General features: G+C 43.0%; 1 protein-coding gene across 1 annotated transcript; it reads left to right on the plus strand.

Annotated features, from left to right (window-relative positions):
- Nucleotides 1-33,206: 33,206 nt before the first annotated feature.
- On the plus strand, nt 33,207-94,501 carry LOC126210173 (uncharacterized). The gene is made up of 6 exons (XM_049939330.1): nt 33,207-33,335; nt 64,718-64,814; nt 73,312-73,453; nt 80,658-80,743; nt 83,261-83,414; nt 90,719-94,501. The coding sequence occupies exons 2-6, from the start codon at nt 64,737-64,739 to the stop codon at nt 90,925-90,927; spliced, it is 669 nt and encodes a 222-aa protein (XP_049795287.1). The 5' UTR covers nt 33,207-33,335; nt 64,718-64,736; the 3' UTR covers nt 90,928-94,501.
- The last annotated feature ends 15,671 nt before the right edge of the window (nt 94,502-110,172 follow it).

The following is a 110,172-nucleotide window of genomic DNA, read 5'->3' on the forward strand; positions in this document are numbered from 1 at the left end:
CACCCGTCGCAGTTTGGAGAGCATTTCCGTGACACCGACAGCGAATCCGTGACGCGATTATATTGGTATTCGCATTGACCTGCGACAGCTGGCGTATTCTCAGCGGCCATAGCGTGGCGCTGGCCTGTTGCCACAGACAGAAGCCTCTCTGGCTGTGTGGCGCTCGCCAATTGAGCTCATCAGGGGAGAACGGCCAGTGAAGGCGGCTGGAGACAGACACAGTGACTCACGTTCTCTCAACTTAAGCACACAACCTGTCCACTTCATTTCTGGGTGTAATACAACTGGAAAACTTCCACACACTGTGGGGCGGCGGGTTAAATAATCTCCTACGCCGTCGTTTACAAGAGCCTGAAAACTAATTTTGTGGCCAGTGTAACATCCACGAGATAAATTTTAGCTACAGTGTGGCGAGAGGAAATTATGTGTCTAACAGTTATAAACATTATCTATTCGACATATGAGAAAACACTGAAAACGATGATAATTATTAACTATTTATATAATATTTTATGATGTAATTGGACATATCGATGTGTATCATACAAAGACAATGATAATTGTAAGATCCTTTTATGATCTGCTTTTGTGTTCCTTTTGTTTTTACCTTTTGTTGGTTGGCTTTTGTAGGTTGCGGACGCAAGACGCATATCAAACTGAGGTCTGTTAAGAAATTGTAAATATTTGTTAATTATTACTTGAAAATAGAGTTCATTATTATTATAAATATGAGTGAATAATTATTTGTAACTTTAATTCCTCTCTCAGTAAGCATTATCTGTGTTAATTATTTAGCCATTGATGATAGCGATTTGTATCGCGTTTTTTGTCTGTGTTTTCCTTAGAAAAAATCATGTTTGCTTGATGAAGTCTAAATAGTGCACAATACGAAAGTAAAGTTTAATAAGTATTTCAAATACCTATCCTGTTTGCTCTAACAATAGAAAGTTTCTATCAATTGTCTGCCGCCATCTTAAGGGGCTCCGGAAAGGCTCAAAATCATGAAAAGTTCAATTTTTACTTTTTTGCGTTTTCTGAATCTGCAGACTATTACCTTTTAATAGATTTATAATTTATTGAATTCCGAAGACTACAACTATTTTTAAATTTTTTTTAAAATGTGTTCTACATGGGCGTGACCCACTGTGGCGCTGTTAAACTGCTGTCAAATGGTGTTATTATTAACGTCCGTGTTCACCAGGTACATTTTAGTGATGTGAGATAAAGTATGTGTTGTGGCTAACCTGTGATGGTTCAATATATATTGCTCGTGTGATTGTCGATTGTTTCATGTTTATTTACTCTGTCGTTATCTCGAAAATATTCGTAATTAATTCTGTTTCTTGAGTCTCTGTTTTGTTGAAGTATAATAATGAGTAAAAGTAAAGTTATTAGAAATCCTCTGAAGGCTTTTAAGAAAAGGAGAAATGTTGGAAAGCCAAAGGTATTTAGAAATATGGGAATGAAGATAGGTTCTAACATGGTACGAGCGATGCTTGCTTTAGGCAAGGAACGCCTTCGGGCTGCAGACAGGGCTGTAAAGAGTCTAGAAATACAAGCAAGAGTAAACAGGAGGAGGAACAAGAGGAAGCTGGAGGAGGCGTTTGCAGAGGATGAAGATAATCCATCCTATGGACCTGGAATGCACTAAAAAGTTAATCCAATGTTTGTCGCTCGATTCCCAAAACTTTTATTTTCTCATACTAATTACATGTTTTCTAAGGATCTTCCAAACATATTTGTTTCAAACTTTCAGTAAATGTTACACAGTACCTTCTGCATAATTTAACACAGCCTTTTTCCAAAAAACTGTATATTTTTGAATATATAAATAAAAAATTGCAAAAAAATGTTGTGAATTTTCACTACAATTGAAAAAAAAATCATCTTTAATAACTGAACTAAAATTTTGTAAAATCCCTGTGATAAGTTGTAGCCCATATTCCAATAAATAATCTGTAAAAAGTTCGTCTTCCTACCTCAAATACTTTGTGAGGAAAGATGTAATTTATAAGCGTTATTTTAACATTGCAAGTATAGGGCGTTCCGGAGCCCCTTAACAATGATCTCAGCGGCAAATTCAAATTACGCAACTCTGCAGACATAAATGCCGAAGGTAATAAAAATATGTAAAAATAAATGTGCACCGATGGTCCCGAACTCATTTTAATGAAAATAATTCGAATCAGATTAGTTCATTGAAAACAGTACTCATAGCACGATCCATATAACAAACTTTTCTAGCTGATGTACGGAGCCGAATTTAATTACGCACTAGTCGCGTAGAATATTGTTTCAGGTAACATACGTCAGTGTTGTACGCGGTTGATAATTCGGTGGTTTTAATGACCACTTTGCTGAAGATAACTGTTTCCATTATAATCAATAGTTGTATAGAATCTGTTGTATGAACTGTGATTTAGTGACACTTACACAACTTACAGACACTTTAACACAACGTTAACTTGGAGTTATTTAGCAACGTGACCAAATCTTTAGCCGGCAGAAAAATTATTTTGTGACTAGTCACTGTAATGAAATAACCTTATCACTTTCATTCACAAATTAGTTAAATACCAAACCACTGAGTAGCACAGCGAACGACACACCAGCCAGAAAGCGGCGGAGAAGATACTGACCATAATTCCACTCTGCAAGTCCACATTATTCTTGTCCTCACTTAAACAAAAAGTTCTTACTATCTATTTATTCAGCGGGATTAGGAATATGACTATAAATAAAAGTTATGAGTCCTAACTGATTAATACACTCCTGGAAATTGAAATAAGAACACCGTGAATTCATTGTCCCAGGAAGGGGAAACTTTATTGACACATTCCTGGGGTCAGATACATCACATGATCACACTGACAGAACCACAGGCACATAGACACAGGCAACAGAGCATGCACAATGTCGGCACTAGTACAGTGTATATCCACCTTTCGCAGCAATGCAGGCTGCTATTCTCCCATGGAGACGATCGTAGAGATGCTGGATGTAGTCCTGTGGAACGGCGTGCCATGCCATTTCCACCTGGCGCCTCAGTTGGACCAGCGTTCGTGCTGGACGTGCAGACCGCGTGAGACGACGCTTCATCCAGTCCCAAACATGCTCAATGGGGGACAGATCCGGAGATTTTGCTGGCCAGGGTAGTTGACTTACACCTTCTAGAGCACGTTGGGTGGCACGGGATACATGCGGACGTGCATTGTCCTGTTGGAACAGCAAGTTCCCTTGCCGGTCTAGGAATGGTAGAACGATGGGTTCGATGACGGTTTGGATGTACCGTGCACTATTCAGTGTCCCCTCGACGATCACCAGTGGTGTACGGCCAGTGTAGGAGATCGCTCCCCACACCATGATGCCGGGTGTTGGCCCTGTGTGCCTCAGTCGTATGCAGTCCTGATTGTGGCGCTCACCTGCACGGCGCCAAACACGCATACGACCATCATTGGCACCAAGGCAGAAGCGACTCTCATCGCTGAAGACGACACGTCTCCATTCGTCCCTCCATTCACGCCTGTCGCGACACCACTGGAGGCGGGCTGCAAGATGTTGGGGCGCGAGCGGAAGACGGCCTAACGGTGTGCGGGACCGTAGCCCAGCTTCATGGAGACGGTTGCGAATGGTCCTCGCCGATACCCCAGGAGCAACAGTGTCCCTAATTTGCTGGGAAGTGGCGGTGCGGTCCCCTACGGCACTGCGTAGGATCCTACGGTCTTGGCGTGCATCCGTGCGTCGCTGCGGTCCGGTCCCAGATCGACGGGCACGTGCACCTTCCGCCGACCACTGGCGACAACATCGATGTACTGTGGAGACCTCACGCCCCACGTGTTGAGCAATTCGGCGGTACGTCCACCCGGCCTCCCGCATGCCCACTATACGCCCTCGCTCAAAGTCCGTCAACTGCACATACGGTTCACGTCCACGCTGTCGCGGCATGCTACCAGTGTTAAAGACTGCGATGGAGCTCCGTATACCACGGCAAACTGGCTGACACTGACGGCGGCGGTGCACAAATGCTGCGCAGCTAGCGCCATTCGACGGCCAACACCGCGGTTCCTGGTGTGTCCGCTGTGCCGTGCGTGTGATCATTGCTTGTACAGCCCTCTCGCAGTGTCCGGAGCAAGTATGGTGGGTCTGACACACCGGTGTCAATGTGTTCTTTTTTCCATTTCCAGGAGTGTATATTCAGTAAAAGTTCACACACACAAACATAATACACTGAAGCGCCAAAGAAACTGGTACAGTCGTGCCTATTCAGATACCGAGGTATGTAAACAGGCAGAATACGGCGCTGCGGTCGGCAACGCCTACGTAAGACAAGTGTCTGGCGCAGTTATTAGATCGGTTACTGCTGCTACAACGGAAGATTATCAAGATTTAAGAGAGTCTGAAGGTGGGGTTATAGTCGGCGCTCGAGCGATGGGACACAGCATCTCTGAAGTAGCCATGAAGTAGAGGTTTTCTCGTACGACCATTTCATGAGTGTACTATGAATGTCAGGAGTATGGTAAAACATCAAATTTCCGACAACACTGTGGCCGGAAAAAGATCCTTCAAGAACGGGACCAACGACGAGTGAAGAGAATCGTTCAACGTGACAGAAGTGCAACCCTTTCGCAAATAACTGCAGCTTTCAATGCTGGGCCATCAACAAGTTCAAAAACGGTTCAAATGGCTCTGAGCACTATGAGACTTAACATCTGAGGTCATCAGTCCCCTAGAACTTAGAACTACTTAAATCTAGCTAACCTAAGAATATCACACACATCCATGTCCGAGGCAGGATTCGAACCTGCGACCGTAGCAACAGCGCGGTTACGGATGACGCACCTAGAACCGCTCGGCCAAAGCGGCCAGCAAACAAAGAGAAGTCATAGGGTCCGAGATTCCCTCACACTTTCGTTGGTGCTTCTCCCCCTACCAATACTATCATCACTACCCCTAATCCTATCATTAACTACTTCTTTTATGTAGTGTACCAAAACTTAGAAACATAGTTTTGATACAGCGCAGCTGTAGTCCACACGAAAAATATTGCCCTGTCTAAGATACAGCAAGAATGAAATTACAATGAAATGAACACCCTTAGCTGCTTACAGGCGCTGACATACGTCAACGGGGACAGGTGAAAATGTGTGCCCTGACCGGGACTCGAACCCGGGATCTCCTGCTTACATGGCAGACGCTCTATCCATCAGAGCATTCTGACGAGCTGCATGGTCAGTATATATATATATATATATATATATATATATATATATATATATATATATATTGCAAGAATGCGGACGGAAGTAAACAGACGATAATCGAAACTCGAAGTGTTCCTGGCTGGTCAGTGTCTTTTGTACATCCAAAATTTCTGTTGTAGATGTGTACACAGTATGGTTTGAGAGTAAATCGGAGAAAGACGAAGGTTATGAGAAGTAGTAGAAATGAGAACAGCGAGAAACTTAACATCAGGATTGATGGTCACGAAGTCGAAGAGCTTAAGGAGTTCTGCTAACTAGGCAGTAAAATAACCAATGACGGACGGAGCAAGGAGGACATCAAAAGCAGACTCGCTATGGCAAAATAGGCATTTCTGGCCAAGAGAAGTCTACTACTATCAAATACCGGCCTTAATTTGAGGAAGAAATTTCTGAGGATGTACGTTTGGAGTACTGCATTGTATGGTAGTGAAACATGGACTGTGGGAAAACAGGAACAGAAGAGAATCGAAGCATTTGAGATGTGGTGCTATAGACGAATGTTGAAAATTAGGTGGACTGATAAGGTAAGGAATGAGGAGGTTCTACGCAGAATCGGAGAGGAAAGGAATATGTGGAAAACACTGATAAGGAGAAGGGACAGGATGATAGGACATCTGCTAAGACATGAGGGAATGACTTCCATGGTACTAGATGGAGCTATGGAGGGCAAAAACTGTAGAGGAAGACAGAGATTGGAATACGTCAACCAAATAATTGAGGACGTAGGTTGCAAATGCTACTCTGAGATGAAGAGGTTAGCACAGGAAAGGAATTCGTGGCGGGCCGCATCAAACCAGTCAGTAGAAAATAATGTCGGTGGAGCACCTCTGGGTGACATGTATTAATGGTAAAGGAGATTATGTTGAAAAATAAAAGTTTTTTTGTAAAAATCAGTCCTCATTCACAGTGCCAGGATCCGAAGTTTTGAGAGCACCCCAGTGTGTATCCGCTGCACTGGTGAGCGACCAGGGCTCGCGCCTGCCGCTAGAAGCCACGTCCCTGTGACGGGGTCAAGTGCCGGGAGGCGGTAATGACGGGTGTCTGACGGTGGCACGCCTCCTGTAATGAGGGCGGAAACGATCGACAGGCAGCGTGAGGCACCGTCCGGGTCCGCGTCATTAGCGCTGACGACGGCTGCCGCGTTTAATGGCCGGCCTCCGTGACCCTCTATCTAGACGGTCCAGTCAGCAGCGACCACCACCCATGAAACTTTCTGGCAGATTAAAACTGTGTGCCGTACCGAGACTCGAACTCGAAGGTAGGAGACGGGGGGCAGAAGTAAAGCTGTGAAGACGGGGCGTGAGTCGTGCTTGGGTAGCTCAGATGTAGAGCACTTGCCCGCGAAATGCAAAGGTCCCGAGTTCGAGTCTCGGTCCGGCACTAAATTTTAATCTGCCAGGAAGTTGCGTATCAGCGCACACTCCGCTGCAGAGTGGAAATCTCATTCTGACCACCAACCATGTTCGGCGTCAACGTGCAGTAACCACTCACAGATGGCAGCACTAGCAGTGAAGGGTATATAAAGTTTGTCGGGGAGGGAGGACGCGGAAAACAGTGCAGTCGTGAAAGTCGCGAGCTCTTTCTTCTTATCTCGTGTTTTCTACTGAAAATATCGTGCTTGTACTCTTGTTAACTTCACTATTACAGAGATCGCCTAGACTTTACTTTTTTTAATTGGTCCTGTGCGCAACAAATAACTTACTTGGTCTTTCTGCTGCCACTGCTTGATCTGCTGCATTCCATTATTTAACAAAAACATAAAAAAAACCTATTATTCATGCTGAGTGCAAATGCATGTTCTGTATGACGGCCCCTGCTGTTGCTGCAGCTGCCGCTGCTTACTACAACTACATGCAATTCAAGAGAAAGGGTTTGGTCAAATCTAAACTCGATAAATGATAACAAAAACACGTAATTCCTTTTTAATTCTTTCTCATTCAATTAACAAAACGCTAGAAGCTCTTTGAACAATCGCTTCGTATGTAAATCTGCCTCCAGTGGAATTAAAGCAATATTACAAATTAATCAAACTCTTGAGACAGACTGAAATACTTCTCAATTAAATACATAGTGAAACAATTCCCTGACAATTACAAAAGAAATCAATGAGAAAAATCAATACTTAATCTATTCCACTAACAATGGTTTCCCATAAGAATTCAACTCCTATCATTATCAAAATTACCGTCTGCTGCTACACACATACATAAACCATTTTCATTAAATTAATAAGCGCGCTGCAAATTATAAAAAATATCAGCTCAATACCAAATCCTGTGTCGCTGCTGGCGGACACGGCAGTACGGCAGCTCGGCGACGACCCTTCGCCCAACACACGTGCGCACCACAGCAGGCGGGCTCCTACACTGGCTTCCAAACTGCCACTAGTTAATCCGTGCGCTGCGAAGCGCGACAACAATATCTTAGATTCCAGAGCTTGTGTATGCCCGCTGTAGCCAACCTTTAAATCCTAAGAGAGAGTTGCCAACTCTCAGTCGTTGTCGTAATGCGGAAACGGAGCGATTTATCCGACGCGCAAAAGGACATGATCATTGGTTTTCGAGCTATGGCTGGAAGCATTTCCGAAACGGCTTCTTTTATAAACTAAAGTGTACCGTGCATGACAAAATGGTGCTATCCGGAAACGGCGCTGGGGATACTGAGGTGTACAACGGGCTATAGATAATAGGGGTGAACGACGGCTGGAGGCTAGTAGACGGGTAAAATGGAAATGCCCTGTGGCTAGGGTCTCTCGTCGTGTAGACCGTTCGCCTGGTGCAAGTCTTTCGAGTTGACGACACTTTGGAGACTTGCGTGCCGATGGAGATGAAATGATGATGATAAGGACAACACAACACCCAGTCCCTGAGCGGAGAAAATCTCCGACCCAGCCCGGCAATCGAACCCGGGCCGTTAGTTACGACATTCCGTCGCCCTGACCACTCAACTACCAGGGGCGGACAGTAACGGGTAACTGTTCAGCAATTGACCGCCCAGATGAATCAAGGGGCCATCAACACTGTCTCCTCAACGACCGTTCAGCGAACCTTGCTGTGTATGAGCCTCCACAGCAAGCACTTTGTTCGTGCACCGATGTTAAAACACTTGGAACAGACACAAAGTAACGTCTCCTGTTTTATCTCTCCTTCATTAAGTTTATAATGTAGGGAAGTAATGAATTTTCTGCACTTCCTTAAAACTTCTACAGACCCTCCCCTCCTCCCCACCCCCCAAGTACAGCATCAGACATCAGAAGATGGCAGCAGTGTGCAAGTTTAAGGAGAGGTTTACTATCTTTTGGTTAAAAAAAATCGATTTTTTAATTGCATTTTTGGATCCATAAAAGTGTTTAGAATCCACCCCTGAAACGGTTTTTGCGAATACGGAACGGAAATGTTTGTTATTCGCGGTTGAACAAAAAAAAATGCACCTGCCTAAAATCGGCCTTTTTCACGCACCAGTTTTTTTCGGGAATTTCGACTTTGTAGCCGCGAAAATTTATTCTACCATATGTGCTTGCCCAAGAATCAAGTGATAAACTGGTCAAGGAGCTCACGACGTACTACGGCTTGGTAATCCGACGGCATTCCAATTCGGTGGAACAGATGAAGAAGGTAATTTGGGCAACGTATTTCCACAAGTGTTCGCCGGATGACCACGCACAACACAAAAATTGTCCGTCTGGGGAATCTAGTTGGTGCAACTGGCGCATCGCAGAGGCTACCGGACATCTGGACGAATATCAACACTACTAGCCGCTCTCCAAAGAAGTTCAAAAAGCGATATATCCAATCTACGAGGCCCTTTCGGAGGACGAGTTATTGTACCGGTGCTTGGGAGGAAACACACAAAATTCGAATGAAAGTTTGAATGGGTGTGTTTGGAAGTTAGCCCCCAAGCATTTGCATTCTGGTGCGAAGACTGTGGAGATTGCGACTTTCCTGGCACTGAGCAGCTTCAGCGAAGGGTATTCAGCAATTCTGAAGACCATACAACGATGGACGTCACCCTGGGACTCTATTCGACGCAGTTCACCAAGCATTCGGACGACCACCGGATTCGAGCGGCCGAAAACCGCTTGTCAGCGGCCGTACGAGCGGCTCTGGAGCAGCGCAGGATGGCCCAGATCGAGCAGAACGCCCTCTCTGAGGAAGAGGAAGGACTAGTTTATGAACCCGGAGTAGCAGATTGAACGTACGTTGCATAATATTGCATTTATATGTAGTCAAAACTTCAAACGCGTTTTTCTCGAAATGACTTTTTTTATCGTGCGGTATGGTAACTTCAAATCTACTGAACCGATTGGCATGATTCTTTGTTTCCCCACGAAGCTAATCAAATTGCTTAGGAGATTCCGATCCATCAACTATAAATATTTTTACTTGGCCGACGAAGTCGAAAAATCGATGAAAAAAAAATTTTTTTTCAAATGGCCGCCATTTTGTTTCTTATGGTCCAAGTAAGTTAAGCGAGGTACAACTCCTAAGGAATCTTATATACTTCGCTAACGTCAACTCAGTTTTGATTTCGGCCGGCCGGAGTGGCCGAGCGGTTAAAGGCGCTACAGTCTGGAACCGCACGACCGCTACGGTCGCAGGTTCGAATCCTGCCTCGGGCATGGCTGTGTGTGATGTCCTTAGGTTAGTTAGGTTTAAATAGTTCTAAGTTCTAGGGACTTATGACCACAGCTGTTGAGTCCCATAGTGCTCAGAGCCATTCAGTTTTGATTTCAGACGAGCCGGCTGACCTGTGACATACCACCCGTGGAAGTCTACATCGAAACTTTGTTTCGTTCCGACGGCACTTCCGCCTTTGCTCTTCGATATTTCCGGTCGAAAAAATTTCAGTTTGTAGAGGAAATATCAATAAAAATTTTGATCAAATTTGACATTGATATCTATAACACAACCGGAGAAAAAAAATCTCAAAGAACATGCTTTTTTCGGGCCAAAGATAGTAAACCTCCCCTTAAAAAAGTGGCCGACACTGACATACATGTAAGGCAGCGTTCTGCAATAAAAATCCTACTGCAGAAGACGAAATGTCTAATAGCTTTCACGAAAGGCTGAAGAAGGCGTACGATGATGCTACGGTGGCCGTTAGCACTGTCAGATGACGGGTTCCTGGCTGTAGAGGAGAAAAACAGTAAACAACTGACTTGCTGAATTTGTGAAGCTCTTTCCCCTGAACAAATCATCCAGTTTCTCTGAAACTGTAATCATTTGTTTGTATGTACACGTACATCACATCTACCTTCTTTTTGTAGTACAGTGTATTATCTCGGCGGAATACGGTCACTATGAAGAAGTATTCGGTAAAATTCATGTAATCGCGATAGTAGAGACAATACTAATATTCATGAGATCTCATCAAACTCGTACATTATTTCCAGAATAAATTTCTTCATATGAAGGAACAGTGTACAAGACGGATGTTACATTCGTTGGCTCCACAAAAAAGACGCTGTTTGATACACCGGAAGCACAAACCGATTTCCTTGTGGGTTCTTTCAGGAACGGTCGATCGAAATGAACTTCTTTTTAAAATGCCTCTCTGACAGGCTGCTTAAGTGGATAATGCAAAATTCTCTCCCGGCTATTTCTTATCTTCAAAGGTTCATCTCAGATTCTTAATTCTGCCAATAATTTGATTTGTTAATAACAGTTGTTTTTGCGAAGTGCCCTCTTGTTGTGTCATGCGCTTGTGGGACGTGAATGAAACTTCATCGCAACTCCGATTAAAGAATATGAAGCACTTTAGGCTAAAAATTAATTCTGAAACTTTGATTTGCGTTGCGTACAGATTTTATGTGTGGAATCAGGGCGGGCGGTGGTGGTGGTTAGTGTTTAACGTCCCGTCGACGACGAGGTCATTAGAGACGGAGCGCAAGCTCGGGTTAGGGGAGGATTGGGAAGGAAATCGGCCGTGCCCTTCCAAAGGAACCATCCCGGCATTTGCCTGAAACGATTTAGGGAAATCACGGAAAACCTAAATCAGGATGGCTGGAGACGGGATTGAACCGTCGTCCTCCCGAATGCGAGTCCAGTGTGCTAACCACTGCGCCACCTCGCTCGGTTCAGGGCGGGCGAGAGATGATATACGACGATACATGGGTACAGGAAGAGTTTGCTTTGATACTTGCGAATCGACATTTAGGAGCTTTTAAAAAAGTATTACCATTGTGGTAGTCTTATGATGGTTCGAACAACGTTTTCCTATTGATGAGTTACACTGTGTAATGATTATGTGGCCAACATTGTACTCGGGTAAAGTTTCCTTAATATAAGTGACATGAGTTACACATATTACCGATGATGTTAGGTTCAGTATTGTACACAGATACTGTTTAGTGAGCATAATCTGAGGTACACTTAGTTACAATGGTCTTGTCTCCAAGATTGTAGAGAGGTTCTAACTGTTTCGCAAATATGATGTGAGGACTGTTTCCAGCGAAAACGGTAACCAGCAAGTTGTAATTATGTTTTTCTTTAGTGTAATCATAACCACTGAAGTTCTTAAAAAAATTCAGCATGCTGTATCTTCTACAGCGAACGCTGTCCGATCTTACCATTTATAGGAAGATAGCGATTTTCGTGAAAGCCAAGTCTTTGAATGAATTGCAGCTGTTTCACACACAGGGATAAGGTGTGATGCTGACTGAAGCTGGAGCACCAATCGTACAACCCTGAGCTAGCACCAAGTGATTTTCATCTTTCTGACCGCATTAAGGGAACCAGGAAGCGAAAATCCGCCAAAATGAAATTTTTATTGTAAGTTATACCACAGTCCTTCCAGAACAATAATATGTATGGTTTTTTGTATTTTTGGCGCATATTCTTAGGAAAGAGAGATCATTTCCTAAGCAACAATACTCCTCCTTTTTTCAGTTCAGCTCTGTTTACCCCGGCTGCAGCAGACTGCATTTGTCTTTATCTATTCTTTGACCACTGCTTTTCAAGTTGTTCATCTCGGTGTTAAGCCAGTGTAGGTAACAGTTGCACATGAATTCATCGTTCTGTTTACGTTTTACTCGTCGTAGTGACCGGAGGAGACGCGTTCATATATTTTGTCTGTATAGTTGGTACGAATGGGCAGAGTAATAGGAACAAATACTAATTATTTAGAAGAAAAGAGAAGTATCTGTATTTACCATCTTATTCCACAGCTACAGACGGGGACCCCCGTCGTTCTGTCTGTCCACAGGGCCCCAAGTCAAGTTGAAACCGAGGTAGGCACTGATTATGTATATAGACATAATCATCCCCTCCCAATGTCAATAGCAGACGTTACAAAATCTATCTATGGAGAGCTAGCAAAAATTTCCCTGCTAAATACATCCACAAATCCCAAGGAACGTTCCAATAACTGTGTGTGGGAACGTACTTAAAATACGAGGTGTGGCTAGAAAAAAACCGGACTAGTACTGGTGAAACAATAAAACGAATGCAATAAGGCTGAAAGTCGCGTGGCCTGTCACGTGACTCTCGCTCCGCCTACTGCTCGAGTTTCATCTGCCTCCTGCACTCAGTCTGCCCGTGGCGTCTGTTTTAAGTAGTTGACGTTTTGTCTGTGCGTCGGAAAATGTTGAGTGTACAGAAAGAACAGCGTGTTAACATCAAATTTTGTTTCAAACTAGGAAAATCTGCAAGTGAAACGTTTGTAATGTTACAACAAGTGTACGGCGATGTTTGTTTATCGCGAACACAAGTGTTTGAGTGGTTTAAACGATTTAAAGATGGCCGCGAAGACACCAGTGATGACACTCGCACTGGCAGACCATTGTCAGCAAAAACTGATGCAAACATTGAAAAAATCGGTAAACTTGTTCGACACTTTCCTTGTCAACTCCTGTTAACTCAGACACTGCTCTGATTGTTAAACGGCGATCTTGTCGAACAAGTTTACCGATTTTTTCAATGTTTGCATCAGTTTTTGCTGACAATGGTCTGCCAGTGCGAGTGTCATCACTGGTGTCTTCGCGGCCATCTTTAAATCGTTGAAACCACTCAAACACTTGTGTTCGCGATAAACAATCATCGCCGTACACTTGTTGTAACATTACAAACGTTTCACTTGCAGATTTTCCTAGTTTGAAACAAAATTTGATGTTAACACGCTGTTCTTTCTGTACACTCAACATTTTCCGACGCACAGACAAAACGTCAACTACTTAAAACAGACGCCACGGGCAGACTGAGTGCAGGAGGCAGATGAAACTCGAGCAGTAGGCGGAGCGAGAGTCACGTGACAGGCCACGCGACTTTCAGCCTTATTGCATTCGTTTTATTGTTTCACCAGTACTAGTCCGGTTTTTTTCTAGCCACACCTCGTAGTATTTGTGGGCCTCAAAACCCTAAAAGCTGGTGTCACGAAAGCAGCGTTGCGTTTCAGTGATCAATCAGCCAGTAGGATGAAAGTTTTCAGTGATGTGAGCGTGGAACATGGGGGTAAACAAGCAGAATGCGCTTCTGTTTACTGACCAGCTGAGGGTCTAGCAGACCGAGAAAAGTGCCGCACAAATGGCGAAAAAATAGGCCAGAATTAAAAAAAGGGCTTCCAGGCATAAACTGGAGGATAAAAAAACCCGCAACCATGATAGCTATGCCGGGAAGTTTTATCTTTGAATGTACATTGTAAAGATTGTATCAAGAACGTTAAATGCACTTCTCTGTATGTCCATCTTGTTAGAGATGGTTGCTGGACTCGGCTGTTCGATACACAATGCCAAATTAAACACTTTCCAGCGGTCAAGTTACCAACCTTATTTTATTTCGCAACGAGTTTAGTCGGCAGATTATGTTGAAGTGATTGCTAAAGCAAAAATCTACTTATACCAATATTGCTGGCCCCTGTTTTGATCACAACCCAGGTAGAATCTCCCTACACATCGGTCAGGGTCCTGAAGATGGCATAGTAAAACGCTGAAACTGGTTGCCAAATAAAATAAAGTTGGAAACTAGACGGCTGGATGGTATTTCATTTGACATCCTTAAATGCATTTTTGCCCGAACTATGAAATTTTTAGCTTTGGGTATAACTTCCTCTGAAACTAATACATTTACGTTGGGGTTGGGGGTTGTTTTGGGGAAGGAGACCAGACAGCGAGGTCATCGGTCTCATCAGATTAGGGAAGGACGGGGAAGGAAGTCGGCCGTGCCCTTTGAAAGGAACCATCCCGGCATTTGCCTGGAGCGATTTAGGGAAATCACGGAAAACCTAAATCAGGATGGCCGGACGCGGGATTGAACCATCGTCCTCCCGAATGCGAGTCCAGTGTCTAACCACTGCGCTACCTCGCTAGGTAATACATTTACGTGAATGAAAGTTGGTACAGAAACTGATTTCACCACTTTCATTAATATGTACTAGAATTATGGCAATCACATAAAAGATGTGACAAACACGTATATATTACTCGTACTTTTTTAAAATGACAATATCTTAGGTCACATAGTTTTTTGCAAATTTCTACTTCACTTGACAACTTATCCGCAGAAGGTGCTTTGTCGACATGAAATCTCGAAAACAATTACGCTGTTATACCTAAGGTAACTTAATCTCATGATCATAAATTATGGATCAAAACAACAAACATAAATCAATGATATAATAATGAAGTTTATTTATTCTTCATGTAACCCCAACAAAGCAATATCATTAAACATAGAAAGACCAACAAAAATCTATATAAAAGTAAAATGTTGATATGATCTGAAAAAATAGTTTTTGAGAAACGTGCACCAATGTAACTGTGGTCATCCGCAGGAAAGACGTTCACGACCAGGTACCCTGAAGGTCCACCTTCGTAAACCAGGTTTCTATCACATGCCTAGGTTGTGGGAGCGGCGCAAGACTGGAACGCTTACGGAGCCAAAAAGCTCCTTGCGTGACTAGATGGAGACCTGGCGCATAGCGGCTGTGTGGTATCATGTGGACAAAAGATACACAAGGGACAAAGAAACTGGTACACCTGCCTAATATCGAGTAGTGCCCTCGAGAGCATGCGGAAGTACCGAAACACGACGTGGCATGGACTCGACTAATGTCTAAGTAGTTTTGAAGGGAACTGACACCACGAATCCTACAGGACTGTCCATAAATATGTAAGAGTATGACGGGGTGGAGATCTCTGCTGAACAGCACGTTGGAAGGCATGTCTAGGGAGTTTGGTGGCAACCGAAAGTGTTTAAAATCAGAAGAGTGTTCCTGGAGCCACTCTGTAGCAATTCTGGACGTGTGGGTTGTCGCATTGTTCTGCTGGAATTTCCCAAGTGCGTCGGAATGCACAATGGACATGAATGGATGCAGGTGATCAGGTTGCTGAAGTAGGTATCACCCTGTCAGAGTCGTATCTAGACGTATCAGGGCTCCCATACCACTTTAACTGCAAACGCCCCACACCATTACAGAACCTCAACCAAGTTGAAAAATCCACTGCTGACCTGCAGGGTCCATGGATTCATGAGGTTGTCTCCATAACCATACAAGTCCAAACAATTTGAAACGAGACTCGTTCGACCAGGTAACATATTTCAGTCAGCAACAGTCCAATCTCGGTGCTGAGGGCTAGGCGTATGGCTTTGTGTCGTGTAGTCACCAAGGTTACACGACTCGGCCTTCGTATCCGAAAGCCCATGTCGATAATGTTTCGTTGAATGGTTCGCACGCCGACACTTGTTGATAGCCCCCACTGAAATCTGCAGCAATCTGCGCAAGGGTTGTACTTCTGTCACGTTGAACCATTCACTTCAGTCGTCATACGTTCCGTTCTTTCCGGCCGCAGCAATGTCGGAGATCTGATGTTTTACCAGATTCTTGTTATTCACGGTACACTCTTGAAATGGTCATACGGGAAAATCCCTACTTTATCGCCACCTCGGACATGCTGCGTCTCTTCGCTCGTGCGCCGACTACAACACCACGTTCCAACTCACTTAAATCTTGATAACCTGCCATTGTAGCAGTAGTAACTGATGTAACAACTGCGCCAGACAGTTGTTGTCTTGCATAGGCGTTGCCGACCGCAGTTCCGTATTCTGCTTGTTTACGTATCTCTGTATTTCAAGACGCATGCCTGTACCAGTTTCTTTGGCGCTTCGGTGTTTGTTCCTCACAGTTTTTATTTTCAGTAAAAAGTTCCTTTTCAACAATTTGCTTCACTTTCTGACTCGCTGTCATATAATAAATTCTGAAATCAGTGCGGAAAACAGACACGAGATGCTCAGATGACGAAAGGTCACCAGATGATGTCGCCTATTAAGATCTGCTGCACCCATCCCCTCCAGCCTGCCACTGGCGATAAATTTTTGCCGACGGCTTGGTTCAAGGTCTACCGGCCACGAGGAGTGGGAGAACCGCAAGAAGAGACGCACGGCCAGTTAGAAAACAGTGTGACGTCAGCGGCTGCTCTGAGCTCACGCGGGAAGAGCACGAGGTCAGCAGGCGGCGCCTCTAGTCTGCTATAATAACTGTGCGACTTCTCTTGGTGGGCCACGCAAAACTCTAATAAAACTGCCATGAAGTACATTGCTTAGCATCATTAAAAGACGTCTCTTTCGAGCCTCCGTAATTGTCTCTCACTGCGATGCGTAAGTTTGAAATTACCTCCATCTGTAATGATACAAGAGCGTGGGGCCGTTCGATGTCACACTTTGGCTGGGGGATGCTTCAGATAGCAAGGTGTCGACATACACTATGTGATCAAAAGTATCCGGACACCTGGCTTAAAATGACTTACAGATTCGTGGCGCCTTCCTCGGTAATGCTGCAATTCAGAATGCTGTCGGCCCACCCTTAGCCTTGATGACAGCTTTCACTCTGTTCGGTCTGATGCTGGAAGGTTTCTTGGGGAATGGCAGCCCATTCTTCACCGAGTGCTGCACTGAGGAGTGGTATCGATGTCGGTCGGTGAGACCTGGCACGAAGTTGGCGTTCCAAAACATCCCGAAGGCGTTCTACGTATAAGATTCAGGTCATGACACTGTGGAGGCCAGTCCATTACAGGGATGTTATTGTCGTGTAACCACTCCGCCACAGGCCGTGCATTATGATCAGGTGCTCGATCGTGTCGAAAGATGGAGTCACCATCCCCGAATTGCTCTTCCACAGTGGGAATCAAGAAGGTGCTTAAAACATCAATGTAGGCCTGTGCTGTGATGGTGCCACGCAAAACAACAAGGGGCGCAAGCTCCCTCCATGAAAAACACGACCACACCATAACACCACCGCCTCCGAATTTTACTGTTGGCATTACACACGCTGGCAGATGACGTTCACAGGGCATTCGCCGTACCCACACCCTGTCATCGGATCGCCGCATTCTGTACCGTGATTCGTAACTCCACACAACGTTTTTCCACTATTCAATCGTCCAACGTTTACGCTGCTTACACCAAGCGAGGCGTCGTTTGGCATTTACCGGCGTGATGTGTGGCTTTTCAGCAGCCCCTCGATCATGAAATCCAAGTTTTCTCACCTCCCGCCTAACTTTCATTTTACTTGCAGTGGATCCAGATGCAGTCTGGAATTCCTGAGTGATGGTCTGGATAGATGTCTGCCTACTACACATTACGACCCTCTTCAACTGTCGGCGGTCAACAGACGAGTTCAGCCCGTACGCTTTTGTACTGTACGTGTCCCTTCACGTTCCCATTTCACTATCACATCACAAAGAGTGGACCTAGGGATGTTTAGGAGAGTGGAAATCTCGCGTACAGATGTACGACACAAGTGACATCCAATCACCTGCTCGCGTTCGAACTCCGTGAGTTCCTCGGAGCGCCCTATTCTGCTCTCTCACGATGTCTAATGACTACTGAGGTCACTGATATGGAATACCGGGCAGTAGGTGGCAGTACAATGCACCTAATATGAAAAACATATGTTTTAGGGGGTGTCCGGATACTTTTGATCGCTTACTGTATGTGGAATAAAAGGCCACAGCTGAGAAGTTCATAGGAGGTCTTACGTGGGCTAATGATTGGCACCAAATGTCACCACAGTTCTCGTCAATGGCACTGTCGAAGTGTCACGTGATGAAAAGGTCGTCACAGCCCCTACTACCCATATTTCACTCCTCCTTTTGAAGCCTCTGAGATGCAGGTCACAACCATGACGACCGCGTTGAAATCAAATGGTTCAAATGGCTCTGAGCACTATCGGACTTAACATCTGAGGTCATCAGTCCCCTAGAAGTTAGAACCACTTAAACCTAACTAACCTAAGGACATCACACACATCCATGCCAGAGGCAGACTGAAGCACCTTGAACCGCTCGGCCACACCGGCCGGCCGTTGAAATCACTCGGATTTATTACAGATGGGAGAGGAAAAAATTTCAAACACACCGTCGCTCACAATCGACAAGAAAAGGCCTCAAGGTGTGGCATAAAGGCCGTAATGAATCCACCCCTTTCTTGGGGCGTTGATTGCCGACGACAGTTGGCAGCGTGATGACTGACGCGACGAACTTCTTGACAATTTTTCAAGCTGTTGACGCCATACTGCATTTTATATGAATGACAAAAACATCATCATAGTAAGAGTGCACGATCATTGTCACTTATGACTTATGTTTATCGTTGTCCATCTTCTGCATTTATGTTTCACTTTTTTTTTAAATACACACCTTACCGCGTTTCGGTCGGAGAGATCATCAGATAAACAGAACAAATGATTTCATTCTCTCCAAGCTTCTCAATGATCCGAAGTGTATGTTGGTCTCGCAGTGTAGCCGCAGGGTCTTGGGCGCCTTGCCACGGTTCGCGCGGCTCCTCCCCCCCCCCCCCCCTCCCACCGTCGGAGGTTCGAGCGAGTCATACCTCGGGCATAGGTGGGTGTGTTGTCTGTGTTGTCCTTGTTGTTATTGTGGTCTTCAGTCCTGAGACTGGTTTGATACAGCTCTCCATGCTACTCTATCCTGTGCAAGCTGCTTCATCACACAGTACGTACTGCAGCCTACATCCTTCTGAATCTGCTTGGTGTGTTCATCTCTTGGTCTCCCTCTACGATTTTTACCCTCCACGCTGCCCTCCAATGCTAAATTTGTGATCCCTTGATGCCTCAGAACATGCCCTACCAATCGGTCCCTCCTTCTTGTCAAGTCTTGCCGCAAACTCCTCTTCTCCACAATTCTATTCAATACCTCCTCATTAGTTACGTGATCTACCCATCTAATCTTCAGCATTCTTCTGTAGCACAACATTTCGAAAGCTTCTATTCCCTTCTTGTCCAAACTATTTATCGTCCATGTTTCACTTCCATACATGGCTACACTCCATACAAATACTTTCAGAAACGACTTCCTGACACATAAATCTATACTCGATGTTAACAAATTTCTCTTCTTCAGAAACGCTTTCCTTGCCATTGCCAGTCTACATTTTATATCCTCTCTACTTCGACCATCATCAGTTATTTTGCTCCCTAAATAGCAAAACTCCTTTACTACTTTAAGTGTCTCATTTCCTAATCTAATTCCCTCAGCATCACCCGACTTAATTGGACTACATTCCATGATCCTCGTTTTGCTTTTGTTGATGTTCATCTTATATCCTCCTTTCAAGACACTGTCCATTCCGTTCAACTGCTCTTCCAAGCCCTTTGCTGTCTCTGACTGAATTACCATGTCATCGGCGAACCTCAAAGTTTTTATTTCCTCTCCATGGATTTTAATACCTACTCCGAATTTTTCTTTCGTTTCCTTTACTGCTTGCTCGCATGGAGAGCTGCATCAAACCAGTCTCAGGACTGAAGACTACAACAACAACAACAACAACTGCTTGCTCAATATAGAGATTGAATAACATCGGGGGGAGGCTACAACCCTGTCTCACTCCCTTCCCAACCACTGCTTCCCTTTCGTGCCCCTCGACTCTTATAACTGCCATCTTGTTGGTATCTGTACAAATTGTAAATAGTCTTTCGCTCCCTGTTTTTTAACCCTGTCACCTTTACAATTTGAAAGAGTGTGTTCCAGTCAACATTGTCAAAAGCTTTCTCTAAGTCTACAAATGCAAGAAACATAGGTTTGCCTTTCCTTAATCTTTCTTCTAAGATAAGGCGTAAGGTCAGTATTGCCTCACGTGTTCCAACATTTCTACGGAATCCAAACTGATCTTCCCCGAGGTCGATATCTACCAGTTTTTCCATTCGTCTGTAAAGAATTCGCGTTAGTATTTTGCAGCTGTGTGTTGTCCTTAAATTAAGTAGTATGTAAGCTTAAGGACCGATGACCGCAGCAGTTTTGTCCCACAGGAACTTTACGATAATTTTACAAATGTAGCCACACAAAGTTGTTTTAGGAGTTCCAAATTTTCATTTTTCTATTTTAAAATCTCATTATCATGGACATCTAAAAATTTGCAAAGTTTCCACCCCAATTTTAGGGCCATAAAGATTAATACTGGATTTGATACTTTAAAGTACCCTAGTTAGATTATCAGAACGCTTTAAGCTGAGTTTCAGTTCATTTTACGCAGTAGAACTAACTCTATAACAACATTTTATGTAGCTAGATTCAGCCTCTTTGGGCTGAATACGATGTTAAGAGAAATTTTTGGACCAGTTTAACCGTCTATTTCCTTTTGCGTTAGTACTCGGTAATAGCAGGGTACCCAGTCGGCAGATCCGTAGAAATAACGCCAATTAATTTCGTTAATAGAGGATTTGGAGGATATTTAGTAACGCAGTATGATGCAAAGAATGACTAGATTTTCTAAATATCGTTAAAAAATAAAATTACAGCGATAAAAACCCATTTAACATAAGGACATTAAGTTCTAATGTATAGGAAATTGTTATGAATATGGGAATTCTTGTTACAGCGGTGATTTTCGCTTGATTGCGCCACTAAATTGCGTTACTCGGTTTCATTTCGTAAAATAACGAACAGAGCCGGCAATTAGTCGCGCTTCTGATCACTTCTGCTCTCTGCTAGAGCTGACACCATTTACTAATTTAGCAAAAACGGAAAGAGATATTAAGCAAAACTGCGTAAATTACATTCTGAAACAGATCCGCTGCAAAAGGCGGAAAATTTTATGAAATCGTTAAAAACAAACTGAAATTTAGGAGCAAATAATAACCATTTTACTGTAAATGTAACTCTTGAGTGAATGAAAGCAAATAAATTATTAATACTCGTATATCCGAGAAAACATCAGAGTATTATTGTACGCGCATATTAGAGAATAAATTTTTTAAATTGTCTGTCCCGTTTGTTCTTGGTCTAATATTTTAGCAATATTACGAATGAAAAAACGCACGACATTGGTGTAAAATTCTTTTATTTTAGTTATTCTACCAATCCGTTTTCGAATCTTACGCCTTCATCAGTTACAAGGGTAAAGTTGAGTATCTGTGGAATTTCTGTGGACAGTAGCTATGCAGAGATGAAGAGGCTACCACAGGAAGGAAGATGTATCAAACAATTTTCGTAAGAAAGACTAAAACAACAACAGCGCACATCTTCAAAATTTGTGATACGTAAGAAAATCAATGTGGTGTTAGTGCCCCTCGTCGTATGCTGCTCAACAGGCTTCGCTGTATTGTGGAGCTGCATAACGCACAGGCGTCCCATGTGGACCCAGTATTACACGTCTGTCCAGTGCATTTTTTCTACAATTTAATTTTAAATAAATACTTTATTTCAATATTTAACAATTTATCTACTTTCGCCCTTGTGCGTTATCAATCTACAGACAATAACAATTGTTATTCTTACAGTATGTTATATTCCACATATCGAGTGTTTGGATTCGCACATGTCATTCGTTCTCCACACTGACTGAAGCAAATCTGAAACACACGTTTTAATAACTTGAGAAACGTAAGCAAGTCGCTATGGTGTACGCGCCCTTGGTGCTACATTGATGAGTCAAAACATTATGAGCATTGCCCATCGAGAGATTGAATGCCTCCTGGTGATGTTGCGAGCATGTGACGGAGTAAGAAAAGAATGGAAGCGCAAGAGAAGCATGTGCGGCCATTATAGCGAAGAAACGGGATGCAAATGCGGAAATCCACTGATATAAGCGGTCTTGGCAAAGGCTACTCTCTGAAACGGCGATGCTGGTTGCCTGTTGGCGTACTACTGTCATGAGCACCTGTGGAAAGTGATCGATGGATGGTGGAATAATGAGTAGGCCGTTTGGTGCTGGACGACCACGTCTCGTCACAAGACGAATTCCCCGCTGTGTAATCCAGGATAGGCAGCGATCTGTGGCAGATTTGACGACAGAGCACAACGTTAAATAAAATGTAAATCTCGTGTGGCTAGGACCTCCCGAAGGGTAGACCGTTCGCCGGGAGCTAGTCTGTCGATGGGGATGAAATGATGATTAGGACAACACAACACCGAGTCCCTGAGTGGAGGAAATGTCCGACCCAGCCGGGAATCGAACCCGGGCCGTCAGGATTGACATTCTGTCGTTCTGACCACTCAGCTACCGGGGGTAGTCTAGCACAATGTTGGTGCACACAGTTCAAGGGCCAATGTTGAACATGGAGCCCCACATCACACGTCCCCTGTGTGTTCCTGGGTTGACCCGACAACATCGTCAGTTATGATTGCAGTGGGCACAGCATCACTGAGTTCAATATAATAAGTGGATCAATATAAATGTGTCGCCTGTCACATGAATCGCATTTCTTGTTACAGCAGGTCGATGGTTGAGTCCCTACACGTCGTCATCCAGGAGAATGGCTGCACGAAACGTGCACCGCGCCACAGATCCACGCAGGTACATTGAGTTGCGTTTCCATGGGATCTGCGGTGGTAGTCGAAGGCGTCGTGGCAGCAGTGACCAACGTAAATATTATTGCGAACCAGCTGCATCGCTTCGTGCTTGTCTCTCCCCACGGCGATGGCATTTTCCAACAGGACAACGGACCAAACCACCGTCCCGTAATTTGCGGGAGTTTCGTGACCTGAGCGTAGACCTCTTGTGCCGTATACTTCTGGAATCCTGTCAAGAACTTGTGGAATCCATGCCAACCAGAATTTCTGTTGTAGTGTGTTTGAAAGGTGGCACAACACGCTATTAAACAGGTGGTCACAATGTTTTGGCTCATTGGTGTACATGGCCCAACATACGAAGTGCGGCAATAAAGTAAGGAGACTGATTTTCTTTGCAAGATGTGGCAACCCTGCAGGCTTGCATAGACACAATATCTTTGACCTTGGTATATAAGCTGCTTCTAGTCCACGTGGCACATCTATGTAACTGCTGAGTCATGAGTTGTGCTGTAATAAGTTAACACGTGTTTGTGTCTCTCGTCACGGAAATGGAACCGCATGATATTGCGCAACGGTATGCCATTTCTTCTTGCATTAAACTGGGTGAAAACGTGACGGCAACTTACTGTAAGCTTCAGAAGGCTTGTGGAGAGGAGGTTATGTCAAGAGCACAAGTTGTTCTTTGGCATAAAATGTGTAGTGAAGGCAGAACGAATGTTGAAGATGAAGACCACAGTGGTCGACAATCAACCTCACGGACGGATGTCAACTTGGCCACTGTGCGTGAACCCGTACGATCTGCCTCCTGGACAAGCAGTTAACCAATATTACTACAAAGAAATTTTAGAAAGACTTCGTGAAAGAGTTCTTCGTGTCTGTGCCAACACTTCTGATAATCGGATTCTGCATCACGATAATGCGCCATCCCATACTGCTCTGTCAGTACAGCCAATTTTAACCTTAAAACAAGTTTCAGTACTACCACAGCCACCTTATTTACCAGATATCGCTCCGTGCGACTTTTTTCTGCTTCCAAGAGTCAAAACGGCTGTCAAGGGACACCATTTTCAAACAAGGTGACGAGGGTCTTGGAGGATATTACAGAAGATGAGTTCCAGAAATGTTACCGTCAATGGTAGAAGCGCTGGAAAAAGTGCGTGCAATCGGAAGGGAACTACTTTGAAGGCAACAACACTAAACTTGACTAAAACGGCAAGCAACATTTTTTTTTCACATCAGTCTCATTACTTTATTGTCGCACCTCATACTTAAGTGTGATGCGCTACGTAACACACTGGTCTCACTGTGCGCCAACGCCTCGATGTTAGAACATCGGATACGCTTGGCATTCACTGGTGGATACAAAAAAATTACATCAACGGAATGCAACGGGTAGAGCAAATTGCTGTTGGTTACACAAAACGAATAAAATTTCAAACCGATAACAGCAAGTTATTTCAGCATCAGTACTTACTTGAAGAAGTCATGAAATACGAGCTTCCAGAAGTCACAAAATCTTTTGTAACAAGAATCCGAAACTTTTATGGGCTTTTTCTCTAGAAGATGCTGGTAGTGATCAGTGGGCTCATACGGAAACTTGTAGGCAGGTAGCATCTCAGAAACTCACAGACAACCACCATGAATTGCGACGTAGCCTCCCATAACAGCTGAATCGAATTTTGCGCTGCAGTCAGAGGATCTGGCTAATGCCAGAAGCACAGAGTACTTACGTTACTCTGGAACGTTAACGTACTGTGTGTAACATCTTCATTGTTTATTGAGGATGACACCTACATACTTTATTTTGCTCCACAGTGATATTATAGCACGACTGTCGCACATTCTCATCGCATCAATGAAATCATCATCGTCATCATCTTTAAGGTTCAGACCTGCGGGACTGTTCCTTTTCTCAGGCAATCTCTCCTACCACCTGGTAAAGTGCGTTCTCACATTCCGTCGTCGTTTTGGCTTATACTCTAGCAAGCTCTGTGGACTATTGGTAACTTCTTTGTCTTGATTTCCCCAACTATTGATTCATAATTCTAAATAATCTTAAAATAAAGTTAAAAAATCATGAGTGTGGGCAGGTCAAAAATGAGAATACCTTACATTCGAAATTAAATGTAATAAAATTGAATCAGCTGACAAATTCGTTATTCAGTCACCTCGATTACAGAAGGGAGCGAAAGTTACGTACAACTTGTACGGAAACCAGATTGCTGACGTTAAAGTCTAAGCGCATGAAGGGGAAGCACTGATTGTTCAGCCTGTACATTGAGCCAGCAGTAATGGAAAAAAGGATAAATCCGGAAAGGATATTAAAGACCGGAAGAACAAATTAAAACTATGGGGTTTGCCAGTGACATTGCAATACGAGAATAGGGGATTTTTAAATGTGGTGATATAGAATAATGCTGAAGATCAGACGGGTAGATGGAGTAATAAATGAGGATGTAGTGTATCGAATTGGGGAAAAAAGAAATTTATGGCACCAATTGACTAAAAGAAGAGGTCGTTAGAAATGCGACTTCCTGAGGCAGCTAGAAGTGGTAGAGGGATCCAAGGCGCGACTACATAAATTACATTCAAACGGGAGTGGCTTACAGTAGTAATTCGCAGATGAAGAGGCTGGGACAGGATAGAATAACCCGGAAAAGTGCGTCAAACCAATCTTCAGACTGAAGACCACAATAAATGTAAATTAAAAGTTTTTTTATGAAACATATTGAAAATGAAAGCTCTAAAATTAGCCGCAATAACGTAATATATTTAATACTTTACACGACAGGTAAAAACAAAGAGTTTCTGCTATTGGTTTTATCTACGAAACAGCTTGCACTACTTGGCAGTAAGCTATTTTGTACTTTCTTGTTTGAAGTCTTGTATTTCACATTTTGTAAACATCCTGCAACTGAATGGGAACAATAATCAAGTAAGTATGACGTTAGTCTTTTACTAAAAAAATGATAATTATAAATAATTTTTATCTTAAGTCGAGAACTATTGTACATTTAATCGCACTGTTCGTAATGAAACTTATAAGCAGGTATCCTTATTGACGGGAGATGGTCCATTCCGTTTTGCCTTATACCATGTTCATAGATACTGAAATTTTTGTTTATGTATTCTACAGACAGAAAAACGTGACTGACGTATGGGCAAGGCAGGAAATATGCGTTTAAGATTTTACGCCTGTCCATTTCGTTCAAATGGTTCAAATGGCTCTGAGCACTATGGGACTTAACATCTGAGGTCATCAGTCCCCTAGAACTTAGAACTACTTAAACCTAACTAACCTAAGGACATCACACACATCCATGCCCGAGGCAGGATTCGAACCTGCGACCGTCCAGACTGAAGCGCCTAGAACCGATCGACCACTCCGGCCGGCGGTCCATTTCGTAAACAGTGTGATTTGCGAGCGATTTGCACCAGACAACTGCCACTAAAGTGCGAAGCGATCGCGTATGCCACGTTTGGGCACACGTACCGTATACACAAGTCACATCGTTTCTGAGCATTGCGCAACACGTTGAACTCGACACGCTCAACGTTGGCGTTCGAAGCCACAATCCATCTGCCGACGGCTTAGTTTGCGTTCACAGTGGCATCGACAGCGGTCGTCAGACGGCGTCACCAAAAGTTGCCCGATAACATCGGCCGATAGCTTGGTCACTGTGCCTCCGATCTCACTCGTCTGTTTTTGACGGGATCGAGGAGGTTAGGTTAGGTCAGAATGTATCTTATGTATGTATTAGGTTTTGTTTTAATCTCCAAGGACGGAATGGATACCAAGATGCCTCTGTGCTTCGAAACGAGTGCTGCAGTGTGGCTTTCCCTGTTAGAAGATACATGTAAACAAGCCGTATCCGTCTCGAAACGAACGTAGCGAATACTGTACACTCTGCCTTCAGTTACTGCAAGTACCAGACAAGTTTACGAATATATCACATGAAGGGAAAAACACCACGCCACAAAAGTTCAAAACACTTTAACTTCGTGATGCCACTTTCCTTCTCTCACAAACGATTAACGTCAGAAAAAACTAACACGCCACAATCGATGTTCTACAGATTTATACGCGTGTACTACGAAAATACGATGTTTCAGTGACACACTGCGCTAATGATCTCTCCAAAACACGTTGTTCAGAGTGTGGTTTACTATGCTACAGTGGCAGGATGTGCCACTTTAGTCTGTAGAATTTTTCCTAATGAGGTTGTGAGCAGATAATGGTTCATTTACGTGGTAAAACTACATGTTTCTGTTATATGATGCATGGCTAAAATTTGTGCTTAAGGAAACAAGCATGTATTGTCTAATTAATGACAGGTAGATTTGTGGTTTCACAGCAGCCCACTTTATTCTAAAAATGGTGCAAATTAATGCAATACTGGCAGGATATTCAGATAATCAGATTCTAGTACACTTCACTGCTTTCTAAACACTTACCTTGTGTATTTGAGAAAGGAAGTAACAATATTGCTGGGGGCAGTATTATTTCAGTTTGAGTGTTGCTTTAATAAAGAAACTCAACAATATTACAGTGTCTCTTAGTGCACTTACACAGCTTCAAAATTCGGAATTTGGAAATTTGTGCTAAGGTCTTAAGGGACCAAGCTGCTGAGGTCATCGGTCCCAAAGCTTACACACTACTTAAACTAACTTACGCTAAGGACAAGGCACACACCGATGCCTGAGGGAGGACTCGAACCTCCGACGGGAGGACTCAAAATTCGGTAAAGAAAAAACTAAAAATTTCGTAGTACAGGTATGTAGGGAGCAAGAGTGAAAAAATTAGATTTAAATTAGTATTTAGAGCATCCTAAATAGCATCCAACATATCACACGAAACCATTGAAACTATACTTTTCAGAAGGTGGTATAGGCCTAATAACTAGAAAGATGTAATTGACTGATGTCAAATATCAAAGTGTCAATTCTGGTTGTACTTGAACCAGAACTGCATCTTTAATGTGAGAACTGGATTATTTAACAGACCTCGAATCGTACCTCTACAATTAGGAGCCTAAACGAACTTTTTTATGAATTTATTTAACGTTGTGCAGGGATACGTCAATTATCCTTCAATGACTCTCTTTCAGTATACGTGTGAAAGATATACAGAGTTTAGTGTAAGAAGTCCTCCTCGCCGTGTCCGGCGACAGCGACTCCGTCAGTCTTCTCTGTCCTTGTTGTGGTAGGCTCGGATGTGGCTCGCGAATCGAATTTCGCTTTGAATATCCTGTTGCATGAAGCACAGTGAAGTTGACCAGCAGAGTTGTAAGTATACGTGTAGACAGGCTTGAGCTGAGATTTTCGGAGCTCTCTTTTAGCATCCAGGTTCATTAGACGCTTTTGCTCGAATTGTTCGATGCTCTTATGTACAGTTGATCGCCACTCCGATCGGCGCAATACTAGCTCCTCCCAACGGTTGCTTGGAATGCCACAGGCTGCAAGGTGTCGTTTAATGGTGTCTTTATATCGCTGGTGTTGACCACCTTTCCTCCTCTTCCCGCACGAGAGCTGCGAGTAGAACACCGCTTTAGGTAGCCTACTGTCATCCGTGCGTACTATGTGACCACTCCATCTCAGTTGATGTTTCATTATTAAAGCTTCAATACCAGCCAGTTTCACGCGGCGCAAAATCTCCGTGTTTGGGACACGGTCTTCCCATTTGATGCGCAGAATTGATCTCAGACATCGAAGATGAAATTTATCTAGCTTCTTAATGTCAGCTTTGTAACAGCACCAGGTTTCCGAGGCATAGAGTAAGGTGGATAATACTACTGCTTTGTAGACTGCAATTTTTGTTTGTAGTTTGAGATCGTGTGATTTCCATACTCGGTCATTAAGCTTACCGAAGGCTGAGGCTGCGCTGGCTATACGCGCTGCGATTTCCGTTGTCAGGCTGTTGTCACTTCTAATTTGGCTTCCCAGGTATTTGAAATTTGACACATTTTGCAAGGGTTTGTTATTTATCTCAATACTGGAGTCATCTGCATTAAGACCTCTAAGTGGCTGTTTGAGAACTTGCGTCTTAGTGATGCTAATGGCTAAGCCAAATCTTCTGCAGGAGCCATTTAGCAGATTTATGTAAGTCTGAAGAGTTTCGCAAGAATTAGCCATCATGCATACATCATCCGCGTAGAGAATCACTAAGATGGATAGTTTGGTTACACGACTTTTTGTTCTGAGGCGAGAGTTGTTGAAGACACTTTTGTCTGTCCTTGTGTCGAGACTAATTTGATTACTACAGGCTTTCGTCGCGTCTCTCATAACAACTGCGAAGTAAAGTGAGAAGAGTGTGGGAGCCAGAACACAGCCTTGTTTTACACCGCATGTGACGGGAAACAGTTCTGAGAGCTTGTCCTCATGGCGGATTTTTGCCATCATGTTTTCATGAAACTGCCGAATCAAACTGACAATTTTGTCAGGGCACCCAGTTTTCTTTAGTATGATCCAGAGAGCTTCCCGTGGGACACGATCAAAAGCTTTTTCCAGGTCTACAAAGCACATGAACAAAGGCCGATGTTGCTCTAAGCTTTTCTCTTGCATTTGTTTGACAACAAATATGGCATCCACTGTGCCTCTGTTTGGGCGAAAGCCACACTTGGTCTCTGGTAGCAGTTTTTCTGCAAAGTGTGTTAACCGGGTGTTAATTATGTGGGCAAGGACTTTTCCCGCTGCTGAGAGAAGAGAAATGCCCCTGTGGGAGCTGCAGTCTGATATGTCACCCTTGCCTTTATATATCTTGGAAATACAAGCATCTTTCCAGTCTTGTGGAATCATTTCATACTTCCAAATCCTTAAGATCAGAGCAAACAATGGTTTCTTGATGTTTGGCCCCCCCATATTTATATAGCTCTGATGGCAAGTTATCTAATCCTGTTGTTTTGTCATTTTTCAGCTTAGCCAGTGCTAAAATGAATTCATCGTAGGAAGGGGCATCCGCAAGTTGTAAGACACTCTGAACGTCTAACAAACTGGAAAGTGGAAACAAACACGTGTACCATACTTGCAAACCACTCCACGTAACAGAATCACCATACCACCGCCATAAAAACACCGCAAGGAAGCAGTAATAATAATAATTTGTAGATAGCTGAAGTCCACCTACCACAACCCAGAAAGACCAACTACAGTAACTTTAAGCAAAAGGTAAGCTATCCTTGTCACTTGAACAAATTATTTTTCAAGGTTACAGTCCACACATAAAATTTCTGATAAAGATTTTGCCCACTTGCGGTTTCCAATAAACCTGCAGTTTCAGTCCACAGATTCCGAACTGCATATCGGCCTTTTTTTTATTCTCAGTATGCCATAAATTCCACCTTCACTTAAACTTGTCAGCTTCTCACAGTTCATGTTTCGTGTCGTGTCGGCCATTATGACCGAAAAAAAAAAAAAAACAAATTGATTTGAACTTCACCGGTTGTCATCCGAAATACATACGTTCGGACGATGAGGTCGGCTACATTGTGACCGCATACGTAGTGACATACTGATTTTAATCGATCGGCCGTCTTCGGTCGATATCAGTATTCGGCGAAATCCACCGATATTGGTGCCACTGTGACCGCAGCCGTAAAGCCGTCGGCACACGGATCGTGCATCCGAACGTTGAGCGTTGAGCGTGCCCTGTTTCTGACGTCATAGCGAGAAATAGTACGTTCGGGAGTCTTTCCGAACGTGCAGAGCAATATCTGGCATGTCAGATATTCTCAGAGTGCGTCTGAGCGTTGACCAATGAGATGGCACAGCGCCATCTACGTCACACGCACGCCGTCTCCCTCCAACCAGAGCTGTGAGGCGCCATATTGGCATTCAGTTCAAGTCGATAAGTATATATGCCGTTTATGAGCACCAGCAAATTGAGAATCACTAGAAAACCCGCTGTTAACTGAGTGATTCATTGCATTAAAATAATGAGAAGTCATATTCGTGGCAAAAGAATTATTGTAACTTGCGTATTATGAGAGTATGTCATTCGAAGGTAGCGACACACTAAGGAGCCACCAAAAATCTGTTGTTCTCGGTACAATTTGTTATAGTTAAATTTCAGATAGTAACATAGCTGCCGGCCGAAGTGGCCGTGCGGTTAAAGGCGCTGCAGTCTGGAACCGCAAGACCGCTACGGTCGCAGGTTCGAATCCTGCCTCGGGCATGGATGTTTGTGATGTCCTTAGGTTAGTTAGGTTTAACTAGTTCTAAGTTCTAGGGGACTAATGACCTCAGCAGTTGAGTCCCATAGTGCTCAGAGCCATAACATAGCTACGATTAAAGCAGTTAGCATGTGGTAACGGCTTACATTTGGTCATTCATGAACTGTTATCACTTTAACAAAAAAATAAATAAATAAATGCCGGCCGTAATGGCCGAGCGGTTCTAGTCGCTACAGTCTGGAACCGCGCGACCGCTACAGTCGCAGGTTCGAATCCTGCCTCGGGCATGGATGTGTGTGATGTCCTTAGGTTAGTTAGGTTTAAGTAGTTCTAAGGGACTGATGACCACAGTCCCATAGTGCTCAGAGCCATTTGAACCAGCCAAATAAATAAATAAAAAGAAAGCATAGTGAGTAGCGTCAATGATCCATGACCAGCTGTCTCGCGATGTCTCAAAATATTTTTTTTTCCCAACATTGGCGTATTTAATAGGTTCTGATGCTTTATTATTAGTTTAATGTAAGTATATACTACATATTTGATGTAACGTGAATATAAGTTCACCTTTTCGTTAGGTCTGAGTTTGTTCGATTGGCTTAATCTACAGGACGGCTTGCGCTACTTGTATAAAAATATTTTATTCCTTTTTCCTTTGAGTTTCGTAATTCACGTCTTTTAAAGATTCTGCTACTGGCTGGGAACAGTGATATTATAGCACGATTGTCGCACATTCTTATCGCATCAATGAAATCATCATCGTCATCATCTTTAAGGTTCAGACCTGCGGGACTGTTCCTTTTCTCAGGCAACCTCTCCTACCACCTGGTAAAGTGCGTTCACACATTCCGTCGTCGTTTTGGCTTATACTCTACACTTTACCAAAGTGTGGGAAAGATAAAATAACGTTTATCTTATGTGGAGAACTATTACAAATTAGTGTCACGGTGTTTGTAATGGAACTTTTATAAGCCTGTGTCCTTGCTGATTGTCCATGGTACTTTCCTTTTTGTCTTAAAACATGTACATCGATATTGAAGTTTTTGTGTATATTATTTTGTATTGGCAGAAGAGCCAACACCGTGTTACGAGTGGAGGCCGAAATGCACGCGTTGTAGCTCACGCAGGCTGGCGTGAGGAGGGAAGAACTATACTGACGTGAGGTCTGGAACACGACAAGGAATGAGAATTCAGAAAGCGGACGTAATTAGTTTCATACTTAACTTTAATCCATTAATGATGAACGTCGCTCTTGACGGTACATGATTCACAATATTATCTGTTCGGAATTCATTCTTGAAGTAATTATAGTAACTGAATATGGCGCCTTGCTAGGTCGTAGCAAATGACGTAGCTGAAGGCAATGCTAAACTGTCTTCTCTGCAAATGAGAGCGTATGTAGACAGTGAACCATCGCTAGCAATGTCGGGAGTCTCTCTAGACTAGACCTGCCGTGTGGCGGCGCTCGGTCTGCAATCACTGATAGTGGCGACACGCGGGTCCGACGTATACTAACGGACCGCGGCCGATTTAAAGGCTACCACCTAGCAAGTGTGGTGTCTGGCGGTGACACCACATATTACATGTAGAACAACGCTACTAGGATATGGAAAATCGGCGAAACGTGCGTTTTATTAGGGCTAACATGGGAATTTTACGCTCGCCCGTTTAGTAAACAGTGTGAAGTACGAACAGTAACAGAGCCTCGCGATCGCGTATACCACGTTGGGGCCCCACGTACCGTGTGCACAAGTCGCATCGTTCCTGAGCGTTCAGCAGCACGTTGAACTCGGCACGGTCAACGTTGACGTTCGACAGCACGGTCCGTGTGCCGACGGCTTAAGGATGTCCTCGGCAGAGACGGTTTCGTTGACGGCTGGTGCTGCCACCAGGGCCTCGCCCGGCCGCTCTGCTAACTACTACGGAGCGGGGCTAGTGCCTTCGCGGAGCGCACGTTGGCAGTCCTGCCTCACCTCATCGCCAGCGTGGAACAGTGTCCAGTGTGGGGGAAAAGGGGGAGGGGGGGAGAGAGAGCATGACGGACACTCCTGTCGAGCTGGCCCGCAGCCAGTCTTGCCTGTGTAGTGTCGCGAGGAACGCACATTCCAGCGCGTTGCGGGAACCCACCGACTGTAGCAACAAGTAGCGGAAAGAACGCGCAAGAGACAACAGGTGGGTGACGTCATCACCACTCGCTACCGTGATTGGTTCTGGCAGTCAGGTGACCTCGTTACGAGGCTGCCGTTATCATTATGTTAGAGCTCCTACAGCCCGCACGCTTTTACTTGCTTCTCTCGCTCTCATAACGTGATTAAAGTGCAGTTTTTTGTGCGCTGGTAGAAAAATTTAACTCTACAATCCACTGCGAAATGCATAGCAGCGAGTACTTCCCATTGTACCAGTTATTAGAGATACTTCCGTTCCAAACGCGTACGGAGCGAGGGAACAATGATTCCATAAGGCAGGATTTCCCATGCTTTCTGCCACTGCGTACTAGTTGACACTGTTAAAAACTCATGCGTACCAGTATAGCTTGTCCACTTTTTAACGAAGACTGAGGTGGGGGTTCCTTCCTTTGCAATTCTAAAACTGGCCAAGTATGAGGCTTCTATAACGTTAGTCTCAAACAACATCAAAATTGCTCACTGCTTTCTGCAACGAGTTTCAAATTCCGTCCTGGGACGGGCGCTGGTGCTTCCAAACAACATTGAAGCTCTCATACACAGTGATATTCTGTTGCCTCCGGTGAAAAGTTTCCGATCAGTGTAAATTTTTAGCCGACATCTTGCGAGGTTATGTGAGCATCAGTTACCGGTGTTGCAGTTTCATACGATTCTGTAGTTGTTTTAAATGCTGCACAAATACTACTTATAAAAGGAAAAAGGACGTCTTGAAGGTGAATTGTTATACAAATGTGTTGTCGAATTCTTGCCTGGGACGTTGCAAATGAACGTATCTTTTCTGCGAAAAGGAAACTGGCTTTGGGTACTGTGTGGACAACAAGAAAGAAGAAGAACGAAACGGAAGCTGCTCTGCTAGTGAATGATACGCGATAAAATAGTTTTGGTCACTGGCCAGATTATCGCGCAAATGGAAGATGTAGACTTTTGCTTCGGGGATGGTCGATTGTAAAATTCAGAAAATGTGGTACTGATTTGTGTTTTGTAGCGAAAAGGAATTGTTTTAAGACATTTCACATGCAACAGTGCAAAATGCAGCCATTTGTTCACCCGCAGAAACAGCACTGTAGTACTTGCATTGAAGTACCCATGCGCCTCTTGTGGGCAATGATACAGGTAACATACTGTATTTTGAAGCAATGTATACAAAATTCCTCACTTGACGATAATTGTATACATCTAATTTAAGTAACTTAACACCTTTTCCTCACAATAGTTCTGCGTGTGCAAAATAAAGGGTTGAAGACTTCATGTTTTTATTTTAAAGCGTTTCTAAGCATTCAACGCATTGGAAAATTCGATTATCACTGGTTTCTGTGACAGCATTTACCACAAAGCAAAATTGTCAGTAGCTTTCATCATACTTGTGGTTAGGTGTTGATTTAAGTTTCTTAACTGCATCCTTGGAGGTAGAAGGAGCCTCCTGGCTTAAAAACTGCTTCGTGGTTAACTTAAAACACAATAACATATAAGTGACACAGTCCAGTTAAACTTCAAATCACAATTATAATAGTCGAGAATCAGCTTGTTGTAATAAGCACAGTCCGGTTCAGGACGCAAGCTTTCTTCGTATCACGATGCCATTAATTTTATCGTACAGCCCCCGAAAGCGGTAATAACAACAATTAACCTTTCACTGTTTAATGAGTACAGCAAAACCACAGGTTGGTGCAAGGCGTAAGGTGGCAGTACCTGCAAAGCGGAACGAAAATTTTAGAATAACCAACGACAACACCCTATCAAAATATCGTCAAGGTCAACACAAGATGACTCATTCCCGGCCAAGGCAGCGACGACTAACGCAAGGATTGTACAATCAGGCCTTTCCGTTAGGGACGGAAAAAACCTACCGGTTAAAACCGATTCCAGAATTTTAGTTCTGAATAACCGGTATTTTTCGGTATTTGCTTGGTCTCGGTTGTAATTGGCGTTTTCATTTTTTACTAAAAGCTGGATAAAAAACCGAAATCTCAATTTAGCAGCAGTGTAAAAATTTTTAGTTTTTAAATAAACCTTTTTTTAATGAACGAGAAATTTTTATTCGTAAAATCTGCATTGTGTTCAAATATTGCGTCGTTGTAGGAAATGGGAAACGCTATCAATATCTATTTTAATAACAATGCCGAATCTTCTATTGTAAGCTCTTTGCTTTCCATATTTTGCGAAGTGGAAGTATGGACCAAAACAAGACAAAAATGTCCAATAAAGATGTGCTTTAAAATGCATACCTTAAAAGTTATTTGAAGAGTTGTGTTTCAAAGTAGCGAAGTTGAACAAGTGATCACTGCTCTTAAGGTATGCATTTTAAAGCACGGGTTAAATGCACGTTTTTTTTCTTGTTTTGGACCATACTTCTACTTCCCAAAATATGGAAAGCAAAGAGCTTGCAATAGAAGAGATTTGTTTCGCCCGAAGGTTAAGAACTCCTCATAGCTCTTAAGGTATGAGTTTTAGAGTCCATGTTTACTTGACTTTTTTGTTTCGAATGGTCATTCCTGTTGTATCCCTGAATATTGACCATCACTTCTGAAACACCCTGTAGTTCAACTATAGATTCACCCATTAGCACTGACTGTTCATTGTTTCCAAATAGTGTTACATGATTTTGAGCATAGTTTTAAAAAATTAGAATCAATAGCAGAATACTGGCGTTTTTTCCTGGTGATCAACCAGTTACCACTTTCCGAGAAGACCAGCGAACTGTGCGCGGGCTGATTTTCTTTTAATTCCCTATTTAATTCAATATTTACATTCTATGTGTCTTGAAACTGACAGAGTCAAAATTTTCCAGCCTTCGTTCGATTTCTACATAAATTACTGGAAATAATAGGAATAAAAAAACCGAAAATCGATTATTTCAGAAACCGGTTATTGTGAGCAGTTTCAACAGTCCGATTACAACAGTTGAAAACAGATATAATAGAGAACCGGTTGTTTCACCGTAACCGTCATCCCTGCTTCCTATGTCCTGCATACAGTCCGAACAAAACATTCTGCTGTAAATACATTTCCTTAAACATTTTCACAGACGCTACTTTTATCAATTAGTCTTCCCAGTGTCTTGTTACTTTGAAAATAAAGTGACGAGAAAGAATAATTTTTCTTATATCTGTACCTGTTTTACTCGCTTATACGTGTACAACCGGAAAAGTCCTTTGTGTAGAAGGGGCGCGTGTGCCACCGATTGGAAACCCCTGCCATAAGGCATCCGCATGCGCTTTGCTACTCTAATCTTATCTTGGCAGTTCCTACTGTAGTGATATGTATAGGCTCGTGGTATATTCATGAGTCCTGAAACACAACTCGTCCTCGAAAGTGTGCAAGTAGGCTTGCATGAGATTGCTGAAGTAAATCTTCAAGTGCTTGCTAGCTCTTCTGCGAGAAAAACAGACCTGTGACAATTCGTGTCTCCCTCATTTGTATATGTTCTATAACACCTGTTAGCTGGATTTGGAATGGTTCTCTTCCTACGATTGCCATTTCAACACAATATAGAACTCATTTGATCCCAAGTCAAACGACATATTGCTACAAAGAACAAAAAATTTACGTTGAATGAAGTCGACTGCCTTTTGAAGGACGGAACTGAAAGGAATAGTGACAGACAGAGGTGAAACATGTGATACAGGAAGCATGGAATGATGGAGGTGTATTAAAACAGGGCGTCCAAGATTTTACATCTATCACTATGAGCGGCGATACCCATAGTTTCACTGACTAACTCTCAACTTAGCTCTGTTTTTGGATTGTGTGAGTAGTGTATAGCACATAGGGTATTTAAAAGAACCTTTTATCCATATTAAATCTTAAGTTTGTCAATTTATTTCGATCAATTTCTCTTTCCTGTTGTGAGACTAAGGAATACTTTTTAGCCAGCTGACATCACGTGCTTATGGTTAAACACCGTTTTAAATGCCGGCCGTGGTGGCCGAGCGGTTCTAGGCGCTTCAGTGCGGAACCCCGCGCCTGCTACGGTCGCAGGTTCGAATCCTGCCTCCGGCATGGATGTGTGTGATGTCCTTAGCTTAGTTAAGTTCAAGTAGTTCTAAGTCTAGGGGACTGATGACCTCAGATGTTATGTCCCATAGTTCTTAGAGCCATTTGAAAACCGTTTTAAATATATTTCATTTTATGTAGACAGCAAATGCCACATCTTTGGAACTTAAATGTCAGGTGCTAACTAGCTTAAAACAGAGTTTGGAGCCATTGCTAGAGTGGGTCACGCGAGTGTTTCGTAAGGACTCTTATTTCTAGACTGATTACATTTCCGTAGTATTCTACCAACGCCCCGAAATTTGCCATTTCCTTTACCAATGACTGAGTCTGTGTGATCATTCCATTTTATATCCCTACAAACTGTTACACTCAGGTTTTGGTATGACTGGTCTAATTCTAAAAAAAAAAACAAAAAAAAAAAACGTTCAAATGTGTGTGAAATCTTATGAGACTTAACTGCTAAGGTCATCAGTCCCTAAGCTTACACACTACTTAACCTAAATTATCCTAAGGACAAACACACACACCCATGCCCGAGGGAGGAATCGAACCTCCGCCGGGACCAGCCGCTCAGCCCATGACTGCAACGCCACACACCGCTCGACTAATCCCGCGCGGCGCCTAATTCTAATCCTGATACACTTCTCTTGGTATCATTTCTGAAGTGCATTATTTTACCTTTCTGTTCATTAAAGGCAAGATCCCATGCTTTACACTACTATGAAATTTTATCAAGATCCAACTGTACTTCATTACAGATAACAGCATCATCTGCAGAAAATATATTAATATTGTCAGCTTCCTCATTAATGAATAAAACACGAAGCACATGGCGCGTTTCCAGGGCTTTAGCCCCGTGCTTTAACTGTACAGTCTTTTCACTTTACTGATACGTAGATAATGCTGTATTCTCTACGATCTTTTTATTTTTTTGTTGCACTATATTGTATAAAAACCACCGACAACTGTTACTGTATATGACAACTTATTGTGCGCATTAATTAAATTGACATTACGTGTCAATTGTAAGAGTGTCAAGCAAACCAGTTTTCTTCCACTAATATTGTTTATTAGTAAACAGTTTTCCATCGAATACTCTGCCAGTGGCGTGATAATCAGAAAATGTTAGGCCGTAAACAAATATATGTGAAACAAAGCGTGTTTGTTTGTCTTTAACCATTACATATGAAAAGTTTCTATCTGCAAACGACGGAAGGATCAGTTAAGATGAGTTATTTACTTAAAACGCACCGCAGAATCGTTGTCCATCTCACAGAAGGCAAGGAAATGCTGTTCGACAGTCAGAAGTTTACTTCGTAGGTTAACACAGACGAAGCACTTATTTCTTTAGTGTATTATCGGTAGTTAATCAGTGCATCTATGGTGAAATACAACGTAGAGAACCTATCTAACACTTTTAAAAAATGCTGCGAGTAAAGTGTGATGGCTATAATGTCGGTGATCTCTAAATGCAGCTACTAATGTAGTTCATATGAATAATGTGTTACCCATTGGACAACATTTTGAATTTTTCTTACGTGCGTTATTAAATTACTGGTTATTCTACAGTGTATTTGAGAAACTCTTGGTAAGATTGCTGTAGTATACGCAATGATGTGACAGAGCTTCTCAATACCACCAGCTATCTGTTACAAAGGGATGTGTAAAACGTCGAGTGAAATCTAACTGCATACCATAGAGAGTCCGTCACGTAAGACTTAACACCCCTTTCATATTGTGATCGCTTCCAGATATCGAAAAGAGGTTTTTGGCAAATGATAAAGTGACTTAACTCTCGTATCGATAGTGCTAATGAAGCAAGTATGCTTCTTTAAATAGAATGATGCATCTTTTTAACGGCATCCGCAAGCGCATGAAAATCGACTACAGGGATATAATGCTTGGGAATGTTGACGTTGAAATTGTTTGCGTAACAATCCGAGAAATATTCTAAAACTTAAAAGCAAGCCTGTCACTACATCAAGTATTCGGAGGACCTTATTTCGAAAGTCTTATAGAATTTTGCTGGTTTGGTCTCCAGCGCTTGGGAGGCTACACATCATTTGTCCTACGTGTGCTCTTTACCGACGGAGAACGTTTAGGAACTACAATAATGTAGATTTACGGGACATATTGTACTGGGAAGCTGGAAGTCCACGCTGACTTCGTCGGGTTCAGCAACAACCTTAAATGCGTAAACCTATGCTGCGGCATCGTAGAAAATACCAGTGCCGGACCTTACTTCATCCCATTGATGTTAAATGGAAATACGACCAGTCTAACAGTCTATCTGTTCTTCTAGAAGAGGTGTCACTGAATAAACGACAGAGTATGTGGTTCGAACACGACCGCTCCACAGCTCACTCTTCCTCCCTTGCAACGCAAATACTGAGTGAAAAGTTTCCTGACCATTCTGTAGGACGTAATGCTGCAAAATAATAGCTCACCAGTCTCTTGATTTGACTGCTGTAGAGTGCTTTCAATGGGGAGCACTGAAAGATGTAGTTCATAATGAGCCGCTACTAAGCCGAACGATATAGCCATCGAAACGTCGCATTACGCAACGGCATATCATCCGATGTAAGTTCATCTAATCATCGAACGGTGATGGCAAACGTGTCTTGAAGTCGACGGTAAACAATTTGATCGCATGCTTAAGTAAAGTGTCAAACGAAGTTTAGTTAAGGAAACTACAATGAAGAGCCAAAGAAACTGGTACACCTGCCTAACATCGTGTAGGGCCCCCGGCAGCACGCAAAGTGTCGCAACGTGACGTGGCATGGACTCGACTAGTGTCTGAAGTAGTGCTGGAGGGAACTGACACCAAGAATCCTGCAGAGCTGTCCATAAATCTGTTCGAATGCAAGGAGGTGGAGATCTCTTCTGAACATCACGTTGCAAGGCATCTCAGAAATGCTCAATAATGTTCATGCCTGGGGAGTTTGGTGTTCAGCGGAAGTGTTTAAACTGGGAAGAGTGTTCCTGTAGCCACTCTGCAGCAATTCTAGACGTGTGCGGTGTCGCATTGTCCTGCCAGAATTGTCCAAGTCCGTCGGAATGCTCAATGGACATGAATGGATGCAGGGCATCAGAATGATTCAATGCATGTCACCTGTCAGAGTCATGTCAAGAGGTATCTGCGATCCCAGATCACTCCAACAGCACACGCCCCACACCATTACAGAGCCTCCACCAGCTTCAACAGTCCCCTGCTGACGTGCAGGGTCCATGGATTCACGAGGTTGCCTCCATACCCGCACACCTCCATCTACTCGATACAATTTGAAACGAGACTGTATGACCACGCAACATGTTTCCAGTCATCAACAGTCCAATGTCGGTGTTGACGGGCCAAGACGAGGCGTAAGGCTTTGTGTCGTGCAGTCATCAAGGGTACACGAGTAGACCTTCAGCCCGAAAGCCCATATCTATTATGTTTCGTTTAATGGTTCGCACACTGACACTTGTTGATGGCCCAACACTGAAATCAGCAGCAATTTGCGGAAGGGTCGAACTTCTGTTACAATGAACGATTCTCTTCATAGTTGGTCCCGTTCTTGCAAGCATCTTTTCCCAGCCGCAGCGATGTCAGATTTGATGTTTTACCGGATTCGTGATATTCACTGTACACAAGCGAAATGATCGTACGGGAATCCCCACTTCATCGCTACCTCGAAGAAGCTGTGTCCCATCGTTCGTGCGCCGATTACAACTCCACGTTCAAACTCACTTAAATCTGGATAACCTGTCAATGTAGAAGCAGTAACCGATCTAACAACTGCGACAGGCACTTGTCGCCTTACAATATGTGATCAAAAATATCCGGACGCATGGCTGAAAAGACTTCCAAGTTCGTGGCTCCCTCCATTGGTACTGCTGGAATTCAGTATGGTGTTAGCCCATCCTTAGCCTTGATGACAGCTTCCAACCTCGCAGGTATACGTTCAATAAGGTGCTGGAAGGTTTCTTGGGGAATGGCAGCCCGTTCTCACGGAGTGCTGCACTGAGGAGAGGTATCAATGTCGGTCGGTTGAGGCCTGGCACGAAGCTGTGAACATCCCAGAGGCGTTCTATAGGATTCAGGTCAGGACTCTGTGCAGGCCAGTCCATTACGGTGATGTTAATGTCGAGTAACCACTCCACCGCAGGCCGTGCATTATGAACAGGTGCTCGATCGTGTTGAAAGATGCAATCGACATCCCCGAACTGCTCCTCAACAGTGGTAAGCTATGAGGTACTTAAAACATCAATTTATGCCTGTGTTGTGATAGTGCCACGCAAAACAAGGAGGAGTGCAAGCCACCTCCATGAAAAACACGACCACACCGTAACACCACCGCCTCCGAATTTTACTGTCGGCACTTCACACTCTGGCAGATGACGTTCACCGGGCATTCGCCATACCCACACCCTACCATCGGATCGCCACTTTGTGCACCGTGATTCGTCACTCCACACAACCTTTTTCCGTCGTCAATCGTCCGATGCTTACGCTCCTTACACCACGCGAGGCGTCGTTTGGCATTTACCGGCGTGATGTGTGGCATATGCCCCGCCACTCGACCATGAAATCCAAGTTTTCCCACCTCCCGCCTGTCGTAGGATTTGCAGTGGATCCTGATGCAGATTGGAATACCTGTGTGATGGTCTGGATAGATGTCTGCCTATCACACATTACGACCCTCTTTAACTGTCGGCGGTCCCTTTCAGTCAACAGACGAGTTCGGCCTGTACGCTTTTGTGCTGTATTTGTCCCTTCACGTTTGCCCTTCACTATCACATAGGAAACAGTGGACATATGGATGTTTAGGAGAGTGGAAATCTCGCATACAGACGTATGACTCAAGTGACATCCAGTCACCTGACCAGTTCCAAGTCCGTGAGTTCCGCGGAGGGCCCCATCCTGCTGTCTCACGATGTCTAATGTCTACTGAGGTCGCTGATATGGAGTACCCGGCAGTAGGTGCCAGCACAATGCACCTAATAAGAAAAACGTATGTTTTTGGGGATGTCCGGATACGTTTGATCACATAGTGTATATAGGCGTTGCTGACCGCAGCGGCGTTTCGTGCCTGTTTACATATCTCCGTATTTGAATACGCATTCCTATACCATTTTCACTGACGCGTCTGTGAATTTACTTTGAGGGTGACATGTCGTAAGTCATACTTCTTTAAAGAGTATTCTGTCTTATTACAGTATGTTCAAATGTATGTGAATTCCTATGGGACCAAACTGCTGATGTTATGGGTCCCTAGCCGGCCGGGGTGGCCGAGCGGTTCTAGGCGCTACAGTCTGGAGCCGCGCGACCGCTATGGTCGCAGGTTCGAATCCTGCCTCGGGCATGGATGTGTGTGATGTCCTTACGTTAATTAGGTTTAAGTAGTTCTAAGTTCTAGCGGACTGATGACCTCAGAAGTTAAGTCCCATAGTGCTCAGAGCCATTTGAACCGTTTTTTCATGGGTCTCTAGACGTACACACTACTTAAACTAACTTTAACAAATGGTTCAAATGGCTCTGACGACTATGGGACTTAACATCTTAGGTCATCAGTCCCCTAGAACTTAGAAGTACTTAAACCTAACTAACCTAAGGACATCACACACATCCATGCCCGAGATAGGATTCGAACCTGCGACCGTAGCAGTCGCGCGGTTCCAGACTGTAGGGCCTAGAACCGCGAGACCACCGCGGCCGGCAAACTAACTTTAACCTCCTGCGTGAACGGCTGCGTATTCCGTGATATGGCGCGTCTTATTACAGTTCCGAGTAGTATATATAGATACATTTATGCTACAGCGCGCGCATTACTTTAAGAAGCATTTCGGCTCTGCTGCCCAAAGACAGATCAGTTATCATTTTTCTTTTTTTTCGAATCTAAGAAAGTTAATACAGTAATTTCCTTGTTCCCTTGAGTAGGACTGTTTAAGAAGTATGAATGACCGACATTTCTATTTCGGCTTTGAGAAGTAAGCAGCAACGGGAAGGGTTTAAACTGGAAACTGCCTGATAGAACTGTGGTCACAGAATGAGATTTTCACTCTGCAGCGGAATGTGCACTATTATGAACTGCGGTTGCTTCAGCAAAAGCCTGGAAAGGTACACACATTCTAAATAGTTGTCCACAGGTGCATCTGACGCGCCAGAAGCTTGCATATGCCACAGTTCCAAACACTAAAATCGTTTCTGGCCCGCCGGCCGCTGGTGGCCGAGCGGTTCTGGCGCTACAGTCTGGAACCGCACGACCGCTACGGTCGCAGGTTCGAATCCTGCCTCGGGCATGGATGTGTGTGTTGTCCTTAGGTTAGTTAGGTTTAAGTAGTTCTAAGTTCTAGGGGACTTATGACCTCAGCAGTTGAGTCCCATAGTGCTCAGAGCCATTTGAACCATTTTTGTTTCTGGCCCTGTACCAATGTCGTATAGGAAATGACGTTTTACCCCATTAGCGTAGGTCTGCCTTACTGCATACAGTGATCAGCCAAAACAGTATGCCCACTGCGACGTTACATGCCGCCTACTGGCTTTGCGGGCACGTGAGGCCGTAACAAATGTACGTAAGCGGAGCAGACACGTGTGGGGGATCACCCCAGCGAAGATATGTGCTGTAAATGGGGAAATCCACCGAGATAAGCGACGTTGACAAAGGGCAGGTTATTATTACGCAGAGTCTGTGAACGAGTATCTAAATGGTTCAAATGGCTCTGAGCACTTTGGGACTTAACATCTGAGGTCATCAGTCCCCTAGGACTTAGAACTACTTAAACCTAACTAATCTGAGGACATCACACACGTCCATGCCCGAGGCAGGATTCGAACCTGCGACAGTAGCATTCGCGCGGTTCCGGATTGAAGCGCCTAGAACAGCTCGGCCACCGCGGCCGGCAACGAGTATCTCGAAACAGGCGAAGCTGGTCGACTGTTCACGTTCTACTGTCGTGAGCATCTACTGAAAGACGTAGGACAGTGAAAATACACGAGGCGCTAAATGGTCGATCGTCGACGACTCTTCATACAACGTGGGGTTCGGAGCTCGTCTATTCTGTAAAGCACAAGAGATGGTGATCTGTGGCATTTCTACTGAAAGAGTACGATGCTGGTGCACGCACAAGTGTTTGGAGCTCACCGGTTATCGTACATCGCTGGACACGGAGTTCCGCAGCAGACCACCCCTACGTGTTCACATGTTGAACCAACGACATCGCCAATCACGATTGCAGTGGGCACAGGACCAACCGGATTCGACCGCCGATCAATGGAAATGTGTCGGCTCTTCGGGTGAATCGTATTTTAGCCACACCGGGTCGATGGCCATGTGCACAGTCTCCGTCATCGAGGTGAACGCCGGCTCGAAACGTGTAGCGCGCTACGGACGCAGACTGGTGGGGGCAGTATTACGCTGTGGGAGACATGCTCCTGCGCTTGCTTGGGTCCCGTGGCAGTAATCGAAGACACGCTGACAGCTGCGAACCACCTGCACTGCTTGATGTCTTCCCCGACGGTGTTGTCATCTTTCAGCAGTATAATTGTCCGTATTTGTATGGAGTGTAGCCATGTATGCAAGTGAAACATGGACGGTAAATAGTTTAGACAAGAGGAGAATAGAAGCTTTCGAAATGTGGTGCTACACGAGAGCGCTGAAGATTAGATGGGTAGATCACATAACTAATGAGGAGGTATTGAATAGAATTGGGGAGAAGAGTAGTAGTGGCACAACTTGACTAGAAGAAGGGATCGGTTGGTAGGACATGTACTGAGGCATCGAGGGATCACAAATTTAGTACTGGAAGGCAGCTTGGAGGGTAAAAATCGTAGAGGGAGACCAAGAGATTTGTAGAATTTTGGAACACGTATTATGTTCGAGTATAATGACTTTTCTGGAGACTAGAAATCTACTCTGTAGGAATCAGCATGGGTTTCGAAAAAGACGGTCATGTGAAACCCAGCTCGCGCTATTCGTCCACGAGACTCAGAGGGCCATAGACACGGGTTCACAGGTAGATGCCGTGTTTCTTGACTTCCGCAAGGCGTTCGATACAGTTCCCCACAGTCGTTTAATGAACAAAGTAAGAGCATATGGACTATCAGACCAATTGTGTGATTGGATTGAGGAGTTCCTAGATAACAGGACGCAGCATGTTATTCTCAATGGAGAGAAGTCTTCCGAAGTAAGAGTGATTTCAGGTGTGCCGCAGAGGAGTGTCATAGGCCCGTTGCTATTCACAATATACATAAATGACCTGGTGGATGACATCGGAAGTTCACTGAGGCTTTTTGCAGATGATGCTGTGGTGTATCGAGAGGTTGTAACAATGGAAAATTGTACTGAAATGCAGGAGGATCTGCAGCGAATTGACGCATGGTGCAGGGAATGGCAATTGAATCTCAATGTAGACAAGTGTAATGTGCTGCGAATACACAGAAAGATAGATCCTTTATCATTTAGCTACAAAATAGCAGGTCAGCAACTGGAAGCAGTTAATACCATAAATTATCTGGGAGTACGCATTAGGAGTGATTTAAAATGGAATGATCATATAATGTTGATCGTCGGTAAAGCAGATTCCAGACTGAGATTCATTGGAAGAATCCTAAGGAAATGCAATCCGAAAACAAAGGAAGTAGGGTACAGTACGCTTGTTCGCCCACTGCTTGAATACTGCTCAGCAGTATGGGATCCGTACCAGATAGGGTTGATACAAGACATAGAGAAGATCCAACGGAGAGCAGCGCGCTTCGTTACAGGATCATTTAGTAATCGCGAAAGCGTTACGGAGATGATAGATAAACTCCAGTGGAAGACTCTGCAGGAGACACGCTCAGTAGCTCGGTACGGACTTTTGTCAAAGTTTCGAGAACATACCTTCACCGAAGAGTCAAGCTCCCTCCTACGTATATCTCGCGAAGAGACCATGAGGATAAAATCAGAGAGATTAGAGCCCACACAGAGGCATACCGACAATACTTCTTTCCTCGAACAATACGAGACTGGAATAGAAGGGAGAACCGATAGAGGTACTGAAGGTACCCTCCGCCACACACCGTCAGGTGGCTTGCGGAGTATGGATGTAGATGTAGATGTAGATGTAGAGATGAATACACTAAGCAGATTCAGAAGGATGTAGGCTGCAGTAGTACTGGGAGATGAAGAATAGAGTAGCATCGAGAGCTGCATCAGACCAGTCTCAGGACTGAAGACCACAACAACAACAATTGTCCGTATCTCGGAGCCAGAACCATTCAACAGTGGTTTGATGAAAATTATAGTGATCGCACGTTGATGTCTCAGCGAGCAAATTCTCCTCATGTAAATCCTATGGAATCCATCGGGGTCGCTGTCGGGCGCCATCACAGCGTTCGCAAATCAGCGTCCCGTTGTCTGTACGAATTACATGACCTGTGTTGAGGTATCTAATGCCGCATACCTCCAAAAATCTACCAGCAAACTGTGGGATCCCTGATACGGAGAATCAGTGATGTATTTCGTTCCAAAGACGGACAAACAAGGTCTGAAGCAGGTAGTCGTAATGTTTTGGTGTATCAGTGTATAAGGTTACTTATAATCCGTCTTGATTGCAAAATTTTTTTTTTATTCATATGACCGGTTTCGGTTCATCCAGAACGATCTTCAGATCTGATATTTCAGTTACAGGAGTAACCCGTCCAAATTCAGCAACTTTCACATGCTGCGTCACATGTTGCTGGATTTGGACGGGTTACTCCTGTAACTGAAATATCAGATCTGAAGATCGTTCTGGATGAACCGAAACCGGTCATATGAATAAAAAAAAAATTTGCAATCAAGACGGATTATTAGTAAAATTGTACAATCACTGATTGCTGCTATCCCATCAGACATTATGTCTGTTTTTGCAAAATCAGTGTATAAGGACGGAGCCACGCATGAGAGCTCTGCTTGGCGGTGTTTACGCCGCAATACCTGACTCTGGCCATATTGGATTCCAATTTTACTATATTTCTCGGATTCTTTCGCAGAGGGCTTCAGCCTTATCATTAACAAGCGTTGTATCACTGTACTCGTTTTGTCTAGCGCTTTCTGAGGCCATCAGAAAATCATACTTGCTTCAACATATCGATCGACACGAGAGTTAAGACTATCACATGCCGAAGTACATGACCCTTACCGTACAATAATTTGCGGAAGAGCTCGTTACGATACCTGGAACCGCTCAGGAAATAAAGGGGGTGCTACACCCAGTGACGCCTGTGGGCTGAGGATGAAACGGTGGCCGGTCGGTACCGTTGGGACTTCCAAGGCCTGTTCGGACGGAGTTATGTTTTTTTAGTTAAGTCTTAGGTGACTTACCCTGTATAATTAATATCTTTGCTTGATAGCACAAGCGAAATCAGTGGGTAGGGAAATACTTTTGTCTGTGTTTGGCGTACTTCTTCTCCTGTAATGGGTTGCAAGAAGATCACAAATAACATTATTGTAACTGATGTTCACCTCCAATCGTCAATAATAGTAACTGCTCGTCAAATATTTGTAGTTACGCTGCGCAACAAAAACGCAATGTAAGTCGCAGACAGGGCACTTTTTCGGCGTTATCCACATGCCAGTAAACAAGACTTTTCGCCGGAAGACGAGAGAATGAGGCCCTCAGAATCGAGGAGGGGTTCATATCGATGTAGGTTCAAATGGTTCAAATGGCTCTGAGCACTATGCGACTTAACTGCTGCGGTCATGAGTCGCCTAGAACTTAGAACTAATTAAACCTAACTAACCTAAGGACATCACACACATCCATGCCCGAGGCAGGATTCGAACCTGCGACCGTAGCGGCCGCGCGGTTCCAGACTGTAGCGCCTTTAACCGCTTGGCCACCACGGCCGGCTATCGATGTAGGTTTCGGTAGTTAGAAATGGAGAGGCTTGCACAGGACGTGACAGCGTGGAGGGCTTCATCAAATCAGCATACGTTCGCCAGGCATCCCTTTGGCCACGGGTGTCCACCTTTGAGCATACCTGGGCCACACTGGAAGAAGACGATAATTTTTGGGAAGAAAAGGACCAGTGAAAGAAGAGCGTTGAGTGTGAGAGTTTCATATCGAAAACATTGAATTTATCGTGACTTTATTTGAAAGGAATTTTATGAATTTTTTAACCAATCGTGAGACGCTCACTTCTTGCGCCGCATTGAAACTTGTCTTTGGACTGCATGCGGCCCTCCGACAGCGGGTTGGACACCCCTGGTTTAGGCATTACTGCTCCACCTGCTTAGGGGCTCGCCAGCTTACTGAAATATACTGTCGGACGTACAGGCTGGTACACGTAACGCGGCGACGCCTTAGGCATAGTGCTGGAAAGTGGGACGAGGCCTTCGTCACGTGACACCACTCACAGTGAATTCACCCAGCACCGCTTATAGATAAACCACTCCAGCAAAGTCGTGACAGCTGTAGCTGATACCACATTTATTATTGAAAAAGAAGCCACGTCCTTATTGTAAGTATCCACATTACGCTTCCTAATAGCAGGGCGGATATCGGAATTATTTTCTAACATGGCATACGTTATCTAAAGCTTGTACAGAAACCAATCTTTAAAATTTTGAAAATGGAAGCAGTCAGCAACTGTAGAATTATGGATACAATGGGAATCATACATCCAACCAGTTGCACGTCAAACGTTTATTCAGATCTTTACCTAGGTTTCGATAGAGATAACCCTGTCTTCCTCGAGGGATGTAATAACACGTGTTACGAACTGTGTAAAAAGAGAAATTAACTCATAAGGCTTAGTCAGCAGTTAAATGATGCATATAAATGTTATCGCATAGCCGTAAGGCTTAGTCAACAGTAAAAACGATCCATGTAAAATGTAAGGCAGATGTGCATCGTACACACAGACAGACAACTAACAGGGCGGAAGGGACAAACCAGCAGGAAACTTATGCCCAGGTGGTTCTCACATTAGGCCGGCCGTGTGGCCGAGCGGTTCTAGGCGCTTCAGTCTGGAACCGCGCGACCGCTAAGGTCGCAGGTTCGAATCCTGCCTCGGGCATGGATGTGTGTGATGTCCTTAGGTTAGTTACGTTTAGGTAGTTCTAAGTTCTAGGGGACTGATGAACTCAGATGTTAAGTCCCATAGTGCTCAGAGCCATTTGAACCATTTTGGCTCTCACTTTAGAGGCGTTGTTAACCACAAGAGGCACCTGACATGTTAATAAAATTACTATAAAATAACAGTACAAAGACAGTAACATAAAAAACTATAAAAAATGTAAGAAACATAAACCTATGCAAATGGTAAACAAAACTACGACGGACGTTAAAGTAAGACAAGCTGGACTGCGTCTTTGGGAAAGATAACATCTTGAAACAGCGTGGAAAACCCGATACAGCTGCTACGTCAATCTAGGGGCTTTATTATTTCGATGGCTTTCCGCTTATCCTTAAATTGACGCAGCAGCTGTATCGAGTTTTCCGCGCTGCTTCGAGGCGTTATTTTTCTCAAAGACGCAATCTGTCATTATCTTACATTACTGTGCGTCGTAGTTTTGTTCACCATTTGCATAGGTTTATATGCTTCTTATAATTTTTGTAGTGTTCCTTCTTTTTGTGATGTTATTTCAACTGAATTTTTTAATACGTCACGTGTCTTTCGTGCTTGGCACCGTTTCTTACGTGAGCGTCACATGGGCGTAAGTTTTCTGCTGGCTTGTCCCTTCTGTCCTGTTAGCTGTCTGTTCGAACTTATTATGTACGTCTGCCTTACATTTTACATGGATAATTTTTGCTGTTAACTAAGCTTTATGGTTATGCCATATCATTAATAGGTATCATTTTGCTGTTGACTAAGCCTTATAACTTCGTGTACATTTGCACACAATATGTAACGCGTAAATTTATTGTATGTTTCCACTGTATATAATTCTCGATGTTTCTTTTTGCTGTACACATGACTTCCATGCACTGGTTGCAATATGTTCCATTTTTAGGTGTTATTGCTTCTTACAAGGAAGATATAAACCTATCTCGCCAAACCTAGGCAAAGGCTGAATAAAGTTTTGACGTGGATCTCGTTAACTGTATCATTCCAGTTGTATCCAGAAACCAGTTGGCATGGGTAAGAATCGATGGGCGCGAAAGGAAATCAGTAGTTGAGAAGGGAGTGAGAGATAGTTCTAGCCTATGCCAGATATTATTAAATATGTACATTGAACAAGCAGCAAAGAAAACCAAGGGAAAAACTGGAAACAGAGTCAAAGTTCAGGAAAAAGAAAAAGAAAATTTTGCAGTTTGCCAATGACGCTGTAACCACACGCCGAAGGACTTGCAAGAGCAGTTGAACGGAATATACTGTGTCTTGCAAAGTCTTTATCGCCAGAAGTAAAAGAGCAGTAGTGGAGAAGATGACAGAGTTGGATTAGGATGTGAGACGCAAAGTAGTCGGTGAGTTTTGCTATTTCGGCAGCAAAGTAACTGGTAATGGCTGAAACAGAGAGGAAATGAACTGCAGATTGCCAATATTAAGAAAAGCGTTTCTGAAAATGAGAAATTTGTTCAGGTCGAATATAAATTTAGCTGTTACGAAGTCTTTTCTGAAGGTGGGGAGCATATTTTGTATGGAAGTGAAACGTGGACGATACGAAGTTCACACAAAAAGAGGATAGCAGCTTTTGAAATCTGGTAGCACAGAAAATATGGAGTACTTGGTGGGTTGGTCAAATGACTAATGAGGTAGTACTGAATTTCGCACGACGTGACTAAAAGAAGGGATCGGTTTATGAGGCACATTCTGAAGCATCGAGGAATCGTCAGTTTCGAAATGGAAGGAAGTGTGGTGTGCTATAGACAGAGCCCAAAACATTACTACGGTAAACACTTTCAAATAGTTAGGCAGAGATGAAAAGGTTTGCACAGGATAGATGTTCCTGGATACCTGCACAAAACTAGTCTTTCGGACAGAAAACCACAAACAACAACAACAACAACAACAACAATAACAACAACACGCTTGATAGTAATGCAGTATATCCTTTTCAAGGCTAGTTTATGGGGTCTCTTTTGTAGAAGGACGCTACTCACCGGAGAGCCACGTGCTACACTGCCGCTTTCCACTGTGCATCGTCGCCATAGACACGTTCTGGCGATGTGACCTGCGGTTGGTCTCTCGCTCCGACCCCACAACAAACAAGTGATTTAACACGCATTTTCAAACAGTGTATCAACCACCACTGTCGCGAAGATCTGTTGCGGAAAATGAACTGGCATCTACGACTGCATTCATACTCAGCAAACCTCCGTGTACCGTAAGTAGTCATTCCCTTTCATGTTCCACTCACAGATGGAGCGAAGGGACAACTACTGTCTATATACGCCAGTACGAGCCATAGTTCGCTTGTCTTCGCTGTGCTTACACGAAATGTGCAGTAGAGTCATTCTGCAATCAGCCACAAATGTCGCTTCTCTGAATTTTCTCAGTAGTTTTTCGCGAAAACACGTCACCTTTCCTCCTAGAACTCCCATTTGGGTTCCCAAAGTATCTCAGTAAACTCGGGAGGGAGCGTTATGGTCTGGTGAATTTTTTCGTGGCATTCCCTGGTTAATTTCGTCATTTTCGAAGGCACAGTGGATCGACATAAGGGGTCATCAAAACTTGAGGACATGCAGTTTGTTTTTCTTCGGCACGATGGCGTCTACCGGCAGGACAACGCAATGTGTCACACAGCTCGCAGTGTTCGTGCATGGTTCCTGGGCACCAAATTCCCCGGATTTGAACCCAATTGAGAATCTGTGGGCCCACGTCGCTCGGCTGTAAACGTCTTAGACCCTCAACCGGGAAACCAAGTGTAGCTGGTCATTGCACTGAAGTCGGCATGGCCCCACATCCCTGTTGGTGCCTTCCAGAAATTCATTGACTATCCTGCTGCACATCTCCCAGTGGTGGTTACTCAAGCTTTTGACAAGTGATCGCATTTATGTGACTGGACAGTCTGTCAGTAACATTCCATACTTGCCAACCTTCAAACACCAAAAATCAGGAGATTCAGTTTTAAAATCAGGGGAAATCAGGAGATATGAAAGATCAAAAAACTGTGGCTCATTTTTGTGTGTACCTAAGACAACTGAAAAGTTTTGCTTTAAGGCGCCACAAAGCTATATAATGGCTAAAAAAACCTATAGAAACATTGGAAATATCCAAAATGTTGATTCCGTAACCCTTATTTGTAGTTCCGCCCAGATAATTGCTGTTAGGTTGGGATGTTTTTGGCATTTCTAAAAAAAAAGTATGATTGCCGTAAAACAGCATCCACCATACTGTTTTGTGACACACATGAAAACTGTAAAAATAGACTTGCCAACTGGTTCTCCGGTGTATGCTAAAATCTTAACACAACCACTTCTTTTTTATTTTTCAGGGGCAGCAATTTTTCCGATAACTGCAACAGTTTTTGTCCTTCCGCTGTATTTTTTCGCTATACTGCTATCCGGGAACATTTTCCGGAACGGGTGACTCGCATGGTCAGCGCAATTAATCGGCAAATTACGTTCTAAAATAAAAGATGTAAATAAACATTCAGCATTTATCACTCCCTCACTTTCACTTTTGTCACTAAATTCCAATTTTTTTTTTTTTTTTTTGTTATTGACGCACTTCAAATTGTCTCGGTGCTTTTTTGTTTCCACATGTTTGGAAACATCACTTTTTCCACCATGTGATACACAAATATCACATCGGCAAACGGTAGAAAAAGGGAACAACGGGCCTTTCCTCGACTCGATAATGCACGGAAACTGTTCCGAAAATTGTTTGAAGAAGACGGAGTTATATGTTTTGGCCATGTTTAAAAACAAAGCCCCGAATCAAAACACTACGACAATATGCATCAACACACGTCCAAGCAGAACACTGTGTACTACCGATGTTACTACATGTGCACTACGGGACGCGGGTACATCTTCGACAAAATGCGCGGGAAAGAGGAAAAAAAAAACTATCGATATATAAATCGCGCGCGACTACCTGATTTCTATAAACTTCGATACGTATCGATTAAGGTCGACTAATACGCAACGAATTCCGGCAACTGGCGAAAAAAAAACCTGAAATGGCGGGTTTTCAAAACAAATATCGTAAGTTTGACGATAACTAATAAAAATCGGGAGAAGTACTGGAATAATCTGGAGGCGGGGAGAAAAAGTGGAAAATCGGGAGTCTCCCGCCTAAATCGGGAGAGTTGGCAGGTATGCATTCACTTCAGATCTATGCAGAGTTCACTGCGACCTGTGTCAACAACAGAAGTCAAGAAGTCGACAGAGGAAAGTTTTCTGTTCTGCTACCGCTGAGGCGAAGAGGACGCCAACTTACGTTGGCGGTTCGCTAAAACACCGACAGCCATCGGAATACAAACGAATAATAGCGAATGCGAACCGAACGCGACCGAATGCAGTTCGCTCTCGCTAGTGTACCGTTAACATCACAGAAAATTAACGTTCGTTGAGGCTCGTTCGCTAGTGTTCGGCCCAGTGTGAAGTGGGTTTCACGAGTACACCTCTATCGTGACGACGGCTCTGAGCACTATGGGACTTAACACCTGAGGTCATCAGTCCCCTAGAACTCAGAACTACTTAAACCTAACTAACCTAAGGACATCTCACACATCCATGCCCGAGGCAGGATTGGAACCTGCGACGGTAGCGATCGCGCGGTTCCAAACTGAAGCGCCTAGAACCGCTCGGTCACTCCGGCCGGCCGTGACGACGGTCCGCTCGGCCTAAACCTGTCTGCACACGGACCGTGCTGTCGAACGTTAACGCTGAGCATGCCAAGTTCAACGTGCTGCTGAACGCTCGGGAATGATGCGACTTGTGCACACGGTACGTGGGCCCCAACGTGGTATACGCGATCGCATCGCACTCCAGCGGCAGTTGCGGAATATTTCTAGTTCGTGAATCACACTGTTTAGTAACGGGCGCGCGTAAAATTCCCACGTTAGCTCTGTTAAAACGCACATTTCCTCCATTGTACATATGTTAGTCACGTTATTCTATATGTAACATACACAAATAAAAACTTCAATATCCTTGTGTCCTTCCTTAGTAAGGACACAGGCTTATAAAAGTTCCATTACAAACAGTGCGATACAAATTTGCAATAGTTCTGCACATAAGATAAACATTATCATCATTCCCACATTTTAGTAAAACTCCATTCTTACTTGATCACTGTTTCTACCCAGTAGCAGAATCTTTGCATCATGTGAATTACGGAACGTAAAAGAAAAAGGAGCAAAATAGCTTTATACTAGAACGCAAGCTGTCCTGTAGATTAAGCCAATCGAACAAATTCACTCCTTACAGTTACATAACATCAAATATTATAGTATATATATATATATATATATATATATATATATATATATATATATATATATATATATATATATATATTAAACTAATAATAAAGCATCAGAACCTAACAAAAACAAGAATGTAAAAAAAAAAAATTCTGAATGTGGCGAGACGCGAACCGTCGAACTATCACGCGTTTTGACACCAGTCTGTGACGCTAGTTACTGCGTTCTTTATTTTTTTTTTTTTTCATTTTCTTCGTTGTTGATCGTTGGGTTTGGTCGTTGCGGACGTCACATGACATCCGTTAAAGTTCGTTTGTTGATCTTTCCACTCAGTTTCATATTACAGAGGCCAACCAGCTCTCTGACCTAACACGCTTTTTTTTTATCTCATTTTGTTCGCTTTTATTCGTTGCATCTGCTCTGGGCGGACGTCGTAAGACATCCATTTATGTTCGTTGTTGATCGATTGAGTCAGTTTTTTTATTACAGAGAGCACGTAACCCTCTGACCGAACACACTGAGCTACCGTGCCAGCATGAACTACAGTACCGGCATACGCTGAACCAACAACGAATCACACAGTTAGCAACGGGTTTTCGAGTGATTCTCAATTTTCTGGTACTCAGACACGGTATGTATACGTATAGGCTTGAAATGAATGCCAATATGGCGGCTCACAACTCTGTGCTGAAGGGAGATGGCGTGATGTGACGTAGGTGGCGTTGTGCCATCTGATTGGTCAACGCTCTCAGACGCACGCTCAGAATATCTGACACGCTAGATACTGCTATGCACATTCGGAAAGACTCCCGAACGTGCTATTCCACGCCATGACGTCAGAAACCCGGCACGCTCAACGTTCGGATGCACGGTCCGTGTGCCGACGGCTTAACGCAGAAGGAAGCAAATTCGTAAGTAGTGGTGGCTGACGTCACGCGCTTGTGTCGCCCGCTCCCTGTCGGCCTGTATGTGTGACGTCAGCTGCGCGTGACAGGACAGGGTTTGCCTCGCGTGTGGCTCACGGGTCTTGTGTATTGACGAGGTTGTTCCTTCGCGTGCTGGGCTAACTCTAGCGGCGCGTCACCGCCTCGTGGGCAAGCCGCCATTCCTCCCCCCCCCCCTCCCTCACCACACACGGGCTGCCAACTGCTCCCTCAGACGTCACCTCCGTCAACTTGAAAACTACTCTAGAATGAATGGAAGGTTAACCGGCGTCGGGCGTGCTCCTAATTGGAACACAGCGCAGCAGCGCCTACAGTGCTACCTACTGCCAAACTGCCCTGTAGTTAAGTCTGAAACACTTAGCTGACGATCAATAGCAGGAAACCTAAGAATACGAAAAGCGGCCGAGAGCGAGCAGATATTGTCCTACATGAAGGCAGCAGACGGTCAAGTAGGTAAAAAGACGAGGGCTACTAGAAATCCTTCGGTAATAGAAGAAATATTGAATTTAATTGATGAAAGGAGAAAATATAAAAATGCAGTAAATAAAGCAGGCAAAAAGGAATACAAACGTCTCAAAAATGAGATCGACAGCAAGTGCAAAATGGCTAAGCAGGGATGGCTAGAGGACAAATGTAAGGATGTAGAGGCTTGTCTCACTAGGGGTAAGATAGATACTGCCTACAGGAAAATTAAAGAGACCTTTGGAGAGAAGAGAACCACTTGTATGAATATAAAGAGCTCAGATGGCAACCCAGTTCTAAGCAAAGAAGGGAAGGCAGAAAGGTGGAAGGAGTATACAGAGGGTTTATACAAGGGCGATGTACTTGAGGACAATATTATGGAAATGGAAGAGGATGTAGATGAAGATGAAATGGGAGATAAGATACTGCGTGAAGAGTTTGACAGAGCACTAAAAGACCTGAGTCGAAACAAGGCCCCGGGAGTAGACAACATTCCATTAGAACTACTGATGGCGTTGGGAGAGCCAGTCATGACAAAACTCTACCATCTGGTGAGTAAGATGTATGAGACAGGCGTATTACCCTCAGACTTCAAGAAGAATATAATAATTCCAATCAAAAAAAAGCAGGTGTTGACATATGTGAAAGTTACCGAACTATCAGTTTAATAAGTCACAGCTGCATAATACTAACGCGAATTCTTTACAGACGAATGGAAAATGGTAGAAGCAGACTTCGGGGAAGATCAGTTTGGATTCCGTAGAAATGTTGGAACACGTGAGGCAATACTAACCTTACGACTTATCTTAGAAGAAAGATTAAAAAAAGGCAAACCTACGTTTCTAGCATTTGCAGACTTAGAGAATGCTTTTGACAATGTTAACTGGAATACTCTCTTTCAAATTCTGAAGGTGGCAGGGGTAAAATACAGGGAGCGAAAGGCTATTTACAATTTGTACAGAAACCAGATGGCAGTTATAAGAGTCGAGGGGCATGAAAAGGAAGCAGTGGTTGGGAAGGGAGTGAGACAGGGTTGTAGCCTATCCCCGATGTTATTCAATCTGTATATTGAGCAAGCAGTAAAGGAAACAAAAGAAAGTACGGAGTAGGCATTAAAATCCATGGAGAAGAAGTAAAAACTTTGAGGTTCGCTGATGACATTGTAATTCTGTCAGAGACAGCAAAGAACTTGGAAGACCAGTTGAACGGAATGGATAGTGTCTTGAAAGGAGGATATAAGATGAACATCAACAAAAGCAAAACGAGGATAATGGAATGTAGTCGAATTAAGTCAGGTGATGCTGAGGGAATTAGATTAGGAAATGAGACACTTAAAGTAGTAAAGGAGTTTTGCTATTTGGGGAGCAAAATAACTGATGATGGTCGAAGTAGAGAGGATATAAAATGTAGACTGGCAATGGCAAGCAAAGCGTTTCTGAAGAAGAGAAATTTGTTAACATCGGGTATAGATTTAAGTGTCAGGAAGTCGTTTCTGAAAGTAAATGTATGGAGTGTAGCCATGTATGGAAGTGAAACATGGACGATAAATAGTTTGGACAAGAAGAGAATAGAAGCTTTCGGAATGTGGTGCTACAGAAGAATGTTGAAGATTAAATGGGTAGATCACATAACTAATGAGGAGGTATTGAATAGGACTGGAGAGAAGAGAAGTTTGTGGCACAGCTTGACAAGAAGAAGGGACCGGTTGGTAGGACATGTTCTAAGGCATCAGGGGATCACCAGTTTAGTATTGGAGGGCAGCGTGGATGGTAAAAATCTTAGAGGGAGACCAAGAGATGAATACACTAAACAGATTCAGAAGGATGTAGGTTGCAGTAGGTACTGGGAGATGATGAAGCTTGCACGGGATAGAGTAGCACGGAGAGCTGCATCAAACCAGTCTCAGGACTGAACACCACAACAACAACATCGTGATCGTCATTTCTCTCTATGTAGGTGGGTGCCAACAGAATGTTTTCGCAAGCAGAGGAGAACACTGATGATTTAGATTTCATGAGAAGATCCCGTCGCAACTAAAAACGCCTTTGTTTTAATGATTGCCACTCCAATTCACGTATCGTGTCTGTGGCACTATCTCCCCTACTTCACGGTAGTACAAAACGAGCATCCTGGTTTGAACTTTTCCGATGTCAGCTGATGCTGATCCCATACCGCACAGCAATACTCCAGAATAGGGCGGCAAGCCTGGTGTAAGCAGTCTCTTTGGTAGACTTGTTGCACCTTCTAAGTGATCTGCCAATGAATCGCAGTATTTGGTTTGCTCTGCCCACATCGCTCCAATTTAGGTTATTTGTAATTGTAATCCCTAAGTATTTAGTTGAATTCAGGTTTGTGTGACTTACCGCGTAATCAAAATTTAGCGGATATCATTTAGTACTCATGTGAATAGCTACACACTTTTCTTTATTCAGGGTCAGTTGCCACTTTTCGCGCCATACAAATATCTTATCAAAATCATTTTGCAACTCGTTCTGGTCATCTGATGACATTACGAGACGGTCATCCGCAAACAATCAAATAGGGCTACTCAGATTGTCTCCTGTGCCGTTAATATAGATCAGGAACAATAGAGGGCCTATAACACTTCTTTAGGGAACGCCGGATATTACTTCTGTTTTGCTCGATGACTTTCCGTCTATTATTACGAATTGTGACCTTTCTGACCGAAAGTCGCACAAATGAGGCGCTATTCCAAAGGCACACAGTTTGGTTAGGAGACGCTTGTGAGGAACGGTGTCGAAAGCCTTCTGGAAATCTAAAAATATGGAATCAATTTGACACCTCCTGTCGATAGCACTTATTACTTCATGAGTATAAAGAGCTAGTGGTATTTCACAAGAACGATGTCTTCTGAATCCGTGCAGGTTGGGTGTCAATAAATCGTTTTCTTCGACGTAATTAATAATGTTCGAACACAGTATATGTTCCAAACCCCTACTGCAAATCGACGTTAGTGATATGCGTCTCTGGCCGGCCGCGGTGGTCTCGCGGTTCTAGGCGCGCAGTCCGGAACCGTGCGACTGCTACGGTCGCAGGTTCGAATCCTGCCTCGGGCATGGCTGTGTGTGACGTCCTTCGGTTAGTTAGGTTTAAGTAGTTCTAAGTTCTAGGGGACTGATGACCACAGCAGTTGAGTCCCATAGTGCTCAGAGCCATTTGAACCATTTTTTTTTTATATGCGTCTCTAATTCACCGGATTACTCCTATTTCCGTTCACTGTCCGCATTGATAAACTTGTTTTGGAGCGTTTCTTAGCAGTGTATTTTATACCCTAATCGTCTAATTACATTCGAATATACAGGGTGATTCACGAAGATATGCAAATATCTTAGTATGTTATTCTACAAGTAAAACTAAAGAAAAAAGTTGATATAAACATAGGTCCGCAGATGTTTAGTTAATGGCTAATAAAAGATTTTGCCTGAAATTTAGCAACTTCGCTAATATGAAGCCATCGCAAAACTGTACGAGGTTAAAGTAATGGACGATTTCGATTTATTTTGTTGTTGTTGGTCTGGTGAATCTAATAAAACATGTCCCAGACGTGTCTGATGCCTATCCTACTCTCGTGGACGCATGCAAAAATTTCAGTACATATTCTGGCTGCCTTCGCCAAGCAGTCTTGTCGCAAACGCTGGTACATACGTGAAGAAGCTTACCTGCAAGAGACAAAAAAAATTCGTGAAATATGCAATTCAGTCTTTTAAAGTTACAGGTTAAATACTTCAAATTCCGTTGTAACATACAGTGCCAAGATTTCTAGAACTCTCTGTTCCCAAATTTCATACATAAGAGATTAGGCAACTTTATACTGTAACTCAGGATTTAGTTCTCAATTCCGAATAATCTGTCGTTACTATCAATTAAAACTTGAACAGCTAACGTTTCAAGAGAATAGAGTCAAACACACCTCAAATGACGATCACTTTTAGATGTGAACACATCATGACAGGCGCCGTCTTTAGACGCACAACCAACAATAATCGGAATACCTCAATGAATAGAAGTCGCACACTGGTTCATAAAAGCGAAATGATCAGACTAAGTTGCCACGCCAATTTCCTTGTCGGAAAACATCTCAGAAGTAAACATGCAGTATGTCGCTGTAGCATCCTTTGGCCATTTGTGTGTGTGTGTGTGTGTGTGTGTGTGTGTGTGTGTGTGTGTGTGTGAGAGAGAGAGAGAGAGAGAGAGAGAGTGTGTGTGTGTGGGGGGGGGGGGGGGTGGAAGGGGGGGGGGAGGCGAAAACTGGAGAGGAAGAAGAATATGCATTCACGAAATTCCACAAGCGCGGAATTTGATTATAAGCTGCTTGTGAGGTACGATGTCAAAAGCCTTCTGGATAGCACTCAGCACTTTGTGTGCGTAAAGAGTTAGTTGTGTTTCACAAGTTTCCCAAATCCGTGTTGACTGTGTGTCAATGGACCGTTCTCTTCGAGGTAATTCATAATTAAAATAATTGAAAAGCCACGATCGCTTCAATATCGTTCACTAGATGACCGGTTTCAGCACTGAAGGTGCCATCATCGGATCTGAAACGTCGATTAACATTTCAGATCCGATGATGGCACCTTCAGAGTGCTGAAACCGGTCATCTAGTGAACGATATTGAAGCGATCGTGGCTTTTCAATTATTATAAAAACAGAGTGATCGTCCCACGACACATCATGTGTTCACTGCAAAGTAATTCGTAATGTTCGAACACAATGTATGTTTCAAAAACCTGCTGCATATCGACGTTAACGCTGTGGAAATCTAATTTAGCATTTAGTGGATTACTCCTATTGCCTTCCTTGAATATTGGTGTGACCTGTGCGACTTACCCGTCCTTGGATACGGATATTTCGTTGACTGAGTAGATGTACATGATTATTAAGTATGGAGCTATTGCACCAGCATTCTCTGAAAGGAACCATATTGGTATAGAGTCTGGACCAGAGGATTTGCTTTTATTAAGTGATTTAAGTTGCTTCACTACTCCGAGGTTATCTGTAAGTTATTCATGTTGGCAGCTGTTCCTGATTCGAATTCTGAAATATTTACTTCGTCTTATTTGCTGAAGGAATTTCAGAAGGCCGTGTTTAATATGTCTGCTTTAGCAACACTGTCATCGATAGTATTTCCACTGCTACCGCGTAGAAAAGGCATTGATAGCGTCTTGCCGCTGGAATGCTTTACATACGACCAGAATCTCTTTGGATTTTCTGTGGTATGTTCACTACGGAGACGGTGACCAAAAAAGAAAAGACTATTTCATATTTTTTATTTGTAAACCGATTTCAAGTTTTTGTTCGACAATTCTTGTAACGAAGCGTGTTCTGAACTTGGATGCTCTCTCTTCCTCGACGCGTCAGTTTCAATGTGATCACCTTTTAAGCTAATTATGTGTACAGAGGGAAATCTTGACTTAAAATTATTAATTTACAGCCGCTACCTCGCATTATATCAAGCAATAGTTAAATTATGGCACTAAGAGTTCACATTACAAGTAGAAATGGTGTTTAATTTTGTTTCATTTTAAGTGTAAAACATTAGCATCTGTACAGTAGTACAAATGTACTATTTGTAGCTATGGTAATTTTGAGGTGTTTTCGACGCAAGGCAGATCACAAGTAAAGGTCAGCAAACAATAATTGTTGACACATGATGTGTTACTCCCCAAAATTTTATCATATGGCTAGAAACGGGCGTTTTTATTTCGACAATTTCTAGATAAGTCGTAAGAAACGTCAACTTTGTCGGATTGAAACGAGTTCTAAAACGTATTTCTCAACTGTAGAGAGGAATTTTGATGCGGCTGATAACAGTGTTAATGTGACGAGCGACGGGTAAGCCTAATGACAGCTGTGGTCTCACGGAGAAGTGATGTGAAGGTCGACCGACTGCATTCAAGGTTCTCGCTTTCCTTCGAAACCCTCTTAAGTCAGTGACTAAGTTCTATAGTTGAGTCATGCCTATGCGGAAATTTTACGGACTCTGCGTGAATGACGTGTCAAGTTGATCAGTACTCCATTGTGTTAACGTCCTGCATAAACACAGTAAGTATATAAACCAGTAACACTCCAGTATTACTAAAAACGGGGCCCTCCCACCAGCTCGAAAAATGGTTCAAATGGCTCTAAGGGTATGGGACTTAACATCTGAGGTCATTAGTCCCCCTAGACTTAGAACTACTTAAACCTAACTAACCTAAGGACATCACACACATCCATGCCCGAGGCATGATTCGAACCTGCGACCATATCAGCAGCGCGGTTCCGGACTGAAGTGCCTAGAACCGCTCGGCCAACGCGGCCGGCCTCCCGGCAGCTAATGGAGTAAATAATGACATGTTACTGCCTGGCTGTTACAAAAATACAAATTGGACATTTTTTTCTTCTAGAGGTTGCGCTTCACAGTATCCCAGCAATTACATTCTGTAACAACATCCGCATCTTCGCCAACTATGACCATGGTGTCGATTCAGCAATGAATGGTAATAGCAAGCATAGAAAAAAAAATAATTAAAAATAATGGATTTCGTTGAAAATATATTCAAGGAGTTAGGAGATCTAACTGCAAAGTACGTGTACACATTAAGCACACAAAGAAAAATAATAATAATTGTGATATTAGATGAGCAAAATGGTTTCTCTGAGCGACTCTTCTAAATGAAGTTATTGAAGCTTTTGTTCGGATCTTGTGTTCCACCATGGGTGTATTTCTGTAATAAATTGTAATTAATAGCACCATAAGTGGACTCACAGCTTTCTATGCGCTACAGATGTGTTGTCTGATGGCAGGAAATAATAAAATAACGCAAGCAAGGACGGAGTCGTCTAGAAAATGGGACGTGGTATTGCGCACTGGTTCAAACAGAATAGCTTTTACTTCATTTGTAGCACGAATTAAGCTATGAAAATTGGAGACAATGTTTCTGACATGCTACAAAACAATCTAGTGGCGCAAAAACTGACATTTTTGGTGAATTTTACATACGTCTCTCTTTGAGAAGCCACAACAATGTTCGCTTTGCAGACACTCCATGGCGCTCTAGACATCGACGCACTGCCCGTGGGGATTCTGGTCTTGCTGCAAACGTGCTCATATCCTGAAATTTCCTGTCAGATTAAACGAATGTGGCAGATCAGGACTCGAACCTAGGAACCCTTCCTTTCACAGGTAAGTGCTCAAACAACTGAGCTGGCTAAGCATGACCCGTCCTCACTGTTTCACCTTCGCCAGTACGTCACAACTTGCGACAGAGAAAGAAAGGTCCCGGGTTTGAGTCCCTGTCTGGCACACAGCTTAAATCTTCCGGGAAGTCTCACGTCAGCGCACACTTCGCTGCATAGTCAAAATTCATACTGCAAAGCACATTGCGTAACTCAGAGTACGTGCATGACTGTACCAGCCTGTATGCCCGAGCAAACATCTCACCTCATGGGCGCTAGTCTAGTGTAGATGCTGAGATCCTGTATGGTGTCGGGTACGGCCTTCCTGAACACTTCATACCACTTTCGTCTACATCTACATTTACATCTACATCCATACTCCGCAAGCCACCTGACGGCGTGTGGCGGAGGGTACCCTGAGTACCTCTATCGGTTCTCCCTTCTATTCCAGTCTCGTATTGTTCGTGGAAAGAAGGATTGTCGGTATGCCTCTGTGTGGGCTCTAATCTCTCTGATTTTATCCCCATGGTCTCTTCGCGAGATATGCGTAGGAGGGAGCAATATACTGCTTGACTCCTCGGTGAAGGTATGTTCTCGAAACTTTAACAAAAGCCCGTACCGAGCTACTGAGCGTCTCTGCTGCAGAGTCTTCCACTGGAGTTTATCATCTCCGTAACGCTTTCGCGATTACTAAACGATCCTGTAACGAAGCGCGCTGCTCTCCGTTGGATCTTCTCTATCTCTTCTATCAACCCTATCTGGTACGGATCCCACACCGCTGAGCAGTATTCAAGCAGTGGGCGAACAAGCGTACTGTACCCTACTTCCTTTGTTTTCGGATTGCATTTCCTTAGGATTCTTCCAATGAATCTCAATCTGGCATCTGCTTTACCGACGATTAATTTTATATGATCATTCCATTTTAAATCACTCCTAATGCGTACTCCCAGATAATTTATGGAATTAACTGCTTCCAGTTGCTGACCTGCTATATTGTAGCTAAATGATAAGGGATCTTTCTTTCTATGTATTCGCAGCACATTACACTTGTCTACATTGAGATTAAATTGCCATTCCCTGCACCATGCGTCAATTCGTTGCAGATCCTCCTGCATTTCAAAACAATTTTCCATTGTTACAACCTCTCGATACACCACAGCATCATCCGCAAAAAGCCTCAGTGAACTTCCCCTGCGGCACACCTGAAATCACTCTTACTTCGGAAGACTTCTCCATTGAGAATGACATGCTGCGTTCTGTTATCAAGGAACTCTTCAATCGAATCACACAATTGGTCTTAAAGTCCATATGCTCTTACTTTGTTCACCAAACGACTGTGTGGGGAACTGTATCGAACACTTTGACGGTTGTTGCAAGTTGTCTTCATGGTGCTGTAGTTTTGACGCATAGCATTGTAGATGTAAAATGATCTGTGAATGATTAAACCACTGACTGACTTTTTTCTCTTTCGGCAGGGTGTGAGAGGACGGAAGCATGTGCTGCAGAGTGGGCAAATGCTGCTTCTGCATCGACCTGCGAGTGGGTATCATCACCATCGCCTGTATCTGGCTGGTGAGTAGCTGGTACCAGCATACTGCTGTTGGTGAAGCTTACTGACTTCACCATAGATACTCTCCACTCCAGCACTGCAAACTGACCACAGCAACATTTTCCATACCGAGAGGGGGAACTTGCGTGTAATAGTTCCCTTTCACGAAGGAAGAAACGCAGGGACACAAATAGATAAAGCTTCCTCAACCACAGTCAACATTTAAAAAATCTACATTTACAGATTAGGTAGAGTTAGAAAAGTACTTTTGACATTGGTGACTGGCAATCACTATTTGTAATTTCAGTGTTATCCAACTAGAGAAACCAGAATACAGAAAAATAGAAGGCTCTGAGCACTATGGGACTTAACATCTGAGGTCATCAGTCCCCTAGAACTTAGAACCACTTAAACCTAACTAACCTAAGGACATCACACACATCCATGCCCGAGGCAGGATTCAAACCTGCGACCGTAGCAGTCGCGCAGTTCCAAACTGTAGCGCCTAGAACCGCTCGGTCACTGCGGCCAGCAAAAGAATAGAAGGAAACAAAAGCTTGAGTACTGGAATCAAGGACATAGACTGGAGTGATACAGCGCTGTAGCTCATTCCTCACGTAGTCCACTCTAAACATTGAGGAAAGAGTAGGGGAAACGAAAGAAAAATTTGGAAGAAGTTTGAAGTTCAGAGGGAAAGACACAAAAGGTTAAGCTTTCCAGTTGATGGCGCAGTTCGATCAGAGACAGCAAACTACTTTGGAGATAAGTGGAATGGATTGAATTGTGTTTAGAAAAGAGTTTAGAATGAGAACATGAAGAACAGTAAAACAAGGGTAATTAAGCGTAGTCGAATTACGTTAAGTGGTGCTGACAGTATTAGGTTAGCAAATAAGAAGATTAAAGTGCCAGAGTTTTAGAATCTAGGCAAGAAAAACACTGATAAAGGCAGAAGTAGAGATATAAAATTCAGACTAGCGATAGCAAGAAAATCTTTCCTGTACAAGAGGATCGAATATGAATTTAGCTGAGAGAAAATTTCTTCTGAGAGAATTTGTCCAAAATGTGTGTGAAATGAGGACTATAAACATATTGACAAGAATGGGATACAAGCTTCTGAAATATGGCACTGCAGACTACTGAAGACTGACTAGGTAGATAAGGGTAACTAATGAAGAAGTACAGCATGGAATTTGCGAGAAAAGAAATTTATGGGACAACCTGACTAAAAGAGGGAATCGGTTTCTAGGATGCATCATGCAGCATCAAGGATGGGTAGTTCGGTATTGGAGGAATGTCTCAGGGGTAAAAATAGAGGGAAACAAAAGGTTGAGTACTGGAATCAAGATGAAATGGGTGTTCGGGTACTGTGAGTAGGTTCAAATGGCTCTGAGCACTATGGGACTCAACTGCTGTGGTTATCAGTCCCCTAGAACTTAGAACTACTTAAACCTAACTAACCTAAGGACATCACACACGTCCATGCCCGAGGCAGGATTCGAACCTGCGACCGTAGCAGTCCCACGGTTCTGGACTGCGCGCCTAGAACCGCGAGACCACCGCGGCCGGCTGTGAGTAGGTTCAAATGACTGTAGGTTGCAGCAGTTATGCAGGGATTCAGAGGCTTGTACAGGACAGATTAGTATGGAGAGCTGCATGAAGACAGTTTTCTGGCTGAAGGCGACAACATCTTTGGACTGCTGCTCTGAAGGTGTCAGTGTCATTTAACAGAAAGCTACAAACTGTGAATCGATACACACAGAACTTAACCTAACTCATCATCATCCCCAACGTTATTCAATCTGTATATTGAGCAAGCACTAAAGGAAACAAAAGAAAAAAAAATGGAGTAGGAATTAAAATCCATGGAGAAGAAATAAAAGCTTAGACGTTTGCCGGCGACAATGTAATTCTGTCAGAGACAGCTATTGTGTTTCTGCTGGCTAACGTTCTCCAACAGCGCTGGTAATTTATCGTTCAGAAAATCGTGATACACAGCTTCTGTTAACCTGCTAAAGTCCGTCATCAACAGTTCCCGCCCACACATGATAATGAAGTGATACTGATGCTTCACCTCCGTGACTCGTCAACAATGGGCATCTACCTACATGTGTTTAGTGTCAGAAGGCGTGCAGAATCGGAGGTGCTTTCTAAGTTTTGGATGAAAATAGAATGGGGCCGAGTCGGGACTGTATGGAGGAGAATCGACGTCAGTGAAACCGAGGCGGGAGACGGTAGCATATGTCACAATGCTCATGTGTGATCTGGCATTGTTATACCGAAGAAGAGGGTGATCCATGTGTGGCCGAAATCTTCGACTTCAAAATCTGATTACAGCATGCTGTTTATCACGCACCAGAATGGTTCAAATGGCTCTGGGCACTATGGGACTTAACTTCTGACAAGGGAACCTCCCCATCGCACCCCCCTCAGATTTAGTTATAAGTTGGCACAGTGGATAGGCTTTCAAAAACTGAACACAGATCAATCGAGAAAACAGCAAGAAGTTATGTGGAACTACGAAAAAAAGCAAAATATATAAACTGAGTAGTCCATGTGCAACATAAGCAATACAAGGTTAAAGTTAGATTGCGAGTACCGTGGTCCGCTGGTTAGCGTGAACAGCTGCGGAACGAGAGGTCCTTGGTTCAAGTCTTCCCTTGGGTGAGAATTTTACTTTTTTTATTTTCGCAAAGTTATGATCTGTCCGTTCGTTCATTGCCGTATCTGTTCACTGTAATAAGTTTGTGTGTTGCGACCGCACCGCAAAACCGTGCGATTAGTAGACGAAAGGACGTGCCTCTCCAATGGGAACCCAAAACATTTGATCGCAAGGTCATAGGTCAACCGATTCCTCCACAGGAAAACACGTCTGATGTATTCTATACGACACTGGTGACGGCATGTGCGTCACATGGCAGGAATATGTTGTCGACCCACCTAACTTGTACACTTGGCGAATGGGTAAAAAGATTCTTCTACCTCGCCCGATTTAGGTTTTCTTGTCGATGTGACAATCACTCCCAAAAAAGTGATCGCATCGGACGGACGGACGGACACATAATAACTGTCTGAAAATAAAAAATTAAAACTTTTCACTCGAGGGAAGACTTGAACTAAAGGCCTTTCGTTCCGCAGCTGCTCACGCTAACCACGGGACCACGGCGCTCCTCAGCTTACATTACCCTTGATGTTGCATATCTTCTCATGGACTACTCACTTTGTATATTTTGCTTATTTTTTTCGTAGTTCCATACAACTTCTTCCTGTTTTCTCGATTGATCTGTGTTCAGTTTTTCAAGGCCTATCCACTGTGCCAACTTATAACTAAATCTGAGGGGGGTGCGATGGGGAGGTTCCCTTGTGAGGTCATAAGTCCCCTAGAACTTAGAACTACTTAAACCTAACTAACCTAAGGACATCACACACATCCATGCCCGAGGCAGGATTCGAACCTGCGACCGTAGCGGTCGCGCGGTTCCAGACCGTAGCACCTAGAACAGCTCGGCCACTCCGACCGGCCACGCACCAGGACAGTTACTTTACGCACTGCTATGTTACACCGTACAATCCACAGCAGAGGGCTGCAAATATGTAGACACGAATTATTAATATGTAGAATGTTAACAATATTTGCTCTATAAAAAGCTTTAAGCATTTTCGTACAACATATTCAGAGGCACTGTTTTTCAGCGCGCCCTCATATTAACTTACTTTTGCCATCTCTTGTGACAGCATACATCACTGTATACTACGCACTAATAGTTACAACTAAAACAGAGCATATCTCAAGAAGTATTGATTTCTGATAATATGTGGCAGTTTATGTAAACAACCTGTATTTAAGTGGATTGTTTATAGATTCACTGCTCTGTTGAATACTATTTATGTGGTACAGGGTGTTTCAAAAACGACCGGTATATTTGAAACGGCAATAAAAACTAAACGAGCAGCGATAGAAATACACCGTTTGTTGCAACATGCATGGGACAACAGTACATTTTCAGGCAGACAAACTTTCGAAATTACAGTAGTTACAATTTTCAACAACAGATGGCGCTGCGGTCTGGGAAACTCTATAGTACGATATTTTCCACATATCCACCATGCGTAGCAATAATATGGCGTAGTCTCTGAATGAAATTACCCGAAACCTTTGACAACGTGTCTGGCGGAATGGCTTCACATGCAGATGAGATGTACTGCTTCAGCTGTTCAATTGTTTCTGGATTCTGGCGGTACACCTGGTCTTTCAAGTGTCCCCACAGAAAGAAGTCACGGGGGTTCATGTCTCGCGAATAGGGAGGCCAATCCACGCCACCTCCTGTATGTTTCGGATAACCCAAAGCAATCACACGATCATCGAAATATTCATTCAGGAAATTAAAGACGTCGGCCGTGCGATGTGGCCGGGCACCATCTTGCATAAACCACGAGGTGTTCGCAGTGTCGTCTAAGGCAGTTTGTACCGCCACAAATTCACGAAGAATGTCCAGATAGCGTGATGCAGTAATCGTTTCGGATCTGAAAAATGTGCCAATGATTCCTTTGGAAGAAATGGCGGCCCAGACCAGTACTTTTTGAGGATGCAGGGACGATGGGACTGCAACATGGGGCTTTTCGGTTCCCCATATACGCCAGTTCTGTTTATTGACGAAGCCGTCCTGGTAAAAATAAGCTTCGTCAGTAAACCAAATGCTGCCCACATGCATATCGCCATCATCAATCCTGTGCACTATATCGTTAGCGAATGTCTCTCGTGCAGCAATGGTAGCGGCGCTGAGGGGTTGCCGCGTTTGAATCTTGTATGGATAGAGGTGTAAACTCTGGCGCATGAGACGATACGTGGACGTTGGCGTCATTTGGACCGCAGCTGCAACACGGCGAACGGAAACCCGAGGCCACTGTTGGATCACCTGATGCACTAGCTGCGCGTTGCCCTCTGTGGTTGCCGTACGCGGTCGCGCTACTTTTCCAGCACGTTCATCCGTCACGTTCCCAGTCCGTTGCAATTTTTCAAACAGATCCTTTATTGTATCGCTTTTCGGTCCTTTGGTTACATTAAACCTCCGTTGAAAACTTCGTCTTGTTGCAACAACACCGTGTTCTAGGCGGTGGAAGTCCAACACCAGAAAAATCCTCTGTTCTAAGGAATAAACCATGTTGTCTACAGCACACTTGCACGTTGTGAACAGCACACGCTTACAGCAGAAAGACGACGTACAGAATGGCGCACCCACAGACTGCGTTGTCTTCTATATCTTTCACATCACTTGCAGCGCCATCTGTTGTTGAAAATTGTAACTACTGTAATTTCGAAAGTTTGTCCGCCTGAAAATGTACTGTTGTCCCAAGCATATTGCAACAAACGGTGTATTTCTATCGCTGCTCGTTTAGTTGTTATTGCCGTTTCAAATATACCGGTCATTTTTGAAACACCCTGTATCTAAATGGCTCTGAGCACTCTGGGACTCAACATCTTAGGTCATAAGTCCCCTAGAACTTAGAACTACTTAAACCTAACCAACCTAAGGACATCACACACACCCATGCCCGAGGCAGGATTCGAACCTGCGACCGTAGCAGTCCCGCGGTTCCGGACTGCAGCGCCAGAACCGCTAGACCACCGCGGCCGGCACCCTGTATCTAACACATGTACAGTACTCAGATCATGAAGCAAAGATTGCAATGGATGTAGCATCCCGTAAATCTTTCCTCTCACTTTGCGGCAGCTTTCGGTAATTACGTGAATTGCAGTGAACGCAAAGTGTGATCACTCTGTTGTATAAATATTTTATTTCTGCGACAATGATTTTATATCAGCTGGCCTTCCTCATGTATCGTTTTATCCAAATGATTTATGCACGTTAAGCTACATTCAGGTTTGTGGTGCTGTACTAATAGTAATGTATATAGTGTAACTCATGTAAGCCCTCTCTCAAACCTGTCCGACGATGGCACCTTTAGTGTGTCGAAACCGGTCATCTAGTAAAATGGCTCTGAGCACTATGCGAGGTCGTCAGTCGCCTAGGTCATCCAGTAAACAGTGTTTAAGCGATCTTGGCTTTTGAATTATTTATACAATTACGTAAATGACTTCTGTTACTGCTAAAGAAACATGACTGAGGCAGACATAACGTGCTGCTGGTAAGACAGAAACCAGATGGACGTGTGACTGTGTGGTAAATGAGGAAGATCTCATTGTTGCCATTCTGCAGATATCAACAGTACATACACCACCTCCATGACATCGTAGCCAGTATAGTAGAACTCTCTCTGGAATGCTTATTAATAGTGCCTAACCACTGGAAGAGGATGTAGATCAAGATTAAATGGGAGATAAGATACTGCGTGAAGAGTTTGACAGAGCACTGAAAGACCTGAGTCGAAACAAGGCCCCGGGAGTAGACAACATTCCATTAGAACTGCTGATGGCCTTGGGAGAGCCAGTCATGACAAAACTCTACCATCTGGTGAGCAAGATGTATGAGACAGGCGAAATACCCACAGACTTCAAGAAGAATATAATAATTCCAATCCCAAAGAAAGCAGGTGTTGACAGATGTGAAAATTACCGAACTATCAGTTTAATAAGTCACAGCTGCAAAATACTACGGCGAATTCTTTACAGACGAATGGAAAAACTGGTAGAAGCGGACCTCGGGGAAGATCAGTTTGGATTCCGTAGAAATGTTGGAACACGTGAGGCAATACTAACCTTACGACTCATCTTAGAAGAAAGATTAAGAAAAGGCAAACCTACGTTTCTACCATTTGTAGACTTAGAGAAAGCTTTTGACAACATTGACTGGAATACTCTCTTTCAAATTCTGAAGGTGGCAGGGGTAAAATACAAGGAGCGAAAGGCTATTTACAATTTGTACAGAAACCAGATGGCAGTTATAAGAGTCGAGGGGCATGAAAGGGAAGCAGTGGTTGGGAAAGCAGTAAGACAGGGTTGTAGCCTCTCCCCGATGTTATTCAATCTGTATATTGAGCAAGCAGTAAAAGAAACAAAAGAAAAATTCGGAGTAGGTATTAAAATTCATGGAGAAGAAGTAAAAACTTTGAGGTTCGCCGATGACATTGTAATTCTGTCAGAGACAGCAAAGGACTTGGAAGAGCAGTTGAACGGAATGGACAGTGTCTTGAAAGGAGGATATAAGATGAACATCAACAAAAGCAAAACGAGGATAATGGAATGTAGTCAAATTAAATCGGGTGATGCTGAGGGGATTAGATTAGGAAATGAGACACTTAAAGTAGTAAAGGAGTTTTGCTATTTAGGGAGCAAAATAACTGATGATGGTCGAAGTAGAGAGGATATAAACTGTAGACTGGTAATGGCAAGGAAATCGTTTCTGAAGAAGAGAAATTTGTTAACATCGAGTATAGATTTAAGTGTCAGGAAGTCGTTTCTGAAAGTATTTGTATGGAGTGTGGCCATGTATGGAAGTGAAACATGGACGATAAATAGTTTGGACAAGAAGAGAATAGAAGGTTTCGAAATGTGGTGCTACAGAAGAATGCTGAAGATAAAGTGGGTAGATCACGTAACTAATGAGGAGGTATTGAATAGGATTGGGGAGAAGAGAAGTTTGTGGCACAACTTGACTAGAAGAAGGGATCGGTTGGTAGGACATGTTTTGAGGCATCAAGGGATCACAAATTTAGCATTCGAGGGCAGCGTGGAGGGTAAAAATCGTAGAGGGAGACCAAGAGATGAATACACTAAGCAGATTCAGAAGGATGTAGGTTGCAGTAGGTACTGGGAGATGAAGAAGCTTGCACAGGATAGAGTAGCATGGAGAGCTGCATCAAACCAGTCTCAGGACTGAAGACCACCACCACAACAACAACAACAACAACAACAACAACAACCACTGCTATGTATGAACAGGCCATGGAAGGCAACCACGACACTGACCATGTAGGGCTATTGGGTCAGCATACTGCTCTCCCAGCCTTTGTCAGTTCTCATGACCTGAAGCCGGTACTACTTGGTCAAGTAGCTCTTCAATTGGCATCACAAAACTGGATGCACTTTGGTAGATCAACATTTTATGGTGGCCCAGATGGTCATCCATCCAAGTGCCAACCACATCCGACAGTTCTTAAGTTTGGTGATCCGATGGGAACCAGTGTATCCACCGCAGCATGGCCGTTGTCAACCAAAACTATAATTATCATTATTTCGATCATTTGAAATGCAAAAGTAGACGAAAATCGTGATACTGAGGCTGTCCTTAAAATTTTAGCCACACTCTAATATTATTTTGGATATTTACAAATACAGTCAAGGCTATATGATGGTTCAGGATTTTAACTGCAAAGTCAACATTACTTCAGATATCCATGTCCTTGCAGATCTCTAACTATAGTGTGTTTCTTAATGTGACCTCGACTTCTGTGCTTACAGTTACTGAACTGTGTGTGTGTTTGTGTGTGTGTGTGTGTGAGAGAGAGAGAGAGAGAGAGAGAGAGAAAGAGACTTGCAGATGATGCTGTGTTGTCCTTTTCCAGCTTGGAGATGCCCTCTTGCTAGTGTGGACATCACATCTGGCATACGTCTTGAATGCAGCTATGGAGGAGCTGCGATCGGAGGATTTCGAGGATGCAGATCCTGAGTCCAGCGGCAGAGTTGTGGCTGCCATGATCCTAGCAGGTGGGACCCCATACAAGCATGCATGCGCAAGCACACTTAGTCAGGTTGCTCTCCTGCGTCTATAATGTGATATCCCCTCCCCCCCACCCTCCCCCCTAACATAGGATGGTAATCTGGTGTTGTCATCTACTCTCACATAGGTCACTGATACATTCGCCAAAATTGCAACTACTTTGTTCATAGCAATGACACACCGGGAATCGCATCATGTACTACCGGATATGCACTTTGATGTCGTCTATGCACACTGCTGGCTGCCAAAATTTCAACGCCAGCAAAGACAGAGAAACATAATTTCAGTTATTTTATGTATACAACGCAGTAGAAAACATAAACAGTTACATTTTTGGACGATTTGGGGTTTTAGAGGGCGTGGAATTTAACACACAGAAATGCCACTTCCAGCAGCAACAATGGTGCAAAGCTGTGTGGGTATCAACTGAGTTTCGATGACAGAAAGAGATACGTCATTCCATACTGTTTCAGGTCTGTGCGAGAGCTCATCAACCGTAGCAGCTAGAGAGCGGTGGCATGCCAGTGTCTCAGCTAATCTTAATGTTTTCAGTGGTTGAGAGGTCAGCAAAATGTGCTGGCAAGGGCAACAGTTGAATGTCCTCTGTATCGAGTAGGTCAGGACAGCATGGGCAACATCTAGCCATGCATTATCTTGTTGAAAGATAATATTTTAGACTCTGTAAAGATAGGGGACAGCCACCAGCTTTACTAAATACAGCTGTAGTCCACATTACTAACTATGCATGTCAGAGTTAATCGTGTTGTGTATGCAGGTCATCCCATATTGTGTCACCAAATGCTGGGGCTGTACGGTGGTGGTGATGAATGCAATTTGGACGTATTCCTTCTTCTTGAAGTATCCACACACGGGTACGACCATCGTGCTGTACCGTACGCACAACTGAGACTCTTCTGGAAAGTGCACTCCAGCGTCGAGTGCTGTTGTTGGGCGCACCCGCAGACATCCATCAATAGACTGGCAATACTGCATACCAGGGGCAGCCAAGAATTCAGCTCGTCGGCCGTACACTGAAGGGGAAACTGCGAATGTGTCGCATTTAAATTACAAAGCAGTCGGACTGCGTGCGACTTTGTTTTGTATTTCGCACTTCTCAACAATACAGATCACACACACAAAAAAATCAAGTTTTCAGTACTATTTAATTATTTTTGATCTGCTGAAGACGTAATTGTTATCAAGTACAAGGTGTTGGCTTACGGACGACACGAAAAATTTTGCAGATGTTCGCACTAAGGTTTCCACATAATCGTCTCTTATTTAGTGTCGTAATTCAAAGAGATCTTGTACACACACACACGTTGATCGAAATGTTACAGCACTTTTGTAACCTCTTTATGAAAAAGTGCCTGAGGAAAACTATGCAGACATTCTGAAGAATTTCAACGTAAAACGACTTTTGTTTGAAACTGGAATTACACTGAAGATCAGTCACTTACATCTGCACGTGCACAGGAACGCTTTCAACTGAAATGGCAAACGGTCAAGAAAACATATGTAAGATTGAGGTGACTTAAATGCTAATCATTTCTGCAGGACGTCTAATGTACATGTACTGTGATTATGAAGTCCTGTCTGTTTTTTTCTGAACATGAATGTAATAATAGTAGTAGTAGTAGTAGTAACAGTTATAATAAGGCAAACTTTATTTCGATGTGAAGGAGACATATTTCGGTGCGTGTATCGACAACTCCGTCTGCTGCTGCTCGCGCACAATTTTCGCCGAGACTGCAATGCAGTGACCCGCGATTCTTTCGACTATCGTATCGAGCGGTCGCACCAGACGCGTGGGGCTCCGTCAGGGGGAGCTAGTCCCATGGGAACGCAGTTACTCGTACACTACCGTTGTTTTTGTTGTTGTTGTTGTGTCCCGTCCGAAGGCTGATTTAGTGCCGGATCCCCACTCTAGTCTATCCTGGGAAAACCTCGTCATCTCTGATTAATTACTGCAACCTCCTTACTCTATTCATCCCTTGGTCTTCCTCTCTTCCTGTACAATTCGTGCCCCCCTTCCCACACAAACTTCCCTCCATCACTAGAATGTGTCCTATCAACTACTCCCTTCTTTTAGCCAAGTTGTACAACCAAATTTTTCTTTTTTCCTCAATGCAATGTATTGCCTCAGTTGTGCAACCAAATTTTTCTTTTTTCCTCAATGAGATTTACTGCCTCCTCATTAGTTACTCGATTGACCGACCTATATTCAACAGTCTTCCGTAGCACTGCACTTCAAAGCCACATATTCTGTTTCTGTGTGAACTATTTGTCACACACATTCAAATTCTGGACAAGGCTGTACCCCTGACAACTGCTAACTAAGAGTTAAATTTATTTTTTGCTTTCTCATTTCCACAAACAGTATCGCCAGCCTGCATTTTATATCCTCTCTACTTCGGCCATTGCCAATTATTTTGCAGCTCAAAAAGCAAAACTTGTCTAAGGCGCTATCTATTCCACTCAACTGCACTTCCAAGTCCTTTGTCGTCTCTGACAGAATTGCTTAAGAGGGGCATTCAACAAATAACGTAACACATTTTTCTTCTCAGCCTATTTCGGTTGAAAAATCCGGAAGCTGTTACGGGACATCGTGGAACATTCCCACTTCAGCCTCTATAGTTTCATTAAGTTTGAATAGGTGGCGGCATTATACATAGCTTTCAAAACAGTAGTCTACGGAGACCTTACAGTGAACAAAAGCACGTTGAGTCGTTGGGCAAGGCGTCTACCACAATCACAACAAGGTTGTGATGGCTAACCTGACTGATCTCCCACGTGCCGGCCGGCCATACAGCTGCGACTCCTGCAATGCTCGAACGTGCGGACACTCTCATTCGAGGTGATCGATGGATCAAATCAAACACCACGTCTTTGTTGGTAATGCTGATGCACTTGTCCATCAGTTGGGGTACTCAAAGGTGTGTTCCCACTGGATTCCTTGCCACCTAACAGAACACCATGAAGAGTACAGCATCTGTTTGGCCCCATGAAAGATGCAAAATGGTTCAAATGGCTCTGAGCACTATGGGACTTAACTTCTGAGGTCATCAGTCCCCTAGAACTTAGAACTACTTAAACCTAACTAACCTAAGGACATCACACACATCCATGCCCGAGGCAGGATTCGAAGCTGCGACCGTAGCGGTCCCGCGGTTCCAGACTGAAGCGCCTAGAACGCTCGTCCATAACGGCCGGCGAAAGATGCACTCCACAGGAGGCAGTATTTGGATGATGGGGATGTTATTGGTGTGGCAAGACGTTGGCTCCTCCAACGCCGATCAGTAGAGTGGTACCATGCGAGCATATAGGCCCTCCCAATGAGGTGGTGTAAGGCCGTTGCACTGAACGGAGATTATATTGAAAAATTGGTTTTTGTAACCAAAAGAGTGGGTAATACTATAGTGTATTAAAGTACTGAATAAAACTGACCTGCTTTAAGAAAAAATATGCGTTGCATTACTTATTGAACGCCCCTTCTATATTATTTACGGACCTCCAAATTTTTATTTCCTCTCTCTTCCTGAATTTCTCCTCTCTTTTACTGCTTGCTCGGTGAACAGAGTGAATATCATCGGAGTTAGGTTCAGTTTTGTAATCGAGTTGCATTAACAATAAATTTAACAACTTTTTTCTCTCTTATACCTTCTGAATTTTAAATAACTGAAATGATCGTATGGCATTATTGTCCGGGAGGCCCCATGCGGGGAAGTTCGGCCGACATATTGCAAGTTCTTTTTAGTTGACGCCACTTTGGCGACATTGCACGTCAATGATGATGAAGAACACACAACTCCCAGTCACCACGAGGCAGAGAAAATCCCTGACCCCGCCGGGAATCGAACCCGGGACCCCGTGCGCGGGAAGCGAGAACGCTGCCGCAAGACCACGACCTGCGGACTTTAAATAACTAATCCGTGCTTTACGACAGAAAAATTGCAGCCTATACTGCAGCGATGCGATTGAGAAGGCGCGAAAAAAAAAATGGCTCTGAGCACTATGGGACTTAACATCTGAGGTCATCAGTCCCCTAGAACTTGGAACTACTTGAACCTAACTAACCTAAGGACATCGTGCTCAGAGCCATTTGAACCAAATTGCGTGCCTATGGCGTATCGTCTCAGTTGTGTGACTCGACTTGTGATTTTCTGTCAGAAAGGGCACACTTCATAGTATATGACTGTAAATCATCTACTGAAACCGAAATAATATTTAGTTTTTCTCAGCAAGCATTATAGACTCTTTGGTGTTCTGAATCTACATACACGATTTCAGAGACAATCTGAGGAACCTTATCAGATTGTCATAGATGATGCTGTTGTTTACCCTGTAGTAAAGTCAGATCCAAACAAACTGCGCAGTTTAGACAAAATACCTCCGTGGTGTGAAAAACAATTGATCCCAAGCAATAGGAAAGTCCTTGATGTCAGTACTAAAAAAGTCAGTTAACCTTCTGTTACACGATGAATCACCCAAATTTAAACTGTTGTTCGAGGCGAGTTTTTAAAGTAAGATCCGTTTTATTGTAGACACTAGTAGTTGACATGCATTCCGCAACGAGCGCGTGCATCGTGTACCGGCATACCTCGGGAACAACTGTGCTCAGTTTCAGCTCTGTATCCAATCTGTACGGTTCTGCTTTCAAAATGTTTACGACTATCAACTCACCCGCCGTGTGTGAGGTTCGCTCAGTGATAAGGTTTTTGTCAGCAAGGAACCTGTCTGCTGCAGAAATTCATCGACAGATTTGCAAAGTCAACGGTGATACTGTTATGACAGAAAGCAAAGTGCGTAAGTGGGTGCGAGAATTCAAAGATGGCCGTGACAACGTCCATGATGAGGACCGCTCCGTTCGCCCTTCTTTGATTACAGACGATTTGGTGGCTTCAGTTGAAACGTGGATTCGTGAGAACAGGCTCTTCACAATAACAGGTCTCTAACGAATTTCCTGACTTGTCGAGATCAGTGTTTCTGAACACCAAAAAGTTTAGGAAACTGTGCTCCCGTTGGGTCCCGAAACTCCTAACAGAGGAACACAAAAACCAAAGATTTGAGTATGCAATGAAGTTCTTGACTCGTTATCACGAAGAAGGTGCCGGCTTCTTGAGTCAGATCGTAAATGGGTTTCGCATATCACGCCGGAATCGAAACATGGAATGGAGACACACACTCTCGCCTGTAAAGGTGAAGGCCAAACGGTCTCTGTCCCAGCGCAAAGTCATGTCACCGGTATTTTGGAATAGGCATGGTGTTTTGTTGGTAGACTTCATGCAACGAGGAACCACTATCAATGCAGAAGCATACCGCCAAACCCTGAAAAAGTTACGCAGAACGATTCAAAAGAAAAGACACAGCACGCTGACAAAGGGAATTGTCCTTCTCCATAACAATGCAAGACCTCACACTGCAGGTCAGACCCGCGATTTATTGGACCGTTTTGGCTAGGAAGTTTTACACCACCCACCCTACAGTCATGATCTTGCGCCGAGCGATTACCATCTGTTCCTCTTGAACTCTTTGTTATCGGAGCAGGCGCAAGTTCTTATGAAGAGTGGATTTTAAAATTGGTTGAGAGGTATGATACATGTTTCAATAAACTTGGCAACTATGTCGAAAAATAGAATGAAGTATTTACTTTCTGAAAATAAATTTACTTTATTAAAATAACCTTTCGTTGTATACTTACGTTCAAACGGACCTTACTTAAATAACACGCCTCATAGATTCCAGTATATTTGTAGAGATTACAGTTACAAACAACTTAAGACATTTTAGTCGCCTTTGTCTGTAAAAGTTATTTATTTTTGCTACTGTAATTTTGGGGCCAACGGCTTTCCACAGTGGTAACACCGGTTCCTGTCAGATCACCGAAGTTAAGCACTCTTGGGCTTGGATAGGATTGCTATCCTGAGTCAAAGTGAAGAAGAATTAAATGATCTGCTGAACGGAATGAACAGTCTAATGAGTACACAGTATGGTTTGAGAGTAAATCGGAGAAAGACGAAGGTAATGAGAAGTAGTAGAAGTGAGAACAGCGAGAAACTTAACATCAGGATTGATGGTCACGAAGTTAAGGAATTCTGCTACCTAGGCAGTAAAATAACCAATGACGGACGGAGCAAGGAGGACATCAAAAGCAGACTCGCTATGGCAAAAAAGGCATTTCTGGCCAAGAGAAGTCTACTAATATCAAATACCGGCCTTAATTTGAGGAAGAAATTTCTGAGGATGTACGTCTGGAGTACAGCATTGTATGGTAGTGAAACATGGGCTGTGGGAAAACCGGAACAGAAGAGAATCGAAGCATTTGAGATGTGGTGCTATAGACGAATGTTGAAAATTAGGTGGACTGATAAGGTAAGGAATGAGGAGGTTCTACGCAGAATCGGAGAGGAAAGGAATATGTGGAAAACACTGATAAGGAGAAGGGAAAGGATGATAGGACATCTGCTGAGACATGAGGGAATGAGTTCCATGGTACAAGAGGGAGCTGTAGAGGGCAAAAACTGTAGAAGAAGACAGAGATTGGAATACGTCAAGCAAATAATTAAGGACATAGGTTGCAAGTGCTACTCTGAGATGAAGAGGTTAGCACAGGAAAGGAATTCGTGGCGGGCCGCATCAAACCAGTCAGTAGACTGATGACAAAAAAAGAGCATTTGGATTGGTCACCATCCGGGTCTGCCGAGTGGTGTTGGCAAGCGGGGTACACTCGGCCCTTGTGAGCCCAATTTAAGAGCTACTTTACTGAGAGGTAGCGGTACCGGTCACGAAAACTGACAATGGCCAGAAGTGTGGTATGCTGACCACATGGCCCTCTGTATCAGCATCTGGTGATGCCCAAGGTCTGAGAATGACACGGCGGCTGGTCGGTACCCTTGAGCCTCCACAGACTGTTACTGACAATGTTTGTTTTTTATTACAATTTCGGCCGTGTGGCAATTATCAAGTGGATAACTGTACTTTGGCAGATGTAAAAATCTTCTGTCATGTATAAATATGTTATGTCTTTTAACATTAACACTTTTAACATGCATAACACTAGCCCAGTAGTTTGTACACTGCATAAACGCCTTGTCTGGTGTTGTAGTTAGCCAGTGTAGCCAACGTGTTTTGCAACCCTCTGCAATTTCTGTGGAGGACTGTGTTGGACAGGAGTGTTTTTTGTGATTGCAGGTGCCTTCTGGATGGCGGTCATAGGTGCTGTTCTCTCCAGTCTGGCTGTTCTCCTCGACATTATGTTGCTGGCAGGCGCCATTAACGTGAGTACTACTACTGCCTTCACACCACTCGTATGGGGCTTCACGTTTGTGCGTGAAGGCTTCCACTGATTAATGCAGATGGTATGTAATCGATCCTTCCATGCCACTAGGTAGCGAGAGCTTCAGCTGTAAACTATTATTTTGGACTGTGCTTGTTGTTTTCATACCAATTTTCCCCACAGATATGCTTGTTAGCTTTGTTTTCAAACCAATGAAGAGTCTATTGTGAGTTGACCTCCTCAGGTAAATAGGCACAAATATTGGAATAAAATACACCTGCAAGTATATCTTAATGTTGCATCACAGCGTTATATGATGTAGTATATATAAGAATCTAAGGTTTATATACAATGCCCAACAGAAAAAATTGAATCACTGACATACATTCCATGAGTGTATGAGCATTGTCCTGCTGTAAAACGGCACCATGCTTTTATCACATAACAGATAACATATGAGTACATAGGATGTCTGTGCCATTTTAGTTTCCTCAGTCACTAACACTGTGACCTGAAGTAACACTGTGGTGTGCCTACTGTAAGACCTTCGGTACACACACCATCAGATTATTTGACTTGTCGCTCTAGCGAAGTAGGCGAGTGTCAGCAATATGTCTCGTGGTCTTATCGTGTTGTGTTTATCTTCTGCCATTAGGACAGACAATAGAAATGCCACTTGCACACTTAGAGTAGCAGATTGACGGTGACCAACTTTAAACAGAACTTGATTAATTTTCACACACGTTTATTAAAATAATAACAAGCATAAAAATTACTTAACTTGGTTCTGGATGCTATTTACAATTGACAATCTGAAGTTCCTTTGGTCTTGGTACGTTAATCTTAATCTCACACATCCATGATACTTGACAAAAGTGTCTATACATTTATCTTCATGGCTATGTACAGGAATATGGCAATCTTATTAGGTGCAGACTGAAACTTGACTATAGACTGGTACAGGCTAATGCAGACTGGTACAGACAGGTGCAGATAAATGCAGACTGACTAATCGGAGGTCTGTACACTCGTTATAATGCGTCTCACGTTCAGGTATCACTGTGCGAGTGTGATCCACGAGGAGAAAAGGTTCTACGTTAGCAGCAATGTCATTGGCTGCGTTACATATTAATATGGGGAATGGCAGAAGCAGAATTTGGTCTGTCTCTAAGACAGTGCCATCTCGTAGTGCGGAGACAGACGAGCGCTGCACCTGCGCTGTTGTGCTTAGCGGGGCGTTCTCTAGTGGGAAAGTTGTGTACGCGCTGACTACGCGGAACTATGTACACAAAAAATACCCGATGGTTTTCCACAGCATGGTGCTGGGAGTAACACATCTGTATCTCTCCGAAACATTGGAAGAATGGGACCTCTCACCAGATCACCACCATACTCACTGACAATGGTCATCTCAGGTGGTAGATAACCACGATCGATCGATGAACACAATGCGATGCCATTCAACAGCAGTCAAAGCTTCCCATTCTTGGCACCACTCCAGTCACAGTTGTTTGTGTCGTGGTGTTAATGGCAGCCTACACATGGGACAGTGGTTCTGGCATCTGCTAGTCTCTAATCAGTCATGTGGGATGGCACAGGCAATTGCAGAGAGTCCATTGCTTGTTATGCAATGGGATGCACAGATGTGAACGGGTTACGATATGTTTGGTGCATAGCATGGTGACCCTCCCTTGTGATGGGCAGATACTGTCAACAAGAACTTAAACGACAAGTGCCTGCCCCCACATTTACATGCAGTCCAACAATAGGTAGGCCACCTGCACATGTGAATGCCTCAGAAATCTGGTCACCGCACAATTTGACCAGCTAGCCAAATGGTGACCCATAATGAGGCCACCTTTCAAACTATGGCTGATGCTGATAATGCTAATAATTCCATATCAAATGAGTACAAGACTCCTCTTTGTCCTGCACAGTGATAATTCAGCACCTGACACTGTTCACTCAGTTTATATATGCTACCAGGCCTGGCAACAACACTAATACATTCTGGTGGTCTTTCTGCTTGTCACAGGGAATTGCAACTCTAATCATTTACATACCTGTCAATGGCGTGTAAGATCATGAAGATACATTGACATTAAATCACATATTCTGTGTGCTTCATTTTTGTCAGGCAGTGTGGGAAGGTTGGCAAGGGAAATAACACTGTACTTATACAGGCGACCACCAGACAGTTTTCCATACATTTATTGGAAAATTTGACACCTGTTAAATATCTATAGCTGAAGGCACAAATTTTCGCCCATATGCCACGTACTTAACTTGTTTCTCATCCTCTGTACTCCTCTGCATGTCCTACACCTTCTACCACGTCCCTCCTTTGTCATTTCTGTATAAAACTTGAATCTATTTTTGCAATAGAATTAGGCTTCACTTTTCGGTCACCTCATACTCTACCTCTCTTCCATCAGCTAACTTCTACAGTATACACCCCTTCCCTCCCACATGCTGCTCACAAAGTAGTTGTGCAACACCGATTATGTGCCCCCTGCAGGCTCGGCGCAAGCTGCTCCACGGCTGGATGGTGGCCTACGCGGTGCTGTACGGCGTCTCGCTGGTGATTGGCGGGTTGAGCGTCACAGTAGTGTTCCTCTACAACAGCTCCTACTATGGCCTCTCCATCACTGCCGGCATGCTGCTGCACGTAGGTGAGTAATATGGCAGCTGCCAGTGGTACAAAGGACCAGCCTACTAACAACACATGGTTTCTTCCAGTGTATGTCAAAGTCCATGAAGGCAACATACAACTTACCGAAAACACCTAACCATCTACATCTGCATCCATTCTCTGCAAACCACTGTGAAGTACTTCCTAAACGGCTCTTACAATTTTACCATTTATGAGGCATTTTCATGTCCCATTCACATGTGGAGAGCAGAAAGAGAGAGTGGTTAAATGGCTCTGTGTATACTGTAATCAGTGTAATCTGTCCTCTCAATCTGTACAGGAGGGATACGTAGTGGGTTGTAGTATATTCCTGATTCATCACTTAAAGTTAGTTCTTGAAAATCGCAGAATAGGCCATCACATAGTTTACATCAACATTCAAGCGTTCACCAATTCCGTTCACTCAGAACCTATGTAGTACTCTCAAATCAGTAATAAAAACCTGTGACCATTTCCGCTTCCCTTCTTTGTCCTCATTCAGTATATCAAGTTATTCTAAATTGTACTGTTCCTTAACACACGTGCATACCAAAAATCAAGGGCAAAGACGTCGTAATCTCCATTGATTTCAAAAAAGCATATCATTTGATTGATAGAGAATCTCTATTATCAGTCCTGGAAGAAATGGGTTTGGGTAAGAAAAGAATATTATAAAAGTGACCCTTACAAATAAATTTTCGAAAGTTAAATTTATGGGCGAATTATCAGAACCCTTTAAAATAAAAACAGGAGTGCAACAGGGAGATGGGCTCTCACCATTGCGGTTCGACTGTGTGCTTGAGAAAATAGTCAGAGAATGGAACACAAGCATTAAGAGTGGTATAAGACTGGGTTGCAAAAAGATGAACCTTAAAGTAAATTGCATTGCTTTTGCAGATGATATGGCCCTGTTTGCTGAAACAATGGAAGAAGCATGGGAGCAAATCCTTGAACTAAAGAAACAAGCAGCTAAAATAGGTCTTCACATCGACTTTGAAAAAACTAAGATATTGACAAACATCAAGCACTCATGTAAATACCTCAAAGTTCAAGAACAAGAAATTGAAATAGTAAAAGAATTCAAATATCTGAAGAATGGATTAGTTGGAATGCTGGGGAAAGCAAAGCAATGGAATCCAGAAAAAATAAACTTGAGTTGGCCTTCCAACTACTGAAAAATACATACAACAAAAAATTCCTTTCATGGGGGTCCAAAATTATGCATTACAAGACAGTGATTAAGCCAGAAGCACTGTATGCAGCAGAAACACTAAATATGAATTTCACAGGGCAAATGGAGAAACTTGAGCTAAAGGAAAGAAAAATTTTAAGAAAAATCATAGGACCAAAATTTCAAGACAACAAGATTATACACATAAAAAATGAAACTCTCTACAAGAAAACTGGAAAACTTTCAGATACTATGTGAAAAAGGACAATAAATTTTTATGGTCATCTTCTCAGAATGAATTCCAACAGATTAACTAAACAAATCTTTGACTTTTTCTGTAACTGCAAAACAAAACCCAAATGGTTTAAAGAAATTGATAAAGACCTAGTAGAATTAAAGATTTCAGAAAATTCACTTATTGATCGAGCAGCTAAATTAATTACTAAAGATGCAAACATAAGGTTCCAAGACAAATCTACACTTGAGTCCAAACCCTTCACCTTGGAAGAAGAGAGGAAAAGAAGATCAGAAAGAATGAAGAAATACTGGGCCCTAAGAAAAGAACAACACATGAAAAAATGATTGATCCAGCATACCCAAAAGAGGGTGAAACGATGAAGAAGACATGAGCAGTAGTCTAAGATGGGTCGTACAATTGTTTTGTGAACAATTTCCTTTGTAATGTGGTTGTTTTTCCTTAGTATTTTACAAAAGAACCTAAGTCTGACATCTGCTTTGTCTATGACTCAGCTTAGAGATTGTTCCATTTCATACCCCTACAATTTGTTATACCGTGCCATTCGTATGCATTAACCAATTCCAACTGGGACTCACTGATATTGTAGTAATAGGGCATTATGGTTTTTCATTTTATGAAGTGTGCCATTTTCTGCTTCTGAGCATTTAAAGCAAATTGTCAATCTTTGTGCCACTATGAAATCTTATTGAGAAGTGACTGAATATTTAACTTTTTTCAGATAGTACTTCATTATACATAACTGCATCATCTGTGGATGATTTGAAGTTGCTATTATTATTTTTTGCAAGATAATTACCATTGTCATAAACAGTATGGGTCACAAGTCACTTCCCTGGGAACACTGGAAGCTACCTTTACATCTATTGATAACTCTTCTTCCAGGACACAGTGCCAACCAAGACGTTCTCACTCGAATCACAAACTGCAAGATTTACCATACAACTGTTCTTCCAATAGTAATTGTATGTATGGTAGTAAATCGAATGCTTTTTGGGAGTCAAGAAATACAGCATCTACCCGATTCCCTTCATCAATGGATTTTGAAATGGGGCTTTCCAGATTTCATGCAAGAAAAATGAGAGTCGGTTTTTGCATGATAGATGTTTTCAGAATGCCTGCTGGGTGACATAAAGTAGAACAGTGGCGTGAAATTCAAAGTGTAATGCTGTTAAATGCACCACAGGAACAAAAGAAGTACCAGTTTGTAATACTACACTGTACTATGCTGAGAGACACAGGAATTCATTGTTTCAGTAAATCTGTTATGTTGAGAACTGCTGTGGTGGAATGTAACACAGTATAGTTCCAGTTAAAACAGTAATGACAACTGTCATATCTCTTCCATCTGTCCACCCATGCATGGACTATTAACACATCACATTTACTCAATCATTTTCTATATTTTTGGTAATGGCCAGGTGTTACAAGAGATTATGCCATTATAGCTTGACAGCTTGGCTGACTTAAAAAAAAGAGTATTTCTAAAGTAACCTCAAAACTAGTCACATACAAAGAAATATAAATAATAAAACAAAAACTAAGTATAGCTGCAGAATAGCTATTATGAAAAAAAAAAAAGAAAAAGAAAAACTTTATCAGCTGCACACCCAGAAAGAAAATTTGCTATCAATTCTCATCTGAAGGAATTTTATCCATCCATGAAAGTGATATCCTGGTGGCCTGGTTTATGGACTGTTTTACATCTCTCATTAAATACATGTATTGACATTTCAAAAAGATTCTGTTGTCTATGCCTGGTCTGGTTCAGATGAGTCAAAGGGGAATGCACACATGGTCTCTCCCAGTGTCTCACCTTAGCAGCAAATTGCACTGCTATAGTGATTTGATCAATTCAAAGGCACATCTTATTGCATAATGTCAACATCATGTTCTTGCCGCAATCTGTGATGACAAAGCGCTGATGTCTTCCACTATGCAAGATCAATATTGTAAGGACAGTTGCTAGTCACTATACAGTGGAGATGCTGAGTTGCATACAGGCACTAGAAAAACACTGTTCCAAATAAAGCGTTCAGTCCATAAGGAATTTGTCAAAAATAGATCTCTCTCACACACACACACACACACACACACACGCAACTCCCACACATTGCTGCACATAGCTACAGTTGCCTTAGACTGCAGTTATGTGTGTGTGTGTGTGTGTGTGTGTGTGTGTGTGTGTGTGTGTGTGTGTGCTCTGTCTTTTTTTGACAAAGGCCTTACATGTGGAAAGTTTTATTAGGGACAGTCTTTTTGTTGTGCCTATCTGTGACTCAGCATCTCTGCTATATGGCAACAACTTTCCTTTTCATAATATTATTACTTTCCACTGTTTGACTATACAAGATCAGGAGCACCCAAAAACTATGTATGTCCCCTGCTAGATATAATATCATGTCACCTTGGAGGATTTCCACCTTTCAAAGACATGGCACTGACATTAACTTTTGTGCCCAGAAATGCTGCTATCATTGGTTTCTCATTGAAGCATTAATTTAGAAGTGGATATTGAGCTATTTGTTAAGGGAGTGAAATGGATTACCAAGGCGTGTGAAGTGTTTCTGCTGAACAGGTGTTCATGATTATGTCTTTCATTAAAAGTTCAGTATCTTTTTCATATTCTGAAGGCAGAAAAATATACAAGTAAATCTCTGCTGGTATATAAAGTAAGTCAGTGAATTAATAACTTGGCTCAGAATCTGCATTTCTTTCTTTATTTCAGAATAAGAGCTAGTATTTCTGATGGGAAGGTAGAGTGTTTCATGGGTGCTTCTTTTGACTGTCAGGTGACTGAATATACTTAGTGAAATAATTTAAAAACATTTCATCATATTCCATCTGTTCCATAAACACTGTGCTGATTGTACCTACATAATTCAGTTGACAAGAAGTGGGTACAACAATAAATACATCTTTCACTCTTGTTGAAGTATTTTTTAATGTATTACACAAACATATGCAGTGCAGTTACATACACAGTTTCGGTTAAATATGGGTACTGAAACAACAGTGAGCTGCAGGGTAGGAAAATTTGTCTTTTGGGTACAGAGGCCGTTTCTAAAGAAATCAGTGTGACTCATGACAGTCAAAGGCATAGTAGTTGTTCTTTGGTTTGTGTAAAGTGAGACTCACTGCAATTGAAGGCACTACTATTATATCACATAGAGTAGTGTGATAAATGTTAAACGGAGATGTGGTAAAAATTCAGAGGTGTGTTGCAAGATTTGTTGCTGGTCTGTTTGAACGATATGAGAGTGTTACGGAAATGCTCCATGTGTTTGGATGGGAATTCTTGGAGGGAAGAAGATGATCTTCATGTGAATGCTATTGAGGAACTTCAGGTACGCAACATTTGCTTTAGTTGCTATACACTGTACTGTAGGTTGCAGATAGGTATGTACACACTGATGTACTTTTCCATTACCAGAGGCAGTTTAATGACCAAGCAATATAAGTAGACACATGGAGCACCAAGAAGAGAATGTACATTTTGTATCCAGGGTGTAGTAAGAGCTGACTCAGGTGGGGAAAGAAAAAGATAATAGAAGCAAAAGTGTTTCAGTAAATGTGTGTCCAAAAAGAAACAGTTTACAACATAATTGTGAGTGGGTGGTTGTGAGCTGTAACTGTCTTCCTTATGAAGTTTATATAACTGAAATACAGGGTGATTCAAAAAGAATACCACAACTTTGAAAATGTGTATTTAATGAAAGAAACATAATATAACCTTCTGTTGTACATCATTACAAAGAGTATTTAGAAAGGTTTTTTTTCACTCAAAAACAAGTTCAGAGATGTTCAATATGGCCCCCTCCAGACACACGAGCAATATCAACCCGATACTCCAACTCGTTCCACACTCTCTGTAGCATATCAGGCGCAACAGTTTGGATAGCTGCTGTTATTTCTCGTTTCAAACCATCAATGGTGGCTGGGAGAGGTGGCCGAAACACCATATCCTTAACATACCCCCATAAGAAAAAATCGCAGGGGGGTAAGATCAGGGCTTCTTGGAGGCCAGTGATGAAGTGCTCTGTCACGGGCTGCCTGGCGGCCGATCAATCGCCTCGGGTAGTTGACGTTCAGACGATAAGGTTTCATAACTAACCTTTTTTGTAGGACTCTCCATACAGTTTATTGTGGAATTTGCAGCTCTCTGCTAGCTCTGCGAGTCGATTTTCCTGGGCTGCGAACAAATGCTTGCTGGATGCGTGCTACATTTTCATCACTCGTTCTCGGCCATCCAGAACTTTTCCCTTTGCACAAACACCCATTCTCTGTAAACTGTTTATACCAACGTTTAATACACCACCTATCAGGAGGTTTAACACCATACTTCGTTCGAAATGCACGCTGAACGACTGTCGTCGATTCACTTCTGCCGTACTCAATAACACAAAAAGCTTTCTGTTGAGCGGTCGCCATCTTAGCATCAACTGACGCTGACGCCTAGTCAACAGCGGCTCAAGCGAACAAATGTACATCTAAATGAAACTTCATAGCTCCCTTAATTTGCCGACAGATAGTGCTTAGCTCTGCCTTTTGTCGTTGCAGAGTTTTAAATTCCTAAAGTTGTGGTATTCTTTTTGAATCACCCTGTATAAACATGTTGGTTAAGTCCCCATCTAATTGTGCTCAAATTTCACCCAGTGCCTAAATAACAGGATATAGAATGAGATACAGAATACATGTTTACGATTTACTGTACATTCATGTCTGTTAAAGGAGGTGTTACATGTGTTGTTTTCACCTTTGGAGGCAACACTGCACTCATTACTGCATTTTAAAGACACATGGATCATCTCATGGACCTTATTTATTTAATCATATGGTGATTTTATACAATATTCATATGATATAAGACAAGATCAAACCTTAAAGTTCGTGTTTTTCAACTAGTTAATTAAGCTGGGTGTGAGAGTGAACAAGTCGTCAGGAATTCCAGGGTATGAATGAAGTGGACAGCATTGGACAAGATGTTCAGTTGTCTGCTCTTCTTGATTACATTCACACATTGGTGAACTGATCCAGCACCATTTGTACCTGAAGTACCTACAACAACCATGTCCAGTCCTTAACTTGTTGAGGCGGCACCAAAGGTTCCTTGGTAAATCGAAACCTTTCAGCTTCTTTGTGGGATCAAGGTGATGGGCTCTTGTTCCCAATGCTTTTGTTGACCATTCATGCTTCCAGCTTTCATTTAGATCAAAACCATCCACAATGAGTTGTCCTGCAGTAACACTTGCTGGTCTTCTTGATCACAATCGTTGCTGTGGCGGATGACAGAATTCCTGGTGCAGTGGTAGAGAACATAGACCTTGACATGACTGTACAATTGCTGCTGCACTTTTTTTTAACCATACCACAAGGAGTGCTGTAGACTTCTTGTTTGAGATGCCTGGAGTTGCAAAAATCCAGAGCATTGAGGTCAGGTGATCCTGGATGCTTGATACTGAAGGACAAGGTACTGGTCCTGCTTACCTATCATTCTAGACTGTACTGGCAAATTAGATTTCAAATGTCTTTTTTGGAAACCAATGTTTACTGCAATGTCAGTTGCCATTATCCCATAGTTTCACTTGTGTCAGTTTTTGCTATTAACGTATTAACGTTGTGATGTGCCCCATATAAAAAAATAACAAAAAATTTACAGAGAGAAAGCCCACAATCACTAGACTTAGAATTATCAAAGGTCTATCAAGAGCCCAAAGAAAGAAAACTTGTGTCTGAAGGAGTGGAAGAAGTGTGCCAAATGATACGTGACTTGCAGGGGAAAATGTTTGAACTGGCCCTGTCCCCTACACGGATCTACGCAGACAGCAGCTCTGGAGAATGTAACTGATACAGTCTTCCTATTTCCATGGTTTTGCAGGGCTGATGGTGTACTTCTGGATTGTGGTGCGCAGCTACTACCTGGAACTGGGCCAACAGTACGGCGAGGGTGGACCACGCACCACAGCTGGCAAGGTCTACCGCACAGTACCCACAGGGGACGTTCTTCCTGCCCACGGGACCTACTGCTATGCGGATGGCATGGCCATGGCACCTACTGCACCACCACGCTACACTAGTGCTCCGTAGGAACCACTATGTTACTCTTGTACGGGGATCACATCGCTAGGTGACATGTGCCGATCACAAGGCTAAGAGACCTAATGTCTGTACTGTCATTGTGACAGGCACTTGAAGGGCTGGCCTTCACTGTTTGATGATATGGAGTTATTACCATCCAAGAGAAGGCTGTCAAAAGAGCTGCTTTAAATCTGTCTTCACAGTGGTGTAATACTTTTTTTTAAATATCTTCAAGCACCTTCGATTCTTTCTTGATCTTCCTCATTAGAGTATTTTATATTATCTTGAGACTACAGGTCCAAAATGTACATAGTGAGTAGAACAATATTATTCCACTACATCAACATTTATACTGTGCAAGCTACCATATGATCGCTGATAGTGGATAATTTGTGTACTGCTTTTATTTCCCCCTTGGCACAACCTGATTGTTCAAGTGTGGTGAGAACAAAATAAAGCAGTAAGTAGACATTTATTTGATTTTATCATGTCATTTTATGAGACTCGTGTGGGAGGAATCTGTATCTTGCTTTTGGAATATGTTATTGTTGTTGATGTTGTTGCTGTTTCTTCAGTCTGAAATTGTGAAGACTGGTATAATGCAACCTACATCCATTTTTACCTGCTTCCTCTACAATTTTTGCCCTCCACACTTCCTTCCATTACCATATTTCTGATTTCTTGATCCTTTAGTATATGTCCTATCAACTGACCCTTTTTCTTAGTTAAGTTGCTAATGTACATCATGACATTTGGGTTGTCACAAAATGGTTTCATGGTGACTAAATGAAGCAATAACGGAATGTGCAGCTCTTTTTCAAATCTCCTCTATCTGCCCCCTTAATCTTACTTCTTAAGAGACCACAAGTAACAAGAAACATTCAAATATTTGTCAGAAGGGGGTATTATACAAGTTTCCTCTTTGGTATTCAAATAACGTACTCTGAGCATTCTACCAGTGACAGTCAGTCTCATGAGTGAGTTTTATATGTTTTATAAGGTCTCTCAGGTTTAAATCACTCTGGGTGCATCCCAGTAAATATTTTATGGTTGTGACTGTGTTTTCAGTGATTCATTGCCAATGTTGCAATCTGACAATATTGGGTCTTTCCACTTGTTTGTAATAAGTTACAGTAATTTATGTTGGGGAGCACCCATTAATCCAAGCACGTAGGTTGTATTCAGTTCAGTTATAAAACTGTTCTACTATTCCACTGGCTAATATCGAACACCTACCAGAAGTCAAGGACGCCAGTTTCAACAAAGATACCAATACTCTCTGTCATTTGGAAATAGTGGCCAAAAAGAGCAAGTCATATTTCGTAGGATCCTTGTTGATTCATGTAGAGAAAGATTTTGATTGCCAAAAAGGTATCTATTCTCAGTTAATATGGATACTGACCTATGTTTAAGTCAGATGGAAGGGATATAGTGAAGTATTGGAACAAGGTGAAATTGCCATTTCTGAGATTCTCTGGAATGTTTGTACAGGGTGTGTGTTCATGTGTCAATGATTTATGTGTACACAGAGGTGTTACAACCATGGTCATCCTTGTCAGGCACTAAATGATAACGGTGTAAGTGGGTTCACCAACTGGACGTCCAACAGGTTCCAAGTATTTCCACTATCCAAGGTTGTGACCAGGTTACAGAAACAAGTTTCTCATATCTGGACTGATGTTTGTGTCCAGTGGCTTTTATCTGCTCAGGCAGCATTTTGTCTCATACACAAACTCACTCTTCCAGATTCATCATAACTGAGCAATTTGTGTAATACTGCACCACAACCAGCAGACAGAGTACCTGTCTTAAATTTTTATGTTCCTTTTCAGATGATTCATTGTCCCCATTTTCTGTGAACTGGCCTCTACAACACATTTAATCATTTCTTCACATAAAATGGTGGTGAGGGAACCTCTTTTGACTACAGCCTTCAAACAATGCTCTCTGCTTAACAACACTGTTATACCAACAGCATTTTCGATGAGCCACAATAAGGGGCATAAAGACACTGGAATTCATTCTACACTCTAAAATTCTGATTTCACTCTAAATAAATGCAGACAAATTTTGCTGCAATTCCTTAAACAGATAGTGCCCACATTATTTTTCTCAGCATTGTTCAATGCAGCTACAGCTCTATCCTAACATCTGGCAACATATACATTTACATCTACATTTATACTCTGCAGCCCACTATGATGTGCATGACAGAGGGGGTTTCTCAGTATTATTAGTGTCCCTTGATGCAATGAGACTATTTAAATTATCTTCCTTCATTTTAGCTAGTAACTGCATGCCTGAAAACATATTTCTTCCTCCACAAGTTCACACACTTCAGTTTATATGTGTAACACATTTGTTAAATCTTTGTTGATGGCTTTAAATTGCGTAAAGTTCCAGCTGGTTTCTGCTATGAGAAGCCCTTTACATGATATTCCTATTGCTGTAATTTTTTAGCAACAGTCTACATCTACCATCCTCAAGCTATCTTTGATGTGTGCTTGAGGGTAGTTTGTGTACTACTGTTACTTTCTCCCTTTACTAATCCAGTCACAAAAAGTTCATGGGACAAACGATTGTTGGTATGCTGCCATGTGGGCTTGAATCTCTCTAGTTTTGCCTCCATGGTCTTTTCATGAGATACATATAAAAAGAACCAATATTTTGGCTGGGTCTTCTAGAAATGTACACACTCAGTTTTGACAATAAAGCAGACCATGGTGCACAACGCCTGTCTTGGATCATCTGCCACTGCAGTTAGCTGAGCATCTCCATGATGCTTCTGCACTTACTAAAGCAACCTCTGATGAAACACACTGCTCTCTGTTGGTTCTCCACAATTTCATCTGTTGAATCCATCTGGTAAGCATCCCAGACTTGTGGATACTTGAATTTTGTGAATTACCTCTTTTGTAGCTGGACTATACTTTGTGAGGAGTCTTCTAATGAATCTCAGGAGGAAAGTTTAACATATTAAAGGACTTGTTTTATTTTAGTGTAGTAATAATAATAATAATAATAATAATAATAATAATAATCACGTTTGAAATTACTCATGCACAGTGTATGTTCCTCACTACAATGTTCACACGGATGGTACTGAGGAATACTGTGTACTTCATTATAGAAATGATGACAATGTATAGGTGAATGAAAGGAACCGTTAAGAGAAACATTCATAAACATGAATTACTGAACTGACATTACACAATATGTTAATACCTTTCTGATGTGTTGTATAACCTTTAAGAAAATTTTTCTAATAATATTCATTCAGCTCCATTTTGTTCAGAATTTGTTTTTATACATAATCGTGACATACCTTTTCCTGTCTAAAGTACAAAAAACAACTGAAGAAACCATAGGTTGTGTTGTCAGTACTTACACACCTTACAATCATCTGGTTTGCTGCAAGCACTTATATTTCTGGGAGCCATGGACTAAAACTTTTTTGTTTGGTGAATAATGTACATTGTTGATGTACCATTACAAAATATCAGTTTTAAACTGAGGAAGGTGCTGTGATTAATAATTGTAAAGATGACAGTATTTTATTAATAAAAGTTAATGATAAATTACGGACCCTCCTGAGCCTTTTTATTATACTACATTACAACCACTACCTATGTATTGGCTGGAAGCAGCTGGGAGAACATGTTATGATGGGAAAATTTAAGGTACTGCAACAAGAGAAATATGTAGTAATTTCATTTTGAAAGTAGACAAATGCTGGCAGGCATAAATATTACTGAACCATTAGTTTAATAAATCACGGTTGCAAATACTAATAAGTATTACTTACAGACAAATGGAAAAATTGGTACAATTCTGCTGTGGGGAAGAGCAGTTTCAGTTCTGGAGAAGTACAGGAACAGACCAGGCAATACTGACCATGTGACCTATCTCAGGAGACATGGTAAAGGAAGAAAAGCCTTTGTTTACTGCATTTCTGGATATAGAAAAATATTTGACTGTTGCCTGGAATACACATTTTGAAAGGAGGTCACTCAGATGTGTTTTGGGTTAAGCAGAGTGTTCTCCTTGAGAAATGTTGGTGTCAAAGTAACACAATGAATTTTGAGACATATTGTAATACCTCAACTGAACTGCATTGAGCAATCTAAAACAAAAGTGTGGCAGACTTGGTAAAGGGATTTTTTTTGCTTCGTGACATTGTTGGTCCACATACCACCTAACAAATACTAGACAGTGTTACATGACTTGGCTAGCAACAACAAGACCACCCTCCAAATAGCCCTGATGTAGAGTTAGCTGTGGGCTGTCACCAGGAGTTTATCCAATGGCGGTAAGATTCTGTAACTGCCATTCCTTATATAACTGATTGTATCAACCTGGCAGCATGATGCTCCATGAACTAGATGTAACAGGAAGTACACAAGTATTACTTTATCTCAAGTGATTGATGGTTATACACATAGCATTTTTAAAGTAGATTACTTTGATACCCATATGGTAAGTATATTTCATTAATATAATGTAAGTTTATCTTTTGATATTATGAATATAAAGACAGATTCCATCTTCCTGATTCAGTCAGCTGAAAAACGAGGGTACTCAATGAGTCAAGAAATAATACTAGACAATATTCACAAAAAAATATCAGTATTCACATGTAAACGACATTAATTTGATACTCAAAATGAAAAATCTGAAAAGAAATCAGATCAACTGAGGAAACTGTGTTGAATATCAATAAGAATAACCTGTACTCATCACTACATCAAAATTCCTCAGACTGGAGAAAATGGAAATGGGCTTTAAATGACAGTATGTTTATTCAATTTCGATGTGACCTAAAACAGTTTGCCAATGAAACTACACATCGAACATTGTTAAAGGATTTGTTGCACTATTTTCATGCCTTCTTTTGTTTCCAGTGTTAACCTTCATAATTTAAATTGAACAAAATGTCTGTTTAAGGATCAATCTTTTGGGTAGGCGAGCAGATTGTAGGAAATCTCCCAAAACCACATACAAACAGACCACTAGACTTGATTTCAAAGATCCTAGAGCTGAACCAACTCTGTCCTCTTCTGCCCTCCTCCCCCTTCCTACCCCCTCCAGCTTGTCACTTTGCTGTCTAGCCATGACAAATGGAATGTTGAATTCTTAATTCTATGACAGCACATTGAGCTGACTGAACCCTAACTTTGAGAAGGTCCAAATTCCATGAGAGGACGTCTTGCCAACTGTAATATTTGATGCATTTTTCTCCTTTTCCCTAGCACACAAAAAATATAAGTATTTTTCTTTTTGACTGCTGCATGTGACTACACAAACACATAAATTGTACATTCAGAGTGTATTTCAACAGCTATCCACTGTAAAAACAGATGGAGAATCAGCAAGGCATCGAGAGTCTTCTTTGTCCAAAGATAAAAGGTGAGCTACTCCTGTGTTTATGTTGTGCAGCAAGGGGAGGCAGCATCCTTATGGAAATTGAGGATGGATGACAGAATCGTATTCCTCTGCCCTGTTTTGTGTCGGTGATCTAAGTTTCAGGGTATTGGATCAATCTATTTCTTTGAATAGTTGTGATATCCTCCATAAGTCCTATTGGGTAAGGACCCCACACCATGTAGCAGTACCCCAGATGAGGTCAGACAAGTGTAGAGCAGGCAATCTCTTTACTAGATTTGTTGCATTCCCTAAGGCTCTTCCAATAGAAAACAGTCATTGGTTCACATTCCCTATAGCATTTTCTATGCGATGGTCTGATTTTTTTTAAAGTTTTTTCTAATTGCAACCTGTGGGCATTTCATTGAACCTACAACCTTTAAATTTTGGTTATTTATCGCATAACTTATTTTTAAAGGTGTTTTTTAATACTCATTTAAGGACTTCAAAATTTTTGTTGTTTAGGATCAATTGCCAATTTTTTCATCATTCAGGTACCTTGTCTAAATCAGAATTCAATTAGTTTTACTCTTCTGAGGACCCCTCTTTTGAGTGAATGACAGCATGATCTGAGAAGAATCCAAGAGGGCATGTTAGAGTGTACATATCCCACTGGAGGTGAAAGGGAAAGAGCAGTACTTGAGGAGGGACAGAGTCATAGTTCTGGCCTATGCATCATGTTATGCAGACTGTAGATTGAGTGAGCACAATAGGAAACAAAGGCGAAATTTGGAAAGCCACTTAAATGCAGGGAGAAGAAGTAAAAATTTTGAAATTTGCCAATTCGAAATTGTAATTATAGAAGGAAAAGCAAAATGTCTTCAAGAACAACTGAATACAATGGGTAGTGTCTTGAGCAGAGATTGAACATCAGTAAAAGTAAAACAAGGATACTTGAATGTATTTGATTTAAATCAGGCGCTCCTGAAAATACGAGACTAAAAGTAGCAGATAAGTTTTGGTATTTTGGCATCAAAATAACTGACGATAGCCGAAGTAGAGAGGATATAAAATGTAGGCTGATAATAGGAAGAACCGCATTGCATGGGAAGATTAATGGTCTAACATTGTAGTGGTAGATTTGTATGGGACCAAATGTTAAGAAGTTTTTGGAAAGTGTTTGAGTTAGCCTTGTTTCTACATCTGTATCTACACAAGTAACATAAAATTAACTTTATACTAAGTTAACTTAAATATCTAATAATTAAATAATCTAATTATAGATAATTAATTAATTATATTATTATAATTAAAATAATTATTTATATTAATATAATATTTTATATTTAAAATTATTAATTTTATTTATTATATCCAATTATAATAATAATTAATATTAATTTACATATTATTATTTACATATTATTTATATTTACATATTATTACCGAACGGTGCGTGGCGGAGGGTATCCTATACCATTACTGGTCATTTCCACATGAAAATGAAACGTTGACGATAAGCAGTTCTGACAAGAAGAGGGTAGAAGGTTTTTATTTGTGTTGGTACAGGGGAATGCTGGATAGGTAGATTGAATGACAAATGAGGTGTTACTGAATCTAACCACGGAGAAAAGAAATTTATTGGACAACCTGACAAAAAAGTGATCGATTTATAGGCCACATTCTGAGACGTCAAAGAATGGTCAGTTTTTGACTGGGAGTGTGGAGGTGGAAGGGTGCAGTAAAAATGATAGAGGGACAGCAAGTAATAAATTCAGGAGAGAAAAGAACAAATGAGAGAAAAATCAATCATGGAGTGACATGGAGGTTTTCTCTTTCACCCATCCTCTTCAATATTTATATTGATAATGTCCTTAAAAACCGGAAATCAGATAATTAAATTATATGAACACACTAATGTAAGTGCTTTACTATTCACAGATGACAAGGTAATAATACATCAAAATGAAGACGACCTCCAGATACCAGTACACTAGCTGAATTAAATATGATATAAAAAATTCATTACAAGAGATGAAAGTTATGGCCTTCATAGTAAGTACCCAGTACTACGGGAAACAGTAGTTAACAACAAAGTAAGTGAACAAGTATCACATTTCAAATATTTGGGCTGCGACACGAGTTGGCTTTGATTACGATGCTGACGAAAAGTTGCACAAATTTAAAGACATACACTATGTGATCAAAAGTATCTGGATACGTGCCTAAAAATGATTTACAAGTTCGTGTGGCGACCTCTATCGGTAACGCTGGAATTGAATATGGTGTTGGCCTACCCTTAGCCTCCAGCTTCCACTCTCCCAGGCATACGTTCAATCAGGTGCTGGAAGGTTTCTTGAGGAATGGCAGCCCATTCTTCACGGAGTGCTGCACTGAGGAAAGTATAGATGTCGGTCGGTGAGGCCTGTCACGAAGTTGGCGTCCCAAAACATCCCAAAGGTGTTCTATAGGATTCAGGTCAGGACTCTGTGCAGGCCACTCCGTTACAGGGATGTTATTGTCGTGTAACCACTCCGACACAGGCCGTGCGTTATGGACAGATGCTCGACCGTGCTGAAAGATTTGCCATCCCAGAATTGCTCTTCAACAGTGGGAAGCAAGAAGGTGCTTAAAACATCAATGTAGACCTGTGCTGTGATAGTGCCACGCAAAAAACAAGTGGTGCAAACGCCCTCCATGAAAAACACGACCACACCATAACACCACTGCCTCCAAGTTTTACTGTTGTTACTACACACGCTGGCAGATGACGTGCACCACACTGTGTTCCGTGATTCGTCACTCCACACAACGCTTTTCCAATGTTCAATCGTGCAATGTTTACGCTCCTTACACCAAGCGAGGCGTCGTTTGGCATTTACTGGCGTAATGTGTGGCTTATGAGCAGCTGCTCGACCGTGAAATACAAGTTTTCTCATTTCCCGCCTAACTGTCATAGTACATGCAGTGGATCTTGATACAGTTTGGAATTCCTGTGCGATGGTCTGGATAGATGTCTGCCTGTTACACATTACGACTCTCTTCAACTGTCGACGGTCTCTGTCAGTCAACAGACGAGGTCGGCCTGTACGTTTTTGTGCTGTACGTGTCCCTTCATGTTTCCACTTCACTATCATATCGGAAACGGTGGACCTAGGGATGTTTAGGACTGTGGAAATCTCGCGTACAGACGTATGACGCAAGTGACACCCAAACACCTCATCATGGTCGAAGTCCGTGAGTTCCGCGGAGCGCCCCATTCTGCTCTCTCACGATGTCTAATGACTACTGAGGTCGCTTGGAGTACCTGGCAGTAGGTGGCAGCACAATGAAGCTAATATGAAAAACGTATGTTTTTGAGGGTGTCCGGATACTTTTGAAAACATAGTGTATGTACAACAGTAAACAGAAAAATTAACTAAAAAACCCGAAACGAGACAAAAATTATATATTTCTTTAATTATGACGCTACAACAGTTGTTCTACGGAAGCGAGAGTTGGATAAAAGAAGGATGACAGTAAAATGCAAGCAGCACAGATAAGATTCTTGACAGTAAAGGGATGCACAAGAGATTTTCGAGCAAAAAAGAATGAAATGTTCTAAATGAACAGAATTTACTTGCTATTAAAGAGGAAGTAAATGAATACAGAGATAGGTGGGAACAACGTGTCAAAAAGAAAAGTGAGATAAAAAAACTAGCAAAGAGTATGCTGAACTACTGCCCAAAAGGAAGCACAGGCATAGGCCGATCAACGAAGCGACAGACAGAAACTTTCTGGAGAGGGAACAGACAGGTCATTGTCTATCACGGAGAGATGACGACGGCGAAGGGAGACCAAGGCCAGACTAGAGAACGTAGTTTGCATTGCAGAAGTTATTTGGAGACTGAGACGCTTGTACAGGGAGACTAACTGGAGAACCGCGTCAAATCAGTCTTCAGCCTTTCTTCCTTAGTAGTATACTGTTCAGTCTTCCGGGAAGTCCGACATAACGCCTTCTTCACACATTAGAGGCACGACCAACGCTTCACCTACAACTGATTAATCTGTAACTCACACTTAAGTCTCTGGCACAGGGTTCAAAGGAAGTCTTTTATACTATTCCACTACTGTTACGCTCTCGAATATCTTTCCGTATGACCTATGATTTATTTCGTCACCATGGTCAAATCGAAGTAGGCGGGAGTCAACAAAATGTTTGGAGGAGAGAGCTGACGATTCAAAAGTCGTGACAAGATCTCACCACAACAAAAAAATGCTTGTTTTAATGATTGCCCACGGTAATTCGCTATGATACTCGTGATATTCTCTCTCCTACTTTCTGGTAACACAAAACGGGCTGCCCTTCTTTGAACTATTTCATCATCCGGTAACCCTATTTGGTTAGGATCCCACACCGCACAGCAACAGTCCAGATGAGGACGGACAAGTGTTGTGCAAGCATTATGGCAGTAGCATCTTCTAAGCCCTCTGCCAATAAAGCATTCTTTCGTTCACGATCCCCATAGCGTTTCCTATGTCATGGTTCCAGCTGAAGTCTTCTTTAATCTTAATCCTTAAGTATTTACTTGAATCGAAGTACTTAAATTTTTGTCATTTAACGGGAATTTCCTTTATCCTCTTGTCGAGCACGTCACACTTTTTATTGTTTCGGGTCAACCGCGAATTTTATCACCTTGCACGTGTCCTGTTGCAGAGGAGTTTTGCTATTTGGGTGGAAAATAAATACCGACGGCCGTATTAGAGACAAATTTGTTAATCCATACTAATACAGATTATAAATGCGAAAGTAACTGTCTGATACACTTTCTCGTCTAAACCGCTCATCCGATTTCGGTGAAATTTGGTAAGAAGGTAGCTTGAAAGGTGAGGAGGAACATAGACTACATAATACGTAGTACAAGATATAATGATATTGATTTGATTTCTGAAGTTAATCATGTTTTTGAAAATGCCTTCATCGTTTTATATTTTCTACATAATACAATTCAATTTAATGAATACAGTGTTTATGTCCGCAGCTCGTGGTCGTGCGGTAGCGTTCTCGCTTCCCACGCCCGGGTTCCCGGGTTCGATTCCCGGCGGGGTCAGGGATTTTCTCTGCCTCGTGATGACTGGGTGTTGTGTGATGTCCTTAGATTAGTTAGGTTTAAGTAGTTCTAAGTTCTAGGGGACTGATGACCATAGATGTTAAGTCCCATAGTGCTCAGAGCCATTTGAACCATTTTTTACAGTGTTTATACAGTCCTCAACGTCATATTAATATCAGTCACATACCCATAGTATTTTGGCCATTGTGCCCACACGTCTGTTATAACTTCTGTGAGGCTTGAAGATTCACGGCGATGGCGTCATTATAACGCTGTATAGCAAACAGAGACACGGGTTCGATTCCCGGCGGGGTCAGGGATTTTCTCTGCCTCGTGATGACTGGGTGTTGTGTGATGTCCTTAGATCAGTTAGGTTTAAGTAGTTCTAAGTTCTAGGGGACTGATGACCATAGATGTTAAGTCCCATAGTGCTCAGAGCCATTTGAACAATTTTTTACAGTTTTTATACAGTCCTCAACGTCATATTAATATCAGTCACATACCCATAGTATTTTGGCCATTGTGCCCACACGTCTGTTATAACTTCTGTGAGGCTTGAAGATTCACGGCGATGGCGTCATTACAACGCTGTATAGCAAACAGAGAGACGTCATGCCTTTACTTGCACCAAGTGGCCAAACAGGGTCTCCTGGTCAACAAAGCCGTAAGGACGTTTCGTTCCATTTTACTGATATGCCAGCACAGCTGTGGGTAACAAATATAATAAAATGCTCACATAATCCTCATGTGTAATCTACATCTCCGTGTAAATATTATCAGTTGCGGCTGTATCTCTGCTGGTTACGTTTTCACAGTTGCATCGATTTCGAAGAAATTTGGTATGGAGATAGCTTGGACCCTGAAGAAAAACTGAGGCTGTTTAAACTAAAATTCGGCCGCTTGGAGAGTGAAGTAAGGAACGTAAAATACTTTTTTTAGATAAGTGAACACGTAAAAAATTACTTTATTTGTTGCGTGATGTACAGTCGTGGACAAAACGAGCGAGACCCCTCGCCTTTTCGTTATGCTGATACGCACAACTTTGAAGTCTGCTACACAGCATAACAGGCAAGGCGACGAAGTGCTACCAACAGACTATGCACAGGCGTGAAATTGAAAAACTTTCCGAAATCTGTCAGACTGTTTTCAATCATGTGTAAGACTATATTAATGCTGATTAGTGTGTTAACCACAATACCTAAATACACTCCTGGAAATTGAAATAAGAACACCGTGAATTCATTGTCCCAGGAAGGGGAAACTTTATTGACACATTCCTGGGGTCAGATACATCACATGATCACACTGACAGAACCACAGGCACATAGACACAGGCAACAGAGCATGCACAATGTCGGCACTAGTACAGTGTATATCCACCTTTCGCAGCAATGCAGGCTGTTATTCTCCCATGGAGACGATCGTAGAGATGCTGGATGTAGTCCTGTGGAACGGCTTGCCATGCCATTTCCACCTGGCGCCTCAGTTGGACCAGCGTTCGTGCCGGACGTGCAGACCGCGTGAGACGACGCTTCATCCAGTCCCAAACATGCTCAATGGGGGACAGATCCGGAGATCTTGCTGGCCAGGGTAGTTGACTTACACCTTCTAGAGCACGTTGGGTGGCACGGGATACATGCGGACGTGCATTGTCCTGTTGGAACAGCAAGTTCCCTTGCCGGTCTAGGAATGGTAGAACGATGGGTTCGATGACGGTTTGGATGTACCGTGCACTATTCAGTGTCCCCTCGACGATCACCAGTGGTGTACGGCCAGCGTAGGAGATCGCTCCCCACACCATGATGCCGGGTGTTGGCCCTGTGTGCCTCGGTCGTATGCAGTCCTGATTGTGGCGCTCACCTGCACGGCGCCAAACACGCATACGACCATCATTGGCACCAAGGCAGAAGCGACTCTCATCGCTGAAGACGACACGTCTCCATTCGTCCCTCCATTCACGCCTGTCGCGACACCACTGGAGGCGGGCTGCACGATGTTGGGGCGTGAGCGGAAGACGGCCTAACGGTGTGCGGGACCGTAGCCCAGCTTCATGGAGACGGTTGCGAATGGTCCTCGCCGATACCCCAGGAGCAACAGTGTCCCTAATTTGCTGGGAAGTGGCGGTGCGGTCCCCTACGGCACTGCGTAGGATCCTACGGTCTTGGCGTGCATCCGTGCGTCGCTGCGGTCCGGTCCCAGGTCGACGGGCACGTGCACCTTCCGCCGACCACTGGCGACAACATCGATGTACTGTGGAGACCTCACGCCCCGCGTGTTGAGCAATTCGGCGGTACGTCCACCCGGCCTCCCGCATGCCCACTGTACGCCCTCGCTCAAAGTCCGTCAACTGCACATACGGTTCACGTCCACGCTGTCGCGGCATGCTACCAGTGTTAAAGACTGCGATGGAGCTCCGTATGCCACGGCAAACTGGCTGACACTGACGGCGGCGGTGCACAAATGCTGCGCAGCTAGCGCCATTCGACGGCCAACACCGCGGTTCCTGGTGTGTCCGCTGTGCCGTGCGTGTGATCATTGCTTGTACAGCCCTCTCGCAGTGTCCGGAGCAAGTATGGTGGGTCTGACACACCGGTGTCAATGTGTTCTTGTTTCCATTTCCAGGAGTGTATAAGATATAAACGAAAGAAGAAACGCTAATTAGTATGAACTGTACTAATAAAAACGAATTTGAGATTATCGAGATAACATAATTTTTAGTAACACGAAGTACCGCAGGTCGAGACGAATTAGCAAAATATTATGCGCATTCGGCCCCGAAATGGTCTGTGTCAACGTTCAGACCAGTCATACTGGATTACCGTTGCTGACCTACCATCAAAGCGTGCAAATTTAGCAATGTGTGAAGATCCATAACAAAATTCAGTTAAAAGTCATTCAGTGCCACACTTAAGTCAATTCAGTTATTGACAGAAGCGGAAAAAGTGGGCAGTAACAAGTATGAAATTCTACAAGAGTTTCATATCGACATCCACAGGGCGCCAGTACAGAATAAAGGTAGCAATGAAGCGTATTGGGGGCGCGAGAATTTCTTGAAATTCCTTTGCTGATAGTCTATCTGCCTCTATCGAGATTAGAACCGAAAACAAACCAGACCTCCCTTGCAGTAGCAAACACATCTCACTACGCTAAGCAGACAACTCAGGCAAACAGCACTCTATTATTACCCCAGACATGAATAAGCCGGCAATTTCGCAATGAAAATGGCAAAATGATACGCAGTTTCTGTTGCATAGAGCTTTCTGGACTCAAAAACATGGATTGTCTACCTTTATGTCACCGCTTATGTGACAATCATTCGGGATGTTTATCGAAATAACAAAAAACTGTTATTAGCGAGTAAATTTAGTAGGATAATTCTGCACCACCCCAGGAAATAAACGGCGACGTAGCTGCCAAACGTGTTCTACAATGTTTCGAATTCTCCATTACACGTGCACAGCCAGAAAACGTTCATTAGCCGAAGTGTTCCTTAAGATAGCTAGCAATGGAAATGCTCGCACATCTAAAACGCGGTGGCATTAATAGTGGGATCTGAATTACTACGTGTATAGGCAAATGGATTTTATCTGCATTCCTATAAACGTGATTTGGATCGAAAACGTAGCTATGATTAATATGCTGATGTATCGACTACAACTGGAACATTTCGTATAAAGAGTAGGAGAAATTAATATGCGGACCTCATCTTCAGTAACAGTCGTAGCTATTTTCGTTGTTAGCATTTCGTCACGTAAATCGGTAAAAATGAAACCCTACTAGTCTCACTTTCTTGACCGTCTATCTGCCTATCCAACCCTTAAAACCCGTTTACCTAGAGTACGGGTGGCCATAAGAAGCGGAAATCTATCGCACTTCCTGCGGTATACGGTCCCTTGGTGGTATAAAAAAGTGAGCTATGTCAACGCAATCTAAAGATATGGCCGTTTATGTAAAGAAAATTTACGCGAAAGGTCAAAAAATGGCTCTAAGAACTATGCCACCAAACTGCTTAGGTCATCAGTCCCCTAGACCTAGAACTACATCAACCTTTTTTTTTTTTTTGGTCATCAGTCTACTGACTGGTTTGATGCGGCCCGTCACAAATTCCTTTCCTGTGCTAACCTCTTCATCTCAGAGTAGCACTCGCAACCTACATCCTCAATTATTTGTTTGACGTATTCCAATCTCTGTCTTCCTCTACAGTTTTTGCCCTCTACAGCTCCCTCTAGTACCATGGAAGTCATTCCCTCATGTCTTAGCAGATCTTCTATCATCCTGTCCCTTCTCCTTATCAGTGTTTTCCACATATTCTTTTCCTCTCCGATTCTGCGTAGAACCTCCTCATTCCTTACCTTATCAGTCCACCTAATTTTCAACATTCGTCTATAGCACCACATCTCAAATGCTTCGATTCTCTTCTGTTCCGGTTTTCCCACAGTCCATGTTTCACTACCATACAATGCTGTACTCCAGACGTACATCCTCAGAAATTTCTTCCTCAAATTGAGGCCGGTATTTGATATTAGTAGACTTCTCTTGGCCAGAAATGCCTTTTTTGCCATAGCGAGTCTGCTTTTGATGTCCTCCTTGCTCCGTCCGTCATTGGTTATTTTACTGCCTAGGTAGCAGAATTCCTTAACTTCATTGACTTCGTGACCATCAATCCTGATGTTAAGTTTCTCGCTGTTCTCATTTCTACTACTTCTCATTACCTTCGTCTTTCTCCGATTTACTCTCAAACCATACTGTGTACTCATTAGACTGTTCATTCCGTTCAGCAGATCATTTAATTCTTCTTCACTTTCACTCAGGATAGCAATGTCATCAGCGAATCGTATCATTGATATCCTTTCACCTTGTATTTTAATTCCACTCCTGAACCTTTCTTTTATTTCCATCATTGCTTCCTCGATGTACAGATTGAAGAGTAGGGGCGAAAGGCTACAGCCTTGTCTTACACCCTTCTTAATACGAGCACTTCCTTCTTGATCGTCCACTCTTATTATTCCCTCTTGGTTGTTGTACATATTGTATATGACCCGTCTCTGCCTATAGCTTACCCCTACTTTTTTCAGAATCTCGAACAGCTTGCACCATTTTATATTGTCGAACGCTTTTTCCAGGTCGACAAATCCTATGAAAGAGTCTTGATTTTTCTTTAGCCTTGCTTCCATTATTAGCCGTAACGTCAGAATTGCCTCTCTCGTCCCTTTACTTTTCATAAAGCCAAACTGATCGTCACCTAGCGCATTCTCAATGTTCTTTTCCATTCTTCGGTATATTATTCTTGTAAGCAGCTTCGATGCATGAGCTGTTAAGCTGATTGTGCGATAATTCTCGCACTTGTCAGCTCTTGCCGTCTTCGGAATTGTGTGGATGATGTTTTTCCGAAAGTCAGATGGTATGTCGCCAGACTCATACATTCTACACACCAACGTGAATAGTCGTTTTGTTGCCACTTCCCCCAATGATTTTAGAAATTCTGATGGAATGTTATCTATCGCTTCTGCCTTATTTGACCGTAAGTCCTCTTTTAAATTCCGATTTTAATACTGGATCCCCTCTCTCTTCTAAATCGACTCCTGTTTCTTCTTCTATCACATCAGACAAATCTTCACCCTCATAGAGGCTTTCAATGTATTCTTTCCACCTATCTGCTCTCTCCTCTGCATTTAACAGTGGAATTCCCGTTGCACTCTTAATGTTACCACCGTTGCTTTTAATGTCACCAAAGGTTGTTTTGACTTTCCTGTATGCTGAGTCTGTCCTTCCGACAATCATATCTTTTTCGATGTCTTCACATTTTTCCTGCAGCCATTTCGTCTTAGCTTCCCTGCACTTCCTATTTATTTCATTCCTCAGCGACTTGTATTTCTGTATTCCTGATTTTCCCGGAACATGTTTGTACTTCCTCCTTTCATCAATCAACTGAAGTATTTCTTCTGTTACCCATGGTTTCTTCGCAGCTACCTTCTTTGTACCTATGTTTTCCTTCCCAACTTCTGTGATGGCCCTTTTTAGAGATTCCTCTTCAACTGTACTGCCTACTGCGCTATTCCTTATTGCTGTATCTATAGCGTTAGAGAACTTCAAACGTATCTCGTCATTCCTTAGTACTTCCGTATCCCACTTCTTTGCGTATTGATTCTTCCAGACTAATGTCTTGAACTTCAGCGTACTCTTCATCACTACTATATTGTGATCTGAGTCTATATCTGCTCCTGGATACGCCTTACAATCCAGTATCTGATTTCGGAATCTCTATCTGACCATGATGTAATCTAATTGAAATCTTCCCGTATTTCCCGATCTTTTCCAAGTATACCTCCTCCTCTTGTGACTCTTGAACAGGGTATTCGCTATTACTAACCTAACACACATCCATGCCCGAGGAAGGATTCGAACAGACGGCGCAAGGAGCCCCGCGGTCCGCGATATGACGCCGTTGAGCGCACGGCTAACCCACGCGAGCAAGCTGTTAATATCACCTGGTGTTACTAAAAAGTTATTCACTTTTGGTGAATGCTTTTTTGCGCAGTCCATTTAAGAAAGAATAAGTAAAATATATTTGATGTTGCGGAAGAGGAAGGACGCTTAATTCATTTCCCCTTGTCTTTATTCATGATGTTAGATTCGCAATCTGAGCATACATACTATCCTTAACCACACTTTAGAAAAAAAAAATGGTTCAAATGGCTCTGAGCACTATGGGACTTAACAGCTATGGTCATCAGTCCCCTAGAACTTAGAACTACTTAAACCTAACTAACCTAAGGACATCACACAACACCCAGCCATCACGAGGCAGAGAAAATCCCTGACCCCGCCGGGAATCGAACCCGGGAACCCGGGCGTGGGAAGCGAGAACGCTACCGCACGACCACGAGATGCGGGCTCCACACTTTAGATCCAAGTCATAGTCACAGATATGCGAATAGAGCACATTGGCTTATACTTGAGGTATTTCGTTTCCAACGAAGTGGTGGCAGACGATGCTGTGGCGTCTTCGAAGCGCGAGTTTCTCCAGTGATAGTTATCTCAGCACATCAGCTGAGCGAACTTGCATAGTATGTTGGTAGCACTTCGTCGCCTTGCCTGTTATGCTGTGTAGCAGACTTTAAAGCTGTGCGGATCAGCATAACGAACAGGCGAGGGGTCTCGCTCGTTTTGTCCACGACTGTAGATATCCTATAACGTATAGATGCCGTGCCCTTTTGCAGACACCACTTGGCGGCGATACTGCGCATGCCATATTGTTGTGCATAGGGATAGTTGGTGGGCGGCGGACATTACGAACTATGCTTAGCCAAATAGGAGGGCACAAGAGGGCAGCTGACATTACTGCACATACGATGGCTTACTTTCTCTACACCAGTCATCATAGCAAAACTACTGACATGTGAGTGCAGGCGTCGGTAACAGCTAGTGTTGAATATACACTGATAAGCCAAAACATTTGGACCACTGCCCACTGAGATGCTGGATGCTGCCTGGTGGCCTTTCGAGCACGTGACGCGTAACAAAAGTATGTAGAAGGAGCAGACATTGACATGGGTCATACTAGCGAAGATATGGGCTGCAAATGGGGAAATCCGTTGAGGGTTGGGGTTGTTTCGGAGAGAAGACCAGACAGCGAGGTCATCGGTCTCATCGCATTAGGGAAGGACGGGGAAGGAAGTCGGTCGTGCCCTTTCAAAGGAACCATCCCAGCATTTGCCTAGAGCGATTTAGGGAAATCACGGAAAACCTAAATCAGGATGGCCGGACGCGGGATTGAACCGTCGTCCTCCCGAATGCGAGTCCAGTGTGCTAGCCACTGCGCCACCTCGCTCGAAAATCCGTTGAGATAAGCGACTCTGACAAGGGGCAGATTATTACCACGCAGAGCCTGTGAACGAGAACGTCTAAAACGGCGAAACTGGTCGAATATTCACGTGCTACTGTCACGACCATCTACGGACGGAGGTGAAAAGACAATTGGACTACCAAGAGGCGCCAAACGGTTGGATGTCCAAGGCTCTTCACAGAACGTGGGGTTGGGAGGCTTGTTTGCTCTGCAAAGTAACAAATATGTAGCTCTGTGGGATCTCCGCTGAAAGAGCAGGATACTGGTTGAGCTGCGCTGACCCCGGCTTATGCGTTGCTTTAGAACTTGGCTGTTACTCTGCGTCTGGTTTCCCACGGTTATTGCGTTTATGCCGTGGTTCCTCCTCTTTCTACATGTGGCAGCAGCGGCGTGTATCGATATTTGCACCGGTGCTTATAGTTCCGACTTAGCGATGTGCGGCCAGTCGGTCGGTTGGAGCGGGTCAGCAAGCAAGTGCCCGTGCGGCGCAGTGGGCCGGGCCCGCTGGCGGTCTCTACACAGTGTCGGAGCGTGTGGGGGCTGTTCCGAGTGCTACGAGGTTCGTGGCTCACCGACCCAGGACATCAAAGTTGAGTGGTGATTTTATTACCGAAGCCACATCGATTCACGTTGTCGCCTTGGTTGGTGCCTCGCTGTTGGCGGTATTCCTGGGAGCAACAACGAGTGTTCGAGTTGGTGAAGATTTATCCAACGTGTGGTGGAATTAACTATACAGGGTTATTACAAATGATTGAAGCGATTTCACAGCTCTCCAATAACTTTATTATTTGAGATATTTTCACAATGCTTTGCACACACATACAAAAACTCAAAAAGCTTTTTTAGGCATTCACAAATGTTCGATATGTGCCCCTTTAGTGATTCGGCAGACATCAAGCCAATAATGAAGTTCCTCCCACACTCGGCGCAGCATGTCCCCATCAATGAGTTCCAAAG

The sequence above is a fragment of the Schistocerca nitens genome, chromosome 10 (genome assembly GCF_023898315.1).
Source record: "Schistocerca nitens isolate TAMUIC-IGC-003100 chromosome 10, iqSchNite1.1, whole genome shotgun sequence".
Classification (NCBI taxonomy): Eukaryota; Metazoa; Arthropoda; class Insecta; order Orthoptera; family Acrididae; genus Schistocerca; species Schistocerca nitens.

Bases quoted from the DNA above. Each gene is read 5' to 3' on its own strand.
- LOC126210173 (XM_049939330.1), top strand. From the start codon at position 64,737: ATGTGCTGCAGAGTGGGCAAATGCTGCTTCTGCATCGACCTGCGAGTG. The intron at 73,454-80,657 runs GTGGGACCCCAT...TTGTGATTGCAG, and splicing joins GGCTGCCATGATCCTAGCAG to GTGCCTTCTGGATGGCGGTC. The intron at 83,415-90,718 runs GTGAGTAATATG...ATGGTTTTGCAG, and splicing joins CGGCATGCTGCTGCACGTAG to GGCTGATGGTGTACTTCTGG.